Here is a 114,368-nt window from a genome sequence, read left to right as displayed (position 1 = left end):
TATGTATACAGTACATCGTGGGCCCCAATCCACAGCTCTAAGGAAAGGCCTTCAAGTCCACTTGTAATTCACAGGTGATGCACGTTGGAGAACTGCAAACGGCAGTCTTTCTACACAGCACCACCAACAGCAATGCTACCTGGATTCTTGTTAGAAATGAATAATCTCAGGGCCCACCTCAGACTTACTATATGTGAACTTGAATTTTAATTATTTTTATGTGATGGGTGTTTTGCCTGAATGTATGCATGTGCACTAGGTGCATGTCTGTACACACACAGGCCAAAAAGGGCATCAGAGCCCCTGGAATTGGAGTTTCTGATAGTTGTGAGCTGTCATGCTGGTGCTGGAAATTGAACCATGTCCTCTGGAAGAACAGCCACTGCTCTTAACCACTGAGCCATCTCTTCAGCCCCAGTGAACTTGCCTTTTGACAAGTTCCCCACATCCCATGTGCACACTGAATTTGCTCAAGTGTACAGCTAGCCCTTTACCTTGACCTAGATATCAGGAGCAAAGACCGAAGTCAGCCAGTCTCGGTGGATGGCATACATGATTAATGCATTCATATTTGCATTTTCCCTGGTTGTACCCCTAATAGCCACTACATTCCCTTAACTCTATGGCTCATTCAAGCATATTTCATAAATGTCTTTAAATATATGGATGCCTTTGTGAGATAACAATCCTCAGATCATTAATCACTCCACCTCATAAACCAAAGAGGATTGGAAAGGTCTGGTAGTTTGACAGAAACCAAGTGTGGAGATGATTCCAGCACACTACTGGTATAGCCTTCCTCGTCTGCGAAATGAGTGTTACCCCCGCCTGCAAGACTTCTGGGGAGTTACCACTAAATGTGTCTTATTAAAGGTAGTGGGGGCCCAGTGGGTGTCAGCAGCTATCATTACCAAAGCCATATGGGTAAGTAAGAATGGAGCTCACAAAGGAGAGGCACTCTGGGCCAAACCAGTGCAGGAGACAAGGGTTTATCTGGTACCCATAGTATGCACAGCTTCTTATCCCAGACTCTGCTTGCTACAAGCTGAGGTGAAGACTGAAGGCATTAGTCAAGATGCTGGACACACCCCTAAGGGTTGGCAGAACTAAACCAGCTTGGCTCTAAAACTGAAGTTCTTTCCAGTAGAACTGTGCCCAGACCTCGCCTGGCCACGATCCACAGGCAAAACCCATCCCAGAACTTCTGGGAAAGATGAACGGTCTCAGAATGGAGAAATTCTGCATAATCCCAGGGATGGGCATAGCTCTGAAGCTGAGCCTGTTGGCTGGGTGTTCATGATCCTGAGCACTTAACAGCTACTGCACCAGCAGCACTCAGGTTAGACCCTTCTGATATCACGTAGTACCACCTTCACTCTGCAAGAGACAGGCCCAGTAAGCCCCTCTGAGGGTGAGTTAAGGGCTCCTCTGGACCCCGAGGCTGGGCTTGGGCTCTGTGCTGGGCCTTGCCACATGGCCCCAGCTGCTACTCACCTTGGCCCTCGGGGGTTGGTAGGATGGAAGCTACTCTGTACTAAACAAATGAAAAAGCAAGTCCACAGTAGACGTATGAGAAAGATTCCCCCCAGGGCCTCACAGACCACAGAAATTCTGTCTTCATATCCCAGGCTTCCCTGCTCAGTGTGGACCGAAACAGTCATGGGGTCCTTAGTAACAGGAACACATCAGCTCTCCTTCCTCCTCACTCAGCTAGCCTGTTAGGAAGCACCATGTCAATTCAGCACCCTGGTCAGCACCCAGCCTCCTGGCGCTGAGATCTCGGTCTACGTTAAGCTTGACTGCTCTCCAAGCCAGTATAGCCCATTTCTGGAGGTAGGCAGACATCTCCGAGAGGAGAGGGCCTGCCCTCCTTCCTGATCCCTGACACCCCCATCCATTCAAACCAGCACAGGTGCCTCTGTCAGTACTCCTTGGGTTTTTAACTCTTCAACGCTAAAACTAAAACCGGACATGGCAGCTACTCAAACCTCTGCGAAAGGATGAATGAGGATGCTCGGGTGGGCACCATCAAGTGGTCCCTGGCCTGCAGCTCAGAAGTGCCCACCGTTTCAAAGGCACCTATCTCTATGAATGATTTAATAAGCCTCAGGGAAAGGAGTTGCGCATCCCTGGCCCCAGAAGACGACATCTTATTGACATTCCCTTGACCTCAGTCACAGTTCTCACCTTGCCACATCCTCCTACCCACAAAGTCCAGCTGTCCAGCAGCAACTGAAAAACTTGGGATTCTGATGGCCACAAAGCCACAGATGGCCAAGGCCAGAGCAGACACTCCCTTTAATCTTGCCGCCGCCGCCATGGCCAGCTACTCCGCTCATTGATATTACCTGCAAAACTGCGGACATTTGCATTTGGGCTCCTGCTTTAATGTCTGGTGGCAAGAATAGGGGCTACTGGGAGAGTGTCGGCAATGGTGGCACAGCTCACCCAGGAGTAGCTTCAATGAGGGAAGCTGTGGGTACGCAAAGGAACCTAGCAGGAAAGAAGAGGAAAGAAGAGGAGATAGATTTCGCTGAATGTCACTGGCCCTGGAGTCAGTACTGACCCAGATGCCACACCTCCCAGGAAGAGGTTGGCATGGCAGCTGCCTTCTTTCCCTGTCCTTGTTCCCCTGGGCCAGATCTGATTAGTGAGTCTCTTTTCACTTGCTACTTTTCCTTAAGCCCAGGAGACCAGCAGCCGCCACCTGACCTTGGAGGCTCAGAAGTCAAACAGGAAAGGGCTGCCAAGTTGAGGCATGGAGGCAAGACCATGTCCCCCTGGCTGTAGTAAGAGCCCTAAAGGAGGCTCACGGGGTGCTACAGTATTGCCCCCACAGGGCATCTGACACAAAAGAGTCTTCCTTCCACACAAACTGGCAAGTGGAGGGAGGACAGGCCCTGTCACCACAGCGCCACACTCATGCCTTACAGCCTTCCCACAGTATCCTGCCCGTCCCCCTTCTCCAGATGATGAAGCCCAAGCACCCACCGGGGGTCCCACTGCATAATTCTCCACATCAATACTTTCTAGTTAAGATTCTCATTAAGCACCCCCTTTCCAAAATAACCTTCCTAACCCCCAACTCACACAGGTCCTCCTGTCTCTGTCTCCTCCCCCGCCCCCGGAGCACAGCACAGGCACACCATCCTGCACAAGACAGCCTAAGTGCAGCTCAGCCAGGACTGTATTTATTCATCGAACCATAGAAGGATACCATGGATGAACTAGAGAACATGAATAGCTGTTTGCTGAGCAATTAGGAAATGCAGGGCACTGTGCTAAGTGCTTTAAAGACATATTTTCCCCTCACTGCAGTCTTACAGGGAAGTCATTGCATCTAGCACAGCTGCTTTTCAGAAGAAACAGGCCAGGAGGCAGTGAGCCATTGCCAAGCACCTGAGCAGCCATCCCTTACACTGTGTGATCAATCAGTCTCCATGGACCCTCGGGGTTCTGCCTCTTGTCCCTCTGAGATTCATGTACAGGCAATGCTCCAGCACTGTGTGCCACCCTCCGCACCATGCAGGTGTCCTATGCTGTCCATCTGCTTGGGACAAACCAGTTGAGGAAGAGGAATGATGTAGGTAAGAGGATGCACAGGGGCTCAAGGACAAGAAGCTAGAGCAGGACAAAACAACAGGCTCTGTCCCTAAAGACTTCAGTTCTCCTCAAATGAACAATTTGGAAGCTTGGAGGAGCCTCAGCTAAATCCAGCTAACCCACTATGCGCCATCTCTGAAGATACCTAACTCCTGGCAAGTAAATGCTAACATACCTCCACTGACGGGCACTCCCTATGACTCCAGTTCATCCAAGACCCCAGAAACCTTCTCTCCCAGATGAATCTAACCCTGGGGAATTTAGGGAGGAAACCAACAAACTGAATGGGAGACATCTTCCCACCGATGTCCATACCACTAACATCCCACTCTCCCCTAACAGAACTTCGCCTCTGGCTTCTTGAAGCCTCCCACATTCTTGTCCTGCCTTCTGTTTGATGTCACCCACAGCAAAGTGGTAACCAGCATGACACGGCTCTCCCAGTTCCCAGCTCAGGCCCTTCCCCAAGTGCCAGGGTTCTGGAATCCCCCAGAACTCTCCTCCTTTCCCAAGAAAGGAAACAAGAGGGACTGTGGAGGGGACACTGGGCTGTTGCTGGGAGGATGGCAAGATTAAAACCACACGTCTCTGGTAGACAGAGGAGAAAACCATCACCAGCTTCCAGAGGATGCCCTGGCTTAGAGCTCTGCAGCCAGAAGCTGAGTCCTTGGCTCCCGAGCAAGGTCAGATGAGAAAGCTGCAGAGGTATAGACAGGGTGCATCGTGTGTGTGTGTGTGTGTGTGTGTGTGTGTGTGTGTGTGTGTGTGCTCGTGCACAGAACTGTGTATGTAGGGAGGAGGACCTTTGGAAGAGAATCCCTAGGAAGGTGAACCGCTCCCAAGAAAAGGAGCAGTGGTGGTGGAATCAGCCAGCAACCCCTGATGGCTGGCAGACCCAGAGGGTACCTTCGAGGAAGTGGAGGTGATGACGGGCATGGTCCCAAATGCCTGGGCCTAGACACCCCATGGCCTCAGATGAGCAAAGAGGAGTCAGGGGTCACAGATTCCTCTCCCCCCACAAGTGTCTCATGGATCCAATTATCACTGGGCTATGCCATGCCGGGACTGGGAAGAGGACCTTTCTTCATCAGGGAAATCCCTGAAACAAAGTTAAACGAAGGCCCAGAGAGGAAGTCCCAGGTGCAGAGCCCACTGACAAGCCACCACACTTCTAGTCATGGCATCTTCTATGTCACTGATTCTGACCACAGCAAGGGCTCTGGGGAGCTGGGCAGGGACTGTGGGACTCCAGGACCTTGGACAGGGCACCACTTGCCCTAACAGGAATAGAATTTTTTGTTTCATCCTTTCATTCAAACATGAAACTTATGTATGCCAACCATGTTTCTCACCCTAGGAATGCGGTATGGCCCAGTTGGCCCACTTACACAGAGAAGTGGAGTAGCTCGTCCAAGGTCACAGAGCCAGTAAGTGGCAGAACTCATTCAAACCCTGATCTTACCAGTTCTGAAATCGCTGTCTGTTAAATACAGTGAGGAAAGCAAGACCTGGGGGCCTAGTGGTCTGTGGGATGGCAGAGACAGTTCCTAGAAGTCAGGGAGGCATGTTCCAGCAACATCAGGGACAACTCTACATCTAATCCCAAAGAAACCCACAGCACTCCTCATTCCTCCCCGACTCCCTCCTAAACCTGGGTCCTCCGGCTGGGAGATCTCAGCGGCATCTTGGGGAAATGCTTTCAGCATCTCTCAAATCGTCTTAATTCACTGACAAGGTAATGACTGCCTTGATCCATTTACATGTGGTTTCTAAAGGAGTTTCCCCATCGGAATGCAAAGCAGGTTCCTCTGGCTGGGGGGGGGGGGGGGGAACAACCTGCCATTCCTTTATTTTCTAGCAGATTTAGCCCCTAAAAACATTTCATTGTGTTTAAGCTGATCTGAATGGACAGCTCCAGGCAGATACTCTCAGTAAGCTCTGTAGCCTAACATGCCCCTCCTTCTACTGCCACAGGAATCCATACTGCTTGGATCAATACATTTATTATCATCATGGATTTGGGAAGCTGGGGCCCATCACTGGCAATGTCCCATCTTACTATAATTCATCTAGCATGCTTCCTGCCATTTTGTCCAGTATTTCCCTGCTTCAGCAAGGAAAAACTGACATATCTACAGAAGTCCTGGGATTGGGACATTTTGCTCTCTTGAGCTTTGTCCTTTCTAAGCCACACCCTCTAGGCACCATAGCAGAACCTCTGAAGCCAAGCTGCACAATTTTGTCATCCCTCCCCCACTCAGCCCTCTGCTCCAGGCAAAAACTGCCAACATGAGCAGACATTTGATCTGTCTCAGAAGCTGTGATATTATACTGCCCAGATGTTCAAGCTGCCTGGGCTGAAGGTTCATGTTCCACATAGTCAGGACCTCTCCAGCCCACAGACCTTTTGCCACCCCATGTTCTGACCCCCCCACCAATAGCTAGGCTCTCAGCTTATGCAAGCAGCTAGGATGGAGGACAAGGGACTTGCCTGGAGCAAGGGCTCATGGAAATGACCCTTTTAGAGTCTTCCCATAGCCTAGCCAGTATGTGCTCTGGAGGTCTGCTGGGGCTTTCTGGACTGGACAATGCTCCCAAATGTCTGCCACCATTCCCTTGCCCCCTAGCACCTACTTCCATTGTCAGAAGATTAAACAGAGTTTGGAGGGGCCCTGGAAATATTTCACTGAAGGAAAAAATGCAAACAGCAGTCCATGTGGCTGGAGTATCCAGGCCACTTAAGTGTGCCTTATTTCTCCCCAGATGATTGACAACTGAACTTTACTAAAAAGGAAAAGCAGACATTACAAATTCAGCATTAAAGAAAATTGTTTCTGCTACCAGGATGAGATCAGGCCTAAGTAACAGCCCACTGAGGTGATAAGCCCCCAACATGCCCACAGAAATACAACCAAGTCCTCACGCCTAGGTGCCCAGGAGAAACTGTGCTTTGTAAATGTGCCACTGCAGAAAATTAGCCACATAGGAAATCAAATCCCAAGACCAATTCACACTGTGTCAAATTTTGGATTGAACTAAACCCACTCACCCGGGCTCTGTAGCAGGGCCATAGAACCACTGGCTCCTGGCAGTGGTTGTCACCAATGCGGGGCCAGAAGATAGCAGTGACAATGGTCAGTCCCTGCCAAACACCCCCATCCCTCCTTGAAGGTTGGCCAGAGGCAGACTGGCTTCCTATTCCCAGGGAAGATGTGGCCCATGGTAGGGCACCCAGTCCTGCTCCTCACGTTAGAGACTGGGCAACTGAGGTCTGGAGAGGGGAGGGTTATGGTTCAGTCAGTAGGGTGCTGCAGGGGGCTCACCTCAGAACCGACTTCTCCCATCATCATGAAGCCACACTCTACCCCAGATGGTCTCCCAACCCTCTTACTTGGCTAATGAAGATAGTAGAGGTCTCAGAATTCCCCAAGGCATGAAGAATGGAGGCAACCTTTCACATGACTCCCAACCCTGAGAAACGCCAAGCAACCTCATCTTCTAAGAGCAGTGGTTTCCAAAAATGTATTTTTAGCAGCAGAAGCCATCCTCCAAACAAAGCCTTATGCAAAAACTTCAAGCCGCAAAACACATCAGGAGTGCTTGCCTTAGTAGGGCCTAAGCCAGAACCCTGGCTGCCCCCACCCCAGCATCAAAACTCCCTCCACAGGACCCTCTGTGGATCTCACTTTGAAGCCCCAGGTTTTGGGGAACCTCCAAGCTCTGCAGCTAAAGCAGCAAGATAGGGTGGACTCTTACTTAAGAGCCCTGTGTGGTATAGCTGGTCTCTGAGACTTGGACAACCTCATTCTCCACTAGGACCTGGCCCCCATCCCCAGCGAGCTGCCGCATACGCAGGTTGATGGAGCCGTAGGTCTTCCTTGTTCCCCTGCCAGGGACGAAGGTCTGCCTGCGGTACAGCTCGCCCTTGCACAGAGAGACCATAAGCAGCACGGACAGGAGCATGCCACCCACTGTGAGCAGCCCCAGGCCCGCGATGATGCACTTGTCCAGATGGGAGCCCAAGCGGGCATAGTACATCTCTAGGCGTTCCATCTCTCTTGCTGTCACTGTGTCAGGGTTGACTCGGGCCTCTCGAGGGATGGCATATGCTGTTACCACCAGGAGGATTCCGCTCACCAAGAAAACCAGAGCAGAAACAAAGCCATAGTCGACTGGGCGGCTCACAGGTTCCAGGCCCGGCCCCTCCTCTGAATGCAGAGAAAGATCATCCCGCTGGGACCGGGTCAGTGAGGGGACACCTCCAGGAGGACTGGGAGAGCTACCCAGTCTGGCATCCCCAGGGTTCTGGAAACGAGTCTCATGCTCCTCAGAGAAGAAGCAGGCATTCTCCACACCCATCCTGGTTGGCGCCACTGGGCCCAGTGGGGCTGGTCTCCTTGGAACCTGGGGACCATTGCTCAGTGTCTTCAGTTCCAGACCAGGGGGAGATGCCATTGGGAAGAACGACCCCAGCTCATCCCTTGGCCCCTTGGCCCCTTGGCAGCTAGAAGAGAAAACAGAATGTCAGTCGAATTCTCCTGCTGGAGCTCAACATCACACTTGCCACTGGCACAGCTGTAGGGAGCTATGGACTATAGAGCAATATGGCCCATGCTAGGGCACCACTCCACAGTGACTGGTGCAACTCTCCTCTCTGGGTCTCAGTTTTCTCCCTGAAAAGAATTCCCCAGTGACAACATTAATACCTACTCCCTACCGCACAGTGCTAATAGAGAGGCTGAGGAAACCCACGGGTAAGGTGCGCAGCAGAGTACCCAGTAAGTATTAGTGATGGGATGTTAACCTGATGGAGGGATTTAGAGTGGACATGAGGTCCATATCCCAGCCTCTTTGCTTGTGCTTAAGCATGTGACTGAGCTCCTTTGCAGGAACAGTGTTCTCATCTATAAAGTGGGAAGCCTCCCTCATTAGGTTGTGGCCAGTTCAGCTAATAGACAGTGTTGTATGAGCGAGCATGTGTGAGGTGCGGTGATGACGTGGGGTGTGGCAGACATAGTCCAAGTGTTACAGGAACTAGTAGCTGAAAGCTTGGGATGGCGGGGGGGGGGGGGGGGGGTGACGGCATCTAAACACTGCCAAAAAGAAAGAGTGGGAAATTCCCTAGCAGGCACAGAATGGGGTATTCTAGAAAGAAAAAGGGGACCCCAGAGATCAGCTGGGCTAGTTCACAGGCGACTGTGAAAGCCAGGCCAAGCAGGAGTGGGCACTCAAGTCGTTGCAGCAGGAAAGGCTGGGATTTGTGTGGATTTTAGAAGGCAGAAGGTCGGATGCCTGGAGGACATGGTCCAGGGGAGGAAGCCCAGGGCATGCGGCCTGGCTGAAAGAAAGGTTGAGAACGGAAAAGCCAATAACTGAGCTCAAAGCCAAAAGCCTCAGTGTAAGCAGGGATTGGGGGTGGGGCAAAGAGGTGTCACTACCAAATCCCTGGACACATACCACACTGACTCACTGCACACACGCCCTTGTGCCTAGGCCACCAACCTATAGCCACGGGCCAGACTGAGTCCCCTGGAGTTCTGCTTATTTCCTTTCCAATTCTATTCATTGAGGTTTGGTGTGTTAGTTGCCAAGATATAAAAAAGAAAAGAAAAAAAAAAGTTTTCACTTTTAAGCTTTGAGTTCCTATTGGGAGCAGGGGAAGTGGTCAGAGGATGTGTACTGTTGACCATGGGCATGGCCATCTCAAGGACCACAATGCCTCAGTCCCACAGGAGTGGCAAAGCCTTCCCCACATGAGGCTCAGAAGGGTGGCAAAGCCTTCCTCAGGTCCAAATGCAAATGTAGACAGTGTGTGCAGAAAATGTCCATTTTAGATTCCCCCTCCCCCACATTTATGACCTGATGACTTCCCCCTACAGAGACTGCTCTTACCAAGTTAGCTAAACCTGCCTCCTTGTTCAGTAGGCTATCATAACCCTGCCCTCTTGTTTATCTGTAATATCCCCGCCTCTTTATTTAGCCATATACGACAACCCTGCCTCTCTGTTCTACTGCATATAATAAGCATGCTGACCTAGGATTGCTGTAGCTTCTCCACTGGAGAGTCCAGACCACCTGATCCAAGCTTTTCTCCATGTCCATGGGTCTGTCTTTTCTTCATTCTCCTTGCTGCCCCAGTCAGGCCAATTCCGAGGGCCATGCAGATGCAGCAGCTTCCCACTTCCAACTTCTCTTGCAAATCCGACCACCATGTGCCACCACCCCCTCACAACATCCACCTGGCATTGGTAACTGGGCCATTCCCTTATGTGCGGTCTCAACTCTTCTCCACAGGCACACCTCCCCGAAACGTCACTTCTGATCCCACAGCAGACGTACAATGTCCCATACATACTCTGATGTCCTGCGGGTACATACATCCACAGCTCTGGCATATAAATGCCCAGGCAGCGGAGACCCTAGGCATGGAGTGGGCTCTCGCGCTCTGATGTGTTTACACACCTGAAAGCTGGTTCTCTGTATTCTCAAGTCATTCTCCAGTGCTCTGTGCGTGCCCGGTGTTTCTGTGCAAACATGAGCAAATCAATGAAGTGATGGTAAGCAAGAGGAATAAGTGAATGAAATGCCAAGGGGTTGATCGTGAGAAGTCTTTCGGACCTTCCCCTGTGGACTTGTTCTCTTAGCAAACATATGGCTTTTCGTCTCAGTTCAAAGGCTCTGTCCTCCCTAGTGTATCCATTTAATACATGCTTGCTGAGCTCCCATTGTCTGTTAGACTCTCACCTCAGCGTCTCACTCAGGAATAGCTAGCTCAGCTCTATCACCATCTTAGAAAACATGATCAAGACCCCATGGTATGCATGCAGACTAGAGACTAACAGTGGAATATGGGCACCCCAAGAATATTCCCTACACGCTTGCAAACCCACACACTCCACCTTCCTTCCCTGGCTCTTTGAGCCCTTACTTGAGACATCAAGCAGGGGCATCCTGAGGGCAGAGATCCCTCTCATTCTCCCTGGGTCCCCAGTCTCCTGCTCCGGCTGCTCTCAGTTCCCAGAGGATAGATCGTAAAGCGGGGGGGGGGGGGGGGGGGGGGGGGGGTGCTAGTTGCCTTTTTGCTCTTGGCACTAAAAGCTACTCAAAGCCTGAAAGTAGGTGCCACTTGTGGCCCCCACCCATCAAGCCCTCAGTGGGCCTGAAGAACTCGGGAGTGGCCCATAACCCCTTTCCTAGATTGGTGCATTAATGCCTCCATATCCCAGAAGATATCTGGGGCACCCAAATTCTTAGAGCAAGACTCTCTTTTACCCAAAACTTTTTCCTTAGGATGCCTGGGTGAAGGAGCAGACACAAGGAGGTCCTCTCTCTAATAGATTTAGAATGTATTTCTCTCATAAGATGCTTAGTAAGTTATTCAAGGGCATGCCCATCAATTAATTACTCAGACATAAGCAGAGCCACACAGATGTTGGTGCTCACGGATCACACCCCAAACCCGAAACGGCATCAGCTATTGTAACTGCAGTCCTATAGTTCCTGAAAGGCAAGCGCCCTCCCCCACCCTCGTTCCACACTCACAGCTCCCGGGACTGTTCCCACAGCAATACCCACAGACCTGGGAAATAAGTGTGACTCACAGATCCACGGGTCACTCTGGTGGCACCCACAAGAGGGTAAAATTGGGGGAGATAGTGCGGGATGAGAAAGGGAGAGAGACAGGGAGAAAGGAGATAGCGACTACCTCTAGCACTGCTGAGATCTAAGCCGGAACCACCCAGACCTGCCCGAGTCCAGCACCCCCACCCATGGCGCACGCTGACACCCACCCGGGAGCCCGACACACTGCGAGGCTGGGTGAAGCTTCGCAAACCCAATCGATAGACACACGCACTCGTAGTACACAAAGCCTCGGGCGCGCAGATGCACACACGCAGGTCCACGCTGTTATACCCAAAGTTCCGCGCGGAAAGCCCCAGAGCCCCGGCCTCCCGCCTCCCCCGCGCCTGCCGGCCCGCAGTTCACACCCCCTGCTCCTGCCCTTGACCGACAACGCCACGGGCCAGAGCAGGCCGGACCCGGCCGGTCAGCGCTCGCAGCGGGGCGGCCCGGGGAGGCTGGGCTCAGCAGGGCCAGCGTGCGCTAGGGTGCCCGGGTCGCGTGTCCTTCTGCCGGCCGCGAGGTCAGGAGAGCTGTCCTTTGCTGCCACTCCCCGCCTCGGGCCCTGCGCCGGCGGCTCGCGGTTGGCGTACGGAGCCGTGCCGGGCCTCCCCAGTCCCCGCACGCGGGAGCACCGGGCTCCTGGCGGCCGAGGGTGTGCGCGGATCCCGGCCCGGCCGCCGCCTCGCCCTCCCTGGCTCCCGCCCCCTTTCCTGCCCGCCCGCAGCGGCTGCCCGGGCGCACGTACCTGCTCGCGCCGTGCCGGGCTGCACCGCGTCGGCCGCTGGGGGGCTCCGAGGAGGAAGGGACAGGGCAGGGCGGGAGCGGGGATCCTGGAGCGCCGCCGATCGAGCTCCGCCCGCGGCGGGCGAGGGCGCCCGGAGAGTTAGCGTGGGGAGGGAGAGGGAGGCGGCTGCGGGTGCCCGGCCCCCGCCGTCCCTAGGGACACCTCTGTCTCGCCCGCGCGCGCTGGCCCGGGAAACCCGAGGCTAGGAGCCTGCGGCGCTGGGCGCAGGGGCGGGGCGGGGCGATGGAGGGGCGGGGGAGAAGACCCCTCCCCCGCCTCTGGGGAGACCCCGCTGCACCAGGGATGCCTTTCCCACCCCAGGTAGGACCCAGGATCCTGTTCAAGGTCTGCAGGTCCAGAGTCTCATCACTACTTGAGACTCGATGGTTCACAGGCGCCACGTGAAGGCTGAAACGAAGCCTCTGCCCACCTCTGTTTCTGATGGGTGTCCTCCTGGGGTATTGTTCATGGCAACGCACACCCTTGCCCTCCAAGGCCACCTGCAAGGCTCCTTCTGCAGGCAGCTTGTCTGACTCCCTCACTCATACACCCTCACCCTGAGGGGTTCCTCCATCTAGACACTCCCGTGACCTGGATCGCCACCCTGTGCACAGGTTTCTGTTTTAAGGGGAACTTTTTCCTCTTGGAAGCCCAGGCCAAGCCCAGAGAGAGGACTGGTAAGGAAGGTAAGATACAGTTTCTGGACTTGATGACTCAGGACTTACAAGAACCATGAGGTCCTAACAATTAGAATGGCCACAATTCTGTCCCTGTTTTATACAGTCCTGACTCACAGCACATCCCCAGGGGTCACTCTGTTCCCTCACTTCCCTCAAGTCTTTGCTCACATGTCACCTTCTCAGAGACACCTCCCCAGGCCATTCCTCTAAAAAGAGTAGATGTGGCACACTCCTTTAATTCCAGTACCCAAGAGGCAGAGGCAGGTGGATCTCTGAGTTCAAGCCCAGCCTGGTCTGCAGAGTGTGTTCCAGGACAGCCAGGGCTACACAGAGAAACCCTGTCTCTAAAAACAAACCAACCAACAGACAGACAGACACACACAAAAAAAGAGTATAGTAGAGGCTTTGTCTCTTTCCCTGGTGTATCTCCAGAGACTTCAAAAGGAGCCAACACTTCGGAGGTTCTTGATAAATACTCTTTGAATAAAGAATTGAGAAGTGCATGACTACTTCTGGAGCTCCTGTTGCATACTAGCAACTAGGCAGAACCCATTTCTATCTCCAAGAAATTCCTGAGATATTCCAGGAGAAAGGGATACCCACAGGTAGCGCAGCAGCTGAAGTAAGGACTGCGGAACAGGTACGGTGTGCTGTTTGTCTCAGGCAGAGCGCTGGCCCAGTCTTGGGGATGGGATGGCTTTCCAGCAGAAGTAAGGACTGAGCCAAGATGGGCAGGTTGTATAGATGGAAACTGGATAAAGAGCAAGGAAGAGGGATTCAGCAGAGGACTGGCATGGGAAGATGCCTGGGGGTGGGTGAAAGGGAGGGCAGTGGGCATGGGGATGAAGAAGCGTGGTCACAGTGGGAGACCCAGGTAGGAACATGGTAGGGGATGGGGCTGTGCTGGACAGGAGCCAAGTCTCTGCAAAGCCTTGAAGGCCAAGAAGTTTGCTCTTTGTTCTCAGAACAGTGGGGAGTCATGTGGAAGAGCCTGGGCAGAAAGTTAACCACCACCACCACCCCCTTTCCCCTTTTACATGTGAATCTGACTTTTGGTTACCTGTCAAGCTCAGACTTTTTTCATATTTTTTTGTTTGTTTTTGGAAGAAGAGAAATATATGACAAGTTTCTGAGCAACAGTACTTAGGTAAATATGACTCCTGTGGAGGAAGCTAGACTGGGTGAGAATTGGAGATGTCAATATGAACTCATGTTCAGCTTAATTTAGGTTGTGAGTGGTTACATATATAAATATTACAGAGTGGTCCTAGGCACTTCTGGAGCTGTGGGTTGCCATGCAGACACGGCAAAGTCCAAGAGCCACATCACACACAACCAATTCCGAAAATGGCACAGACATGGCATCAAGTAACCTTGGTCACAAAGGTATGAATCTCTTAAGGGGGTTGACCCCAAGTCCCTGAGGAATACGTGCTTTGCCAAGAAGCACAAGAAAGGCCTGAAGAAGATGCAGGCAAAGGATGCAAAGGGAGTGAATGTACGTACAAAGGCTATCAAGGCCCTCATGAAGCCCAAGGCAGTTAAGCCCAAGATACCAAAGGACCCCAGCCGCAAGCTCAGTTGCCTTGTTTTCAACACTCACCCCAAGCTTGGGAAGCAGATTCCAGGCTACACAGCCAAGGGTTGCAGGCTATATCAGCTACAGCCCAAGCTCAAATCAAGGCTGAGGCCGTAGCTCCAGCTGAGACCCAGGCTTCAGCTCCAGTTCAGCCTTTCAAAGGTGCAAAGGCCTATAGAAAAGGTTTCTCTCTGCCAATGTGAAGACAGATGGACTGGTGTGTGACACACCTACACACTATTTGCAGGTAGTCAGTGTCCAATGCTGTTTTTACAAATAAACTTGGTGAAATCTGTTTTGGTTCACACACATATGTATTTCTTTGCTAGAGGCAATTGTACTCCATAGCAAAGAGCACACCCAGTGTAGTGTGTGTGTGTGTGTGTGTGTGTGTGTGTGTGTGCCTACAGGAATCGTTCCTTCTTCCACATGTGGTTCCCTGGAATCAAATTCAGGTTATCATGTTTGGTGACAAGCACCTTTACTGGCTGAGCCTGAAATCTTGGTTTCTAGTACCATTCTTCAATAAAAGAAAATAAGGGTCCTTGGAGCAATGAAGCAGAAAATAAAGGTATATCACACATAGGGTTGGAGAGATGGCTCAGCAGTTAAAAGTACTGGTTGCTCTTCCAGAGGACACTGTTTCAATTCCCAGTACCCACATGGTAATATTCCATTATCTATCCTATCTTGGTGAGTCAAAAGTTTTGTACCTAATTTACTTTCTATCTAACCTTGTAGTATCAACCCAAAACTGTGTTTTTAGACCTCAAAACATTTTCTTAGATAAACAATTTAAGCTTTTGTGTCTTTCAACCTTATACACTTTACATCTCTTTTGGGAGTTTCTTTTCTGAATTTGGTAACAAGAAAAACTGTACCTATAACTATCTAATCTTCAACTCCAACAGAAACCCAAGAATATTACCTGAGTAAACAGAAAGTACAGAGCAAACAACTTCCAAAACTATAGAAATGACAGAAACAGCTGGCTGCCTGGGCAACACTGGGGCATCCATCTTCCACCTAGAATATCTGACAGACTTTTCTATAAAGTAGGAATTTTGAAGGACTGACCCACTTTGTCTTGGCAAAGTTTGGCAGTCATTTTCTTCTGTGTCTTGCTTGTCTAATTTGGACAGCATATTGTCAGCAGTCGAGGCAAGGGCAGTTTCTTGCCCAGTGGCTAACTTTTGACACAAAGGAAATAAACTCCATATGGAGGTTCTTCAGTGCTCATCATATTCTCTGAAGTAGATTGGTGCTGTCAGATGTAAGCCCCTCCCCTGAGGAATTCTAACTGCCAGGTTCCATCCACAGAATACTCTAACTGCCCAACTGCTGGACCCTGCCCCCACCCTACAGAGTGAAAAGCCCAATCTCTGGACATGAAATCCCACCAATCTCCACCCTGAAAAGTTCTACCCCCTTCCCAAGAAGCCCTATATAAGCTCTGTGCCCTGTCCAGTTTGCTGCTGCTTCCCAATCGAACAGAGGCAGCCACCTCCTGGTTTTTTCCCTCCCAATAAATCTCTTGTGTGAAGTTTGTTGTGCAGTGTGACTTTACAGTATTCCTTGGCTCCAGGTCCAGCTACCAGGACAACTTTCAGTCTGAGCTGCAATGCTTACATTTGGTGTCTTGACTCAGATAGGCTCTCCTAGTGCTTATGTTTTCCCTCATGGTCTAAGCTGCACTGGGACTCTGTCCCTCATCTCCAGTCCACCCACAACAGACTTAGCTTCTGGCTCACTGATCACTCAGCACCCCATCTACCAGCACCAATTAGGTAAGTTTCCCTTTTGATTGGTGTAAACGTTTCCCTGAGTCTGAGGAAGTGACTGTTGTGTGTCCGACACCCCTCTAGTACTCTTGGAGGTGGAGGTACCCCCAGCCATGATCTTTAAGGCTACGCCTGTCCCTCTTCACCTGACCCCATCCCCCTACCTTTGGAGCTGCAACCCTGCAGTTTCCTTAGGCCAAACCAGACTATTGTGCCCCTTCTTGCCCTCTTCTGCCACCCTCCCCCGAAGCTCCCTGTAATCTCACAGCTCCTTTAGGCCCTTGTGGCTTTTGTGACCCCCCCATTCCCCACCCTTTCCTGTGGACGAGACCCTCCTAGAGCTCAGTTTTCATCCTCACCTCTAGGAAAGCCCTGGTACCAGGTGCCAAGTCTCTCTGCCAGCTTAGATGACCCACTGAATGGCTTGGTCTTCCTTCAGTTCTTTTTGAGTCCTGGGGAGGCCCATGGCTACAGGCTGCAGTGACGTTTTCCTTTTCTCTCATCCATGGGAATGTGTCTTTCATACCCTCTCATTCTTCCTTGGGATGCATGCCTCTTAGAAAACCTCCAGCCTCTCCATCTGACACCAACCTGAAGGGCCCTAAATGTATTCTCTTTTACAATCAAATTTGGATTCAAATTTGGATTATCCCTATTGGCACCTTAGATCCTAATAGTATTTGGGGGCTTTACAAATACTGTGAGCGATCTGGGAAATGGAAAGAGATTTCCCCATTCCCTATTTCTCTGCTCCAAGCCCTGTTTGTTTTTGTCTAGCCTCCCCCTCCCAATACACACTGTGTAAATGTCCTGACTTTTAAGTTACCATAGATGGTTCTGTAAGTTTGTTGCAAAACGGGAGCTAGGAGACCTAGTCAGAGAGGAAGAAAACAAAGGAGTAAGCCAGCTACAACATGCACACACCCTGCACACTCTTCACTGGCTGGTGTTTCTCTCAGCTCCCTCCTGCAGCATCCTTTGTGTACAGCCAAGACTCAAAAATTTGCTATCTCAGCCGGGCGGTGGTGGCGGCGCACACCTTTAATCCCAGCACTCGGGAGGCAGAGCCAGGCAGGCAGATCTCTGTGAGTTCGAGGCCAGCCTGGGCTACCAAGTGAGTTCCAGGAAAAGGCGCAAAGCTACACAGAGAAACCCTGTCTCGAAAAACCAAAAAAAATAAATAAATAAATAAATAAATAAATAAATAAATAAATAAATAAATAAATAAATAAATTTGCTATCTCTAAGCCTTCTTTGTTCTCAGCTTACTGGATTCAGTTTTACAGGGATTCAGGTGTCTTTTAGGTATGAGTGACATTAGACTGTTGTTTTATGCCGTCCCACTTGAATTAAAACCTGGCTCTAGAGTTAGGGTATGTCTCTCCCTTCTCTAGACCCAAGCATGCTTGCTTAAAGGTTTCTTTCAGAATCTCTGTCCCATACCCGTTGTGTGACAGAGAAAGGCGAGCAAAACAAAATCAAAGGACAGACTATTCCCAATAGAGACTATGGCTACTCATCTCATACTCTTTTGGTTTTGGTTTAATCTAAAAATTTTACTAAGGTATAAATCTTATCTCAAGATTTGTAGAACTAAGAGGAGAGAGATGGCTCAGCGGTTAAGAGCACTGACTGATGTTCCAGAGGAACCAGGTTCAATTCCCAGAAGTCTGATCATGCCAGGATAAAAAAAGAAGGAGAAGGAGAAGGAAGGAGAAGGAGAAGGAAAGAAGGAGAGGAAGAAGAAGAAGAAGAAGAAGAAGAAGAAGAAGAAGAAGAAGAAGAAAAGGATTTGTAAAACAATTGTGTAGACTTCCTGTATCTCAAGATTTTTAAGCATATTGGGTATGATTAAAACCCTGTAAAATCTGTAAAAAGAGGATTAATTTCAAACTCATAACACCAAGGTTGATAGTTAAAAATCTATACGTAGGTAATCTCAAAGGAAACGTGGCTTGCTGCCACCTTAGCTGCTGTCCCCCCACTGCGATGGAGGTAGCCGCGTGGTTGGCAGCCATCTTTGCTAGAGTTGGAAAGGATGGATTTGCTATGTGACCTCACTCCCATCTTGATAAAAGTGACCACATGACATAAGCCATCCAAGGAAAAACGACTCTTCCTAGCTGTGGGGCCAAAACCAGATGATTCTTCCACTATTTTCGATCACACTAAGAAGCCTCAACCCACAGTCCCTTCTCTTCCTCTCTAGCCACTCTGGTTTCCCTTTCTCCCTTCTCAGTGACTGGCTGCCCACCCAGTCAGGACTGAGGCAGTCCCTGACCAGGACCTGAATGAAATTACAGTACCCCAGGGAGCATCCTTGCTAGGAGTCAGTTTGTAACTTGCCCCCTAGCTGGCCACCCTGAAAGAGGTAAAAAATTATGAAAAAATCCAAGAGGTCATCCAGGACAAACAACCCATCTCAATCCCTAGACTGCCTCACAAAGACCCTCTTACAATATACCAATCTAGATCCCAAGACCCCAGATGGAAAGCAACTCCTTACAACCTACTTCTTCTCCCAGAGTTCCCCTAATACTAGTGCCAAACTTAAAATGTCTAAAGAAAGGACCCCTGACTCCACAGGCAGAAGTCTTAGCAGAGGCCTTTCAGGTGTACCATGGAGGAAATGAAAAAGCCCAAAAACAAAAAATATATGATGCTAGTGAAGGCCTTTCGACTGGCCATAGAAACTGCCCAGGCTCCTGGCCTCCCAAAGGAGCCAGAGACCTGCAGTACTTAGTTACATCATGAAGATGAAGATCAAGATTGCCCCAAGAACCTCAATGCCCTGATTCAGCAGGAAGTAGTCTAATGATAACATAGACCCTTTTCCCATGACCTGTTTACCAATAATAAACAAAAAAGTGGGGAATGTAAGCCCCTCCAGTGATACAAGTGGCCAGGCTCCTCCCCCAGGACCTCTAACTGCCAGGTTCCATCCACAGAATACTCTAACTGCCCAACTGCTGTCTCTGCCCCCACCTTATAGAGTAAAAAGCCCAATCTCTGGACATGGAATCCCACCAATCTCTACCCTGGAAAGCTCCACCCTAAAAAGTTCCACCCCCTTCCCAAGAAGCTCTATATAAGCTCTGTGCCCTGTCCAGTTTGCTGCTGCTTCTCAATCAAGCAGAGGCAGCCACTTATGGTGATATTTTATTTGTACTGAAATGTGATTTTATTTGTATGTTAATAAATAAAGTTGCCCGGGGGTCAGAGCTAATAGCAAGCCATAGCAAAAGCTGGGTGGTGGTGGTGCACGCCTTTAATCCCAACACTTGGTAGGCAGAGCTAGGTAGATCTCTGTGTGGTCAAGGATACAGCCAGCATTGGAGACACACGCCTTTAATTTAATACCAACCATAGAAGATCTGGAGGTCTGTACAGACAGGCAGTGACAAGGCAGTCATGTGGTTGGTTTTACAGCCAATGAGAAGGCAGAACAGAAAGTCTATATAAAGACAAACAGACAGGAAGTAGGTCTCTTTCGGAGAGGTCTCCTGGCTGAAGAGGCTAGCTGCAGCAGGTGGGTAAGGCTCTTAGCTCTGATCTCTTGGCTTTCTTCTTTGCATTGGTTCTGTGTTTCTTATTTAATAAGATGGTTGGTTACATCTACAGCCACTTCCTGGTTTTTTTCCCTCCCAATAAATCTCTTGTGTGAACTTTATTGTGTGGTGTGAATTTATGGTATTCCTTGGCTCCCAGCTGCCAGGATACCTTTCAATCCAAGCTGTAATGCTTATACCAGGAGCAGACATGTCTCATTGTCAAGAAAAACCTAATGTTATTAAACATCTTAAATGCCATATTCTGTAGACCTCTAAAGTGTTCAAAGACTACTTGTCTATCTAAAATATATCTGTTTAACCTTGAAAACATACCTAACATGACTACAAGTTTGATTGTTATAGGAGTCTAACTACTAACCTTCATTTTTTTATTATCCTAAATAGTTTGTGATAATAACTTTCAAGGACTAGAAATTTACATTACATTGTTAAATGAGCTGCGTATGTATGATACCTTAAACAAGAGTAGAAACGTATGTACAGTATGTTCTAACAAAAATAACCTTAAATTTGTATCAATATACAAAACCCATACCAATGTAAAATACTTAAGATTAATAGTTGGTTTTTCTAGTTTAAAAGTAAATTCAGGCCGAGCGGTGGTGGTGCACGTCTTTAATCCCAGCACTCGGGAGGCAGAGCCAGGCGGATCTCTGGGAGTTTGAGGTCAGCCTTGTTTACAGAGTGAGTTCCAGGACAGGCACCAAAACTACACAGAGAAACCCTGTCTCAAACAAACAAACAAATAAACAAAGTAAATTCAATAATCTACCCCTTTATCCTACCATTCTTATACCCCCCCTTTTTCTTTTCAGAATGAGATCCTTGAATCTAATCTCCTTCGTTCAAATTCTTTCCTAACCAATTCCCGTAAATGATGACAAACATCCATAACCCACTAAATGACCAACAACTACCTACCCTACCTGTTGGGAATGTGGGTGTTGTGTTCGCTAGACTGCTTCTTGTTGCCTGGGAGAGGGAGAGTGACAGCATCTCTGGAGACCCTAAGAAAAATTGAGATAATGGTCAAGTCATAGGAGAGCTAGCTGTATCATTTATTGTCAGTCTCTGTGTGATGGGAAAGTGCAGGGCTTATCTGAAGTCCTGGCTGGAGTAGTGTGTGAGGCTGGACCATCTCAGCTAGCCACCTTGAAATTGTCCTGAGCAGTTTATAGTCCAAAGCTGATCTTGGGGTGGTGTTTGTCCACTTAATGGCATTACCACAATCCAGATGGAACTCTTGTTGTGGGGTCCCATCATTCTTTGGGAGACTTCAAAGGTTGCTGTTAGGAATGGTCACAGCTCACTGCAGAAAACTTAGACATTTTAAATGTCATATGCAGCAGATCTAGGAGAGGTTAAAGAACCACAATTTGTTAAGTACATCCAGGGTACACAACTTAATTCCTAGTTACCTGCTTCAGACTCAAGCCTGAAGTCATGTACAGGAAGCTAGATGAAGCTTTTTTCTAGAATTAGTTAGTATTCTATAGGACCACTAATATTATGACAGAAAGTTTAAAAATAAATGTATATATATATATATATAAATTATATTTTTAAATAAATATATATTTAAACTTTCTGTCATAATATTAGTAGTCCTATAGAATACTAACTAATTATAAAATTAGTTATAAATTTCAAGATGATATTTATACCTTAAGAAAAGTTTTAAAGGGTCAAAATAAAACCAAAGGATTGTGAAATTGGTGGCAATAGAAGAGTCCCTTAATTTTAGATTTTCTTCTGTCCCATACCAGGTGGCTCTTCTGACATGAGACAGAGATTTTGGATTTTCTTTTAACAAGCATGCTTGGGTTTAGGGAAGGAGAAAGTGACACTCGAACTCCAAAGCCAGCTGTAATTTTTAATTGAACTGGGACTACAAAAAGACCATTTGCCTTACATGTCTGTAGAGAACAGCAGAAACATACATTTAGGAAGGTTTATGGAATTTTATCCTGTTGGAAATGTGTTACACCATTAAGCCAATTTATTCTTTTTCTTGGGACACCAACAATTCAAATATATGGACATATAGGAACCATTCGCATTCAAATAACCACAGCGTTCATGGTGGAGAATATGTGACTGTGCCCATGTGGATGTCAGAGGTCAACTTAGATGTTTTAACAAGCAATCCACCATGGCTTTTGAGATAAAGCCTCTCTGGGACCTGGGACTTGCCAATTCGGCTAGACTGGTGGTTAGTGAGCTCAAGGGATCCCCCTGTCTCCACCACTCTAGTGATGGAGTTACACGTGTATGCACCATCCTGGACTTTTATGAGTCCTTGAACTTGAACTCTGATCCTCACACTTATGCAGCAAATACTTTACTATCTCTGTAGCCCCTTATCTGCTACGCTTGCATCTTGGCTTTTCCTGTCTACTTTGTGACAGTCACGGAAATCCTCTTCCTACTATGGATGTCACAAAGCTATTATTGTTAAGGAGCAGATTTGGTCATGAACATGTAAACATATGGGAGAGAATAAACCATTAAATCCATAGGTAAAGGGGTTATGGGAAGGACTTGAATTGGGGAAACCAAGAGACTTGGTTTCTGCTCTAGTCATCTGGCTTGTTGTTGGGAAATTGTCTATACTCTTGTCCTTAAGATATTCAAATAATCGTGTCTTCAATAAAACAACATATTCCTCCTGCAAAAGTCTACTTGGCAGTTCAGGCTGACATGGTGGCTTCCACCTGAAGTAGGACTGGTCTCCACCTATCTTGTATGCCCAGGTGGCGGCTTCTGCTCCAGCCTCATCGGTGCATGGGAGTCAGCAGAAGGTAGCACTGGGGTCAGAGAGGAGCTCCTCTCCATCTTCTGGGAGCATAAACCAGAGATTGAACATGTAACTGCCATTCATATTTCATTGGCCAGTATTTAACCGTATGACACACACGCACCAGAAAGGGAGCCTGGGAGATGTAGTTTTTCTCGTAAGAAAAGAGAAGAAAGTATATTAAACAATAACATATGTGTGTATTTAAAATAACATTTTTATTTATTCTTTGAAATTTTCATACATGTATACAATGTATACTGATCATATTTATCCCAAACCCCTCTTCAGCCTTCCCCAAGATATCTCCACATCTCCCTCCCAACTTCATGTGCTCTATTTTGATCCACCAAGTCCAACTAGTACTGTCCACGTGTGTGGTGGAGGGAGGGTGTCATCTACCCACCAGGACATGGGCAACCTACCAGGGGTCACCTCATCACCCCCTGGCCCCAGCCATCAACTGCCAATAGCTCCTCCGCTAAGGGTAAGACTTCAATAGCCCCTCCCACATATGTGCTGGGATTTTTAACTGGCTTGATCCTGTGCAGGTAGGTCTTGCGTGGGCAACCACAGCTGCTGTGAGTTTATGTGTGCAACAGTCGTGATATACCCAGAGGACAGCATTCACAGCTCTCCTTCCCAGGCTCCAGCTCTTGCACTCTTCCCACCACCTCTTCAATTATGTCCCCCCAGCCTTGGGGAGCCGGTCAGTACAGATGTCCCATCTGTGGCTGGGCACTCACACACAGTTGCTTATTCCCAGCAGTTTGAATAGGAATGCCTGTCTGCATTAACCACTACCCACCGCAATAAGCAGCTTCTTTGGCCAAGGCCAGAAGCTGCACAGATTTTCACACACAGTATATGTAAACACAAGCTTCTTTGGCCAAGGCCTGGAGCAGAACAGATTTGTATGCATAAACAGAAATATTAGACATTTAGCAAAACAACAACAGTAGTTCCCACCTGCCCGTGGGGCCTATGGCCTCTCTAGTCATGGGTTTTGACTGTATTTATAGTACCAGGCATGAATCCCCTCCTGTGGAGCACAGCCAACAATTTTTGTCACAGCCCTTTGTTTACTTGGGCAGCCAGCACTCCATATGAGCCAAAGTCTTTTTCATTTGAAAACTCATACATTCATTTTATGCTCAAATATAGATGTATGCATACAGATCCTAGGTTTGTATTATAAAGTGAGGGGTTTTTGTTTGGCTTTGTTTTGTTTTGAGACAGCACCTCAGGTATCCGAGCTGGCACTGACTTACTGCACAGCAGGGGATGACATTGATTTTTGGGTCCTCTTACCTCTACCTCCCCAGTGCTAGAGTTACTGGTTAGTAGCACCGTACCCAATGAATGAAGTCCTAGAGATCCAACTCAGGGCTTCATGCATGCTAGGCAAGCACTCTGCTAGCTGATCTACTTGTCAACCCTACTTCTTATTTATTTGAAATTTTGAGCCACAATCTCATGTGTTCCAGACTGACCTTGAACTTATATAGCCAAAGATGATCTTGAACTTCTGATCCTCCTGCCTCTACCTTTCGAGTACTGAGATTACACCACCACACTCAATTTCCAGAGTGGTATAGTTGGAACCCTTGACTTCCTTTATCCTAGGTCAGTGTTCTGTCAGCTGAGTTGAATCCTGAACTAAGTGAGATTTTTGAGTCAGTCGATTGTTAATAGACCCTCTTACCAGATGGATCGTGGGACCTATGAGGTCAGGTGTGAAATCTTGCTTACTCAGCACTCTATCCCCAGAATGCATTGTGGGGTGTGGTCCATGAAAGCTGCTCTGATGTCAAAGACAATGAACAGATAGCCATTCTGGCTTTATGGTTATAAGGTTATGGTTATACTGTTTTCCTCTTTCAGGAACTTCAGTTCTTTGCCAGTCCAGGCATTCTGGCTCCATGTCTCCTCAAGTCTATGTGCCAAGCCTTTCTGAACCTATGAAATAAAATGTGTTCGGGGCCATGAATCCTTAGCGGGATTAAAAATAAATGAAAGTGTATCAAAACAAGTTAACCACAAGAAATGACTTTGTGAAATAATTAGGCATCAGCTTTGGTGGCCAAGTGCAGGGCACCAGCTCCTCCCTGCCAAGCACTCTAGCTTTCCATGATGCCATGCAGGGCAGAGCACACTGGGTTGGCTAGAGCCTCTCTTGGCCCTCCACCACTTTAAATAGACCAAAACCTACCATGTACGGTCAGGGAAAATTATTCTAATTCCAGTTGTCACCACCTGCTGGGGTGATCCTTGAAAAATTATGCCTCTCTGAGCCTCGTTTCCTGTGTAGAAAGTGACTAATGACTGAAATATCTCTAATATATTAAAATGTATATTTGTATTTGCATAATAATTTGTTATATATACGTGTGTGTGTGTGTGTGTGTGTGTGTGTGTGTGTGTGTGTGTAATAGTAGGGGCTGGAGAGATGGTTCAGTGGTTGAAAGCATTAGCTGCTCTTCCAGAGGACCTGAGCTCAATTCCCAGCACTTACACCATGCCTCACACCGCCTGTAACTCTAGTTCCAAAGGCTCTCACACCACCTTCTGGTCTCCATAGGTACTTCTAGAATGTGTTCCACAAACATACATGAAGGCAAAGCATCCCACACACACAAAATAAAATAATAAACTTTAAAAATACAAACAATAACGATGCCTAGCTTATAGGCAGAGGTTCTTAAACTTTCTCAGTTTTCCATAGTGTTAGCATATTAAGGACTTTTCCATTGAGCCAGGCCCAAAGAAATGCCCAATAGTGATCACACAGTTTGATTCAAGTGCTTTAATAATGATTGTCTGCACAGTATCTTATAGACGACATTGCATCATTCTCCCCAAGCTTTCAACTGCTCTGCACTATCTCTGAGTTTTCTGCAGTACTTGGGGATGCCTTGGCACACAGTTTGGGGTCTGTTGTCTTTACAGGTTTAAAGATGGAACAAGGCTGTCTATGTTTGTCAAGGGCCCAGAGTAGAACATCAGTAAATGGTTGTCATCTCATTCTGAGGTCACCTCCTGTGTCCCCCACTACCCCCACACTACTGTACGCCTGTCTCCAGCTTCGCCCACCTTGTGGTTTCTGTCTTCTCCTTCAGGACCCTTTCAAGCCAGTGGTCCTGTTCTTCTCCACTCAATAGCACAGTTGCCAAAGACCTCTCTGCAGATGGGTGTACATCTTTGCTCTCGGCCTGGACTTGCTTGTGTAGATCACCTTGCCCAAAGGTGTGGGCAAAGTAGCAATGTGCCAGTTCCAAGCTTGGGCCTTAAAGGAACTTCCTGCAATTCTATTTGCTCCTTTATTTTGTTTGTTTATTTTGAGATAGGGTCTCAAATAGCCTTAACTGGCCTCAAATTCTCTATGTAGCTGAGAATAACCCTAAACTTCCAATCCTCCTGCCTCTTCCTCCCAACTACTGGGTTTATAGATGCATGCTATGGTTATTTATGGTGCTTAGGGATCAGATCCAGGGCTTTGTGCCTGCTAGGCAAGCATTCTACTGCCTGCTGAGCTGAATCTCCAGACATTTTTAAAATCTTACTTTTTGCACTGCCAAAAGAACATGCCTAGAAATCCTGGAGAATGGCAGGAGACCTGTGGGAGCAGCCTCAGACCTGGCAGCAACTTACCATCCCATCAACCCACTAATTTTTCTGTGAAAATAGATGGTCGCTGTGGTTTGGGTAAGTGTCCTCCAAAGACCCGTTGGTAAAGTCCTCTCCAGCCTGAGGTACTAGAGGGAGGTAGGGGAACCTTGAACATGATAAGCCTAGTGGAAAGTTTTCTGGTCATATGAAGGGAATAGTGGGACCCTGGTGTTCTTTCTCTCACCTTCCCCTATGTGGCTGTCATAAGATGAACAGCTTGTTTCTCCACACACACAGTGCTGTAGTGTGCCGCCTCACCACGGCTCCAGGTGGCAGGGCCAACTGACCATGAACCCAAGCTTTCAAAACTGAGCCAAAATAAACCATTTTAAGTTCATCATCTCAGGCATTTGTTATAGCAACAGAAAACTGATTAGTGCGGTTGTTACTTGAAAGTATGGCGTTTTAGAGATGTTTGTTACCCAGTGCTCTTGGGACAGTGCCACCTCTGGGGCAAATTCAAAATGAGATCAGATCTGATTGGCTCCTTTGGTCACCACCACCAAACAGCTCCACGAACATCGGCCACCATGAGCCCAGGATCTCCTTCCTGTCCAGCCTGCAGGTGGCTTTTGTGGACTGGAGCACCCATCTCTGCTCCGACAGTTGTCCTGTTATTTCATAGCCATGCATGTGACACGGAGCCTGGAAAGGATTATTTCTGGTCCCCGTGTTTAAAAGCTGGGCAGATGTGGTCAGCAGCTATTTCTCAGAGCGCTTTGGTTCTAAAGCGTGACCGCTGAACCAGAATAGAATTTGCACAGCAAATTTTGTCTGTGTGCCGCCATCGGAATCCATCTTGGGCTGTAAACCCCAGAGTGAAGGAAAAGTGGTACTCCTAACAACTCACTTTAGGAACTTCCTTCTACAAAGCTGGAGGCAGAACCCAGGCTCTGTGCAGCGCGAGGTCCTTTTGCCTGACTTAGAGACCTCACACTTAGAACCCAGGTCCACCTCCATGCCAGTGAAGCCCCCTCAGTTCTCTCTGGACATCACACCATGCTTCGTGTGCCATCCACCAAGTGCCAACCGCTTGGCAGAATTCCTAGCAACACTCTCCTCATCAGAGACCAGCTTCCCCCGTGTCCTTCACCCAGTGCTCCTGCCCTGTTGTCTGGGGCTAAAATAAGACCCTCCTCCTTGATTTAAAGATATTTACTTGAAGTTTTTTTGCTTGAATAAATTATCAGGTTCTATTTCAAATCCCCTTTGTTAATATGGTGTCTTTTTTGTTTTCAAATTTTTGTGTCTATAATTATTTTCCTAATATATTTTGTTTTAGACAGGGTCCCACTATGTAGACCAGGCTAGCCTAGAACTTACAGAGATCCACCTACCTCTGCCTCCTGAGTGCTGGGACTAAAGATGTGCAGCACCAAGTCAGGCTTCATAGTATTTTTCTCCTGGAGTTCTTGGAGGAAGAAAGGTTTGGTCCCATGGTGGCTGACTGTCACTTGTTCTGGGCAGTTTCCTTACATGTTTTGTCAATGTGGGTCCTGGATGGATCTAACGGAGCACATATCCATGGGTATGCTGTCACAGCCTGAGCTGAGAGCATGGATGGAATTCATTTAGCTGGTCCTCTCTGATCTGTATCTAGGTTCTGTATCTATATCAGCTCTTGGATTGGAGTTTCAGATTCATGCGGATAGAGTGCATTTTTGAAAACCCTACATGAGAATTACATCCTGTTTATTCCCACTGTAACATGAGTTTGGGTCTCATTTGTTTCTGTTTGGTAGGATATCGACCAGCGAAACAAGGTCATTCTCTCTCTGGTTTGGAGCTTCTTCCTGGTGCCTGGGGCAGAACTTGGCACACAGTAGACAATCGTTAAGTGTTTATTGGAAGGGATGATGAAGGAATACCCTTTCCACAGTGTGCTGTGAGGAATAAATGGGGAATTGGGCAGGACCGGATTTGATGGCAAGCAGCAGAGTCCAGTTCAAAAGGCATTTACAGTCCCACTGACACGCAGATGGTGTCGCTGACTTGGTGGAAGCATGATTTCCAACCTTTCCTTTTGTTGGCTGTCATCTTATCGTTGCTAGACGGCAGCTGTAGCTCCAGGCACCACATCCACATCCCAGGCAGACGGAAGGGACAAAAAGCAAAATTAAAGAGGAAGCAACAGTAACATTTCCTGGTTTTCAGGAAAGTGAAGATTTCACACATTTCTGCTGTGGTTTCCCTCGTGGAGAACTGGTCACGTGAGCATCCCAGAAGTTAAGGGGCATGGGAAGTCAGCATCCTTTCATCCAGACTCCACAGGTGAGGGAGGAAGGGTGGGAGACTGGGACCACAGAAGGGGTATCAGCCCCAGAGGACATGTGTAAACCGCCTACTCTACACAGAAACCATGAAGAAACCCTAATAAGCCTTCCTGTGCCGGCCTCACTCAGCCTCACAGTCCTGGGGTGCCTGTGGCCCATCACCGGCCTCACTCAGCCTCACAGTCCTGGGGTGCCTGTGGCCCATCACCGGCCTCACTCAGCCTCACAGTCCTGGCGTGCCTGTGGACCATCACCGGCCTCAGCCTCACAGTCCTGGTGTCTGTGGCCCATCACCGGCCTCACTCAGCCTCACAGTCCTGGGGTGCCTGCGGCCCATCACCGGCCTCAGCCTCACAGTCCTGGGGTGCCTGTGGACCATCACCGGCCTCACTCAGCCTCACAGTCCTGGGGTGCCTGCGGCCCATCACCGGCCTCAGCCTCACAGTCCTGGGGTGCCTGTGGCCCATCACCGGCCTCACTCAGCCTCACAGTCCTGGGGTGCCTGCGGCCCATCACCGGCCTCAGCCTCACAGTCCTGGGGTGCCTGTGGACCATCACCGGCCTCAGCCTCACAGTCCTGGGGTGCCTGTGGACCATCACCGGCCTCACTCAGCCTCACAGTCCTGGGGTGCCTGTTGGCATCAGATCCCCTGAGCTCCTGGAACCATCAGGCATGAAGATATCCATATCCCTGGTTTCTCCCCTTCTTCCTAGTTTTGTTCAAAGCACTGAAGCTTAAAAAAAAAAAAATCCTAAACTACGTTTTCCAGCGTGACTAACGTCCTGCTCTCATTAATTCCACCTGGTGACTTAGCTGACAGCCTGAGACAGCTTGAAGGAAGCCGGTGACTGTACAAGTCAAAGGTCCCTCAAGCTCGTAGCCAAGTCATTGCCAAGGACTCTATCAAGGACACTGAGATGGAAACACCAGGAGAGCCGGCAGCCAATCTCGGGCAGACCCTGGAATGGCTGAGGAAGGAGCTGGTAAGCCTTTTCTTTCGTCTTGTTATTTCTGCCTGTATTTCCTGAGGCTTCTGGTCACACACACACACTCTTCCCAGGACCTCGGTGACTATGACAGGGGCTTCGGGCTGAAGTTTGAGCCCTGCAGGCACCCTTCCTGGGGCAGCCACACGGAGTACAATGGAGTTCGTAGGTACTGGGAAAGTGGGTCATGGCCTACATAGGAGACCCTGGGTGCTGGCCAGACTGGTTTTAGCATTGTGCTGGGTGCTAGGAATGTACCCAGCTCTGTTGCTGTGTGACCTCTAATTAGTGTCTTTACCTCTCCGAGCCTCAGTTTCTTAAATCACAAGACAAAGGTAATTATAATGCCAACATTATGAGGGTTGTTGGAAGGCTTCAGTGAGAGGTGTCTGTCATTTATCTTATTAGTGCTTGGCACCTAGGGTGAAACATGACCCCTGGGACAAAGGACACCCAGCACATTAGCTGGAAAAGCAGAGGCATCGACAAGAACTGAGCCTAAGATATATGTGGAGGGAGACGAGCTGGAGGAAGCCCAGTAGAGGCAATAATGGCATTGGGCTGGGCCGGGCCGTGAGTACTGACACCAGCTCCCACTGCAGAAGGGGCCAAACAGAGCCAGTGGCCTGTGGGACTTCCTCTCAAGTGTTGAAAGAGCAAGCAGGAAGACGTTCACTTATGCAGCTTGCTCCTGTCTCCTGTTTCCAGTTGGTAAAGACTCACCCACAGGTCCTAATTCTCCTGAGTATATATGCCGTGTTACCTGGGAAGCCAGGCGCCATGCCTTTCACTGTGGTCTTTTCTCCATGTCCCCAAATAAAGAGGCGTCCCAAAATATGTGTGCACAGCAGCCAAGACAGAGGAGAGTGCACAGGAACACCAGAGGAGAGAGGGACAGACAAGATCATCCCAGGAGACCTTTGTGGGTTGCTAGGCAACAGGCCAGCTGGGAGGCAACCCTGACAGGGTTTCTCATGGGGTTGGGGGTCACAGCTGCTGCTGAAGCCACAGGCACCCCAGCTGCACAACTGGTCCTCCCAGTGCACAGACTCGGGCTCCTCATTTGTAAGGTGATCAGGTTAGCATACACAAAATAAAAATCACTTTTCTTTTTGAGGTGCTAAACCTGAACCCCAGGGCCTTTCATGGGAAGTATTCTACCATGATCCCAGCCCTCTTAAACACTCTTTTTAGTAGGAAAATAATTTTGATAATTATCTCAATTATCTCATAAAGAGAGTACCCTAGTGATGCTAGAGGTCCATCCTAGGATTTGGTTGTTACATCCTCAGCCCTTGAACATCTGCATCTCTGAACCTGTGTCCTCCTGTGTGGCCAGAGAGCCACACGCAGTGACTTTCTCTATGGAACAGCTGAGTTATGTTGTATAATAGCTTGGGCTGGAGTGAGGTGGAGTTTTAACTGTAGTTGACTCTGCTTTTTTTTTGTAAAAAAAAAAAAAGTTTTAAATTACCTTTTGTACTGGCTAGTTTTATGCCAACTTGACACAAACTAGAGTCTTCTGAAAGGAGGGAAACTCATTTGAGAAAATGCCCCCATAAGATCCAGCTGTAGATTATTATTATTTTTGATTAGTGATTGATGGGGGAGGGCCCAGTCCATTGTGGGTGGGGCCACCCCTGAGCTGGGTTGTATAAGAAAGCAGGCTGAACAAGCTAGGGGGAACAAGCCAGTAAGTAGCACTCCTCCCTGACCTCTACATCAGCTCCTGCCTCCAGGTTCCCGCCCTGACTTCATTCAATGATGAACTGTGATGTGGAAGGAAGCATAAGCCAAATAAACCCTTTCCTCCTGGGGTTGCTTTGATCATGGTACTTCACAGCAATAGTCAGCCTAAGACAATCACTGTGACCAAAACAACTCACAGAAAGAAGAGTTTGTTTGGCTTACAGTTCTGGAGGGACTGTCATGGTTCGGAAGCGTGGCAGCAAGCAGTAGACATGGTAGTCCACACAAGAGGCTGAGGGCTCACTTCTTGAACCGCTACACACCGGGAACAGAGAATGAACTGGGAATGGCATGTGGTTTTCAAAACCTCAAATCTTAGCCCCCAGTGGCATACTTCCTTCAGTAAGGCTACACGTCCTAAACCTACCCAAACGGTGCTACCAATGTGGAAGCAAGTTTCAAACACTTTAGCTTATAGAGGACGTTCAAACCACCACATCAAGCTTGGCAGCAAGTGCCTTTACTTGCAATGCTGTCTTGCCAGCCCCACAGTTGACCCCCAGCACACTAAAGATTTCTTTTTAATTATGTGTATGTGTGTGGGTTTGCGCACATGAGTGCAGGTGCCCATGGAGGCCAGAAGAGGGCGTCAGATCCCTGGAGCAGGAGCTACGGCTGTGCAAAGCATAATCTTCATTACAGCAGTAGAAACCTAAGACACAGGCCATCTAGCAGTGACCAAAGCAAACAGAAAGCTCACAGGCCATGTGCAAACATGGTTCCATTTTCTGTAAAGTGCTTGGATGCCCTTAGATCTTGGTATCCACCAGGATGGATCCTGGAGCCATCCTCCTTGAATACTGAGGGACAGTTACCCTTTTGTGGCTTTTCAATGTATGTTGCAAAAATTACTTCAGCATAAAATAAAATTTAACACTTTAAAATAGGGTGCAAAACAGACAAAATATATAGGAAAAGATTTCTGGAAGATGAGAGGTTTGGAGGTAGATGACAGTGATATTCTAGCATAGCAGCTTTGAACTCTTTGTCTTAGGTCCCCTTTGTGTTTAGCAAAACTATCAAGGGCACTGAAGAAAAACGTCCTTTATACGTATTATAAACCAAAGCCGAATACTTTAAATTATTTATTCATCAATACATTTGAACAAATAAACTCACAGCATGTTAATAAAATATTATTTAAATAACTGATTTTTCAAAGCAGATGTTTAGAGAGAAGAGTTGACCCTGCTTTACATTGTTGTAAATCACTTTACTACATGGATTAGTAGAAAACAACTGAGTTCTCCTTTCTGTTTCTGTATTCAATCGAGGTATTGCATGTCATTGGCTTCCGGAAAACCCTACTGGGTGCTAATAAGAAAATAAAAGCGAAGGGGGAAAATGTGTCTTATTGTAGGGCAAGTTGTTTTGACACTGCTGATCCCCTGAAAAGGTTTTGGGAACCTAGGTGTCCCCAAGCCTTGCACTTCCTAATGTGTTCTAGCTGTGGGGTTGGCTTCACTTCATTGTTAATGACAGAAGCCACTAGCATGTTAGTATCTGTAATGGCTCTTCCTGGTTGTCAACTTGACTACATCTGGAATTAACTAAAACCCAAGTAGCTGGGTATACCTGTGAGGGATTTTTTCTTAATTAAATCATTCAAAGTGGGAAGACCCCCTTTTAATTGGATCTTTTGAGGTGGGAAGATCCACCTTTAATCTGGGCCACACCTTTGGCAGCCTGTATAAAGGACATGGAAGAAAGAAGCTTGTTCTCTTTGCCTGCTTGCTTTACTATCACTGTAAAATCCATTCCTTCATTGGCATTGGAGGCCACTTCTTCAGGATTCTGGCATATTCTGAAGGCCTGCTGAGACATCAGCCTCATGGACTGAACAACTACTGGATTCTTTTTTTTTTTTTTTTGGTTTTGGTTTTTCGAGACAGGGTTTCTCTGTGTAGCTTTGCGCCTTTCCTGGAACTCACTTGGTAGTCCAGGCTGGCCTCGAACTCACAGAGATCCGCCTGGCTCTGCCTCCCGAGTGCTGGGATTAAAGGCGTGCGCCACCACCGCCCGGCAACTACGGGATTCTTACACCTTCTGTTGGTAGACACTAGGTTGGGCCACAGCCTGCAAACCATTCTAATGAATCCCATGCATTCATTCACCTTGGGAAGGTGAGTAATTTGTTCTATCTTCCTAGACTCACAAGTGAGGCTTCAGGGGAATATGGTACTTATGGCTTGTGTGAGGAGGTAAGGGCTTGTCTCCACCGAGACAGTGACGTGATGGGGCTCAGTGAACACAGAGAGTGCCTGTTTCATCCCACCGATGCCTCCTGTCTCCTAGGCTGAGATGCAGATCCAAGACCAGCAGCTGCTGCTCGCACTGAGGCATCTGCAGAGCCTCCTGGAGGAGCTTCGAACCGAAAGCACCCACTGGGAGGATACAAGGTCCAGCAGAAACACATCGCCTTTCCGAGCTAGACTGGGCTCAGAGGGCCGGGGCTGCCAGCCTGTGTTGAGGGAACCGGCCCAGCTGCTCCGAGGGGAAGAGAGCAGGCGAAGCTCCCTTCCTTAACCAGCCAGAGAGGGCACTCATCAAAACCCTCCCACCTCGACTATAAATTTTGTGTCTGCTGTGTGTCCTTGGATCTGTCACTTCTTAACTGTCTCTGTCATTTACCAATGTGTGTGTGTGTGTGTGTGTGATAAATCATTGGGTGCACACATGCTTCAAAAGAACAACCCTGTTACATAGTTTCCAGCAAGTTTATCACCCAGGGTGATAATCCTATTTTTAGGAATTTTTCATAGGGCAATTGTTAAAAGAAAGATTATGATGTGCAAAGATGGCTGCCTACTGTTGTCTTGGTGAAAAATCAGAATACCTGTAGTGACTTCCTGGCTACTTTCTGTGTTCCTAACAGGCCTTCCTGGCCCTCTTTATCTGGTAAGAACAGACCCTGTTGCCACCACAGATCACAGAGATGAGCAGGTCATCAGGCCTAGTCAACTATATAATTCATGTTGGCTCTAACGTGATTCATGATTGGTTTAACTCATGGGCATGTGACTCAACAAAGCCAACCACAGTCCTTCCCTGGGATTGCTATCTGGATTCTGCCAACCACACTTCCAGGATGCAGTTTGATTTCTCTTAAGCTGGGTTGGTCTTCGCCAATAAGCCATGTAGGGTTAGACTCTAAGGCAAGAGGTGGGAGGAGGGACTGGCTCCTTTGTCCCCACAGTATCTTGTAGGCTTCTTGCAACTCTTGGTGTCACCCTCAGTGATGCTTCACCTCAGAGCAAGTGGCACCAGCTCTGTCTAGATCTAAGGCCCAGCCTGGAGGCACCCTCTAGGCTCCAAGCCCCCTTTTAGATGTCTGTAGGCCAGTGCTACATGCCTTCTGTCTGCGTGGTTTAAATTTTAATCCTTCAGCTTGTTCCCCCGGCACTGGTGGTAAATTCTTCCTGTAATTGCTAGCTGGGAATTCTTTTTATAACTTCTCATCCACTCAGTTAACTTTATACTTAGCTAACAATTCTTTGTATTAAATTCTGTGTGTTTAAAAAAAAAAGGAAGAAAGAAAAGGTGTGACTCCTTTCCTACCTATCCCCACTGACACCATTTTTGCCAATGCAGCTCTAACTATTCAAATGTCTTCCAGTGCACAAGAATCCCTAGGATGCATATGTCAAAGAGAATAGCCAGAGAGATGGGGATGCTTTTGTTTATAAGAAGCTGTAGGGAAGGCGCTCACAAGGCCCCACCCCTAACTGAGGAACTAGTGATAGTTGATGGCCGCTGGCATCAACTATGGCACTTTGTTTAAGTGCATTGTCTCTGGTAGGTCAACCCAGTGCCAGTGGATGGCCCCATAACCATGAGTGTAAGAGCAGTACAAATTGGACTCTGTGGGTAATAAGATAAAAATAAAAGGCATAAAGTTAGAAGGAGATTGGGGTACATCTGGGAGGGGTTTCATGGAGGAGTAGGGGTGAAAATGATCAAAATACTGAGGAAGTATATGAAATTTTCAAATAACTAATATAATATTATAATTTTAAAAAGAAAACCTTAGCCCAAGGTAGGAGTCTAGATTCATCCTGCATGCACATGCGACAGTTGGTGCTCTGAATCTGGCCAGGACTCAATGTTATCAATTGGAATTTTGCCAGTATAGACGGTGATGACTATATTCCCAGTACTTGTGGAGACTGAGGCAGAAGGATTTTACGAGTTCTAGGCTAGCCCTGAGCTACATAGTAAGGGTTGAGGCCAGCTTGGGATGGAGATGTATCTCAGTGGTTTAACACATGTCTAGCTCGTGTGAGGCTCGATTTGATTAACATCACACACAAAAAAAGGCTTTTTACATGCTTGACCCTGATTACAGAGATGGTTGTTAAGCTGGTTTTTAATTTAATTTTAACCCTACCTTTTTGAGAGTGCATGCATGTGTGCGTGTGTGAATATGTGTAGATATCCATGCATGGGTGTGCACATTAGGGTGGAAGCCAAAGGTCACTGTTGGGCATCTCAATAGCTTCCCACATTACTGTTTGAGACAGTGTCTCCTCCTTGAGCCTGGAGCTTTCCAATCAGCTAGGCTGATTGGCCAGTGAGCTCCAGAGATCCTCCTGTCTCTTCTCCCTTCACTGAGATTACAGGTGCATATCACCTTGTCTGGCTTTAAAAAACAAAAAACAAACAAACAAAAAAAAAACAAAACCTGTATATTCCTGTGTTTGTTTCTGTTGGCGGAAAGGATATGGAGATATTCAGGTACCCACAGAGGGAGTTGGATCCCTGTTGTGTGACAGAACTTGTTCTGGGGAGGCACAATATAAATGTCTACTCACCCCAGATAGGATACTCATGACAGACCAAAGTACAGATACCACCAAAGTCCAATTTTGTGAACAAATGACTTTTATTGAGGTTGCTTACAGGAATGTAGGCGGAGTTTTCCTATCCTGACCACCTGCTCCCAAATAATCTACAGCTGCTTCCCAAATAACTGACTCAGAGACTTAAAATAAATTATAAATGTTCGGCCAATAGCTCAGGCTTGTTACTACCTAACTCTTTCATTTAAATTAATCCATATTTCTTATCTATGCTTTGCCACATGGCTCATGGCTTATTACCTCATTTTCTACACATCCTGATTCCTCAGTGGCTGGCTGGCATCTCCTCTGACTCTGCCCTTTTTTTTCCCATCATTTTCCTAGTTTGGTTGTTCCCCTTATAGTTCCTGCCTGGCTACAGGCCAATCAACTTTTTATTAAACCAATCTGAGTGAGAAAACTTCACAGTGTGCAGAAGAATTATTACACAGCACAGGAACATGGCTAAGGGGTCACAAGAGTAGAAACGACTCAAAGACAGCTGCATCACCGAAACCCACCCCAGCATGGGTGACAGCTCACAAAGCTGGGAACTTGGAGCACACTGCACAGCCTGCAGGCAGCTCAGCAGACTGGAGCATATGCCAGGTGCTGTGCTCTAAACCTCTTCCAGGCAGCTCAATCCGTTTCTGCTTTTCCAGGCAGCTGGTCTGGTCTCAGGGTCTTCTTTGCAGCTCAGCTTGCTTCTGTCTCAGGGGCATTCTCAGCTTTTATGGTTTGCTCTTACAGGAAGGGAACTAGTGAATCTGGTCAGTTTCAGGGACTTCCTGAAGCTATTTTGAGTTGTTTACCTTCCTGTTTAAGGAGCTTCCTGCAGAATGAAAAGTTTTAATCTCAGAAGAAACTGTTACACAACAATCGTCTAAAGCTGGAGTGACAGGTAGTTGTTTGGTGCTTGATCTGAAGGCTGGAAACCAAATTTAGGGTCTTCTGGAATAACAAACAAATGCTCTTAACCACTGAAACAGCTCTTCAGCCCCCTCCTGGTTTTTATATTGATGCTTGGGATCAGAACTTGGGTTCTCATGCTTGTGTACTTTATGGCTCTCATGCAAGTACTTTATGGACAAAGCCATCTCTGCAGCCCCCTCATTTTTACATTTTGCTCTTAGGTGAGTTTCTCCAGGCTCTTTGAGCCTCATTCACCTTATCCACCCATGTATAACAAGGTGATAACAATAGCACTTCTCACTTATTATTGTACAGATGAAGTGGACTCATTCACATATAACGCTTCATATAGAACTCCACCCTGGAAAGACTAATACTTAGCAACTTGTTCTTCTTGCTATGGGGTTGTATACTAACTTGTGAAACCATGATAATGATAAGTGGACAAGCTTGTTAACGACCATCATCAAAAGACACACCTGCCTGGCCATGCAAAGGAGAAAGGACAGTGGTCTCCCATTTCTAGTGACACCACTTCTACCCTCTGCCTGTTCCAGCTTCCCACAGCTGGCCCCACAGACCAAAACACCCTGCCAAACCCCTCTTCCACATTAATCTTAGAAGTAGACCCAGGGCCCTGCAGCTGCTCCTCTGTGAGATATTCTCCCTGCTCCAGGATTCTCCACCTAAAACCAGTTTCAGTTCTGATGCTAGGTCAGAACAAACTGAGAAAGTCCAAGTGCTGGGAACAACATCCTGCGCACAGGTTGCAGAAGGCTGGGGATTGAATCCATCCAGGACTGCCAGTGAGCACCAGGGGGAGCACATAGATCATGCTACTCGAAAGGAAAAGCCAAGGCCTTTGTCCACTGAGGAGAGGAGGGAACAGAGGTGACAAACAGATGCATCAATGTGGTCAGATGTTAACCACTCAGGGGCAGGAAGAACAGCAGTTCAATACAAGAAACCCAGAGTGCCTTGAGGCAGCGGGGCAGGGCTCACACTGGACTGATGATAAACGATCAGGTTGGGTCCTGGTCTTGAGCCATTCATGCATGACACATGACCATGTATGCATCAATGTGTACAAACTGCCCCAAACTTCAAATGACAGCAATCGTCTTATGCACAGCCACTGCTGACTGGTGTAAACCATCTCACCTGGGCCTGGGAGTTGCCTGAGCTCTGCCCAAGCGGGTCTCCCTTTGGGTTTCTCATGTGGTTACAGTCAGATAGGCCTTTGGCTCTACACATCTCAAAGACAGATTCATTCGCAGGTTTAGCAGGTGACACTGGCTGTTGCCCGGGGCCTTATCTGAAGCTGTCACACATGACCCTCACATGGCCTGGGTTTCCTCACAGCACAGGATTGAGCTCCTTTAATTCATAACTGGGATGTCCTTTCTAGTATTATTTTTTTTTTTTGCATTTTCTCAGTTCTTTCTCCATTGGCAATGAATTCCACTGCCCTGCTGTATGTGTGCACGCAGTATATATGTGTATACATGTTCATAGATATGCAAGTGTGTGTGCATGTGTGCAGAGGTTGACATCCTGGTCTTCCTCTGACAACCTTATTGTTTTCTGAGACACGGTCTCTCACCAAACTGCTCATTGACTTGCCTAGACTAGCTGGCCAGCAAGATCTAGAACTCTGCCTGTCTCTGCCCTGCCAAGGCTGGGGACACAGACACACACGACTGCCCCTGGCTTTTGTGTGGGGTATGAACTCAGGGACTCATGTTTGCACAATAAGCACTTTCCCAGTGAGCCATCTCCCTGACTCTCCTGTTACTTCTTAAAGTCGAAATCTGTAGAGAAGGAATCTGACTGGTCATCTCCACTTTTAATACATGGACAGGATGATGGGTAAGGTACAGGTATATCACCTTCTTCCTCAATATATAGGGAACAAAATCAGATCAATTAAAAATGAAGGTTTTCACACTGGGCTGCCTGAGTTTGAATTCCAAGCCTACTATTATAGGTTTTGCCATCTTGGGTAAGTAATAGAATTCTTAAATTTATTATTAATTTTCAAAAAATTGTGTTGGGGTATGCGTGTGGGTATGTACATGTGAGTACAGGTGCTCACAGAGACTAGAGGTGTGAGGCCTTCTGGAGCTGGAGCTACAGGTGATTGTGAGCCACCTAGTGTGGGTTCTAGGACTCGAACTCAGGTCCTCTGGAAGAGCAATATGTGGTCTTTGACTTTTTTAACGTGAGTGTTTTGCCTGCATGTATGTCTGTGCACTACATGCATACCTGGTGCCTATGGAAGTTAGAAGAGGGTGTAGGATTCCCTTGAACTGGAATTATAGATGGTTATGTGTTACCATGTGGGGGCTGGGGATAAAACTCAGGTCCTCTGAAAGAGCTACAAGTGCTCGTGAACACTTAGCCAGCCTATCTCCAGCCCAAGTAATATAATTTTCCTGTGCTTCTGTTTGTTCCTCTGTAAAGTGGGGATAATAAAAGAAATGGCCTCAGTAGGACTCTTGAGCAAATGCAGTGTGTCAGCACATTCCTGGCACATAAGAAGAACTCAGTATATCTTTAGCATTATTAATGGAGGATGAGGAGATGGCTCAGTCAGTACAGTGATTTCATGCATAAGGACCTGAATTCAACCCCCAGCACCCATATAAAAAGCTAGGCACAGTGCACACTCCTGTATTCTGATGAGGTGGAGAAAGAGGATATCTGAGGCTCCCTGGCCAGTCAGTCTAGCTGAATCATCAAGCTCCAGGTTCAGTGAGAGACTCTGCCTCAAAACATAAAGTGGAGAGCAATTGGAGAAAACACCAGATGTTGACTTCTGGCTTTCACACAAGTGTACACATATGAGAACGTGTATACATATACACAAAATAATGACAGCTAGCTTTTTTTAACCTTTATTTATTTTATTGGGGGCAGGGTGCATGTATGTCATAACTCTCATGTGGTGGTCAGGGGATAACTTGCAGGAGCCAATTCTCTTCTTTCATCATGTGGGTTCTAGGGATTGAACTCAGGTTGTTCTGATAGCCACAGCTTTTATCCACTGAGCCATATCAATGACCCTGACAGTCAGGGTGATATAGTAGTTAAAGGTACAGCTTTACTGCCTGTCTTCCAATCCCAGCTCTGTCATTTACTAATTGTGTGCTCTTAGGCAAGCCATTAAACACTCTGTGCCTCAGTTTACTCATCTGTAGAACAAGGCTAATACTACGTGTCCTCTGAGGTTGCTGTGAGGAACAAATGAATTAATACACATGAAGTATTCACACCAGTGTCTGGCACCTAATAAGGACTACATAAGTGTCATACAGGCTACTACTCATTGTCACCTTGAATCATCCACTCTTACTTCCCGTACCATGTACAGCACTGGAGTGTGATCATATTGAACTGAATCCAATCAACATCTCTGTAAGAGTGATTTACAGCCCCATTTTTATGGGTGACTAAATGAGCGACAGGGTGACGCAAAGTCTCAGCCCCATGTCCTGTCTAAACAGAGCTCCTGTCATGCTGCTGAAGCCCTTATCAGTCACCGTGGAGAGGCATGCCACGGGACAGAGGAGGCAGAGGTGCCAGGAAAGCCTGGCTCCTGTCCCTTCCTTCTACTAGCATCTGGGGTAAAGTGGTCTTTGGCAATTGTAAATGGAACTCTAGGATGACAATGCTGAAGCCAGAACCTGGTGTCCCCAATGATGCATCCCCTTCCTACCCTCAGCAACCTCAAATCCCTAGTTCCTGGGTGGCACCTCTACCCTGCTCTCCTCTCTGTCCTGTTTGCCCCCCACCGCAGCCTGAAGTTCAGCTCTTTCACCGAGTAAAAGTCAGTTTTCCTAGCCCAAGAGCCAAGTGTTGGCCAGGCTGAATCCCTCTGGAGGCTCACAAGGAGAACTTGTCCCTTGCCTCTTGCTGTTTCTGGTGTTCCCGTTCCTGAGGCCGCATCACCCTGGTTTCTGCCTGTCTTCTGGAAGCTTTCTACAGTGGGGTTTATGACCTCTCCCTCTCTTCCTCTCATGAAAAAGCCAATGGTTCATTTAAAAACTCCTTGCTGCCAGGGCTAGCACAATCCACATGCAGGGGGCCCTGGACTGGATGCCCAGCACCACAGAGAAAACACAAAACACATTATTGTGTACGAGGCACTGTTTGGAACTGTGAATGCAGCAATGAATAAAACGGGTAGAATTCATGTTTCCATGCAGCTAACACTCTAGCTTTCTGGTTTTTGAGTCATGCATCCATTCATTTACAAGTACGATTCTGATCATTTGTTTCTGAGAATACTAGGGCCTGGAGCTTCCTAAGCCATGGCCATAGAGGGGATTCTAAAGACTAGAAGAGCCCAGGAAGGCAGGGGGAGGAGGCCTAAATGGGACAGACTCCACCTTAGAAAATTTAGGTCGTTCGTCAGGAAAATGAATGTGATGTCGAATATACAGAATGGGATTAGGAAGGGAATGGTGTGTTAGGATGAGGGCAACAACAAGTTACAAAATTTCAAAAGCTGGTAAACATCATAAACAGCATAAAATATAGACATGGTGCTATGGCTGAGCTCTTAAATGTCACCCATGAACTGAAGCCTTGTTTAGCAGCCTGTAGCACTACTGGAAAGGAAGGGAATCTTTGGGAGACAGAGCCTAGTGGCAGGAAGTTAGGTGACTGGGAACAGTCCTTGAAAGAGATATGAGGACCCTGGATATCTCCCCACCCCACCCCACTCTCACACTCTCACACTCTCTATCACTTTCCCTCCCTCTCTCCCTCTCCCTCCTTCTTCTCTCCCTTTCTCCTTCCCTTCCCCCCAGACCCAGTGAGGTAAACAAACCTGCTGCTCTTCCAGGCCTCATCACCCTGTTCTACCTCACCAAAGCACCACAGCAACATGGATTGAAACCGCGGGTCAAAGCAAAACTTTTCTTCTTTTAAGTCGATTGTCTCAAGTATTCTGTCACAACATTGGAAAATTAACACATAGTTTTATTGACTGGATGATATAGCTCTGTATTAATTTCTACTTTTTTGCTGATTAATCATGACAATGCTTTTGTTGTATTATTTTCTATAAAGAGCCTAGGGAAATACTTCTGTCCTACAAGGTTAACTTCTTATGTGTGGATAATCTGACAGTTTTCTTTATGTTGTAAAGCTTAATGACATGTTAATTCCTAGGATTGTTGTGAATTTGGGGAAATTGCTAAGCTTCTTTCGTATTGGAACTCTTAAGTCTTACTGTATAAGTGACTAATTCTAAATATTCTTTGAGCTGACAGCACTTTAACCAGCTGATTTTTGGTGTCCCCACTGTAATGATATATTATGAGCTGTCTGTTTTCTTCATCCATGCCAGCATTTCATGTCAAGAAATAGAAAAGCTTAACTCTTTCTCAGTACATTTATGACTCACTCCTTTTTTTGAGACAGTCTCACTGTATAGTCCTCCCTGACAATGTAGACCAGGCTGGCCCCAAACTAGCAGAGATCCACTTCCTTCTGCCTCCTGAGTGATGGGATCAAAGGTATGCACTTTCGTGCTCAAACCTGATTCTCTCCTTTTCATTAATTGATTGATTGATTGATTGATTAATTTTTGAGACAGGGTCTCACTATGTAACTCTCTCTGGCTGTCCTGAAACTTTCTGTGTAGATCAAGCTGACTTTGAACTCACAAAGGTATGCCTGCCTCTGTCTCCCAAGTGCTGGGATTAAAGGCCTGTTCTACTATGCCAGGCCTTCCTTTAAATTAATTAGATTATTAAATGATCAATAATATACTCATCATTTTGACTTGGAATGTATCTGCTTTTCTTAATGAATTACTAGTCCATTATGCTCTGCAGGACATCTCCTCTATAGGCACCAGACATTGCCAAGGCAGACACTCCACATAAGATTTGACCTACTACAATGAAATCATACAACAAGCACTCCTATTGGCTGCTTGTAGTATTGCTACATGTCTGTGCTCAACAAGCACAAGTCTGTGCATTTTGGGTTTTGTTGTTGTTTTAATTAGAAAGGAAGAAAATTATATATTACACCAATGACTGTATATGCTGCATTGCCAGAAGATTTCTGTTGGGTGTATCCATGCACATTTATTTATATGTGTATTCCTGCATGCGAATATGGGTATGTTCCTGCCATGACAAGTGTTTAAAGATCAAAGCAATGTTTTTTTTTGAACCGTGATAGGCCTCTCCACAGATGCAGCAATCTAAATCAGACCAAATTAGGAAAAGGTCCAGTTTAATGGGTAAAGTGTTCCCGGGTGATTCCCTGGTTCCCAGCAGAGAGGAGACAGGATGAGAGACCAGAAGAACCACATGTCTGTTTTCTGGGATGCAGCTTATATACCCTGTGGGAGTGGTCTTGAGCCTCTCTGGTGGAGGAGCTGTGTTTGGCGAGCTTTGAAGGGGCAGGTTTGGGGAAAGAGATGGGAGAGGGGAGTTGAGATGGATCTTCCACCAGAACATTCCAGACTCTTTGGGTATAGGGATGCCAGGGTGCCAGGGGTTGAGGTGGAGCTCCCACCCAAACACAAACGACAACCCCGGGAGTGAATCCTCACCTTCCATCTTTTTTGAGACAGGGTTTGTTGTTTTTCAGGCTAGCTGTCTGAGAGCTTCTGGGTGTTCACCTGTCTTCACCTTCCATTTCTGTGTAGGAACACGGGAGTTACAGACACTTATACCGTGTGTCCAGTTTTTACATGGTCCTAGGGATTTGAACTCAGGCCCTTACACTTCATGGCAAGTACTTTTACAGACTGAGCCCCAGGTTTCTGCTTTAACTGGCCTTTATGAGAGCCAAATCTTCTTAAGTTATTGTGTCTGATGATGAGAAGTGTTTTCCATAGACTAGCTTCCAACCTTGTTTCCGGCCCTGTGTACACACTCCTGATGCTGAGTATTAACATAGTTTTTGCCCATGGGATCCTCCTTCACGTGGAGGTTGAGTCAGCTTAGTGTGTGATAGTTGCGTATCTAGAAGCCATTCCTATACTAAGATGGAGAGCAATGACTTAACATAGATGGAAACTGACAGTGGCCCATACGCATGGATCTCTTTGAACCTAAATTAAATGTGCACTCAAGTCTGTCCTGGCTGCTTCCTTTGTTTCACCAATGTAGTGGGACAGGGAGTTGGAGTGAAAAAAAGACATTGCTCTTAAAGGATTACAGTTAAATATAATCCCCAAAAGCTTGCAGAAACACCTGGCCATGGTGGTGTAGGCAGCATCAAGGATGTCTCCCAGATATTTGCTTGAGTAATGGCTGTAGCATCAACCCCAAGGTAGGAAATGGGAGCTACACTTGAATGTGAACCCTGTTTCTATCATTCCCAATGATGTGACCTTGGAAAGTTTCGTTTCCTCTCTTAGAGATCTCCTTATTTCACAAAAAGAAAAACTAGTAACTACTATGTGGTTGTTTATAGAGTAAATGGGGCAATCTCCTCCTTCAGGAAGGAGCCTGGGCCATGTTCACAACCTCATACTGGCTATCACTGTTTCAAAATGTATTATTGATACTTATTATGAAGCTCAAGAGAATTAAATTAGCATTAGATCATTATGTTCCGGTATGATTTTCCTCAGATTCAAGCAAATGGCTTTAGCTATTGAAAGTTATAATTCAGGCTGAAAATGTTTACAAAACTGGGGAGAGGGTGAGTCAGTGTGAATGATCTTTTAAATAATAATAGCAATAATAGCCAATATTTGTTAAGCACTTATGACTGTGGGTCCTTTACATACATCATCTCAATAATTCTTTTTTTGCAATTCTCTTTGGTGTAGGTACTTTTATTATCAACATTTCCATTTTACAGATGAGAAAAACTGAGGTTCAAGGGGATGATGTCATTTTTTTGCAGGGACCTCGAGTGTGACAGGAGTAGCAAGTTGACTATGATGACTCCATTTTGGTACCTCAGACGACCTTTGTCTTGCTGAGTAGAGTGCCAATAACTAACTGTAAAGGAGAATTTAAGAAAAACAATTCCGGGAAGAAAAACAACTCCAAGATGTGGGCTCCTAGCAATGGTCAGCCTGACCTCACTATTTTTGCTAATCACATATTTTAGTTTTTGAAACTATGTGCTTGCAGGTGCAGGAAGGGAACCTTAAGGAGTTTCCAGGCAGGATGTAGTAGTTCTCTTGCTTACATATGGACCCTAAGAAAGGCTCGGGCGCACTTGGGTCCAGAATACCCAGGCACAGTCATCAGTCGTCTGGAATAAAGACTTTGAATTGGCTCATAGATTGTGTTTGAGTGGTCTTCTCTAGTGAGAGCCTTGCAACACGAGCTTGTAAGTGAAAGCGATTAGCACGCAGCCTAAGGAAGTTCAGAAAGTTCTCACCTTTTACAGTAAGACCATAGGGCCCAAAACCTGAAAACCTGTCTCCGATCTATGTACCCTTGCAATTTTGTCAGAGATCTGCTCCTTTTAAAAAAAAATTATTTTATTTTATTTTATTTTTGAGATAGGGTATCTGTATGTAGTCCTGCTTGTACTGGAGCTAATGTAGATCAGGCTAGCTGCAAACTCATGGAGATCAGGCGTATGCCACCACACCACCGTGCCTGGCTCTGTTCCCAGAATTCAAGTACAGATCCTGAGCAGGTAGGCTAGGTCGGATGCCCACTCCTCACGCCTCAGCTCTGCCTTCCAGCCGCCCTGTACACCGGCTCCTGCAGTTTCAACCTCTCATCCATCACCACACGCCCCGCCCCCTCCACGCCACACCCTCACGCCCCGCCCCCTCCACGCCCCTCTCGCCCCGCCCTCCACACGACCCCTCCCACCGCTCATCACAACATACCTGACTCAGCGCCACACTCTCGCGCCCCGCCCACCCCTCACGCCCCGCCCCTCCCACCTCTGGTCGCCCCAAGCCTTACTCACCCCGCCCCCTCGCGCCTCCGGCCCTCTTAATCTCTTAGGCTCCGTCCTACGTCACTTTACGCCACGCCCACCCACACCACGCTCCTCACGCCTTATCCCGCCCCTCCACGCCCGGCGCCCCGCCCACCTCTCCTCAGCACCGCACACTACTCGGCCCCGCCCCGCTCCTCACGCCCCCGCCCCGCCCTTCACGCCCCCGCCCCGCCCCGCCCCGCCCCTCACGCCCCGCCCTTCACGCCCCCGCCCCCTCACGTGCCAGTGCCCACTTGGAGCCTTCACCCGGCAGCCCGGAGCGGCGGGAGACCTGCGTCCGGGATCCCCCTCGGCGTGAGGCGCTCCACAGCTCAGACTCTACACTGAACGTAGGGCGGGGCCTGCGAAGCCAGGCAGGCTGGGGGCGGGAGGCGGGCTGGGTGAGTTGGGGGTGGGGGGTGCAACTCAGAATTCTCTGGGCTCCTTCCTGGCGCCCAGCCCTGAGGCCCGCCTGAGGAGACGACCTGGTCCTGCTCTGGCCTGGGCTTCCTCTCAGCGTTCCCATCACCCCTGGCTGCGGCTCGACCCTCAGCCCCTCCACCCCTGACCCCTTCCCTCAACCCCAGGCCCTCCTGTGGGGCCTCGCCCTCCCCTTGACCTCACACTCTCTCCTCAAGCCCTCCCATCCTCCTCCCCTCAGGCCCTGCCCTCACCTCGGACCCTCACCCACCAGGCTTGCTTGCAAGGCCCCTAGACACCTGCCCAGGCCACACCTCCTGGCCTTCCCTTCCCTCTCCTCCCTTCCCTGGATGGGTTTCCAGGAATCAGTCCCATCCCCCTGCTCCCGCTTCCTTGTGTCAGCCTTGGCCTTACCTTGCACGAAGTAATCTGTACAAAAACTAAGGGGTATTGGCGGGATGGGGAGGAGGAGCACCCGCGGGTGGGGTGGGGATACATGCTCAGTAAAGCAGCGTCTCCAGAATGTAAAATCCCAGCGTTTGGCTTTTTCTCTTATGTATTATTTTAATCTATTACTGAAAAATTATTTTAATTGTCTCACACTTGAGAGCATTATATATATATATATATATATATATATATATATATATATATATACATATATATTTATTTATGGGGTGGGTTCGAGACAAGATTTTTTCTGTGTAGCCCTGGCTGTCCTAGAACTTGCTCTATAGACCAGGCTGGCCTCGAACTCAGAGATCCACCTGTCTCTGCCTCCCGAGTGCTGGGATTTAAAGGCGTGTCACCACCGCCTGGCTGGGAGCATTTCTTTTTAAACTTAGGTTTGGAATCAATTCCAAGACATTGAAAGGAAATAGAGCCATTGCAGGGCGCAAGCCATAACCATATCGAAGTGTCTCCTTGGGGACTGTGGTTTGGTACATAGTGTAACCTTTAGTTTGATTCTTGTGGTGGAAATGGGCATTGATCAGAGTTGACCTACGTTTTTAATTCTGTGGCTGACTTTATGTTTGCCTTCATTTTGGCTCAGTGTTCCTTTTTACCAAAACTTTGGGTAGGAAAAAAGCTTCTATGGGGCAGTTTCAGATGAGGTATGAAATCATTAATTTGTACTCCAAAAGTAAAAATATGACATCTCTTTTCATTTTTTACTTTGAAATAGAGCCTTATGGTCTCATCAGCAGTGCACACTGTAAAAATATCCATTTATTTCCTGTCTTTTTGTTAAGCAAAAATTTTAGCCTTACTCCAAAATATTAAAATTCAGTGGTGGTTTCTTTTTTGACTTCTGATTCTTTTTCTGTGCATTCTTTTCTTTTTTCATTTTATAGTCCTTTGGAATTCTGTTATTTTAGCTTCAACATTAATATATTTATTAATTTATTAATAATTAATTTATTAATAATTAATAAGCCAGGCATGGGGTACATATGTGTAATCCTAGCATTTGGAAGAAGAAGCAGGAAGTTCAGAAGATCCAAACTACCTTGTCTATAAGCAAGGCCCTATTTCAAATAATAATAATAATTAACAGTTAATAATATTTTGCCTCCTAAAGAAAAAAATTAGGTTACACACCTGGCTATAAATTAATGATACAACATCCAATTCTTAATTATTAGGAATCAGATGACCTGTTTCTTGGTTTTGTCCACTTCTTTTTATTGTTTCCTGTTTCTTCTCCCCCCCACCCAGAAACCTTCTTGTAACTATTTTGTTACTATATTTTATGTAGAATAAAACAAAATTTGAGAAAATTGATTAGAATACATTTAAACTGGGTGTGGTTCACAAGTTTCTAAACAGGGCTTTAGCCTTAGTTTAAATCATATTCTAAATGAGATTTTCTTTCTTTCTTTCTTTCTTTTGGTTTTTTGAGACATGATTTCTTTGTGTAGCCTTGGCTATCCTAGAACTAGCTCTGTAGACCAGGCTTGCCTCAAACTCACAGAGATCCACCTGCCTCTGCCTCCTGAGTGCTGGGATCAAAGGTGTGCGCCACCACTGCCCAACTGAGATGCTCTTTTTTAATGAGACAGTAACATTGGATTAGGAGATAATTTGAGTATTATTTTGTAGAATTAATGACAAGTTTTGCTCACAGTAAATGAATACTAAAAAAGTTTTCTTATCAAATTTAAGACTTTTTTTGTTCTCTCCAGTTCCTTGAATATAATTAAGGAATACAGGCAACATGTTTTACACTCATGTGCTTATGAGCAAACGAGGACCACTGGCCAAAATATGGCTTGCAGCTCACTGGGAGAAGAAACTCACAAAGGCCCATGTGTTTGAGTGTAATCTAGAGATAACCATTCAAAAAATTATTTCACCTAAGGTATGTTACTGATTAAAATTATAATTTGTATGAGCCATGGCTGCTGTATAAGAATTAAAATATATTTCCAAGACAGTTTTTCTTCTCAAATGATCACTTTTAATTCTCCCCTAAATTATTGTCTATACAAAGGCACTCCAATATGGCATTTAAGTGAAGCATGACTTTGCTGAATAAGCAAAAATAAAAGTCAGTCATTTTATATGGTGAGGTGAAAAGTGGTTTACTTTAATAAGAATACAACATTTGCTTTTCAAAGAGAAATTACAGTTTCCTTAATTTTCAAAGAACAGAATTTACAAACCTAATGTTTATTATTCTAATGTTTTAAAAAATTATTCAAAGGTGAAAATTGCACTCCGAACTTCAGGACACCTTCTTTTGGGAGTTGTTCGAATCTATAATAGGAAGGCAAAATATCTTTTGGCAGATTGCAGTGAAGCATTTCTTAAGATGAAGATGACATTTCGCCCAGGTATACATACATTGTTAATTTGTGTCACTGTTGATTACTTTCATCATTTTTGTGTTGAGTGGTCTCTTTTTTTTGGGGGGGGGGGTTTCGAGACAGGGTTTCTCTGTGTAGCTTTGCGCCTTTTCTGGAACTCACTTGGTAGCCCAGGCTGGCCTTGAACTCACAGAGATCCGCCTGGCTCTGCCTCCCGAGTGCTGGGATTAAAGGCGTGCGCCACCACCGCCCGGCGAGTGGTCTCTTAATTAGCAGCATGCTGTATATAATGAATATAAACTTCATTTTGACTGAATCTTAAGTTTCCATAAAGATTGTTCTTTTCCTGTGTTTATAGGAAATAGTTATACTGTTCAAAACTTTTATATTTTATGTATTAATATAAAAAATATACTTAAAATCATCCCAATTGTGTAAGAAACCATTATACTTTTTTTTTTTTTTGGTTTTTTGAGATGGTTTCTCTGTGTAGCTTTGCACCTTTCCTGAAACTCACTCTGTAGCCCAGGCTGGCCTCGAACTCACAGAGATCCGCCCGCCTTTGCTTCCTGAGTGCTGGGATTAAAGGCATGCACCACCACCGGCGGGTTCCCAATACACTTACTTTTAATGGGTTATGTAGTTTGCCATACCTGTTTTTGCCTTTATGAGAGTAAAATTAGAATCTGACCAAATGTAAATATTGATAATGTAATTGTTTTTAGAATTCTTGAAACTCTTAAATTACATGGTAATTATGAAGTAATATCAAAATCCCTAGACATTCTGCAGTGCTATATATTTATATGTGTTATAAATATAATTTCTAAAAATTTTAATTTACATAATATCTGTTCTACTTTTAGATGTGCATCATTTTCTACCTTTGTCATACTTGTTTAGATAAAGGTCCTTCCTCCATCCCTAGTCTTCAAAGCTCCCTAAAGGAATCATCTTTATCATATACATTTTCCTGATCTCTTACAGTACCTGTGTTAGTGCCTTTCATATACCATCCCTCCATCAACATTTGTGGACTCTGACTGATAGCTCTTTTTTTTATCTTTCTCATTTTAAATAGTTTTAGAATCTTCAGGTAGATTTATATACTTACTGGCTATGTTTTATTTGCTCATTTATTTATGTATCCCACAAATATTTATTGACTCATGCTTTGTGATTAATATGTTAGGCTTTAGAATACAAGGACAAGAAAGATAAATAGTACCTTTTCAGTCTAATGAGGAACTCAGATAAATGAAAATGTTTTAAAAACTTAGTATAATAATTACAGATTGTGGTCATGCTGGGATTAAAGGCATGTGCTACTGCACCTGTTAGTGGTCATGTTATAAAGGAAACTAAACCAAGATCTACAACTGAAAATAACAGAGGAGTTCATTTTACGGGTTAATTAGGGAAAACTTTTGTGAGGGGATAAAAGTTAAACTCACACTTGAAAAATGAGACGTACTTTGTACATAAGTAGTGACTGAGGGAATGGCAATATAAGCAAATGGAACTATAAGTACAATATCTTGAGTTGAAAAAATGCTTGCCTTTTTCAGGGAACACAAGGCTAGTATGTCTGTGGAGTACAGTGATGGGGGAGAATGTCCATAGATGATGTATGATAAGAGTGTAGGGCTACAGAAGCTCCAGTCAGAAATTTAAATTTATTGTAGTGAGGAAGGTCTTTAAGCATGAGAATTATCTGATCTGTTTGCTTTTGGAAACTGTTATTCTGTCTACTTCAAAAAAAGTAGACTGCTGAGGGACAGAAGTGGATATAGGGAAGCACATGAGAGATGATAAAGATTTAATTGGAAGTTTAATGTTTCATAAAGGATTACTGCTTATTATGTTTCTTTTTCATTATTTTCAGGACTGGTTGACCTCCCAAAAGAGAATTTTGAAGCGGCTTACAATACTATCACATTACCGGAAGAATTTCATGATTTTGACATCTATAATATGAAGTAAATTATTTTGCTTTCTTTTTTTCATATTCAGATTTAATGACAGCAACTTCAATTAGATAACAACTAAACAAATACAGTTGACAAAGGCTTAAATTATAGTGTGAAATTTGAAAGACCAAAAACAAAAATGTCTCATATTTACTGAATGTTAGTATTGACAGTATATTCATCTAGTAAATACTTATTAAATAAATGCCTTTCCTATGCTAAGCACAATTCTAGACATTGAAGAGATAACAATGAAGAAAATAGTTCCTGGCCTAATGAATCTTATATTTTAGTTGGTATAGATTGATAATAAATAAATATGCAATATGAAGATAGATAAATCTTAAAACAAACAATAGGATTGTCAGGAAAGGATTTTCTGATAAAGTAAGAACACAAGCCTGAAGGAGCTAAGGGAGCAAACCTATAGTAACACAGAAGAGTGTTCCAATGGAAACACCCAGTGAAGTAAAAAGTCTCTGAGGAAATAAGGCAGATGAAAATACGTGGAAAGGCTATAAGACAGAGTACGCTGGGCATGTTCAGGAACAGCAAGAAAGCAAGTGAGATGGAGTGGAATGAAAGGAGGGCTGGGTAATAAATAAATGAGGTCAAAGAAGGAGCAGAAGATGAGGAGAGAGGGTTTGTAGCCTACAGTAGAGCTTTTATTTTGCTGGGAGTGGAAGCACAGGGAAATTTTGAATAGAGAATAGAGGAGTGACGAGATCTCACTTGATCTCAGCATGTTCCCTCTGGCTACTTCACTATAATGGGGGGAAAAAGGAAAAGAAAACTTGTCCATATGAAGTAATATGTAATTAGTTTTCAAACTTCACTTCATTAAGATGGTAGCAGTTAAATCAATGGATATCTGTGAAAGGCAGAGTAATAATGATATGTTGATGAATTAGGTGTGGCCCTAAAGAAAAGAATGACTATTTGATTTGGAGCATGTCTTAGTTCGTATTTCTATTGCTGTGAATAGACACCAGAATCACAGCAACTCTTATAAAGGAAAGCATTTAATTGGGGCTGGCTTACAGTTTCAGAGGTTTAGTCCATTATGGCCATGGCAGGAAGCATGGCTGCATGGCTTGAGTCTCTGAGACATCAAAGCCCACCCCTAGCAACACACTTCCTCCAACAAGGTCACACCTACTCCAACAAGGTCATGACTCCTAATAGTACCACTTCCTATGGATCTATGGGAGGTTTATTCAAACCACCATAGGACATAAAATGGAGTTACCACCTACTGAAACCAGGATAACTAAAGGATGATAGGTTGAAGAAAGAGAAAGAAGGAAGTAAATTAGGTTTTGGACAACATATAATTTGGGTCTGAACTCATGTATATATTTCTCTAAGTTCACATGTAAAAACTTAATCCCCATGGTGATAGTATAAATGATGGGAGCCTTTGAAGTGGTAAGGTTTTGAAAGGAGAGGGCCCTTTTTAATGAGGTCAGTGGCATTATAAAAGAGCCTGAGGAAGCTTTCTTGTACTTCCACTATCTGAAGATACAGTATCAAAGTGTTTTCTCTGGAGAATAGGCCTGTACTAGACACTAAATCTGTGGTGTCTTGATCTTGGCCTTCCCAAACTCTAGAATAATATGTAATAAATTTCTTTTTATAAATTACCCAGTTCTTGTCATAGCATTAACAAATTACCCAGTTCTTGTCATAACATTAACAAAGGAAGAGAAGACCAAAGTCAAGATGCCATAAATTCAGAGGCGTTGCTTTCTGGTCTTACTACATCTTCATATGGTATAAGGATCAAGATGGTAGTGTGGGGCCGTACAAGCTCTGTTCATGAAAACAGAACCCTCAGACTTGGTTACTTCCTAAAGGCCTCATCTCCTAATAGCATCACACAGGGATGTAGATTTCAGTATTTGGACTTGGAGGGAACACAAGCATTCAAGCCATAACAAGAGTGACCCTCTATTCAAATGTACAAGTAAGGTAGCAACTAAGAACCACCACTGGATTTAATAATCTGAAAATTATTTGTATAGACGTGTCTAAAAGTTCATGTGCATAAAAATACTATTGATAAAGTAAAAATCCTTTTATTATAAACTAATTTTAAGGTTTTTTTCCCAACATTTTGTAAAACCATAGTGTGCTATACATACATTTCCTAAATATGTTTCTCTATAGTGATATTGATGCTTCAGAGCCCATTGCTCAGAACCAAAGCAGACCAGAGGAAATCACACTTAGAGAAGAATATAGCAATGATCTACTTTTCCAAGATGGGAGCTTTGGTGAGAATATTTGAGAAACCAAAATTATAAGACATCATCAGTGATATTTGCATTTTGTATGAAAACAGTGGTAATAGAGATATCTATAGAATGAATGTTTTCATGTATAAATGTAGTCTCCAAAATTTTTTCTTCTCTTTTTTCTGTTCTAGATGCTAATACCCTCTATTAGGGATATTTCTTTATCATTGTACAACCATTTTTTTGAATTTCTATTATATATCAGGTGCTGTCATAGACAAGAACAGTACTAATATTTAAAGATGTAAGTTCTAGGTCATGGTGACATATGCCTATAATCCCAGCTAGGGCTTTATAGTATGACCCTGTCTCCCTTCTTTCCTCCCCCCCCCCAAAAAAAAGAAAAGTAGTTTCTGCCGTCAAAGGAGAGATATCTAGATTAACAGATGGTATAGTTAATATATATATATATATATATATACACACACACACACACACACACACACATATATATATGGTTTTATATGTATGCTGCATAAAATTCCTTCACATGTATTTTGTCCAGTGTATGATGAGTATCACTTATAAAATAACAGATTTAAGTCACCTTGAGAATGAAGAGAAAGAAATGCTACCACATTAAATAATGTACAGCTTGATTATGAAACATGCAATGATTTTTGAAATGTTAAAATATGTTTGAAAAAGGTGTATGGTTTTTTGTTTTTTGTTTTTTTGCTTCTTGTTGTTTGTTTGTTTTGGTTTTTTGAGAGAGGATTTCTCTGTGTAGCCCTGGCTGTCCTAGAACTCGCTTTGTAGACCAGGCTGGCCTCGAACTCAAATCCACCTGCCTCTGCCTCCATTACTGGGATTAAAGGCATGTGCTACCACACCCAGCTACTGATTGATTTTTTTTTTTTAAATATCTGAACTATCTCCCATATCTTCTTTTTACTTTCTTAGCTGCAATGTTATACTACCTTCCTGAAAATCTTCCTCCATTTTCTTCTCGTATTTTACACATTTCTGCAAGACTAATTGTCTTTAAGTACTTTTTTGTCCACCTTTTATTCCTCTCCCTAAGCACCTTGGGTTCCTGTGACTGCATCAAACCTCTGATATTCCTCTCCTCATTGCCTTCTACCAATTCACCATTCTTTATCAATTTATCAGCCTCAACATAGGCATTTTCCTCTACTGAAGAGTATGTCTTACTATCTAACCAGTTCTACTTAGTTGTTCACAGTTCTGTTATCTTATATAATTCAGAAAAGTGGAGAAACATATCAGTCTGCAGTTCTAGGTTTGAATCTGGACTGTTTTCTATCAATTGGTTTGTGTACTCAGCAGATGACCTAACTGAGCCTCATGGCCCTGTCTGTAAAGTTGAGATCCTACTAGCAACATCACAGATTATTTTCTTTATTCTTGCCTTATGTCCTCTCCACCAACATGTGATTTTCCCCAAAAACCTTAAGAAATGTTTTATATTAATCTATCCTATTATTGATTATAATGTAAAATTGAAGGTTATGATTATTTCTTCTCTGTAATCTCAGGTTAGATAGATAGATTGGTAGGTAAGTAAACAGACAGACAGAAAGACAGACACAAATGACAGTCTCACTACCTAACCCAGTCTTCTGTAGAACTCAAATTGGCTTGCTGCAGCCTTCTGAGTGCTGGAATTATAAGTATGCAGAAAAATAACCAATTTACTCTCAGACTTTTGAAATGCCCAACACTCAGAATTTAGTGTCTGTTCTTGAGTGTTATTCTTTGGTTGAGGAAGGTTGGTTTTCCTTTTTGGAAAAAGCTGCCCCTGAATAATATAAACACATTCTTAGTTCTTTCTCAAAAAATGATTAAGTCCATTTAGTAAATCTGTTTTTTAAGAGTTTAAATTTCATTTATTTTTATTTTATGAACATTAGTGTTTTACCTGCATGAATATCTGTGTGAGGGGGTTGGGTCCTTTGGAACTGGAGTTATAGACAGTTGTGAGCTGCCATGTGGGTGCTGGGAATTGAAGCCAGGTCCTTTGGAAGAGCATTTGGTGCTCTTAACCTCAGAGCCATCTCTCCAGCCCCCATTAAGCAAATCTTTAATCCATTGTGATGTAGGTCTATATATGAATGTACAATATGGGTGATACTTTATGATTTTCTTTGCTGTATGAAAATTAACATGGATTATTGGGAGAGAAAACCATCCTCTGTCTACAGGGTTCAGAATCCTGGACATAGTGACTTTAAAATCTAAAGGTTCGAAAGAACATGCCAGAGCTGACTTTGGATCCCCTGTAGCTATTAGTATAACCTAATGACGAATTAGATCTGGCTCCAAGCCTTTCAGTGATGTTTTATTATTTGTTCAATGAGTATTATGCCTTCTATTACATACTACAATTAACTAAGTGCTCAGTTAATGTTAACTGACTGGCTGTGCTCTTTTTAGTGTTCTATCTCCAACTCCTAGTACATTCTACAAATATTTACTGAATTATTATTATAAGCCCATTCTTTAATATTTTAACAAACATTTGGGGGGGGCATTTCTCTGTGTAGCTCTGGCCATCCTGGAACTTGCTTTGTAGACCAAGCTGGCCTTGAACTCCCAGAGATCTGCCTGCCTCTGCCTCTGCCTCCTGAGTGCTAGGATTAAAGGTGTGTGCCACCACTGCCAGGCCTTTTTGTTGTTGTTTCAGAGACAGTGTTTCTCTATGTAGTCCTAGACAGATTTTCCAAATTCTTCTTATGTATAAACTGTTCAAGCAGTTGTCTATATAAAATGACATGAAATAATACTTGGTCAAACAGAATGTGTCCTACATAATGTATAGGGAATCAGTCTACTCCCATGGCATTTTGACTTTCTAGGACATGACTAAACTATAAGTACAAACTCTACTGAATGCTCTGGCATTTTTTCCTGTTGTATTGGGAGAGTATTAAACTTGAAATCTATGTTGATTAACTGGGTGTCTTCAGTTGGATAATTCAATAATTTTAAAGCTTTTATTTTCCTCATAGAACGAGGATGAATTATACTAGATGATATATTAGTTTCCTCTAACTCTAAAAGTATATGTTTCTATGATTAGTTTGTCACTAATGGTATACATTTATATAGGGGATGAACCTGAACTCCTCAGAAGACATAGCCTCTTTGATGACAACATATTAATGAACTCCAGTGGTCTCGTAGTTGAACATAGTTCTGGAAGCCTCATTGAGGAAAAATCTTTGTTCTTTGACAATGGAGATGGATTTGGAGATGAAGGAGCTGCAGGAGAAATGATTGGTATGCTTTCTGGCCATAAAATATCAAATATTTATTTTAATCAAATCACTGTAATATATGTTTTGTTACATTAAATTGAATTTTCAGATATATATCTGTGCTTGTAGGCCAAATTATTTTTCACATACGTTTTCAAAGTCTATATATTTAGTCTAGGCCTAAGTTAATAGTCATCTGCTTAAAGACATTTCTATAGAAGCTATTACCTTCTGTCTATTTTTATTTGTATCCTTAACCTTTGGAAAGAAGTGAGGTTACTATACTCTTCACAAAATGTACTAGATTATATGCTGGTTACATTGTCTTCTTTAATACAAATTGTGGAATAGATATTCTTCAGGGTCAGTGTAGCATTTTATATTAAAATTACAATATTAGTATAAAATATACATTTTGGAGAGACTGGAAAAACAAAAGTATGTATTTTAAAGATTATTAGTTATATGAAATACATTTACAGATTTTTTTTTCAGTTTGCATTAAAAGTCCAGTTATCACCCAGGCATGGCAGCTCATACCTGTAATCTTAGCATTTGGGAAGCTGAGGCAGAAGAATCATGAGTTTAAGGCCAGCCTGAACTATATAAGGAGTTCTAGGCCAGTTCACTACATAATGAAACCCTATCTCAAAAGAGAAAAGGGAATAGGGAGCAAAGAAAAGAGGGATGGGAAAGAAAGAAGTGTGGTTACGCTTTGTGTAAATCAGGGCTTCTTAAAACTTTTTCCATCCACAACCCCCTTTTGCCCAAGAAATTCTTATGTGGTCCTGGGTATACAGGTATATAAATATGCATGTAAGGGATTGGAGAGATGGCTTAGCAGTTAAGAGCACTGATTGCTCTTCCAGAGGACCTGAGTTACTAGCACTCACATTAAGGCTCACAACTATCTGTAACTCCAGACCCAGGGAATCCAAGGTCTTCTATGGGCACTGCATATGTGTGGCACACAGATGTACATACAAGCAAACACCCAATACACATAAAATAAAAAAAACACATTGTAAAATTTAAAAAAAAGTCCATACAAACCAAGTGTTTACTGATAGTAAGCCAAATAAATTTATTCTAAAAATAATTGTTTTGTATACTATATAATTTTACCATTTATTAAAATAAATATTTATGAAATTGAGATATATGCTTACTTACTTTTACATTAGAAAAACAAAATCTCTGCTAAAGCTTTGATAATCCAGGATATAGAACATTTTCAGTGTTTTTCAAAGTTGATCAATATTTCGATTTTAGAATTTGTAATGCTGAGAACACTGATTTGAATAAATAGTTGTACAAGATGATAGAAGTATGTTTAGTTATAATCTAAAGATGTACTAATTTGCGAGGAATAATGGTAGGAAAATATTAAATGTCTTTATTTACTATAACTAAGTCATGTTTCTGTTAGAACAGAAAATGTACATATAGTAAAAGCAATGCAATTCATAACATATATTAATCTTTAATCTGTGCCAAGATACTTCAGGCAGTGTGTTTGGCATTGTAAGGCACATGATAGCACACACAGTGCAAAGTGCACGTTGTGTGTTCAGAACCAAGGCTGCAGTGAAGTGGCGGAGTGAGCTATGTGTGAACACTGCCAGAAATAATTTTGATTTTTAATTGGTTTTCCTTGTTGCCAAAATTTTCACAACACCCCAACCCCTCCTAATTGAGTTATGTGACCCCCATATGGAGTGAAAACAAATAATTTAAGAAGGAGGAATATAATGTCTTGTGTAAACTAATGCTAGTAAATGTTTAGTAAATAAAAAGTATTTATTTATGTTTTTAAAGACAATCTATTGCAAGATGAGAATACCCTTTTAGAAGACATATATTCGAACAAAGAAACGTCTCTGCCTCCTGAGCTTCCCAGTAGTATAATGGGTATGTTGAAGTCTTTTGCATATAAAATGTATACATTCTGATGTTTGGAACTTCTAAGTTTCAGCAGCACTGTAATGAAGAACATTGTCCTTCAGATTCTCTTAACCTAACACTAGACAGTGTAGAGTGTAGAACAGGAAGTTAGATTCTGAAAAAGTAGCTAACCAGGATTGGCTTTAGTAATTCATATTTATTCTTCTCAAGCAGTATGCTTTCAAATCCAAAAAAATAATATGTTATATCAGAAGAAAAATTATCACATTATGTGGCTTGACCGTTGGTATACAGTTGAGAGAAGTTATAATTTTTCAAGTGAGCATATTTTTCTCTACTTCAAATTCTTACCAAACTACCTCAGATGAGTTGATGCCTTTAAGATTTTTTTTCCCGTAAGTATTAAAAGTATAATTATCCTCTTTTTTGTTTTTTCACAATGTTTGATGTTACATTTGCTTTCTGGCACAATAATCAAAATTTAAAATATAAAAATTATTGGGCAATCAAAACTTAGCTATTGTTCTTTATGAGTCAATTGATGGCTCAATAGAACATAGATACTTTAGTTGTCATAGCAAATTTCTATCGGTCAGTTTTTTGTTTTGTTTTACTTCTGTGTGACTGTAACCTAAGATATCTCATACGTAAATGAGGGTGATGCCATTTGACTCACTCAAATGTTGTGGGTCCCAGACCATTTATTACTGAACTTCTTTGCCTCTGTAAAATTCATGACTCTAAGAATTTATGTATCCTCCCAGCTAGTAGTATTCCCTCAATTATTTTTTATACTTTATTTCTCATATTGTCTTCTAATGTGTAGCATAGTCATATGCTTCTGTTTTTGCTTTTATTAGTAGAACCAGGTAATTCAGATGACCAATACCTACCTGAAGACGAAAAAGTAGATGAAACAACATTGTTATCAAATGAAGAAGAAGGGTTTACTCTTGACCCAATTGATGGTTTAGGTAAGAGGTTTCGTGTTTTTATTTTTCCCTTTGGTACCCTGCTATCTTAATTGCTTTGAGATATGCAAACAATCCATAGAATGTTATAGAAGGCTGCCAGCATGATAATAGCATTGGGCATTAAATAGGAAAAGAGTATGAAAGAAATCAGAGATAAGTTTTTCATCACATCTAGTCCTATTCAAATCATATGTCCAGTTTGGAAAACTGGAAATTTTTTTCTTTATTAAGAAATTTTTTTATTCATTTTATATACCAACCACAGATCCCCCCTCTCATCCCTCCTTCTGCTCCCTCCAAGCTTCCCCCCTCCTCAACCTACCTCCCCTCCCCTCCTCCAAAAAGGTAAGGCCTCCTGTGGGGAGTCAGCAAAGCCTGGTATATTCAGCTGAGGTAGGTCCAAGCCCCTCCCCCCTGTATCAAGGCTGTGCAAGGTGTCCTGTCATGGGTAATGGGCTCCATAAAGCCAGCTCATGCACCAGGGATAGATCCTGATCCCACTGCCAGGGGGCCCCTTAAACACCAACAAGCTACACAACCATCTCACTTATGCAGAGGGCCTAGTCCAGTCCCATGCAGGCTCCACAACTGTTAGTCTAAAGTTCATGAGTTCCCACTAACTTGGTTCAGTTGTCTCTGTAGAGGGAAACTGGAAATTTAAAAACTGAGTTCAATTCAAAACATTTTCAGCTTTACTAAAGAAAAGCTTGACTTCTACCTTCTGTGTGGTATGGAATTAGCTACCTACTTTGAATTCATACATGAATTTCAGTGTGGGGAGGTGAAGTACACTGGAGAGATACACATTAATGTTTTGAAACATTATCCTGTTACACATTTAAAAAAACAGAAAAGAAAGAAAAGAAAAGGTCCAGATTCTTTAACTGCCCATTCCCTCTTTGCCATGTTTCTTTAGTTGCCCACTTAATTAACAAGTGAACAGAATCCCTCCTAAGCCCCTTCAAACAATACCTTGAAAAATATATCAGCTTTTGACTGCTCAGATACTCTAACTTTGCAAAAACCTTGCAAAGCTTATTTTCAGAAAACAGAAGGATTTCTTCCCAGTGCAACTTTTCGGGTTATTTGTGATATACTTTCCTTAGATATGTAGTAGCCTAGAATATCATTTTACAAAACTTTCTAAGTCCATTTATACCTGTTTCTCTCTAGACATTGCTGAGAGAAGGAAAAGGAAAAAGAGGAGGTTGCTCATAGATCCAGTCAAGGAGATAAGTAGCAAGACTATGCATAAGCAGCTTACTTCCTTTGTGGATACTCTCATGGTTCTGGACCTTGCACCTCCCACACAAAGACTGATGATGTGGAAGAAGAGGGGAGGAGTGGATACACTTCTGTCAACTGCTACCCAGGATCTGATTCATGATGAACTGAAAATGGTAATTGTTTCCATCCTTTTGCATGAATATGATGCTTGTTTCTAAATTAATATGTTCATATTTATAATATAATTAGACATGTGGGAAGAAGAAACCATTATTTTAAAACTTAATTTGTTTAATAATTGTGTGTAAATGGCTTTTTTCCCCCAAGACAGGATCTCACTATATAGCTCTCACTATCCTGGAACTTACTACATAGATCAGGCTGGCCTTGAGTTTACAAAGATACACCTGCCTCTGCTTCCAAGGCGTGCACCACTATGCCCAGCTTGAAAAGTTGTGTATGAATGGCCTTTACTTTCTAGCATATGTGCTTGTGCTTTATTGATTTGCTTTACTAATATAAAATCAAGAATATAAATGTGTTTTTACAGTTGTTTGCAAAATGCTTCCTGTCCTCTGACTTTAAACTTGCAAAATTGATACAGAAGGAGTCAGTAAGGAAAGAAGTGGGAATGAAAAACATTCTAGGTAAGATTTCCTAATTCTGTTAATGTCAAGGGGAATGTTATGTTAACAAAAATTGAACTTTATGTTTCAGAATGAAAACTAGGCTCAAATACATATTTTCAAATATAACCACTATTTGTAGAAGAGTATTTTAAACTTAAAATATTACCTTAGTATGGCACTTTTCCGCTTTTCATATTAATTTCTGCCCCAAGACTTCACTGAAAAGATGAAATATAGGCTATTACTGATGTCACAGACCTGTAATCCCACCTACTCGGGCAGAAGGATTGCAAATTCAAGGCCTGCCTGGGTTATAGAGCAAGTTCAGAGCCAGCCTGGCCAACTTAGTGAGACCCTGTCTCAAACTAAAACACACTAAAAGGGGCTGATGGTGTAGTTCAGTGGTAGAGTACTTGTCTAGAATGTGTGAGGGCCTAGGTTTAATCCCCAGTATTCTCTCTACACACATACAAAAGATTTTATTTATTTATGTTTATATTTATACACACACAGTGTGGATAATTTTTCTCTCTCTAACCTCCTCCACCCTGAAGACAGTATTCATCAACTCTTAGAAAAGAAAGTCTTTGTGTCTAGCAGAATAATGTTTCACTTAAAACAACCTAAAACTTAGATAGTGATAAGAACAGTACGTAAATATTACAACTACTCTGAGACAAATATCACCATCTGCCTAGAGTAAAGTTCACAGAATGTTAATAATCACTCATTATTGCTGTGACAATTATAAAGTAATGAAACCAACTTATGTGATGAATAAAGTTCCTTTTCCCAGTGACCATTTCTGAAGTCATTGGTATTTACAGAATAGTACACCACAATGAGCCTAAACTGTGCCTGTTGTCCTGTGAGTGAATGTGTGAAAGTGAGTGAGTGAGTGAGTAAGGATGACTGGAGGATGATGGGGAGTGGAAATGATAAAGAAACAGAGGAGGGGAAAGAGAAGATATAAATTATGTGAGATGCAGGGGAGTATGAAAAAGTTGTGCACTCCTTATTTAAATTCTTGGATTCTAAGTTACTGGCCACAAGTTTTCTTTTTGAATAGCCATATGCTAATTCAAGTTTAAAATGCACTTTCGTAACATTTTCTTTACTTCCTTGTAATTAAGAGCTCTCAGTGATAGAAGAGCCCAACTCCCACAGAGAGTTAGATCAACCCCAGTCTTGGAAGGATGTGATTGTTGAATCTGTGGGTAGCTTTCAGGAAGACATCAATATGAATATTAACTCTGAGGTAAGTTAGCCAGAGATAATCATTGAAATATTTTTTATGCAACTCTAGTAAAGTAATATTGAGAGGCTGATACATACTCTTACATATATTGTTCATATTTCATCTTTTGTTGTTCAACAATTTCTCAGTGTCATTACTGTTATAAGATAAAAATATAATTTTAATCTGAAAGACAGTATTTCTTTAAAGTTTAGGATAGTGAATCACTAGATAAGGTAGTTTCATACTGAAATAATATTTTATGTAGCTTAGTAAATGAGTGATTGTGCTTGAATCTGGTTGTATATTGAAAAACCTTACTAAGCCCTACATTGAATGAGTTATGGGGTCTCCTAGAACTCTAACCAGACGTTTTTTATATTGTTTCTCGTCATAAATTCACCCATATTTTTCCTCTAGAACAACATTTTAAACTTCCCAACTATCTTTACCTTTAATTTGAAAGACTACCTGAAAGTCTATGACCAAAACAAAATAATTTTGTCACTCTGAAGGAACAGGAAAACAAAAATTTTCTTTGAGGACAGCTTTTATTTGAAAAGCTTGACTATTTGAAAACAGAAATTTTAAAAAATATTTTTAAATATTTTTATACTAAAATATATAAATAAATATAATATAAATTTTTATATTAATTAAAAATATAGCCGGGCGGTGGTGGCACACGCCTTTAATCCCAGCACTCGGGAGGCAGAGCCAGGCGGATCTTTGGAGTTCAAGGCCAGCCTGGTCTACAGAGTGAGTTCCAGGAAAGGCGCAAAGCTACACAGAGAAACCCTGTCTCAAAAAAACAAACAAACAAACAAAATATATATATATATAAAGTATATTCTCTGTTGGGTGTGGAGGTACATGTCTTTAATCCCAGCACTCAGGAGGCAGAAGCAAGCGGATGTCTGAGTTTGAGGCCAGCCTGGTCTACAGAGTTCCAGGACAGCTAGGGCTTCCTAGAGAAACCCTGTTTTGAAAAATAAAATAAAACACTTTGTCACTTAAATATTAGGGTCTTACTTATAAAAATAAGCCAATGCTTTTCAGGTCTGTTCCCTCATCATTGTAATTTTTTTTTCCTGTGAAAAAAGAAAGGCTTTTATTGGGGTAAGGAAACACACACACAGGAGGCACAGTGAGAAAGACTCCCTGCAGAGCAGAGAAGGGGGAAGCTTGGGAAGCAGAGCCCTCATCATTGTATGTTGATTACCACTCAGAGAACTCAGCTAACCCACATTGAAACTGGATGCCCTGGGAGGAAAGACAGTTTCAGAATACAGTAAAACAGAACATGTTCTACTAAATACTTGACAATATACTGTATACTGATATGGTGAGTTGCCATGCTATCTGCCGTTTTGGGGCTTGGACATTTGCTAGAATGCACCTAATGAATTTCCTAATTCTTATTAGGAAAACTTGTTTAATTTATGATTTTGGGAAGGAAAATATAAGTGCAGTTGTAAACTGCTTATTTGCAAGAATTAGATTTTTCTTCTTGTGCTGTACCAGTTCTTTTGACTCTTACTCCTTTATACTATGCTCTATGCTCTAATCTTTATTTCTGTTCTTGCTTTGTTTTCTAAATGGTGAAGAAATAGGAAATATAGTAAAGTATGGGAGCATACACAATGAGTTTAAAGGGACAGAAAAATGTTCATTCTGATTAATCATTTTAAAATCTCATAAAACAGAATTTTTGTGTATAGTAATTATAAATTTGACATTATTTAAAATATAGAATATTCATAGATACTAGAAAAAGACAAATATATGCTAAAGAGTAAAGAGCAATGCCTTCTGGTCACTAAAATATTTAAAGCTGAAGTGAAAAAAGTATAATAGAAAATCCTCCTGTCTTACTCAAGATCAGAGATGGCAGCTGGGGAACAGGGCTTAGTGACAGGTTAAGGATGGAAAGGGACCAACGCCTTATAGCAGTGACAAGAGGAGGAGATGAGAGAGAGTAGAACATTTCTGGCCTTCTCTCTTTTTTCTTCTTCCCTTGTTTTTGCTCTCCTTCTAGAAGATACAGATCATTTGTTGTTGTTGTTGTTGTTTCAGTGACCACTCATGTGTTAGAGTCCTGTCACAGTCCTGGGTAGGGATATGAGTGCTCTAGCCCTCACTCTCACCTCCTCTGCTTGCCCATGCAGGTTTCTTTCCTGCCTCAGAAAGCTGGTGCTGGCCTGAGTAACCGCTAAACAAGATACTTCAAAGGAAAGCAATCTCAGCAGCGCAGCAGTAGAGGCTCCAATGTGGAGCCTGCATGAAGAGGAGAAAGGGAGAAGTAGTGTGCAGGGTCCTTCATTTGTGGTGGTTTGAATAAAAATGGCCCCCATAGGTCCATAAGGAGTGGCACTATTAGGAGGTGTGGTCTTGTTGGAGGAAGTGTGTCACGCTCTCTTCTTGCTGCCTGTGGATCAAGATGTAAAACATTCGGCTCCTTCTCCAGCACCATGTCTGCCATTCTTCCTGCCATGATGATAATGGACTAAACCTCTGAACTGTAAGCCAGCCCCAGTTAAATATTTTCCTTTATAAGAGTTGCTGTTGTCACGGTTCACAGCAATAGAAACCCTAAGACAGAAGTTCGGTGTTGTGATAGGCCTGACCATGTTTTTGTTTGGAGGAATGTGAACTTTGGGACCAGATTAGAAAAGCAGTTGAATTCTTAATTGAGGCTTAATGGGCCATCCTAGTAGAAGAATGGAAGAGAGTGGTGCTGAGGGTGATTTGAATTGTGAGGGCCTGGCTCAAGAGATGTCAGAGGAAAAGAATTTTAGTATGTGGCCTAGAGACTGCTCTTTTGATATTTTGGTGAAGAATTTGCCTGCTTTCTGCTCTTGTCCAAAAAAAATCTGCCTGGTGATAAATTGAAGAGTTTTGAATTAATTGCATTGGCAGAGGAAATCTCAAAACAACCTAATATGGACTCTGTTATGTGGACAACCTAATATGGACTCTGTTATGTGGTTATTAGTGTTCACTCTTACGCAGATTTATAATGAAAAAGAGAAAGCTGATCAAGGAAAATACAAAATGTATGATTTAAGGAGAAAATGAGCACTAGGAAGTGTAAACAGATTAAAGAAAAGCCTGATGCTAAGTGGAATAAAGGGAGTGGTGACCTCAGAGCAAGACCCCACCTAGCTTAGCTTCCAACTTGTGGAAAGGAACTGAAGAAAGTGAAAAGCAGTTAAAGAAAACCTTATGGCCAGGCATAGTGGTGCACACCTTTAATCCCAGTACTCCAGAGGCAGACGAATCTCTGAGTTTTCTTACAGAGAAAGTTTCAAGACAGCCACACTTAGATAATGAAGGAAACGATCGAAAACAGAGCGCTAGTGAAGATGTAATTGAATGAGAAGGCTGTATTCCAATCCCAGCAAGCAGCAGAATTTGGCAGCTTTGGCCTCATGGTTCTGGCTTTAGAGTCAAAGATACCAGAAAGGGATTAGGGAATCTCCCTCCATGTCTAAGGAAAGTTGCCTAGCCGAGCATATCTCCAGAGTGTCCCTGCATGGAGGCCTAGAGAGGCTATTATGTGAAGCTACGAAGTTGAAGCTTGGATTACCTTGGAGACCCCTAAATGTTGGAGATGACAGAGTTGTAGGATACCTGCCAAGAAAAGCTGTCAACAGGGAATGGAACGAGGCCAAGAGGAAAAAGTGTGTTGCAGTCAACAAAAGGTGAAAGGAGTTGGAGATCTGAAGAACATTTTGACATCAAACACGAAGATGCAGAGTTTGCCCAGCTGGCTTTTGGGGGGTTTTTTTGGTCCAGGCTTTCCTCACTGTGCTCCCTTTTGGAATTGTAAGGTACATCCTGTGCCATTATATGTTAGAAGTATGTGATCTGCTTTTTCATTTTGATTTTATGGGGAATTACTGTTAAGAGATTGCAGGAGTCTCAGAAGAGACTTTGGACTTTACTTTTAAGCAAGTTTAAGACTCTTATAGACTATGAGGACTTTTGAAGTTGGACTAAATGCATTTTTCATTATGATATGGCTTCAAGCCTGTGAGGGCCAGAAAGTGGAATGTGGTGGTTTGAATAAAAATGGCCCCCATAGGTCCATAGGAAGTGGCACTGTTAGGAGGCCTTATTGCAGGAAGTGTGTCACACTCTCTTCCTGCTGCCTGCAGATCAAGTTGTAGAACTCTCAGCTCCTTCTCCAGCACCATGTCAGCCTGCATGCCACCATGCTTCCTGTCATGATGGTAATGGACTCAACTCCAAACTGTAAGCCAGCCCCAGTTAAATGTTTTCCTTTATAAGCTGTGGTCATGGTGTCTCTTCACAGAAATAGAAACCCTAAGTAAGACAATATGTTAAATTAATTTGAGAAATTGTCATTTATGTTAATAAATTGTTTTTAAAAATTGAGCTGTTCATATTATAACCATTAGCAGAATTACCTGTAATTTCTGAATTTTCTTTAACAGGATATATTTGAAACGATTTCTCCACCTGCCGAGGGATTATCTTCAATGAATGCTTCCTCAGCCCAAGAAAATTGCCCAGTTGAATTGGTAAATATATTTGTAGTCTTTGGGTAATTTTTTCATATTTAATTAGTTATTTTTAGATTTAATATAATTTTGGCAATTTCATATATATACAGAATGTACATGGTAATCATATTAACTCTATTATTCTAGCATATCCCCCACCAACTCTAGGAAACCTTAGTGAAACTCAGTATATTAAAAAAAGGACATGGAAGTAGAAGGAGTGACTAATCGGGAAGAAAGGAATATTCTTAAAAGTTGTCTTCCTAAATGTTAATGTTTTATTTACTTAAAATTTGGTTTGCAAAACTGCTGTGTTTATTTGTAAGTTTATAATTTAAATTTATGTTCTCAAGAAATATGTTTAGCTTAGCTTGGTGGCCCATACCAGGCAGGAGACTGAGTATGAAGCAAGCATAAACTACATAGCCCAGGCTAGTGTGTTTGAAACAACAGCTGAGATATTTGTAAATCATTTGATGAGCTATGAAGAATTCCCATGACTTTTTCTCATACTTAAATTATTTTTGAGACTTTAGATAAAAGCAAGTATACAATTTTATGCTTAGCAAAGGTAGGGTCATGTTTTAAAATGTTGAGAATCATCACTGTTTTAAATCATTCTTATCTTTGGAGATTATACTATATTCGGATATAACCTAGGGCATTTGAAGTTTTATTTTTTAAGAAATAGTGTGAGCATCTCTTCCTCAATATTGGCACAAAACCTATGTCTGTAGGAAAGTTTTAAAATCAGAAAATGAAAATGCTTAAAATCAGAAAATGGTGTGCTTAAAGAGTCACATTTTGATAGCAAATCCAGAAATTCGACTCACTGACTCCATATGCATTACTACCTGGTTTTTTTCTTTTCTTTTTTTTTTTTTCCAAGATTATTTTTTTCAATGTACTCCTGGCTGTCCTGGAACTAGCTCTGTACATCAGGCTGGCCTTGAACTCAGAGATCTGCCTCCCAAGTACTGGGATTAAAGGTGTTGCGCCAACACTACCTGTAGCTGGAGTTTTCTCCAATCCTGCCCAGCCCCATGGACCCCACAACTGCTTATAAAATAATCACTCAGAAGCTCATTTTAATTACCTTAGGCCTACCATTGTCTAGCTCTTACACTTATACTCAGCCCATTTCTGTTAATCTATATGTCACCACGTGTTCCATGGCTTTACCTGATGCCTTTACATGCTGCTCCTTGGATGGCAGACTGGCGTCTCCCCCTCCCAGCCTTCCACTTCCCAGACTTCTCCTCTCTCTTTGTCCCACCTATACTTCCTGCCTGGCTACTGGCCAATCAGCATTTTATTTATCAATCATCCACAGCAACTGCCTGGCTTCATTTTTTTAAAAAAATACATGCATGCATACACATAAAATAAAAATAAATCTTTTTAAGATTTAAAAATTTTTATATGTATGAGTGCTTTGTCTGTATGAAAGTTCACCATATATGTTCCTGGCCCCTAGGAAGCCAAAAGAAGGTATTTGGTCCCCTGGATCTTGTGAGCCACCATGTGGGTGCTGGGAACAAAACCTAGGTTTTCTGCAAGAGCAGCCAGTGCCATTTCTCCAACCCCTAAGTTACTTATTTGAACCTTCCCGCAGTACTGAGGGCATTTTTTAACTTAAATTTTATCAAAAGTTGTTTAGTAAATACTATCAAATCACCTATTAAGTCCTGATGTTAAATTTTTAGATTTATTATTTTTATTTATGTGCATGTGTGTATGCCTACATGAATTTATGTGCATACAGGTGACTGAAGAGGCCGGAAGAGGCCATTGAATTCCCAGAAACTGGGGTTATAGATATTTGTCATTTACCTGATGTGGTTCTGAGAACCTAACCTCTTCAGGGGCAGTAAGCACTTTCAACTACTGTGCCATCTCTATAGCCTCTTAACTTGTTCCATTGTTTGTTTGCTGTTGCACGCTATGGTCAGAGCTAGCCTAGGAAAACTGATAAAGTAGGTCAGAACTGCAGCTTCTCACCCACAGCCCTTTGCAGCCTGTTCTGTTTTCCTTGTTGTTATTGTTACTGTTGTTTTTATCAGACAGATCAATACCTTTCCTGAGACCCCATTCTCAACTCATATGGTGTTAGTTTGTAAGAGATTAGACTAAATATCAAGCCGTCTCTGGAAGTGATTAAAAGACAAAAGAGTAAACCAATCTGATGACATGACAGGCAGTGAGTTAGCGTTATGTAGACAAAATGCCTCAAAATCTGAAAGGTCTCTTAAACCATTTTTAAGGGTGTTTATGTCACCAGCTAAGTTCATACAAAGACCTTGAAACAACAGATTTTCTACAGTTTTTCTGTTTACTCCTGTCACTAGAGTTCAGATTGGCCAGACTGAAAATCCTAGCCCAAAGCAGCTGAGTTTGCTAACTACTTTTCAAAGTACATAAGGGCACAAGCTCTGGGCTGCATCACAATAAAGACTATAGTTTCCTGCTTTGCATCTCTTTATAAGAAGGCATACCTGGAGGCAAGGTACAACCACAAACAGGTTTTTGTTGTGTGACAAAACTTTTGCTGGGGAGACACAGTGCACACATCTACTCACCCTAGACAGGGAACCTACAATAGACCAAACTACAGATACCGCCAAAGTCCAGCTTGGTGAACCAGTGAGTTTTATTGGGGTTACTTATAGGAGTATGCATGCCAGGTTACTTAGCTTTCCTGTTTTAATCTTGAGGAAGCTGTTATACAGTAGTTGTCTCATGTTTGTGTCATTCTTCCCTTCACCAAATCAGACATTTTTGGGGCAGGATTGTGTTACAGTTGTATTTCTGTAGTAGCTAATGCAGTGCTTGGTGAATAGTAAACATTCAATAAAATTTGCTTAAATTAAATATTTATCAATCATTCAAACAGGAGTCATCAGGCAGCAAACAAAATACTGAGGCAGAGAAATGGAATCAAAGATTATTTCAGACATTAAATGAATTACGGGTAAGATGTTATTTTTATTTTATTTATTTTGTGTGTATATATGCATGTGTAGTGTATATACACATGTATATGCATGTTCTAGAATGGGGATACCTGTATGTGTGGGTGGATGTGTATTGTAGGCCAGAAATAGACATCAAATGGCTTCCTCAGTCACTTTCCACTTTATTTCCTGAGATAAGGCCTCTCACTGACCCCAGACTTTACTGATTCCAGCTAGTCTGGCTAATGAGCTTGCCCTGGAGATCCTTTACCTCTGAGAAGATGTGAACTCTAGTCCTTATAATTGCAGAATAAACACTTTATCTACTGAACTATTTCCCTAGCCCTTGATTTTTATACTAAAAAGTCAGTAATATATTGATTGAGCATCCAGATATTTATGAAAACAAAATATTTTTTATGTTTTATTGATGACAACAAAAGCCACTGGAGTGAAATGGTTTTAAGTGATATACCTAAGGCTAAATATAGAAGAGAAAGGTTATTAAAGGATGACTATCAGTTTCTATTTCAAAGATTATGTAATAATCAGTTTCCACTGAGGCTTCATAGTGTGATTACAATTATTTTCATGTAAATTTTGTGGCTGTGTTATTTGGTTTATTATCTCTTTCTAAAAAATAAAAAGTTTGTTTTGTCTGTGCGTATGTCTGGCATCGTGTGCATGTAATGCTTGCAAAGGCCAGAAGAGGATGTCGGGTCACCTGAAACTGGAGTTACAGGTGATTGTGACTCTCCATGTAGGTTCTGGGAATAAACCTGGCCCTCAGCAAGAGTAGCCAGTGCTCTTAACTGAGCTATCTCTCTAGCCCTTTATTACATGATTGTATTTCCTTAATTTCTGTGTACCTATCTGTAATTATTTTTTCAAATGTTTGCCAACTTAATAAAACCTCTTATTACGTGTATTGACCCATTAGTTCCCCACTTTGCCTCTCATTATACTCTTGTTCTAATTCATACTAGTTTCTCTTATGTCTCCTCCACAGCTTTTGTCTTGAGACATTCCTAAACCACAGACATGGAAAATTCCTTGTCTCCTCTTCGTTTCTCTGTTTGTGCTTTGATCTTTTATCATAAATCTTTTGTCAGTACTGTGTCACAACTTCTCAAAATAAATGGTGTATAGGAGATAGCAAGTTTTCAAACAAAGCCTAAAAATCTGTTTATTTTTAACTTGAGTTTGATTAGTTGTCTCTATATAACTTGGAAACACTTTGTCTGATAAAGTTTTGTAACATATTTGTGTGGTTATTGAAGCCATGCACTGTCTTGTTTTATAATCTTTTGTAGTGATCTTTATTTTCTCTCTGGAAGCTTTTAGATCTTTTCTTTGTCCCCAATGCTCTGAAATTTCATGATGCTGAACTCTGAAGGGTTTTTATTTGCTTGATTTTTCAAGTTTATTGTATTGCTTTGAATTGGGTAGTTTAAATCACTATTTTCATATTCTGTTTTTTAATTTTTAAATTTGAACTTGACTTTTTAAAATTTGAACTTCCTGGTGCTGTAGAGATAGCTCAATGGTTTAAAAGCACTTGCTCTTGCAGAGGACTCAGGTTTGAATCCCAGTATTCACATGGTGGCTTACAACTATCTGTAACTCCAGTTCCAGGGGATCTGACACCCTCTTCTGGCCTCCATAGGCACCAGACACGCACAGTGCACAACATACATGCAGGCAAAACACCCAAACACATAAAACATTTTTAGTTAGACTGCCTGCTTGTTGCTTGTTGTACAATGCAATATTTTACCTATTAATTTATCAAGTATTTTAGACTGTCAAAAACTCGTATTGACATTCCTAAAAGTACTTTGCAGTCATCCAAGGAGTATGATAGGCATAAGATACTGGCAAATTTTTGGTCCAGTATTTTTGGGTAAATAAAAACTATACTTTTGTAAGAATCTGATTCCAAATCCTAGTCTTCATTAAAGGTACTATCTTCCTCCACAATTTAATACTGTATCTCACTTAATATTGTATCTCACTTATTTTTAGTAGGTATGCAGGCACCATGTGATGACTCCAACCAGGAGATGTTTACATAGCTACATTCCCCTGCCACTGAAACTTACAATTGCATTTCCACATTTACCACAAAGGTTATTTTACAGCCATCTCTAACGCCTTTAAGGCAAAGACACACAATGAATTGATTATTCATTATATGTGAAACCTCACAAAGCCCTGTGAGTTTTTCCTATTTGTAAGACTAAACCAATTGCACTTTCCATAAGAGATATTTATGTTAATATCACTTTTAAAAAACTAAAATTTATATAACATATAAATTTGTATAAAACTTAGTAGTTTTGTGTGCATTTTCTCCATAAAACAGGTTTGGTCTCAGTGATCTATGTTTTTAGATGTTTATTAGAGTCATTCTCTTTCTCTTTTTAAAGATATCATAGTTACTTATCAAAAATTGCTGTATTTGTTGTTCATTATGCATCCACAGACTGCTTTACTTCTAATAATTTTTCCCTTTTCTTTTCTCTTTTCTAATTATTTTCCCAGAAATTCGCCAAGATGGGAATGAAGTCCTTTAGTCTGATAAAGCTATGCAGAAATAGTGACCGAAAACAGGCAGCTGCCAAATTTTATACCTTTCTTATCCTGAAAAAACATCGAGCTATTGAGCTGAGCCAGAGTGTTCCCTATGCAGATATTATAGCTACAGTGGGACCAATGTTCCATAAGATATGAAAGAAATCCAGAGCATGCAGGTTTATGCCATCACTGGCACTTCTGCATAGACTGTTCAATTTGCTGCAGAAGCTATCAAGAAGCAGCAGATGGTCTGGCCCATTTCACAGACAGTCTGGCCTCCCATTTTCTATCTAGAGGGCAGAACCAATCACAACCAGAATTGGAAACCTATGTGGAGATAGTTAACTTAACCGATTCCCTGATCTGAGGACTGCATTTAGATTGTGTTTAGCATGCATTGTAAAATACAGTGTACCTTCAGGAAACATTCAAGGGCGTTTGGGGTTTTTTTGTTTGGTTGGTTTGGTTTTTGGTTTTTTTGAGACAGCGTTTCTCTGTGTAGTTTTGGTGCCTGTCCTAGATCTTGCTCTGTAGACCAGGCTGGCCTCGAACTCACAGAGATCTGCCTGGCTCTGGCCTCCTGAGTGCTGGGATTAAAGGTGTGCGCCACCACCGCCCAGCCTCAAGGATGTTTTTTAAAAGACTGTTTTACATTGGATTATTAAAGTTTGTGGGGTTAATGAATAGTTAATATTTTCTTACTTGTAGACATTAGTTTATTTGATCTACTTTGTATCATCATTGATAGTACCTATTTCTCTAATTTTAATCTAATATCTTAGTTAAAGAATTATAAAACTTATTTTAAATTACCTGAGTTACTTTAGTCTGGTTATGGGCCATATAACTTTTTCATTTAATGTTTAATAACTTTATTATCACCATTAATGTCCTAGTGAAACCAAAGCTGCTTATGTTAAAAACAAAATAAAACAAAAAAACTGGCAGACACTTGGTAACGTTTTACCTGCACATTCAGTCGTAGTAAAGACCACTGAAACAGATGCTCTTTTACTTAGTGTGTACTGAGCATTTTTACCAGTAAAATCATTTTTTTTTTCTCAGTTAATGTTTGAGTCAAAATTTTTCATATGCTCTATGAACTGCAAAGTAAACTATAAAATGTGGCCTGTGTCACTGTAAATAATGGTACTGAAGTTACACTGTGAACAGTTCAGTTCTAAAGAGATTCTTTGAATATATTTAACTAAGATGCAAATAACAGAGTTGTCTTAAATATTTTTATTTTTAAATTAATACAGGAAAAATTTGCTTAATTTTTGGTGTACAGGCCTATAATTTATATATGTATGTATGTTTGTGTGATAGATATCTCCATCACCACAGTCTAAACATAGATCATCTTTTAAAAAATTCTTTCCATTTATCTTCTTGTGGTAGTCCCCCATTCTAATAGCTGGCCACTATTCTCCATGACTATACTTTTGTCTCTTTGGGAATGTTATATAAATAGAATTATATAGCACGTAACATTCTGAGAGTGGTTTCTTTCACTCAGTGTAGTACTCTTGATATGTATCCAAGTTCTTTGATCTATCATTGTTTTGTTCTTTTTAAATGCTGAGTAGTATTCTGTTGCCTAGATATATTAGCTCACTTGTACTTTTACTCATTAAAAGACAGTTGTTATTTCCAATTTTTTTTTTTTTGGTTTTACGAGACAAGGTTTCTCTGTGTAGCTTTGTGCCTTTCCTGGAACTCACTTGGTAGTCCAGGCTGGCCTCGAACTCACAGAGATCCGCCTGCCTCTGCCTCCCGAGTGCTGGGATTAAAGGCGTGCGCCACCACCGCCCGGCGTTATTTCCAATTTTGATGATTATAGAGCTATAAGCATATATAGTTTTATAAAGATAAAAGTGTTTCTCTAAGAGTAGCATTTCTAAGTCATATATAAATGTATATTTAAATTTATAACAAATTATTTGCCATAAGTTGCACTATTTTGTATTTATACTAATAAAATATGAGAGCTTCCGTTCACTTGTGATTTCGTTTGTTTTGGGAGACAGGGTCTCTCACTATGTAGCTATGGCTGGCCTGGAACTCTACTGTAGACCAGGCTGGCCCTGAACTCACAGAGATCTCCTGCCTTTACTTCCTGATTTCTGTGTAAAGGTATGTGCCACCACACTTGTAGGTTTTGATATTATTTTTGTTGAGTATTTTTTTTAGCTATATTCCTTTTTTTAACCAAAATTTTCTTTACATAAAATATTGAGATACAATCTAATTTCTAAGATGAAATTGTATGTATACAGTCGTACTTATAAGTATGCTAAATCAAAAGCTGTACAATAATGAGTAATATCAGTGGGGCAAATGTGGGCACAAGTGAAAACACTTTTGAATCCCCTGTGTCATTGAGCATCAATCAGGGGCTGGAGAGATGGCTTGGGTGTTGAGAGCACTGGCTGAACTTCCAGAGGACCCAAGTTCAATTCCCAGCACCCACATGGAGGCTCACAACTATCTATATATAACTGCACTTTTCCAGGGGATCCTACACCCTCTTGTAGCCACCTCAAGTACATGGTGCATATGCACAGGCAAATACTCATACACATAAAATTAATTTTAAAAAAAAACAACTATCAATCTCCAAGCACTCATTGAAGGGGAAGGAACTCTCTCTCTGTCTCTCTGTCTGTGTGTGTGTGTGTATGTGCGCGTGCGCGCGCACACGCAGATGTGTGGAAAAGAGGATGGGGGTAGAATCTCAACTCACTGAACGCCATTTGCTATTCTTTTTCTCCCCCATGCCTTGAGTGTTAGTGGGCATTTGTGCTTAGATTGCTTTTCATTCATTTCTAAATCTTTACACATTTTTTTAGGGTTGGAGGTAGAGGGAAGGGCAGGAGATGGGGAAGGAGGAGCATAGTAGCCAAGATGTAGAATGAGGACATGGAATTGAAGAATAGAGCCCTGGAGGAGGTGACAGTCCTTGATAATTTCCTGTGTGTGAATGAGGAAACTGGAGGTCTGGATGACACTTTTAAAAGAACTTGAGTTTCTGAGTTTGGTTAATGTGGAATTACATTCATTGGCTTGGCTTCCCATCTTAAATAAATGTGGAAAGTTGCAACTTAGTAGCAATTTCTAAGTAATTTCCACTTAGAAGTCCTGGCAGAGAAGTGTCTAAACCTTACCTACCTCTATAAATCAAACTTCTCAGTACAGTAGAAGCTTTGCAAAATCTTAAAAGAATTGAAGTCTTGACTTGTTTAACTGTGAGGTCACAAATCTGGAGGATTACAGAGAAAGTATTTTTGAATTGCTGCAGCAAATCACATACTTAGGTGTTTGGGGCAGGAGGATAATGAAGCACCAGACTTGAAGTAGGATGAAGAGGAAGATGAAGAGGAAGCTGGTCCACCTGAAGTTTATGAAGAGGAGAAAGAGGAAGATAAAAGAGGTTCAGAAGTGGGAGAGGGAGAAGTAGGCCTCACACTTCATGAAAGAAGAAATTCAGGATGGTGATGATTGTATTGATGAAGGGGAAAAGGAGAAAGAGGAAGGTGGTCTTTAGGGAGAGAAAAGGTAACTAGATGCTGAAGGTGATGGAGAGGAAGAAGATGACCAGATCATTCTAAGATGAGATTGCCTAATGCTCCTGGGAATGCAGTAGAGTGATCACATTTTTGTTTCTTCACGTATGATAGCTGTCTCTATAGAAGATTGTGTGTAATTTATTTTGAGAAAAGTATGTTTTTACTATTTTTGCCTTATTCTGATTAAGATTTACTGGTTGATTAATCATAATTATGTAGAAAAGAATTTTCATTGACTTTGCCATTGTGAAATTCTCTAGTATTGTATTTAGAATCTTCATTTTTCTAATTCATATTTACTGATCAGATGTTTTGAGCTCATAATTAAAACGTGATTGCTTTTACACAGGCATAGGGTTCATTTCATCCATAATGTATTAAACTTGTTTATAATTTAACAAATTACAGTCAGCTGTAATATGAAATGACAACAGTCTCCTGAATGATAAAGCTGATTGATTTTTAGAGGTGATCCAGAAATCTTTAGTTTGAAGGCAGTTTTTGGGAGGTGGGGCTTTCTTGTCACAAGTTGGAAAGTAGAAGCAGAATAAGGAAGATTCTGTTCAGCAGCATAGTTTATGGATTTAGGGAAGTTCTATTCAGTGATATTGCTCAGGGCTTTTTTTTTTTCTGAAAAAAAAAAAACATTTTTTAAGGAACCTTGCTATGTAAGTCCGGAGACTTGCAGGCAAGCCTTTTCTAGGCTGTGGATGATGCCAAACAGAAACATCGTTGGGGTTCAGGTGTGCATTCTTCTCTCATCAGTTTCTCCGTCATCACTTCCATTCTTGCTTCATCTTCCCCACATCCAAAAGAAAGCTAACAAAGTTGTGAACACTCGGGAACCTTTGTCTTGTATCTCAATCACCAATTTTGATCTGTCTGGGTTTTAAACAAGTGAAGTGCAAGAAATGGAGTTGTTCAGATACAATGATGATTATGGATGAATCTTAGGAAACAGGCTCTGCTGCTGGATGTCTTCCTCTGACCAAGAATTGTGCACAAGCACTTTACCAGCTGAGTCCCCCACAAGCCTCCCCTGACCGACCCATCCCCACTAAAATTTTATTGGCTTTTTTCAAACATTTTTTGGTTTCATTTATTTTCTCTTGTTTTTCTATTTTCTAATTCATTGATTTCTGATCCTGTATACATTTTTTGTTTGCTTTGGGCTTATTTTTCTTTTTCTGGTTTTATTAAGGTATAAAATTGATTTGTGATTGCCCTTCTGTTCTGATGCACACCTTGCAAACTGAGTTTTATGTGGAGCCTTTTGTCTTTTCTACTCTGTGACAACAGTTGGTAAGCTGTTGTTCAGCAGTGTTGACTCTAATTTACAAAGGACATTCTTGGATGGGATTGCTTTAGTTGCTGTAAGAGGAGCATTTAAAGTTATTTCAAATAGCAATATTACATCAGGGAAAAATCCCAAATTATTCAGAGCAACAAGAAGTATAAATTGGGGCTGCAGAAGATGGTTCAGTCAATAATGTGTTTGCCATGAAAACATGAGGACCTGAAATTCAAATCCTCAACACTCAAATAAAAGCCATGCACATACTATACTTACAATATCAGTCCTGGGGACATAGAGATAGGTAGATCACTGGAGCTTATTGACTAGGCAGCATAGCAGAGTTGGTGAACTTCAAGTTCAGTGAGAGACCCTATCTCAAAAAATTAGGTGGAGAGTGACAGAGAAAGAGAAAGGCACCCAATTTTGACTTCTGACCTCCACACATGCACACATGGATGAGCACACCAGCGCATGTATGTGTGTATGAACAGAAGGGGTATGTCATTCTTTTATATTGGTTTGTATTCCACTATAAAGACATGATTTGTTTATCAATTCATCCCCTCAGACATTTTTATTTTATTGATTTTGTTTTTTGAAACAGGGTCTCTCTTTGTAGCCCTAGATGTCTTGGAACATGCTACGTAGACCAGGCTGGCCTCAAACTCAGAGATCCAATTACCTCTGCCCCTAGAGTGCTGTAATTACAAGCATGTACCACACACCCAGCTCTCCCCCCAGCCCCTTTTCTTTCTTCCTTTTTTTTCAATACATAGGGATGTTTTTGTCTGTATTAGTCTGGGTACCACATGCATTCCTAGTGCCAGCAAAGGCCAGAAGAGAGTGTGAGATTTACAGTCAATTGTGAGTAGCCATGTGGGTGCTGGGGGTCATGTTGTTGTTGTTGTTTTCTAGCTTTTGTTTGTTTTTTTCTATAAGTAACATTTTTTATTCTATTGATAGATACTGTTTTCTTCAGTAAATACCTTTAGCCTGAGCTGTTCAAGTAGAAATATGAGGATGCCTCTCTATGGCCTTCATTTGCCTTTCCTAATGACCAATGGCAGAATCATTCTCTGTGCTTTTTTACAACCCATATATCTTTTTTGGTGATTTTTCTGCTCAGATGTTTTGCCCTTATAAAAGGGCACTATTGATCATCTTACTGAGTTGCTCCAGTTTCTTGCCCATTTTGGATTCACATTCTTCATCAGATACTTATATTTGGGGAATATTTTATTCCAGTCCATTGCCTATCTTCAAAGGCCTGTGGGAATTTCACACTCAGTTTGAAAAAAAAAATGCCCCCAAAATCTCGTAATAATTTAAGTAAGTACACCATTTTGTGTTGGGGCACATTCATAGTCACTATAGGTCAGCACCTGGGCATACCTGGAAGGCTCAAGACTGGAGATACTGATTGTGGTACTTTGAATGTAATTAGCCCTCATATTCCCAAAAGCTTATAGGGAGTGGCACTATTAGGAGGTATGGCTTTGTTGGAGTAGGTATGGCCTTGTTGGAGAAAGTGTGTCACTGTGGGGGCAGGCTTTGAGGTTTCCTATGCTCAAGATACTGCCCAGTGTTACAGTCCACTTCCTGTTGCCTTCTGATCAAGATGTAGCCAGCACCATGTCTGCCTGCACACTGACATGCTCTCCACCATGATGATAATGGACTGAAGCTCTGAAACTGTAAGTAATCCTAGCACTGGGGAGGCAGAGCCAGGCAGATCTCTGTGAGTTTGAGGCCAGCCTGGTCTACAGAGCGAGATCCAGGACAGGCACCAAAATGACACAGAGAAACCCTGTCTCAAAAAACCAAAAAAAAAAAAAAAAAAAAAGAGCCACCCCAATTAAATGTTTCCTTTATAAGAGTTGCCATGGTCATGGTGTCTCTTAACAGCAATAAAAACCCTGAGACACTGATTGAATGATGGTGTTGGTACCATCAATAGCTGGTTTTATATTTTTCAAAAGCAGTTATTTAAGGAATTTTCAAAGGGGACATCTTTTCTTAAATTATCTCATACAATACATCCCTACTGCAGTTTCCCCTCCCTCCATCCCTCCCACTTACCCCACTTCCCCTCTCCCCCAGATCCATTGCCCCCTCATCTCCCCTCAGAAAAGAGCAGGCCTCTCAGGGACATAAACCGGACATGGGACAACAAGATAACCACCAATACCAGGCATAAGCCTTCGCATCAATGTTGGGCAAGGCAACCCAGTAGGAGAAAAGGGGTCCCAAGTGCAGGCAAAGAGTTAGACACCACCACTCCCAGTCAGGAGTTGCACAAAAACACCAAGCCAACAACCATAACATATGCAGAGGACCTAGCACAGACCCATGTAGCCTCTGAGACTGCCGCTTCAATCTCTGTGAACCCCCATGAACCCTGCTTAGTTGATTCTGTGGACTATGCTCTCTAGATGTCCGCAACTTCCCTGGTTCCCACAATTCCTCTTCTCCCTTTTCCACAGGGTTCCCCAAGCTCCAAGGGGAGGGGACCCAATGGAGACCTCCAACCTGGGCTCTTTTTCTCTGCCTAATGTTTGGCTGTGGATCTCTGCATCTGCTCCCATCAATTGTTGGAGGAAGTCCCTCTGATGATGACTGGGTTAGGCATTGATCAAGGAGTATAGCAGAACATTATTAGGAATCATTTAATTGAGGTTTTGTTTTTGTTTTTTTGTTTTTGCCAGCTGTGTTTGGTTCTACCCTAGGACCCTGGGCTCTCCAAACTTCATTCCTGGTCATCCAGGCAGTGTAGGGCATGGGCTCCCTCTCACGGCATGGGACTCAAATTAGACCAGTCATTGGTTGGTTACTCCCACAAATTCTGTGCCACCATTGCCCAGGCACATCTTGTAGGCAAGACAGATTGTAGACTGAGGGTTTTGTGGCTGGGTTGGTGTCCCAGTCCCACCATTGGAAGCCTTTTCTGGTTACAGAATATAGCTTTTCAGATTCTGTGTCCCCCATTACAAAACTAGGTGTCCCCTAGTTTCCACTAGGGTCATCCTTGTAGACTACAGGGAGTTTCCACTGCACTAGGTTTCCACATCACACACACCCCCAATGCCCTCTAATTCCAGTTGTCTCTCTCCATACTCTCCCTCCAATCCTTCTCCCTGACCTGGTCCCTCCTATTCCCAACCCCACCTGCCCCTACTCTACCCACAAAATCTGTTCTGTTTCTCCTGAGAGAGATCCATGCTTCTTCCTTAGAGCCCTCATTACTTCATTTCTCTGGGTCTGTGGATTGTAGCATGATTATCATCTACTTAACAACTAATATCCACTTATGAGTACATATCATGTTTGTTGGTGGTGGTTATTTTTTCTCTTTTGGCTTTTTACTCCTTGCTCATTGGGGGCCTCACCACCCAGCTCCCAAATAAATCACACACGGAGGCTTATTTTAATTATAAATGCCCAGCCTTAGCTTGGCTTGTTTCTTGCCAGCTTTCCTTAACTTAAATTATCCATTTACCTTTTGCCTCTAGAGGGGCTTTTACCTTTTTCTTACTTCTGTAAATCTTACTTTCACTCTTACTCCATGGCTGGCTGGCTGGCTGGCCCCTTGTGTCCTCCTCTCCTTGTTCTCTTGCTCCTCCTTTTCTTACTCTCTTTCCTTGGATTTCTCTTCTTTTTTCTCTCTGCCTGCCAGTCCTGCCTATCCTTTCTCCTGCCTCACTACTGGTCGTTCAGTTCTTTATTAGACCATCAGGTGTTTTAGCTAGGCAAAGTAACACAGCTTCACAGAGTTAAACAAATGCAATATAAACAAAAATAACACACCTTAAAATATTATTCTCCAGCATTTTCCCCCTTTGTGTCTAAATAAAAAAGAAATGTTTTAACTTTAACATAGTAAAATTATACATAACAAAAACAGTTATCAAGAATTAATTTACAATATTCTGTCCATTTGTAGTTAGCATCCAGAGAAAATAATGCATTATCTATCCTATCTTAGTGAATCCAAAGTTTTACACCTAATTTACTTTCTATCATAACTAAGGAAAACTGCAACTATAACTATCTAGTCTTCAACTCCATCAAAGACCCAGAAGGATGTAATGTTATCTAACAACAGAGACATGTGGCTGCCTGGACAGTCACCCAAAGTTTCTCTGCAACATTGGGGCATCCATCTTCAGCCTACAGTCCTAGGGTATCTGGCAGATTTTTCAGTGAAGCAGGAAATTTGAAGGACTGTCCTGCCTTGTATTGGCAAAGTTCATCAGTTGCTTCCCTTTGTGTCCTGCAGAATATCTGGCAGACTCTACTGTGAAACAGGAATTTTGAAGGACTGTCCTGTATATACGGTGGTATTTTATTTGTACTGAAATGTGATTTTAATTGTATGTTAATAAATAAAGTTGCCCGGGGGTCAGAGCTATTAGAGCCATAGCAAGAGCGTGGCGGTGGTGGCGCACGCCTTTAATCCCAGCACTTGGTAGAGAGAGCTAGGTAGATCTCTGTGTGTAAAAAGATACAGCCAACATTGGAGACACACGCCTTTAATCTCAATACCATAGAGGACCTGGAGGGCTGTACATACAGGCAGTGACGAGGCAGTCACGTGTTTGGGTTTACAACCAATGAGAAGACAGAACAGCTAGACTATATAAAGACATACACACGAGAAGTAGGTCCCTTTTGGAGAGCTCTCGGCTGAAGCAGGAAGGGTAAGGCTCTTAGCTCTGACCTCTTGGCTTTCTTCCCTGAATCAGCTCTGTGTTTCTTATTTAATAAGACGGTTAATTACATCTACAGTCCTGCCTTGTTTTGGCAAAGTTTAACAGTCTTTCCTGTGTGTCCTGCATGTCCAGTCTGCATAGCACATTGTCAGCAGTCAAAGGCAAGAGTAGTTTCTTTGCCCAGTGGCTAACCTTGCCACAATGAAAGCAGTTTCTTCAATGCCCATCATCTCTGAAGTAAATTGGTGCTGCCAGGAACAGATGTGTCTCATTGTCATAAAAAGCCCTAAGTTAACAAAACATTTTAAATGCCATATTCTATAGGTTTTTGATGTGTTTGAAAACCATTTATCTAAAATATATATCTATATGATCTTGAAAACATATCAAACATACCTACAAATTTGATTGTTATAGATGACTAACTATTAATCTGTGTTTCTTGGTTATCCTAAATAGTTCATAATAATAGCTTTCAAAAACTAGAATTTTACCTTACATTTTAAAATGAACTGCATAGGTACAATACCTTAAACAAGAGTAGAAACATATACAGTATGTTATAACAAAAATTACTTTAAATTTGTATCAATATACTATATTCCCCTAAATTATAACAAACATCCATAACCCACCAAATAACCAAAGACCATCCACACACCCCAACTCTTGGGAATGTGGACGTCATTTTCTTCAAAATGCTTCCTGCTGTCGTGGATGAAGTATCTTTATGGTCCCAGAGAAAAAATTTGAGATAATGGCCAAGTCCTGGGAAGACCAGCTATAACATTTGTTGATAGATATCACCTATCAAGGTTCAGGAGGTCTCCCTTGATCAAACCTGATCAATATTATTCCTGAAGGAATCCACAACCTCTCATCTCCTGTGGGAACAAAACAAAGCATTTTTGTTTTCCATTTGACAAATTTATTTTTTTACTTCATTTTTAAAGTTAAGGCGTCCCTAAAGTGTCTAGACTGGTTCAGTTAGCAGTCCAGTTCACAACCCCATGTCTCTCAGCAGCTATTGTCTGCTTGTCAGCATTTAAAACACTCAAAATCAATACAATAACATACAGAATCCAGACTCCCTGTGTATTTCCCATCTCTATGTGGCTTTTTCTTTTTTATTATTTTACTTCTCTCTTAAAAGATTTTATTTTATTTTTAAACTATTTCTTTCTTTCTATGACTGTCCATACCCTTTTTCTTTGTTTTTTAAGCTACATACATTGTAAAACACACTGAAACCTGTTTAGAGGGTTTTTTCCATCTGGACCTCTTTTACTGCATATCTTTCAGTCTTTTTTGACCACACAAGCAAACTTTAGACTGCTAAGCTACACTTGGATCCTCCTAGCAGCTCTCAGCTCTGCCCACTTCTCAGGTTGGGAAAGCCAACCAGGTCAGAGGTTTGTGACCAGGAATTACATTAAACCTTTCTAGCTATGGAAGCTGGTACCTGCATTGCCACAAGCACATTTTATTTAGCTTGCCATTTTTATTTAGCACTGCCAGCTGAACATCAGCGCCTCTTAAAGGATCTGTGTCCTTTTTCTTTTTCTTTTTTTTTTTTTTTCAGCTTTCTCAGGACCTATGGAAATTTGGGCCCATATTGGAACACCAAAATGTTGGTTTTTTTTTCTCTTTTGGCTTTTTACTCTTTGCTCTTTGGGGGCCCCACCACCCAAATAAATCATACATGGAGGCTTATTCTTAATTATAAATGCCCAGCCTTAGCTTGGCTTGTTTCTTGCCAGGTTTCCTTAACTTTAAATTATCCCAGCTACCTTTTGCCTCTGGGCTTTTTACCTTTCTCTTACTTTTGTAAATCTTACTTTATTCTTATTCCATGACTGGCTGTATGACTCAGTGGCAGGCCCCCCCAAAAGAGAAAAAACAACCAACAACAGTTTGTCTTTCTGGATCTGGGTTACCTCACTCAGGATGATTTTTTTTTTTTCTAATTACATCCATTTGCCTGAAAATTTCATGATGTCATTTTTTTAACAGCTGAGTAATACTACATTGTGTAAATATACCACATTTTCAAAGGGGACATCTTGATGTTCAGCAATCTGAATGGCCTGTTAGTTATTTTCATGAATTTTTTTCTTTTTTAGTTTCTACTAATGACTTCATTTTATTACCAATCTGCAATTCCAAGATCTAAAAATTCAATTAGAAAAATCCTAATAAACAGGAAAAAATGGAGAAAAAGCTAACACCCAGGGATTTGTGGGTATAAAAACAAAAGCTAAAGCTACAGACACAAAATGAATGCTAAAGAAATGTCATGATCCCCAGAGGCAAAGGCCAGTTGATCTCAGCACCAGGGAGACTCCAAGTCCCAGGCCAGCCTAGGCTACAGAGTGAAACTCTATACCAGAAAAAACAAAAATTAAAGAGGGTTTGATGAGCACCAGGTATGGTGGTACATGCCTTTAATCCCAGTGTTCATGAGGCAAAGACATGCAGATCTCTTATTAGTTCCAGGCTAGCTTGATCTACATAGGAAGTTCCAGGACAGCCAGGGCTACATAGGAAAAACTTATCTCAAAAGGAGTTGGGGGGGGTGGCAATGTGGGGCTGGTTGGAGAGATGACTCAGAGGTTAAGAGCACTGGCTGCTCCTCCAGATGACCAAGGTTCAATTCCTAACACCCACATGGTGGCTCACAACCACCTGTAACTCCAGTTTCAAGGGATCTGACATCCTCTTCTGGTTTCCATGGGCACCAAGCATGAAAGCGGTTCACAAATCTTCGTGTAGGAAAAACACTTTTAAAATGTAGATTCTGCTTTTATAAAAATTAAAAAGGCTAGGGTGTGGTAGTAGTGCACACCTTTAGTTCCAACACTCAGGAGATAGAAGTAGGCAGAGCTATGAATTCAAGGCCAACCTAATCTACAAAGGAAGTTCCAGGCCTACCAACCATACAGTAAGACCCTGAAAAAAAAAAATTGAAGAGTTCAAGATCATATCTGCTATATTTTGAGTTGATGCTAGCCTGGGCTACACTGATCTCCTAGGAAAAAAGACAAAAATAAAAATTGCAACCACCTGCCTGCCTTCATCTGATTTTGGGCATCAGTGCAGACGGGGGCGGAAATCACTAACCCTGGGTCCTTTAAATGAAGCCCTAAGGCAGTGCTTCTCAACCTTCTTAATGCTGTGACCCTTTAATACAGTTCCTCATGTTGTGGTGACCCTCCAACCAACTGTAACTTTGCTACTTTTATGAATTGTAAGTATCTGATATTGCAGGATATCTTATATGTGTCCCCTGTGAAAGAGTCACAACCCAGAGATTGAGAACCACTGCCCTAAGGAGCATAATAGATGCCTTCTCTTTAGATTAAAAATCGTTGGGGCTTGTTTCATTGTCATATCCATGTCATATCTATCTTGGTACCCAGATGTTGAAGCAGAGATTCAAAGTCTCTGGAACGCCTCCAACATTGTGAGGAATTTGGTGGCCCCGGGAGGCCTGGGCTGTCCTGCTTACTCGGGGCTATAGATCTCTTAGCAAGGACTCCTTGTGGCTCATGGAAGGGAGCCTGAGCTGACAGTTTTCAGAATGGCAGCAGAGGGCGCCATGGCATTAACAGAATACGAGACTGGTTGGGCTGAGGTGGGACACGAAGGCCCACGGTCCCTCCTGCTCCGTGTCACACCTGTGCTGAATAAACCAAGTCTCAACTCCCTCCTCCTTCAGGTCAAGGGAGCCAGGGACTTGCACGTTTCCACATCAGGGCCAGGGGCCATCTCAAAATGTGTCTCTAGTCCCAGTTCCTGTAGCCCTGAGGATTCAGGATACAGGAATTATAGGAACTCCACAATTCTCCCATCTGAACTAAGCAAGTTTCAGGGATTGGTGCCAAAATGAGTCTTTTAAACTTCTAAATATTCTGTTTGTCCTTTGATTCACAATATATAACTCATGACAAGGGAAGTGTTTCCTCTTCCTTAGGAAGTGTAGCAAACATGGATGGAGCTGTATTAGATTGCAGTAATGTACGGTAACAAAGACCTCATCAGGCAGACGTAATGTTGCTGTCAACAGTCAAAACTGCCACGGCATTGTAAAGATCAAGAAGAGAAGGGTGGTCTGTTGTGGGATATTAGTTAAAGATGTGTTACATTCTTTTATGCTGTGGAACATTTGTTTAATGCTGCAAAAATAGGTTACATTCTTACATGTTGCATTTGTTTAACTCTGTGAAGCTGTGTTACTTTGCCTATCTAAAACACCTGATTGGTCTAATAAAGAGCTGAATGGCCAACAGCTAGGCAGGAAAGAGGAATAGGTAGGACTGCCAGGCAGAGAGAATAAATAAGAGAGAGAAAAAGAGAGAAGAGGGAGGAGTGAGAAAAGGAGAAGGAGAGGAGGATGCCAGGGGCCGGCCACCCAGCACACAGCTAGTCACAGAGTAAGAAGTAAAGAAAGGTATATAGAATAGAGAAAGGTAAAAGCCCAGAGGCAAAAGGCAGATGGGATAATTTAAGAAAAGCTAGCTAGAAATAAGCCAAGCTAAGGCCAGGCATTCATAAGTAAGAATAAGTCTCCATGTAGTTATTTGGGAGCTGGATGGTGGACCCCCAAAGAGCAAAAAGAAAAACAAAAACAAAAAGCTACAGTGGTCTACTAGAGTTACTTCAATAGCTACTGTTTCCATTGCCCTCCCTTCATGATGCTTTTCCTCACGTACCTTTTGTCTGAAGAACTGTCTTCAGTTCTTTATTGCTATTTATTTTAATTTTATGTGCATTAATGTTTTGCCTGCATGTATGTCTGTGTGAGGGGAGGGTATCGGATCCCCTGGAACTAGAGTTACAGTCATGAGCCACCATGTGGTTGCTGGGAATTAAATCTGGGTCCTCTGGAAGAGTAGTCAGTGCTCTTAACTGTTAAGACATCTCTTCAGCCCCTGTCTTCAGTTCTAACCAGCAAGGCACCAGTGGTGCTCTTAACCTCCCTTTCTCTCAGAATGTCCTTGTTTTACTTCCGTTCTTAAAAGATACGTTTGCTAGGTATTACAATCTCGTTGATTATTCTTTTAACCATCCATTAAGTTTGTTCTCTTTTCTTTTGCCCTCCATTGTTCATGATAAGAAATCACAATTATTCAAAACATTAATTCTATAAAATCAATGTATCTTTTTCTCTGCCCTTTCAAGATCATCTTCTTGGTTTGGTGTTTACCAGTAACAGAACAGTATTGTTTCCGTCATGGCCGTTACTGGGGATTCATCAGAGAATTGTAGCTGAGAGCTGTATTTGCTCTGTCCTGTCCTGCTGCCAGCTTCCCACATATGCTCCTGCAAATGGAGCTAAGCGTGAGAGCATTAAGAGACAAATGTAATAGAATATTATCTTAAGGGGTATCACTTTTGTTTATGTTGCATTTGTTTAACTCTGTGAAGCTGTGTTACTGTGCCTGTCTAAAACACCTGATGGTCTAATAAAGAACTGGCCAATAACAAGGCAGGAGAAAGGATAGGTGGGGCTGGCAGGCACAGAAATATGTAGAGAGGGAGAGATCTAGGAAGGAGAGAGAAAGAGGAGGACTCCAGGGCCAGCCACCCAGCTACACAGCCAGCTACAGAGTAAAAAACAAAGAAAAGTATACAGGAATAGAAAAAGAAAAGCCCAGAGGCAAAAGGTAGATGGGATGATTTAAAGATAAAGAAAGCTGACAAGAAAAAAGCCAAGCTAAGGCTGGGCTTTCATAAGTAATAATAAGACTGTGTGTGAATTTATTTGGGAGCTGGGTGGCGGGCCCCTCAAAAAGAGTAAAATACCAAGAACAACAGACAAAGCCAGCAGGTGCTCACCTCCTGCAGGCCCACGCCTACTCTTTCAGAGTAACTTCTCTTCCCTTGAGTTTTAGCCAGCTGCAGTTTCCTGCTGCTCCAACGGCCCTGGCAGGATTGCCTGAGAACTGAGTTGTGAGAAAATGGAGAAAGATCTGAAAAGAGAAATCATTTCCCCCACTTATACTGAGCATCATATGTCTCCTTTCTGGAATCTTGAGGCAGAGCTGAAGGGGCTGTTTGGATGTCTTGTGCTGGTTCCCAGCTTCAGGGTTTGTTGTCTTGAGATCAGGCTGGAAGATATGCAAGGAAACAAAAATGCGAAATTCCTGCCACTCCAGTGACTTACCACCCTGTTGGCCTTCTCCAGTTAGCCCTGCTGGCGGCTTCCCTGAAGAATCCTCACATAGCTCCCATGTGGATGTATTTTGTTCCGATTTTATTGCTGCATTCAGTGAGAGCAGGGTGCTTACCCAGAAGTGGAATGAAATTGCTTTTGAAACTGAAAGAAATTTAAATATTCCCTAATTAGTACAAAACAAAATTACTGATTTCTTTGGAGTAATTTTATCTTGTTTTATGTTTATAATCGTCATTTGTTGCAATTTACATTATAACTAAACACTGATTCTCTTCTCAATTACCTGCTTTCTAAGGCTCAGGAGAATTCTTTACTGGCTGACACCATTCCAGATGGGAGTAGTGTAGGTGGAAGAGTTCTTTTGCTCTGGGGACATTGCTAGTGGAGACTTCTGGGAAATGTAGTCTTCTTAGTACCAAGTGGGAGGGGGGAAACAACAAGAAAGGAGTAGATGACAATCTCAGAATTTTCTTCCCATAACCATGCAATGATTGCATGGTGTTCTTTTAAGTATGAAGAAGTCATTCGTTTAATTTAGGTGGTCATTAAGATAGACAAAACAGGTCATCAATTAACTCTATAGAGTAACACTAGATATTTTTTAGACATTTCCATGACCTTTTCAACTGCAATGTATTGTTCTTGCTACAATTGCTCATTTGTGTTTTTCTAAAATGTATATATAATGATGGCAATTTGACAGGACAATTCAATTTAGCTGGATATTTAATAGAAAGAAAATGTAACAAATGCCCCCAAATAGGCATTTATTGCAGAGAGGGAGGGAGAGAGAGAGAACCCCTGGTAGATTTACTGTGAATATGAACTATATGAACTATAGAAAAAAAGATTTGACTTCATAAGAAATAGGAAAGTTAAAATAATGATTTCTTCATAAATATTATGACTATGTACAAAGCTACTTTTGGAACGAGAGGCAGGCACTACAGAGTCTTAATGTAAATCAGTAAAGTTGCTTTGCAAATTCTGCTGGAAAACTCAGCTTGGATATCGAGTAGAAGGCACCAAGTTCAGCTTTGCTCTTGGTCTCAGTCCATATTTCTTGACCACCTACCACGTGTTAGATTCTGTTCTAGACACTAGGGATATAGCAAGGGGAAAAAAGTTCTTCCCCTCATGATGTGTACATTCTAATGGAGGCGGTAATCTAAACAAGTAGTCAATAGACTGTCTTTTTCAATTACAGATATTTAAAGACAGCAAAACTCAGGCATTAGTGCATGGGGGTGGGGGATGCTGGGGAGACAGATGTTTCGGTCACTAGAGTGCTTTCCAGCCAGCATGAGGTCCTGAGCACCCATGAAAAAGCCAGACATGGCAGCACTACTCTGAGTCAGGGAGCTCCAGGCGCGCTCACTGAGTGACTGTCTCCACTACGGTAGAGAGTGGTTAAAAAAAGCCTCTGGGCTACACCCCCTCCCCCACCGTGAACACACACACACACACACACACACACACACACACACACACACACAGAGTAAGAAAAAGTGAGTGAGGGAAGAAGTCAGTGTTTTGTAGGTTGATCCAGGAAGGTGTATTACTTTTCTTAATGCTGTGACCAAACATCTGTCAGAAGACAGCTTAAGGAAGGAAGATTGATTTTGGCTGTGGTTTATACAGTGGCTGTTTATATATTTGGCTGTGAAAATACAGTCCATCGTGACAGAGAAGACATGGCAGAAAATGGATGCCCCAATCAGGAAGCAAAGAGATAAATGCCCTTTGCTTTTCTCTTTTTTCCCTTTTTATTCAGCCTGGGCCCTAACCCACATCCAAAGTGAGATATCCTTAGTTAAGTCCCTCTGGAAACACCCTCACAAACACAGCCAAACCCGTTTCCTAGGTGATTGTAAATGCAGTCACGTTGACAGTGAAGATTAATCATGGCAGAAGGCCCCCCTGAGATAGTGCTGTCTGAGCAGAGACTTGAAGCAAAGGAGCAAACTGGAAGTCTAGGGTGTTCCAAACCCATGAAACGGCAAATAAAGACGTGGTGTGGAGGCCCAGCAAGGCACAGTTTGCTGAGAGTAAGGTGAGTGGGAGTCTTTTGAGAGGACACCGGAGAGCTGGGTAGAGTAAGGGCAGGTGGCAAGGTGATAGAGAAAATTCCCCGCAGGCTGTGAGCAAAGGCGCAGCTGATCAGACAGGGCTGGTTCAAGAAGAGGAGCCCCTTCCCACTCTACCCAGTGGAGCAGGCAAGAAACCAGGCCAGCATGTGAATACAGTCAGAAATGGGTGGGCTAGAAATGGACGGTCGAAATCCAGTTTCCTGGACTTTGTGGTCTCCTGGGCCTCTGTAATGCCAGGTAGAAGGCAGGGGAGAAACCCACAACTAGGACCTTGGGTTGCAGTCACTTAGCTTATCACTTATATTTCCCATCTTTCCAGCTTGCTCTTTTAATACTGGAAAGGATAACGTTTCTTAAGTGTCCTCGGGTAGTTAAGAGTCCTACTATCGTTTGTTTAGAAAGCCAAGAGCTGTTTACATTAAATCACTCTGGCACTCACAAGTTGGTTTAGGGGATCCAAAATGTTCGGAAAGGTGTCCAGATAATACTACTATTTGTCTGTACGTCAAGGTGTGAGACTGGCATGAGGACACTGAGGCCCAGAAAGTCAAGGGACATTCCCAGGGTCACATCGCAAGCCAGTGGATTGACACCCTTTGTACCCCTCCCCATCCTCCAGCTCTGCGCAACAGCTAGTTGTGGATAATAAAGGACCCTGTGCTGGCGTGCGATCGCCCCGGCTCCAGGGCTCTCAGAGCGAGACCAACTATCTCTTTAAGAAGGAAAGTGAAGACGGGCGGCTTACGCAGCTGCCGGCGAGCTGCCGACTGGCTCATCCCCTCCATCCACCTCTCCTCCCCCGCCCTCCACCTCTCCCTCCCGGCAGCCCCAGCCCCAGCAAGCACCCGGCTAGCCACCTCCAGCTGGGGCTCCGGAGAGCAATCTGGCTGCCCTCCTGGGGGCAGCCCAAACCATGGAAGCCTTCGCAGGTGATGACAAGGACCCCGGGGACCTCCAGGCCCACCGCCCAGCCGCGCCCGCCGCACCCAGGAGTGGAAGTGCGGGGGTGCGGGGCGCCGGCCCAGCACAGGAGCTGCCCTAGCCCGTGGCGGGCAGCGAGTCCTCCGAGCTTGCAGGCTGCGGCCGCCCGTGCTCACCCGCCCCTGTCTCTCTCTTCCCCACCGCCGCAGGTTGCTGATCACCGCCAGGCGGCTGCTGCAGCGACTGCAGAGGCGCTGCGCCAAGCGGCGCGGGAGTCGTGCGAGCCGGCGGGACTGCGGAGGGCGAGTGGACCCAGGTGAGAGGCCGCGGCGGAGCGGGAGGGGGCCTGCGCGGCTCCGCGGCCGCCGCCGGGGGCGGCTTGAGACCACTTGCTGCGGCGCGATCCCGTAGGGGTATCAGCCGAGGAGGGGATTAGTCGTGACTCATGCCTACCCTCCCTCCATTCCCCTACATCCTCCTAAGCACTCCTCTCCCTCGCGTGAAATTTACTAATTAGAGGATGCTGGTTTCAGTAGGGAAGACGCCCAAAGGTCTTCCTTGACATCTAGTAGGTGGGTTTTAGGGAACTAACCCTTCGCCCTTCCTATTTGTTTTCTTCTTCTGGTATTCCACAAGCAAACATGTGAGCTTCTGTTTGGAACCGCACACCCACCCCAAGGTCAAGTGTCTATGACTGCTTCCTTCCTATCTTGCCCGCTGAGAAACATCAGAGCTCTGCAGTAGATCTGGCAGAATTTCCCATGATCCCTAGAGTGGGAAATTTGCCTCAGTCTCCCTGGAGCTTCCTCGGTATGTGCTGTTCTCTCTTTCCACTCCCTAGCAGGGAGCCAGACGGCTTGCAACACCTGCCAGCCCAAAAAGTCCCACATTCCCTGCCTCAACTCTGCAGGGGTGGGAGGGCTGGTCACATGCTGCCGGTTTCCTTGCCCTTTTCTGCCCATCAGGGGATGGAGGCCGAGCTGGGCTGCAGGAGTTTCCCAGAAAATGCTGGTCTCTGCAAGTCGAGGGGTATAAGGAAGTGCCAGAACCTGAGGTTCTGGGCCTTGGTTGGTCCCAAGTAGCCATCTTACTATATTTTGGGTGTGGGTGTCTGCTTGTCTGTTCAGTGCGGGAGCTAGGCTAGATGATTTGTACAATTTCAGTACATCACTTGAGCATGGCTTCGATAACTCTGGAGACTCGTCTATTAGAACAATTTAAATTTAGGTCCTTGAAATAATTGGGGTCCCCTTGGTTAATCTCTTTCAACTCTGGACTTCTCGAGTGAAATGTTGACCTTGTGGGCCTTTCAGCATGAAGGCATCAGTAGATTCTGTGGTGACGTCCCTGCACTGACAAGTTACTTACATCTTCCCCAAGCCTTAAGTCCCTCATTTGTAAACCTGGGGAGCAGGATACCCGCCTCAGAGGGTTGTCCTAAGATGAGAGTCATGTGGAAGTTCTTGAGACAGTATTGGCTTGACTGACACGCACAGTAGGTTCTCAAGGATTCAGAATTTGGAGGTAAATTAGGGGAGAGAGTAGTACTCCTCTGCCCTACCAGACTCTTCCACACCACTGTAGAAGGTGTCCCTGTGGGGGTGGCCGGAGGAGGTAGGGGCAGTAACCAGGAGAGGCACACATCTCCAACACAAGAGCTGCAACAGTTCTAACAAAGGATGGCTGCCGGCAAGCATGTATAACCCAGCCATGGGCGTGGAAGACCCTGGCATCCTTGGGCGGAGTCCCTCAGGGAACAGAAGCACCTGAGTCTTGAGTGTGGGCAGAGAGCAGGAGCCAGGCTCGCAGATCTCACACCAATCCTTGCCTTCCCTGGAATCTGTTCCAGGACTGGAGCAAGGGTCAAGTTCCGGGTGCCCACATTTCCTATTCCCTAGCTCCTCCTCACTGTCATTTTCAGCCGACCATCCCTCCGGTCTGGTTTTAGTTTATTCCAGATACCTTGTGCCTTTTGACAGCAGCATAAAGGAGGTTCCCAACAGGGTGGGGCGGAGTCTTTGCTGCAGCCCCAGTTAGGTCAAAAGAAAGTGTGATGCACCCCCACCCACCTGCTTCTGCCCTAAATCCCTGCTAGACCATGAGCTCCTCCTGGCAGAGGCCCAGGCTTTGCTTCTCTGTCTCCAACCTCTGGCCCGTGACAAGGCATAAAGTAGGTGCTTAATAAGTGTTGAGTTAAATACATTTGAGAGGATGATGCTTTCAAACCAACTATTGGAAAAAAACTGTAGTGAGTTGACTTTCAAAGGTCGGGTGCTGCACACGTGTTGGTTGCCATTATATTGAGAATCCTAATGTTCATTATTGTCATCAGCTGTGGCTACCAGACATTTTATCTGCACTTCCAGGCTCCTCGTTAGGGACAAAGGGGGCAGGTGTGCCTGGGGACTTGAGGTTGGCAATCAGGGTCCAGTTGGCACTGGCTAGTGAGCCATGGCTCTGAAGGGGACTGGGTGAGGAAGGGAGGGCTACACAGGAGAGCTAACCAAGCCAAGAAAGCAAGCAGTTGAAGGTCAGAAGACCTGGGTCCCAGACGCCATTCAACTGGCACCTCAATGTCTGACCTTGGGCCTAATTCTTTAGTGTGTGTTCATCTCCATCTGTATATTGAGGAGACTGGACTAGAGGACCCCTCGAGCTCCTCCTGGTTCTGAAATTTTATTAAGAAGACTTTTGAAAATAAAAATGGATGGTTATTTATTATTCCTAATATCATGTATGGAATGCCAGAGCATGGCAGGTGGCCCTTATAACAATTGTGTCTATTAGGAAGGGAGGAGGCTGAGGCTTAGAGAGATTAGGGATGTGCCTAGGGATTCCCAGGAGGAAGTGGTGGTCTCTCTGGCCCAGAAGCCCCGCCCCTTCAAATATCCTGCTGCCTCCCACATATACCTGGTGTGTGTGTGTGTGTGTGTGTGTGTGTGCGCGCGCGCGCGTGCACTTGCATACAGGCGTGGAGTTAGAGTCAGGAAAACTGTGAAGGATCATGAGGGCAGATCAGGCATCTCCCCAGAATGACTGCTGCAGAGGACATGCTGTGCTGGGCTGAACTGAAGAGTGTGTGAGTCAGGGCTGCAGAGCTCTGCTTAGCTGATGGATGAAGGGTTCCCCTTTCTCAAGGAGAATGCCTAGGTCTGAATGACAGTCAGGACAGATGTGCTTCTTGAGTGCTCCCTATGTGCTATTTTAACGTGGTTTCAATGACGTACTCTTCAGACCATCCTAAAATATAGACTCCATACATCATTTTACCCATTTCACAGTGAGGAAGCCCAGCAGACAGGCTGGGAGTGTTGTCCAGAGCTGGACAACTAACATACTACAGAACCTGGAGAGTATAGAGTTGGGAACACATTGGCTTGGGAGTCAAGGAGGTGATTTAGTTTGGGTCACCTTGGGTAAGCCAGTCTCCCTCTGAGAGTTAGCGTCCCCACTGCTCAAACAGACTGAATGTACTGGCTGGTTCTAAAAGTCTAAAGGTGACCCTATTCCAGCACAGGGTGGAGGGATTCCCAGTCCTTTTGAACAGTGCTCAGTGTTTGTTATCATTCATTAGCTAGGCTCTGGGCCAACTGCATGGGTATGGGAAACAGCAGGAGCCAATCCTGAGTTTCAAGAAGCCCAGTGCAGGTATGAAAGGATGTCTAGGAGGCAAACTGACATATATCATAACTGGATGGGGGGCAGGAAAGAGCAGGGGATGGTCCTTCCTGCCTAGTGAGTCAAGAAGACCCAGAGAGGGACGCCATTGGCATCTTCTTTTCCTGTGCTAAATTTGGGAATAATGATACTAAGGTTCTTCCCAGCTCCAGTGTGAGAGGCCTGTGAGTTCTTCTCCCCAGCAACTTAGAAGGGAGCAGCAGAGTCTGAGGGACCACCTACGACACTCTGTGATACTGCTCACTTGACTTATACAGTTGTCTCAGGTGGATCAGACCCTTTCCCGTCCTTAGAGGCTTCTAGAAGTAAGATCTGCTAAGTTTGTTTTTGTTTTTTGAGACAGGGTCTCAAGCTGACCTTGAACTCGTGATCCTCTGCCTCCCAAGTACTGGGGTTATAGGTGTGTGCCACCATGCGTGACAAAAGTGTGACTTTTCTATGTTGTTACAAAGTCTGCCTGGTGCTGCGACTACCTGGGAATTTCAGACGCTTTTCTTCAACATCTCAACCATGAAGAAGAACCAATCACCCTGAGAAGCGGAGTCATTGCTCAAGGTTTCTCAAAGGGGCAGGGACAGAACCATCCAATAGGAACTGCATTTCTGAGTCATATGGGCTCTTTCTGTGTCTAGGCCACCCAGGCCCTAGGGGTGGGCAGCTGGTGCTCAGTGCCGGTAACACTGAGCCAAGAGCCCTTGCAGAGGGAAGTCTGTGTTCCAGGCTGCTCCACATCTCTTAATGGATGGATATTTATGAAGTGTTTGTCACATGCCCAGCACTATCCTCTGAATTGAGGTGCTGAGCCAACCCTCAAGGAGTATCTGGGAGGCAGTGGAGAGAGCCAGTGCAGGGCTACAGTGGAAAGAGGCATGTAAGAAGTCTGAGACTGGGGCCCTCCCTACACCCTGCTGTCCACTCGCTTGGGGGCCTGAGGTCAGGCCTCTTCACACCTGCAGAGTAAGAGTTAGAGGTGGCAATGGATGAGGGTCCTTCCAGCTATGATGGGCTAAGGACTTCACAGCTGTTTTCTTCTGTGTCCACTTTTGGGGGGGCGGTGTATGTGGATAGGAAGCAGATGCCTGTAACTTGAGGAAGATTCAGATAACGTAACAAGAGGCAGGAACAAACGCTCTGTGGATTTGCTAGAGGGATAATGTTTGGGAATGGCTCCATTCAAAGCCACCTCTTGAAAGATAGAATGCTACAGATATCAATAGATGGATTCCTGTGTATTCAGGTTTGAATCAGGAGGAGCCACAGGAGCCTGCTGTCATATGGGGTCAGGCTGGCTATGTAGCAAGGACCTGAGTTTACAGAGACCTGTATTTTGGGGAGTCTAACATAGCTTGGCCAGCTTTATATTTTGCCAGATAAGGACATTGCAGGTGATATTCAGCATTCTGTTTATTATGATAATCATGAGAAAGAGCCGCTGACTACCTCCAGGCCCCATACCAGTGTGAAAGAAAGATACCATGCAAACTGAGTATATTTGCTTTCTGAAAAACTCACTGTAGGCTGGGGGCATAGTTCAGAGATGGAGCATTTGCCCACCATGCACAAATCCCTGGAGTCCTTCCTCAGCACCACAGATGATGATGATGATGATGATGATGATGATGATAATGATGATACATTTTATAATTATTTTATTTTTAGCATGGGTGTTTTGCCTGCCTGTGTGTGTGTATCATGTGAATGCCTAATGTCCACAGAAGCCAGGAGAGAACATTAGATCCCCTGAAACTGGAGTTACAGATAGTTGTGAGCCACGATGTGGGTTCAGGGAATCAAACCTGGGTCCTTTGCAAAATCAATCAATGCTCTTAACCACTGAGCCATCTCTCTAGCCCCCATAACAACACATTTAAAAGCCCTAACTCACTGTCCATAGTCGGCTTAGTGTGCCCCCAGACAAGTGTCCTTGTGTTGTTGGCTGGAATCAGGCTGCTTGAATTTTAATCTCTCCCCACACCCCACCCCCGCATCCCCCAGGTTTGTTTCCTTGTTCTGTGAAATGGCAATAATGTGCTCTGTTTGATGAAATCATTAGGAGGTTTATTCACCAAAATAGAAGCCAAAAGCAAGGGGCCTCCCTTCCAGTTCTCTGCAAAGGCACAGCAGACTGGCTGGGCTGTAGCAGCTCCACGTGCTCTCTGGAAAGAGGCAGTTGCTATCCTGTCCTGCCACTCTGGACTGTGAGAACACCAGCCCGGTCTTCTTAGATCTGCTGGTCTGTGAGGCCGAAGCCTGAGTAACCGCTGTGACAGTGCTCAGCTTTAAAAATGGAACCCGTGACGCAATATTCCCAATGCACATATTGAACTATGTCTGTGTTAGGTCATTGGCGGCCTCTGATGGAGATTTTCAATGTGAGGCCCACAGTGCTCAGCAGTTGCCGGCTTGTCTTCAGAGAGGGAAAACGGTCTGGCAGGCACAGGCCAGGGTAGGCCCATTCTGCACGGCTGGGACTTTGCCTTGCTTTGGTTCTGACCCCCTGATTTCCAAAGCCCCTGTTAGGCCCCTTCACTTTCAGCAGCACTGTCTGGACTGCCTGGGGACTGAGGCCTGTAGTACCCCTGTACCCACTTGAAACCAGCCCTAGACAGGCGTCCTACCATAGAAGCTCCAAAAGCTTGGGGAGCAGTCTTAGTAGAGGGTCTTATTGAGTGGCCTGTGAAGGCCCGAGCGTGGTAAACATGGCTCTGGCGGCCTTGCCCTTCCCCCATCCCCTCTCCCTTGCTAAAAAACCATCAGATTACATTCCTAAAGCTACCTGGCTACCAAGGTCTAGTCCCTTATTTGGCCACTTCCTCCTCCTGAGGCTGACTACCAAGGTCCAGCTATCAAAGTATTGAAGTCCAGCAATCAAAACCCCCTTTGGCTCACCTAATTAACATACCCAATCAAAACAAACCAACTCATCATAACACGAGGTTCCCCTTTTCCCTTTATAAACTCATTTGCCTGTGGGCCATGTCTGTCTCCTCTCTATCCCTTCCCCCTGTCCCTTGTTCCCTCCCCTTTCTCCCCCCTCCTGTCTTTGTCCCTTCCTCCTGCCCTCTGTCCCTCTGGGGCAAATAAATCTCCTTCATGCTGAGCACTTGGCCTTGGGGTGTCTTGTGCCGATTTTGGAGTTGAGGAATGGCCCCTGGTGCAGTAGTTTCTGTCTTTGGAAGTGGAGGTACACTGTCCTCGGCTTCAGTGGAATATGACCGGCCAGCAGGTAGGCAGTCTGCATGCTGCCCTGTCAGATGGCCACTCAGGCAAAGTGGGCTCTGACTGCAGAGGAAGCCTGGAGTGTTCGAAAAGAAGGGCCTCTGTGGAACTTCTAATTAGCAGAAGGAACCCCACAAACATGGATTCAAGGCCTTCCAAGATTCAGACGAAACCACTGATGGCAGTTTGCAGTCTTGTGGCCCCAGTTAATCAAATATTCATCAAGCAACTTAATGTGATAAGGCTCTGTTCCGGACATGTCAGGAGAGGCAAAGATACATCTATTCATTTACATCCGTTCTGCTGAGTGTCTGTCTCAGGTCCAGGGTGTGCTCCCTGCCCTCAGGGAGCCTTCTAGCCTGGCTGAAGATGAGTGGACAGACGATATACACAGCCTGGTACACAGAAATGCTACCAACAGCCACCAATGGGCTCTGCCACCAGAATGCAAGTTTTAGAGGGCACATGGGCTCTGCATGGCATTCAGTACCATGTCTGCCACTCAGTGAAGTAGCCATGTTACAGTTGGCCTGGGAGATCTGGCAGACCCAGAAGAAAGGCAAAGTACAGACTGGCTGGAAGAAAAGGAAGCAGCCAAGCTATCCAAGGGCTCAGGGGCACGGGTCAGAGGTGCTTTTGTCTTTAGTAAACCATATCTGGACCCAGTGTTCAGTACCTGCCTCCCAAAAAACACCACCTGCGGCCCCCTATCGTAGGTTATCCACACTGCATAGTGGGAAGCACTGAGACCGAGAGCAGAGGCAGTTTGCTCAGGATGACGTACCTGTCATGTAACAGACCCCACGCTGTTGTGGCATGGAGGCTGTGTTCTCCCTCTAAACTGCCTCTGGATAATGATTCCTTTGATGACCACATGGGCCAGCGCTACGACTTCATGGGTAAGCACATTGTCATAGTTTAGGAAACTGGGACTCCTAGAGAGAAGAGCTGGCCCAAGGTTTTATACCCATAGTGGCAGGGTCAGGACTCTGACCTCCTGGCTTCCTACACTGTATAGACAGAATAGCACCCTGCAGGGAAGGGCAAAGGGGATCCTCTGCAGGTATACAAAACCCAGTCACAGGAGGCAGCCTGCACACCAGACAAGGCAAACCCTAGCCCAACACTTGCTAAGGGCCATCAGGGGAGGCAAATTCTAGCACAGACCAGAGCATGTTCTCAATAATAACCATCTAACAATAACCATCCCCCAATAATGGTGCATTTGGGGCTGAGGAAAAGGCTTGACCGTTAGAAGCAGGTGCTTCTCTTTGAGAGGACCCACGTTTGATTCCCAGCACCCACATCTGGAGGCTCACAACTGCCTCTGTCTCCGGGGGGTTCCAACACCCCTGATCTCTGTGAGCATCTGCACAGAGCCTTTCATTACTAAAAATGAAAGAAATCAACGGAAAAAGAAAAAAGATAAGGTATCTTTAGAGCTAGGTTCAGGCATCAGGGCTGCCCACATAGGCCAGGATGTCCTGGAGGAGCTCCAGAGGTGGCATGGCATTGAGTGGCAGCTGTGTATGACTCGTCCTGTGGTGCAGAGGGTCTGAAATTCCAGGACAGGGCACAGTGATGCAAGCAGTCAGCACCAGTCACATTTCCAAAGGACAACCGTCAGCTGGTATTTCCAGGAAGGCTTATTGGAGGAGGAGGACCCAAATTCTGGCAGAGTAAGGGCTGAAGGGAAGAAGAGGAAAAAGCAACAATCCCCAGCTTGATGCAAAGGGGACATCCCCGTCCCTCTGGCAATGGGGGCACTGGAAATCCTAGGTCTGCCCCAAAGTCTCACAGGAAAACCAGTTTGGTGCCGTTTCTCCCAGCCCCACACATCCCTCTCTTCCTTGTACTGTGTTTCTCTCTCTCTCTCTCTCTCTCTCTCTCTCTCTCTCTCTCTCTCTGTCACACACACACACCACCTTCCCTTTCAGAAGTGACAGACTTTAGACACTGAGCTAAGTGCGAGAGAGGTCCGCTGAACATCATCTCTGCAGTGAGGCACAGACTTGTGACAGAGGCCACCTCCCTCACCTATGGGGTCCTGAGCCTGTGGGGAGGAGCCTTGGATCCATTCTCTGAAGTGGCCCTGGCTCCTCTGGAGCTTCTTACCGTTCAGTTTGAGCACTGGCTTCAGAGTCAGGTCTGGCTCGCTTCCCGGTCTGCTGTCCGTTAACCTGGGACTTGACACATCGTGTGACCCCACCCTTGGCCACGGTCTCATCTACCAGAGAAGGACCAATTGTTCCTTCCAGAGAGCAGATGGGACACTCCCCTGAGAGCCTATGTGAAAAGGGCCCCGTATGCATCAGGTAGCCCCAGAGCTGCCCCCGGTCACCTTCCTCCCCTGGCCTTAACCTCCCTCCCCTTCTCAAAGCCCCAGGGGACAAAGAACACTACTACCCATGCAGGCCCAGGTATGTGGGACCTTACAGCCCCCTCCTGAGATCCCACTAGGGACAGCATGATTCTCCAAAGGGATGCTGAGTTATAGGGAATTTAAGCAACTGGTCCAAGGTCCCACACTACCACATGGAGGCTACATCTCCAAACATCTGAGTCTAGCCCGGTCTACCTCTTTTTCTTTTGCTTGTTCTCTGCTTCATTCTGTTCTTGGAGGAGACTTGTGCATATCCATTCCTCACTCCTCAGCTCTCACCCGGGCTCTTCAAAGTAGGAGCATGACCAGGGCAAGCTAAGAAAGGCCTCTTGATGGTGTGTGACCCTAGGAAAGCCCCCAAGTGGCCCCGGACTTGATCTATTCCAGATCGGCAGTCTCCCCTCTCTGCTGCCTCCTACCTCTATTATCTCACCCACCTGCTGCCTCTGTATGTAACCCTCTTCCTGCTGATGTGTGCTTGTGTTCAGGGCCCAGCTCAATGCTGTCCTCTAGGAATCCTCCTCCGAGCCCCACTTAGAACCCAGGCCCTTTACAGTCATGCTAGGTTCTGTGTGGTCAGCAGTGGGATGGCTCCTTGCTACCCCCAAGGAAAAGGTGTCCCTTTGTAGAGCTCCAAAACTGAGGGGATACTGGCCTCTGGGTCACTTAGGACTGAGAGGAGGTGAGTATTATAAGGGTCCCAAAGATGAGCTATCACATTGAGAAGAGGGCTCACGTTGAGGCCTTTTGTCCTACTCTCCGAATGGTCAGCTATGGAAAGCACCAATAGTCTCCTGGTCAACCCTCTTAGCCTCTACTGTGAACAAGGCACTACATTTGTCTGGCCTTGTTACCTCATGGGTAACTGGTCAATGTAATTGAATTTAGCCTCAGATGAGCAAAATTGAAGTGAAATTAAACTCTGTTGGGAACTCCATTTGTGCTCTACACAAATGGGTTCATCCCATAAGAGATGCACAGAAAATTCCAGGAAAAAGTTTGTGACTCTTGTCTCCTCAGGTCTCTTCAGTTGACAGTGAGCTTGCTCCTCACCACAGGGGTTTAAACAGGCCAGGTGCCTGCAGAACAAAGAGAAAAGGTCACTCAGAGAAGCGTCTATTCAGAGACATTCACTCTGGATGGTGGACTCTGGGGCCCTGACTCTGTGAAGACTTGATTCCCATTAGTTGGTTATTAGAAGTCATTTGGGGTTCAGCCTGGATGTCTGTTTAACAATGATAAAAGGCAGAATTCTGTTACAGACATGAGCTAATTGAAGGTTCTCTTCCAAGAGGTAGCAAGGTTATAAAATCCCAACCATGAAGAGCTTCAATGGAGTCCGGGAAGGAAACCCAGATGGGGTGGTTGGAACATGTGTCTGTTTCTGTTAGGTTTGGGAAGGATGCATCATGGCTGCTCGGATGGATTTCCTGGGGCAAGAGTATCCTCAGGAAATACTCAGCCTGGCGTGAGTGTGGCACACAGGAAGTACTCTGAGGAAATGACAAGCAGCCTTAGCATCTCTATCAGATGAAGTATTTGGCCAGCAGGGTTTTCAGGCTACCCCAGAAGCCATGTGGCAGCTTCATCCTCAGTGAGTGTATGTATGTGTTGTGTGTGCTCCCTAAGTCTCCTGCTGACCGACACTGTTCCTCCTCCTTCCATTTCTCCCACCCTCTCCCCTCTCCTCCTTCTAGCTTGAGTGAAGTAAAGTCAGCAAACAGTGAGCTGCACATATCTGAAGTATACAGTTAGGTCACCCTCGTAATTAAGGCAATGATCACCTGCCTCCCCAGATATTTCCTCTTGCCTCTTGTGACCCATTGCTCTCTATTCCCATCCCCTCATGCCTGTGCAACAACCTACCTGCTTCCCATCACTGGTGTTTCCAGAAGTTTCTATAAATGTGATCCTACAGGGTATATTCTGTAGGGCCTGCATTTGTTCATTCAAAATACTTATTTTGAGTTGTGTTGTATATATGAATAGATGATACCTTTGGGGCATTGGGGAGATGGATCAGTGGGCAAAGTGCCTACTGAGAGATCATGAGACTCTGAGGTGAGATCCCTAGAACCCATGGAAAAGCCAGGTGGCGTGTGCACATTTGTGGCTCCAGCACTGGCAGGCAGAGGCAGGTGGAGTGTGCACATCTGTGGCTCCAGCATTGGCAGGTAGAGGCAGGTGGAGTCACTGGGCAGCAAGCCTTGGCAAAACAGTCAGGTTCAACTAGAGACCCTGTCTCATAAACTAAGGTAGACAAGTGATGGAGGAAGACATCCAGCATTGACCTTTAGTGTCTACATGTACACCCATAGGTGAGTACATCCACAAACACATATGTACACACAGACATACATGCAGGAATGGACACAGACACACACTGAAAAAGAAAAAAATAGCTTATTCCATGTTATTACTGAGTAGCAGTCCATTGTATGAGTAAAAGATCAACCATGATTGGTTTATCCACTCATACCTTTTTGGTCACGGTTTGTTTGTTTGTTTGTTTTTGCTGCTACAAACAAGGTTGTTGTGAACATTTTTATGCAGATCTTTTGATGAGCACACACTATTTTCTTGGTTAATTTCTGTAACTAAAATGGACATATCATTTGATAAGCATGTATTTAACTAAGACACTCCCAGTTCACAGTCCCATATCAGTTCACAAGAATTCTGGCTCCTCCATGTCCTCTCATACACTTGCGGTGGTTGGCCTTTAACTGTTTTAGTTGATGTGTGAGGATGCCTCTCTGTGGCCTCCATTTGCCTTTCCAAATGACCAGTGGCGGGAACATCCTCTGTACTTAATTGCAGCCCATGTATCATTCTTGGTGAGGTGTCTATTCAGATATTTTGCCCATAAAAGGGGACAACAGCTGAGTTGTTGTAGTTTATTACTCATTTTGGATTCATGTTCTTTGTCAAATACGTACATTTTGCAAATATTGTGTTTTAGTCTGTGGCTTACCCTCCAGGGGCTATGAGAGTCTCATACTCAGTGTACATGTATGGAGGTGGAGGGGGCTGGGCTGCACTCAGTGTACATGTATGGAGGTGGAGTGCTGCACTCAGTGTACATGTATGGAGGTGGAGGGCTGCACTCAGTGTATATGTATGGAGGTGGAGGAAGCCGGAGCTGCACTCAGTGTATATGTATGGAGGTGGAGTGCTGCACTCAGTGTACATGTATGGAGGTGGAGGGGGGCTGGGCTGCACTCAGTGTACATGTATGGAGGTGGAGGGGGCTGGGCTGCACTCAGTGTACATGTATGGAGGTGGAGGGGGCTGGGCTGCACTCAGTGTACATGTATGGAGGTGGAGGGGGCTGGGCTGCACTCAGTGTACATGTATGGAGGTGGAGGGGGCTGGGCTGCACTCAGTGTACATGTATGGAGGTGGAGGGGGCTGGGCTGCACTCAGTGTACATGTATGGAGGTGGAGGAAGCCGGAGCTGCACTCAGTGTACATGTATGGAGGTGGAGTGCTGCACTCAGTGTACATGTATGGAGGTGGAGGGGGGCTGGGCTGCACTCAGTGTACATGTATGGAGGTGGAGGGGGGCTGGGCTGCACTCAGTGTATATGTATGGAGGTGGAGGGAGGCTGGGCCACTGAGGACTCCGGCTTCTGGATCTAGTTCTCCCCATTGCCTTTTCACAGGTATGCACAATCTTTTGACATTTCAGCACAATACAGTCCTTTCTGTCTTCAGTTCTGTGAAGTTCACATTCAAGAACCACACAATCCATTTACCAAAAACAGTTTCTCCCAAACCTCATAATACTTGAAGCATATACACCGTTTTGTATTGGGCCACAGTCATATCTATCTTGGGCCTGATGCAGCTCAGGGATGCAAATTGAACACCCCTGATAGTCAGCACAGATCAGCATTCCAGACATATCTACAGAGCACAGGTCCTTAGAGCCTCCTTGTGCAAACAGGAACCCCATGGAAGCTTAGTCAGAGCCGATTTATGACTGACTTTTCAGGGAAGAGGGCCAGAGCTGCCTCTGATGATTGTAGGCAAGTCTAGTGACTTTTCTGCCTCCTTTATCTGTAAGATGGGAACAGCAGAGCCTTGCTGTGGATGAGAGGTGGGGACTGACTCTGCAGCTGTCCATCTCCACCCAAGGATGAGGAGTGCATGTCTGCACCATTGCCATCCTAAGGCCTCTGGGTGGGAAGCAGAGGAGGGCCCTGTGCTCATTCAGAAAGGTCTGTGGAGCTTGGCCCTGGCCTGGGTGGGACAGAACGTTGTCTGATAGCCTCCTTCACTGTGTTCTGGCTCTCTTGAACAAGAGCAGCATCCTCCTTTTGCAAACGCTCTTTCACAGCTCTGGGGCATTGTCTAGGCTCAGAAGCCAGCTCCAGGTAGGGCTGTCCTCTGAGGAGCATGGGTAGCAGGGCCACAGGTGGGAGCTGTGGAGTTGACCCCCTTTAGAGCCACCCACAGGCTTCGCTGCCTGAGTGACTTTGGCAGACTAACAGACCTGACAGGCTCCCGAGAGCCTTTTAGGGGGCACTGCATGGGCAAAGCTGTGACTCCACGTGAACTCAGTCAAGGTGGTTGGGAAGAGGGCTTGGGTATGAGGTTGGGATGTCACAACAGCTCTGAGAGGCAAGAAGTGTAACCTTCACTTTATAGATGGAGATACCAGTGTATGAAGAGGTCAAAAGATGTGTGGCCATAGGCTGAGGTAGGTGCCCCAGAGAACAGAAGAAATTCCAAGAGGCCCCTTCCTGGTGCCCAGAGTACTCTTTGGGGATCTCAGGATGCCCAGGTCATCTGTAGACTGCTTAGCGCCCCTCAGCAGATGTTTGATCTGCTGACTCTTGATTCTGAAGGCAGCCCTGTTCCAGGTACTGCGGAAGACTCCCTGCCTTTGAAAGCATGGCCTTTCTTGCTTACCCTTTGCAGATGAACAGCTGGCCAGGTTCTCAAGCCCCAAATGTTGCGGCACATGGTTCCCAGATGGGAGCTGCCACTGTGTCTTGCATACAGAGTTGGGGGTGTTTGTATAGATGCTTTGAGCTGGAGACACTGCCATCTTTGAACAAAATTGGGGTTCTGCAAAAAAAAAAAAAGGGAGAAGGAGGTCTGAACACGGGGGGGGGGGGTGGTGATTAGTGTCCATGGCCTCCCAGAGGCCTGGTGTCCTCACAGCCCCTCTCTCCCCTTGTCCCTCCTGGGCCATATCTCCTGGGCCCGGAAGAACTGACCTCCTGAATTTCTCTTGAAGTCACTTCTGCTTCTGGCCCCTGCCCTTTCATCTTGTTTCCGCTTTCCACGGCCATCTTAAATACCTAACTGTCTCTTGCCTGCTCCACTGGAGTCCCTCCTCGTCATCTCTGGCCACCTGTCATGATTTAAACCTGACCAGCAGGCAGCATTAACCCTGACTTGATGTTAAATCTGCTAACACACCCGCACCTCCTGGCCCCGCCTTGCTCTCTAAAGCCCCTCTGTTCTTCCTGTGGGAGGAACATTAATTAACTGCTGACACCCCCCCCCCCAACTGTCCCGCACTTAAACTGGGAGAGCCCCTCCGTAAGTGGCTCCTATACGTTCTTCGGAACCCTGTTCAAGAGCTCCCTTCTGACTCCTGCAGAAACACTCACTTGTGTGCCGAGCCTCTCCCAAACCTGTGCCTTGATACTTTGGACTATGGCATAGGAGGCCAAGACACTCCAGACACAGATGCTTGCTAAGTCCTGAGACACCGAGAGGTGCTGTGACTGGGGGTAGGGACACCGTGGTGGCAGGTTTGCTTTCAGTTTGGGGGCTAGGTCAGTTTTGAGCTTGGCCATAGTTTTCCCGCTTGCCACATGGGTGTGAAGACGCTCGCCACAAGGGAAAACAGAGAGCAAATTCATATTGAGTGGCTCTTGTGTCTGAGCTTGAATTTGCCCTTTAAGGCTTTGGTCAGGTCCGGTGGCTTTGCCACATGGAAAACCTAGCCACTGTGCAGATGTTATGGGTGGGAGGAGTCAACTGGCAACCTGCCCTTCAAGAAATCAGCTTGGCGGAACGTTCAGACTTGTTGACCCTGGAATCCACCCAGGGATCCACCCTGAGGAAATAACACTAAATGTAGAACGATATGGATAAGGATGGCAATTATTGCGCTGGCTTTGATAATGAGAAAGTACTAGTGTTCAGCAGAAAGGGAAAGTTAACCATCGCGGACCAGTGATGGAAGATTATGCAGGCCATAAAACACTGTGCGTGTGTGCATGCTTATGTGCACGTGTCTTTGTTAACGTGGGTGTGGGTAGGTGGCACCTGTTCACGTGTGTGAGTATAGGAACAGCCGTGCCCCAGCACTGGTGTGGAGGGCAGAGGACAGCCTTGGGGGTCGGTCCTCGCCCTCCCTGCCTTTGCCTGGTGGCTTGGCCTTCAAGCTTCTAGAGATTCTCCTGTCTCCACTCCCTTCTCACTAAGAGTGCTCAGATTGCAGATACGCATTCACGTGGGTTCTGGAGATTCCAGCAGCTCTTCACACTTGCACAAAGATACCCGCTGAGTCATTTCCCCAGCCCCCACAAAACACACTTTATAAAGACTGCGCCGTATGGACAATTCTTAAACCATGTTAAATTTTTTAAAGATGCAAAGTTGTATATATACTATGGTTAGAACCATGCAGAAACAATAACAACATCCTTCTCACAAAAATACTCTGTGCTAGCTGGGTGGTGGTGGCGCATGCCTTCAATCCCAGCACTCAGGAGGCAGAGGCAGAAGGATTTCTGAGTTCAAGGCCAGCCTGGTCTACATAATGAGTCCCAGGACAACCAGGATTACACAGAGAATCTATATCTCATAGACCCTGTCTCAAAAAAAGAAAAAGAAAAAAAATACTTTGTGCTTTGTGTGTGTGTGTGTGTGTGTGTGTGTGTGTGTGTGTGTATGGAGGGGGGGTTAAGATGTATACTACTATATTTAGCTTAAAAGTGGTCCAGTCATGGTGGCTCACCCTATGGCCCCAGCACCTGGGAGGTGGAGGCAGGAGGATCAAGAGTCCAAGGCTTGCCTCAGTTTTAATTGAGTTTGAGGCTGGTCTGGGTTATACAACACCTGACCTCAAAAAGACAAAAGTTGACCTGGTCCAAATGAAGGAAGGCTCCTGTAGCGTTGGAAGGCCTGTAATCCGGCCTCTGAGGAGTGTTGAGGCTCCTTTTGGGCATCACTAAACGGGTCTTTGCAGCTGACCCTCACTTGGCAGGGAGGGAGAGCTGAGGTTCCTATTCAGTCCTTTGCTGAGAGTTAGGTTCCTGGTTCAGTCCTGTCCTAGGACAGTTCACTTTCTCTTCCTACCATTCCGGAGTCCCTGTGATAAGACTCCTCTGTACTCTTAGGGAAGGGGTGTGCTAGAGCCCAGTGTCAAAAGAACCAGAGAGGGCCAAGTTGTTTTCCGGAGTGGGGAACATGTGTGCCAGCTGCCGGGAGGAAGAGAACTTTCCCAGCAGCCTTAGTGGCCTTGCCCTTTCAACCCAGTCCAGCATTTTCACCAACTCTGGCAATAGCCAAAAGAGCATGCAGGGCTGGCCTAGCCCACTGTGTATCATGGCACCCTGGTTTTAAACCACAAGCATATGCTCCAAATCCTAGCTCTACCACTGATGGCCTTGGGGCTTTGGACAAGTGCCGTCCTGCACCCCACACTCAGATCCTTTGCCTATACGATATCTCTTAAGAGAGAGAGCAGAAATTCTTAGCCTATCAGGAAGCTACCAAAGCAACCAGACCATGAGGGGATCTCCTGTCAGAGTCCTGGGAGGAGCCACTTCCCAGCCTCAGCCTCCATTGATGTTCTGGAATATGCACACAGAACTGTCGGGTCTTTGATTTGTTCAAAATAAGCCAGACATAATGGATTTCAAAGAAATAGGAAATCTCTTAGTTTATCAGTGTTCACTGTGTACAGACACAAGGTAAAGGGAAGTGGCCTGGAGCGTGACACTGCTTGGTGTAGGCTTGGGTCCGCTGTGGGTGTCAGCATCTGAACACCTGACTCTGGCCCTCAGGCCATAGACTCCTGATGGACAGTCACTGCTGGAGCCAGGGCATGGCAGAGCCGAGGAGGAGGGACGGAAGATTTGGTTCTGTTTGTCCTCCGTGCTCACTCAAGCCAGATACTGTCTTCAAAGGCTGTCTTGTCACCTGCTGGAAGTCCTGCCCCAGCTGTGACATGCCTCATGTGCTAAGAGCTTCTGTGGTGGGCACTGCCCTTCATGACAGTGGTTCACCTCAGGTACACTTAAGGAAGGTGACCCTGAGCGGGACTGGCCTGAGGGCCACAGCTACCCTGACTTACCATCTGAGCTCTGGCACTACAAGGGGCCCTCTGGTGCTGGGGCTAATGCCATTGTTTTGTACCAGGCCTGGAACATACGAGCTTCAACTAGACCGATCTTGTGTACATCTATGAAAAAAAAAAAAACTATGTTTAAAAAACTGTCAGACTTGTGGTATTGTATTTTACGAAGTTGCAACAAACTCTAAACTATCTAGTACTGAGCCACTGGTTAAAGGAATCATGGGTAGGTTTCTGCAGGCCTTGGTCACATTTTCATCCACGTATAACCTTACCTCATGTGAGTTTCTGTTTATATCTTCTTTAATACATATTGATTCATGTTATTTAATACATGTTGATTCATGGGCATACAGCCAACAGCATTATGGCTCATGCTTCAGTGAAGTGTTTCTGGCCAGTGTATTTCTCAGTGAGAGAGCCTTCCTGTGCAGAGAAACACCAGATGGTATTTTAACATGAGGTTTGGAGCAGTCATTTCAACCATGAAATCATGAGCAAAAATGCTGAAAATCTGGCTACTGTAGACCTCGACTAGCTCCTGTGCTTACAGTAGAAGAGGTCAGTCAAGAAGCTACTCCCTGTTGGTCTGGAGACGGCTCAGAGGTTAAGAGCACCGGCTGCTCTTCCAGAGGTCCTGAGTTCAATTCCCAGCACCCACATGGTAGCTCACCACCATCTGTAACTCCAGTTCCAGGGGATGCAATGCCCTCTTCTGGCCTCCATGTGCATGTTGAGCAGACAGACATACACGCAGGTACAACACTCACGTAAAATAAATCTTTTTTACACAACATTAAGAAGATGCGTGTGGTCCACTGAGAACATAGGCATCTAGTAGCTCAAACTTTCTGTCACCCATGCCTATCTGTGAATGACCAGGGAAGAGTTGAGACTATAAATATCAGCAAGTGGGTGACTTTACAAATATAAAGTCCATGGATAATGAAGAGCAAGCAAGCATAATCGTTAGGTGTTGATCTTTCTCTGAGAGCTCCTGTCAGACTTAGAGATTGCTGATATACCTAATTAGATTTTACAAGAGCAGAGAAGTAATTTGACGGGGAAAGGGTGCAGCTGGAATGAATTCTGAGCTCTGGAGAGTCCCTATACTGCCGAAGGTGAGGCATGAATGAATAGAACATTTGTGGAATACCCACTCCTCATGAGCAAACAGCAGCCTTAAAAAAATGCTGCTTTCATTCTTATCCTCAAGATCCAGTTATGAGTTTTGTGCTCAGGTCTCTGCCAGGGAGTAGAACCAGCCTGGAAGGAAAGATGACCCACCACACAATGCACTGTGAACAGAAGGGACTGTGAGCAAACCATTCCCAGCTGTCTTCATTGCTGAGAAGCTTGCATTACCCCTAGCAAGTGCAGACTCCCCTGTCATTCAGCAAGTCTGCATCAGACACTGGGCAGATTGCGGGTCCTAGTCTAAGGATTGGGAACACAGTCAAGAACAAAGTGGGCTTATGTCTTTACTTTCCTGGTACTTATAAAGATAATAGACAAATAAGTGCATAAATAGGTTAGTAGTTGCTAAGGATGATAGAGTACAGTGAAGTGAGAGGAAAGAGGGATGCTGGGGAATGGGAGCTTGTGTCATAATAAATGAGGTGCACTGAAAAGATGCCCTTGGAACAGAGACCTGAGTGAAAGAGGAAATGCTGAACAGAGGTGTGGGAGAGGAGCATTCCAGGCAGGTGAATTGGCACGTGCAAAGGCCCTGAGGTGGGGACGTGTGAGAAGGTATAGTGGATGAGGGGAGCAGTAACAGAGGTCAAAGACAGTAGATGAAGGGAGGAAAGACTGTAAAAGACTTTAGATCAGCCAAAGTAAGGGCTTGGCTTCTGTCCCGAGATGGGAAACATTGACTGGAGGGGTGCCACAATCCAATCCCTGTTCTGAAGAGACCCCTCTCACTACAAGGTTGTAGGGGCTAAGAGGATCGCTGCGTTCAGACTGTGGTGGCTGAGTGTGTGGATGGGCACTGGCAGTTCTGAGACGCGTCGGGTTCTGGATATGCTGAGCAGGAAAGGGAGGCTGGCACAGCTCTTCTGAAGCGTGTCAGAGAATCACGTGATGAGGCTGGAGCAATGGGGTTGCTATGAATAATAATAGAAGGAAAGCCTCAGAAAAACAGATTCCTGAGGAAAGACTAGAGAGTTGTGCTTTTGGGAATGTTAATCTTGGTGTGCCATCCTACACCCAAGTGACAGTGTCCTGAAGTGCCATTGTTTGCTAGACAGTTATTGGCTTCTCTTTTTCTTTTGCCCCACCCCAACTAGAACCCCAAGGTGAAAGAAATGTTTGGAGGGAGCTGGACCAGGAGATAGCTCAGTCATTAAAGGACTTGCTTGCAAGCATGAGTTTGACCCTGTGTCAAAACCTGAACATGGTGACACACATTTATAATCCCAATTCTGGAGCGTTGGAAAAAGACGTCATTGGCTGGCCTAGCCTAACCTGTGAGCTCCGAGTCCCAGTGAGAGAGACCCTGTCTCAAAAAACAAGATAGATGGCTCCTGAGGAATGACACCCAAGGTTGACCTCTAGCTGTCATGTGCACACATGTATGCACATCAGCACACACACACACACACACACACACACACACACACACACAAACACACAATGCTTCAGGAACCTCTGAAGTACAAATTGTTCTAACATTGCACATTAAGATTTTTGAATTGAGAGGGCTGGGGAAATGGCTCAGTCAGTAAAATAAATGTTATGCAAGCTGAGCATGTGGCCCCGGCACCAATGGAAAAACCGAATGCAGTGGCATGTGTCTGCAATCCCAGCACTGGGAAGACAGAGTCAGGAGCATCCCTGGAGCTCATTGGCCAGCCACCATCGCCTAATTAGTGTGATCTAAGATCAGTGAGAGATTCTGTCTCAAAAAATAAGGTAGAGGATGGTTGAGGAAGAAACCTTCGTCTCCACACATATACATGTACAAACATGCACAAACCCGCATGACTTATATGCCCATCATACATACACATATGTACACACAGAAAGAATTAGGATTGGGATAAAGATAAAAATATATGAGCTACATTAAAGTGGGGCTGGAGAGATGGCTCAGCAGTTAAGAGTACGGGCTGCTCTTCCAGAGGACCTGGGTTTGGTTCCCAGCACCCACATGGCAGCTCACAGTTATCTGTAACTCCAATCCTAGGGGATCCAGTGCCCTCTTCTGGACTCCATGGACACTGCATGCAGGTGGTACACAGCCGTGTCCACCCACACATATAAAACAAGAAAGATGTTTTTAAGAATATAATGGCTGTCAGGTGGTGGTGGCACACGCCTTTAATCTCAGCACTTGGGAGGCAGAGCCAGGCAGATCTCTGTGAGTTCGAGGCCAGCCTGGGCTACAGAGTGAGTTCTAGGAGAGGCGCAAAGCTACACAGAGAAACCCTGTCTCGAAAACCAAAAAAAAAAAAAAAGAGAGAGAGAGAGAGAATGGCTGGGGAGATAGCAGTCAGTAAAGTGTTTTCCAGGTAAGCACGAGGGCCTGAGTTCAGATCCCCAGCACCCAGGACCAAATCCAGCCATGGTGATTATGTGGGGTTACACTTTTGTAACCCCAGCACTGGGGGACAGGCTAGGGGGATCACCAAAGCTGGGTGGCCAGGCAGGCCAAACAATTGGTGAGCTCCAGATTTTAGTGAGAGAGCCTGTCTCAAAAAGTACGGTGGAGAGTGATAGAGACACGTGATATCAACCTCCAGCCTCTGTGTACACACAAGTACACACATACCTGTTCTCACGTGCGCGCACGTACGTGCGTGTACACACACACACACACACACACACACACACACACACACGCACACAGTCAAATAGTGCCAGTGAAATGGCTCAACAAGTACAGACATTGGTTTTGTAACCCTGACAACCTGGATCCCATGGTAGAGAGAGAGACCCTGCTGCTGAAAGTTGTCTTCTATGTGTGAGTGCGTGCACCCCCACACATACCGATAATAATAATAAGTTGGAAATAATTATAAAGAGAATAGACTCGGGTAAACGAGTGGAGTGGTCCCTACTGTTTCTAGAGAGAGTCCTCTGTGTCGGGGCTCTGCCAGCATGGAGCGGGCATTATTGCTGATGTTCTTCAGGGCTGTTCCATGTACAACTGAAATCAACCCCATTTACAGAAAAGGCACCTGAGACTTAGACATACACAGTGGCATTAGGAGCCCGAACCCAGGTGCATTTGATCCCAGCACCATGCTGTTTCTGTTAAGTTCGTTGGTTTCTCCGTGAATAAAAACTTCCTGAGACAAAAGACTTTTGAGTGGGGACTGAGCGTTTGCAGACTCCCCCTCTTAAAGCATTTTTAAATGCTTGTTTTGACCAAATCAAGAGGCAGGACAGCTTCTCTGGAGAGGGGTTTGTTAATCCCTGGCCCTTATCCAGCAAGCGTGAGCAATTCTGGGCCTTGCTGAAAGCCGGGGATCGTCCTGAAGGTGAAAGGTTTCCGCATGATGTGGGAAATGCCACCAGCAATCAGCTGGACAGGGACCAGCTGCAGAGCAGGCTGGGCAGCTGGCAGCTATAGATGAGCAAGAGCAGCAGAGGGTGGAGGATGCTGCAGTGAGAGGCATGGCTTGTGGGCAACGCAGGGCACGCTTGGGTGAGCCGTGCTGCATCTCTGTGCTCAGCCCTCAGGCCTCAGGCACACAGATACGACCTGGCTCGGAGCAGAAGCAGCAGGGCATGAGTGCTTGTGGGACCAGGATGAGCTGAGTCATGCCTTCTGATACTGTTGCTCATGCTGTGGGCATCACAAGTCTCTGGTTTTCTGCTAAGAAAAAGTGACCATTGGACTAGAGCAGTAGTTCTCAACCTGTGGGTCACCACCCTTTGGGAGTTAAACGAACCTTTTACAGATGTTGCATTATCAGATATCCTGCATATCAGATATTTGCATTATGATTCATAACAGTGGCAAAATCCAGTTATGAAGTAGCAATGAAAATAATTTTATGATGGGGGTCACCACAGCATGAGGAACTGTATTAAAGGGTCACAGCATTAGGAAGGTTGAGAACCACTGGACTAGAGTGTCATGAGGAGCTGGTGGGATCAGGGAGATCGGTTGTTGGAGTATGTTGGTCCTGATTTGGCTTCCCCAGGTGGCGGAGGCTCTCTAATCACTGATTGGTGGAGGGCTGTCCCCATGGAAAGGGCCTGTGGTCCCAGGCAGATCTGCTAACATCTCTGTGTCCCTTTGGTCCCTGATACACAGGCCCCATGAACAAAACAGCATTTGAAGGTTGGCTTGGGTGAGTTCTGGGGGTACCGCCTCTGCTTTCTCTCAGGTTCCTCCCTACAGACCCCCCAAGGAGTAGGTTTCTTCTCCTGCAGCAAATCCTATGCAGAAATTCTTCCTGAATGTTTAATTCATTTAAGGGATATCTTTTTTTTTCCCAAAGCATGAACCTTCCCCTCA

At 44.5% G+C, this 114,368-nt stretch overlaps 3 protein-coding genes and 1 pseudogene across 3 annotated transcripts; 3 read left to right on the top strand and 1 right to left on the bottom strand.

The window, feature by feature from the left end:
• Positions 1-7,111: 7,111 nt before the first annotated feature.
• Positions 7,112-8,091, bottom strand: Tmem74b (transmembrane protein 74B). Its single transcript, XM_059259658.1, has one exon. It carries the CDS (start codon positions 8,056-8,058, stop codon positions 7,360-7,362), a length of 699 nt encoding a protein of 232 aa, XP_059115641.1. The 5' UTR covers positions 8,059-8,091; the 3' UTR covers positions 7,112-7,359.
• A 21,125-nt stretch (positions 8,092-29,216) lies between these two features.
• C4H20orf202 (chromosome 4 C20orf202 homolog) lies at positions 29,217-33,623 on the top strand. The gene is made up of 2 exons (XM_059259657.1): positions 29,217-29,345; positions 33,393-33,623. Exons 1-2 carry the CDS (start codon positions 29,280-29,282, stop codon positions 33,621-33,623), a joined length of 297 nt encoding a protein of 98 aa, XP_059115640.1. The 5' UTR covers positions 29,217-29,279.
• Positions 33,624-46,014: 12,391 nt separating this feature from the next.
• Positions 46,015-74,177, top strand: Rad21l1 (RAD21 cohesin complex component like 1). Its single transcript, XM_059261603.1, has 14 exons — positions 46,015-46,125; positions 48,382-48,557; positions 48,903-49,032; positions 50,891-50,984; positions 53,145-53,251; positions 56,345-56,515; positions 58,312-58,404; positions 59,259-59,372; positions 60,546-60,772; positions 61,150-61,246; positions 62,362-62,486; positions 66,926-67,012; positions 69,888-69,965; positions 72,493-74,177. The coding sequence occupies exons 2-14, from the start codon at positions 48,414-48,416 to the stop codon at positions 72,679-72,681; spliced, it is 1,656 nt and encodes a 551-aa protein (XP_059117586.1). The 5' UTR covers positions 46,015-46,125; positions 48,382-48,413; the 3' UTR covers positions 72,682-74,177.
• Positions 74,178-75,447: 1,270 nt separating this feature from the next.
• Positions 75,448-76,141, top strand: LOC131907897 (acidic leucine-rich nuclear phosphoprotein 32 family member E-like; annotated as a pseudogene).
• Positions 76,142-114,368: the final 38,227 nt, after the last annotated feature.

Source organism: Peromyscus eremicus, chromosome 4 (genome assembly GCF_949786415.1).
Source record: "Peromyscus eremicus chromosome 4, PerEre_H2_v1, whole genome shotgun sequence".
In the NCBI taxonomy this organism is placed as follows: Eukaryota; Metazoa; Chordata; class Mammalia; order Rodentia; family Cricetidae; genus Peromyscus; species Peromyscus eremicus.
The sequence above is the reverse complement of the archived record's forward strand: the minus strand, read 5'-3'. Positions and strand labels throughout refer to the sequence as shown.

Excerpts from the sequence above, each read along its gene's own strand:
- C4H20orf202 (XM_059259657.1), top strand. The coding sequence starts at position 29,280 with ATGGAAACACCAGGAGAGCCGGCAGCCAATCTCGGGCAGACCCTGGAA. Across the intron at positions 29,346-33,392 it reads AATGGCTGAGGAAGGAGCTG|GCTGAGATGCAGATCCAAGA; the intron begins GTAAGCCTTTTC and ends CCTGTCTCCTAG.
- Tmem74b (XM_059259658.1), bottom strand. The coding sequence starts at position 8,058 with ATGGCATCTCCCCCTGGTCTGGAACTGAAGACACTGAGCAATGGTCCC.
- Rad21l1 (XM_059261603.1), top strand. The coding sequence starts at position 48,414 with ATGTTTTACACTCATGTGCTTATGAGCAAACGAGGACCACTGGCCAAA. Across the intron at positions 56,516-58,311 it reads AGCTGCAGGAGAAATGATTG|ACAATCTATTGCAAGATGAG; the intron begins GTATGCTTTCTG and ends ATGTTTTTAAAG. Across the intron at positions 61,247-62,361 it reads GGGAATGAAAAACATTCTAG|AGCTCTCAGTGATAGAAGAG; the intron begins GTAAGATTTCCT and ends CTTGTAATTAAG.